Here is a 144,179-nt window from a genome sequence, read left to right as displayed (position 1 = left end):
CTACCAAATATGGTAATTATTGTAAATGGAAATATATTATATTTTTTATATATGTGTTAACTAGTACTCATATATTATGTGTAAAGAGTTATCTATATATGTCAGTTGTAACGTTTGCTTATCAGGAGTTAAAATAAAGTTATGTTTGAATTGGACTATTCTTTATACCTTGAACGTCCCAACGTTCCCATTTTGGGAACATAGCAAAAAACCATGAAAATACCATTTAAAACAAAAAATGAATAAACACAATTCTTAGTGGGGTCAACACCTATGCAATACCCAAAATTCAAGTTACTAGATCAATCATTTCTATGTGCTGTTCTTAAAAAGTTAACTCATAACATTTTCTAAAATATTCCAGAAAAAGTAAAAAAAATATAGATATATATAAAATAATATAGATAAATTGAGAATTTCCATTAAAAATTTAGAAAAAAATTGTGAAAAGGAAAATTGTCACTTTTTTATAAGCAATTACCCAAAAAAAAAACCCTGAAAATTAAGTATCTCAATTTGTTACTTTTCTGTTTATTTAACGACATATCTACGGTATGTTTCAATATCACTCGGACAATTTTTTTTTTTTTGTAAATTAATAATTTAAAAACTTTTTAAAATAATTTAACATAATTCATTATAAAAAAATGTTAAAATATATATATATATAGAGGTATTAAGTTCCCCCAAAAAGCCGTTCTATCCAGAAATATATTTTTTCTAATACTTTTCTAAGCCACTATCGATCGACAATGCCATTTTGGCCCAGTGATTATCCACTGAGGTCTTCAGGCTGATTATATTTGGATGGTAAGTATCACAGGCATTTTTCTCAATGGTGGTATACAACGAGTAGTCTAGAGGGTGGTTAAGTTTTGGTGATGACGGAAGCCAAAGCTTATATCAGTAAAACCCTGCTGACCCTGGGTCTTTTAAAGTAGGATTGAACTTTGACTTTTGAAACATCAAATAATATGTGTTTAAATAATTTTGAGGTTTTTGGATATAGAATAACAATTAAAACAAATTATCAAATATTTTGACTCAATATTGTACATATATATATATAAACACATGATTTATGAGAGTTATTCATCATATACATTTTTTGATATTTTATGAATAGCAATTTATTATATTATACATAAATATGAAAGCAATTTAAAAAGAAATATTCACTATTTTGAAATCGATGCATAAAACATCTGTAAAACAGTTTGTTTTATGAAAGATATTTTAAAAAATATCATTTGAGGATTAATTAATTATGTAGACATTCGTTGAGTTGTGGAAAATATGTAGTTACTGTATGCTAAAAAATAAACGGACAAATGATATGGCAATCATGACAATTTGAAGAATTTTAAAGAGAAGATCAGTTTAGCTGTCATGATATTCATTTGATCAGCTTTGATAGCTATGAGAGGAAGCAATTGTTAGAGTTGTAGAAATTATGACCTGCCTCTACGTAAGAAAACAGACGAAAGTGTACGTAGTAATCTGGACAATTTGGATAATGTTTGGGAGAAGAGCTACTTAGAAGTCATGAGCAGCTGTTATATGAACGAAATAAACAAAAATTCACCTATGTATGAAGCATGGACACAGACAGGAATTACTCCGATTAAGATACGAAATTATAGTTCAAAAAGAACTCCCACTTATAGTTCTCCAACAAATCATCAATATTACTCTTCGTCTTTACTTCGTCGTACACACTCTCAAGTAGTTACTATACACTTAGATGTTTTCTCCTATTAATAAAAAAATAATGATAATTATAAAAAGACTTGAGATTGTTTAAGTTAACAATTTGTACAACTTTGGGGATTATACACAAAATCTCACTCAGTATTGACATAGCCAGAAATTACTGCGATGTCAGCCTTCAATTCTTCTTTGAGTAAAAAAAAACACTTACCTTTATGATAACTTTCCAATAAATCCTGAATGTTAATATTTGTTTTTCATGAACACACGGACAAGTGAATCCTTTATGTTTAAAAATTATCTCTTCAATAATAATAAAAACCATCGAAGAACTTTTCTCAGATTGCCAACTAAAAAAACTCTGACAAGCGTTTTAGGTCATATTTCCTGCAACTCTAAGTATGCATCAAAAAATAAATTGCAGTGAATAAAACACGTTTCTATTAGATCTTAATTGCCACGATCGAAGAACTGCTGATTACGTTAAAAGGATGTAGGTATCTATTTATGTACAGTCATCATTTTATACCTATTGTATATACACTTAAGGCAAATATGGGCTCTTTAAAGAGGTAAAAGATTTAATTTAATTGCAGGATATTTAAATTGCATAATCCTTATAGCATTTAACTCTAGCATAGAACCATTTAAATGGAAATTTATCATATGGAAAGCTCAACATTTTATAAAAGAAATATATCTACAAATTCAGTAATCTATAATGTAGTGATGCAATTTGACCGATTATCCATCAATTGACGGTTTATTTATTATTTTCTTTAATAAAGGCTAAATACAATTAAAACAATCCAAAAAACTGTAGCAATACTTATAACATTGTGAAATATAATTGGTAGCTCTGGCAAATCCACATGCTATCATTTGTTTTGAGTAACTATTCAACAATGGAAAGCACTTGTTACATATACGGAAATTGTTAACCTTTTGAAGAAATGAATGATGAAGCAACCAAAAGAAAAACCACTTCTTCTATGATAAATCCAACAATTTAAACTATGAACTTATTTTTATCAAGAATTAAGAGAAGCATTGCCCAAAATTTCATTGTAACCACAGTAGAAAATGTCAACGAAAAGTGTCCGTCATCTAAACACCCAGAGCCTCAAACATTAAAAGCACATTTGAAGAAACTTTTTTTTTATAAAAATAAATAACTTATACATACATTTAACAATGACTCCCCAAAAAATTGATGTAAGTATACATCCTCAACTTTTTTATTCTTTTAGAGTAGATTGTTGATTGTTTTTTGTTTTGTTTTTTCAATATTTTTATGACGTTGCAAGCACCAGTGAGTTCAAATACAAATTTAGTATACTAATGATTTATCTCGGTATCACTATTCATATACCAAACAATACAAATATGAAAAATTACCATTTTCAACCCTCTGGTACGTAGTTAAATTTAATCCGAACCAAATATTTTTCATTTGAAAGTATTGATATCTTTTTATTTATATTAGTTTTTCCGTAGTTGCAACATTGAGTACAGTATTGTATTGATATTGGACTTTTATTACACCAATCACTTTTGTTGATATTATTTATAGACAAATTACACGGATTCATAACAAATTAATTACAATTATTAAATACTTTTTACTTTGTGTTTGAATAATTCCATTTATATTCTTAGTAGGGATCCGATTATTATTTATTATTATTATTTAACTATTCATTATTTTTCTAAGTGATGAAAAAAAAATAGCCTGCGCCCCCCTCCCAAATTAAGGATAATAGTACATTTATTTTTACAAAAAATTTAATATTTTATATTTAATTTAATTTTTAAACTTTTCTTTCCACAAAATTTTATTTTCTAGGAATAACTATGTTGTTTTTTATATTTTTTTTAATATTTGAAATTTGTTGGCATAATATGTATTTTTTTGTAAATAGCTGTCGATTTTTGAATTTTTTTTTCCCAAAAAATGAAATTTTTTGTGACCAACTATTGATTTTTGAAATTTTTTGTGATCAACTATGGATTTTTGAAATTTTTTGTGATCAACTATTGATTTTTTTGAAATTTTTTGTGATCAACTATGGATTTTTGAAATTTTTTGCGATCAACTATGGATTTTTGAAAAATTTTGTGATCAACTATGGATTTTTGAAATTTTTTGAGAATAGCCATGGGTTTTTAATTTTTTTTTCCTAAAAACCAAAAAAATATATACATATATATAATCATGTGGATGACCATGATAGCAAAATCGTATTTTTTAACTATTATTTAAAATATTAAAGAATCGGTATCGGGATTTTTCTTTAATAGTCCCATCACTAATTCTTAGCTATTGATAAAACATAATTATAAATAAAGACGATAAGTTGATTCTTATTCATGATGATAAAGAAGTAACTATAAATATTTAAATTATTCTGTTATATTTGTATAGTACTTAATATTTCAAACTTTTAATAAAAGTGACCCATATTGGAATTATTCCATTATGAGTCATTTTTGACACAGATATGAATAATTGTATGAATGAGTCACGTATGCATTAGGGGTTAAAAGAAATTTCATATTTTATTGCTCGATCAAAATATTTAAAGTTCTGCATGAAAAATCTCTTGAATAGTTCTACAAATTACACTATGCAACAACATTTTTAACCACATTTATTATTGTGATTTAAGTAATAGAACACGGAAATGACCAATTTGAAAGATTATTTTTATATTTTATGGCTTCAATCACAATTATAAATGTTGTTTTGAGTCGGTGGTCATTCCTATATTTTGATTTTGTAGTATAGTATAATGAATTCAACACAAAAATAGTTGAAAAAGAGCCTTTACATTAAGGGATATCATATAGCTATTTTTTGCTATAATGGGATATATTAAATAGTTTCACATACACCTGTATATAAAATTTAAGTTTGGCAATTAAAAATTAGAATTTAGAGTACACTTTACGCAGGTGAAAAAATTCAATGTTGAGATTATCATAAATTTACATTTTAATGATCCAAATAACCTTTATGGTATGTAGTGGTAAAAAGAAATTACATTGATCATTTTTGGGGTTATTTTTATCCGTTCTACATAAATCCATTCAAAACAGAAAAAAAGAATAAAAAAATAAAAACCGTGCCATTAATTAAATTGTCCTCAGGCTCTAAAAGATCCTTTGTCACTGAATTATCCTTTTCATCACTATACTGTTCCATACTTGTGTGCTCAATAAGGCCACAAGGCATTCTCAGTAAAAAAAATCTCGAGATTAATTTTTAAATAAAACTTTTTAATTTGTTATTTTTTTACTCGTATGACATACTAAAATGGTTTATGCAAATACATTATAGTTGTTTTAAAAAAAATAACTATATGGTTATAATTTTATGCTTTGGTATCACTTGATTAATAAAATTGATCTAAAAGGTAACATTGGATTTGGATCTATTCTCATTAGATTAATTAGGTAATTGAAAAGTTTTTAGTCATCAGACACTTCAAACAAAAAATGTAGTTAACAAAAGTACATTAATTTTCCGATAGATGGCTTTAGTAATGTGAATATCGCATTATATAAGTACAATCGGCTTACGCTAGATGTCAGTAGAAAGATAAGATTTCGTAATAAAAAAATTCCTAATAATTTCTTAGGCAGTTTTGTGATTATTTGTCTTAATATAGTTTGAGTGTGCGTCAAAGTTGGACACTAGCAAAGAGAAAATACACCCTATTTTACAATTCTTATTAGATAACTTGGCGAAAACGCAAGGCAAGTGCCTGAAAATGTGTATGGCGTTAATGATCTGGATACTGTAACAGGCAATTACTAGCAATTTCAGTCTCTTCAATTCCATTCCAACAATTTATATTTCAAAGATGCAAGGCCAATTGTCGAAAATATGGATAAACTAATGGAAATCGTCGATTCCGACCATCATGAAAGCACTGTTTTATTGCCAAGGAGATAAATATTAATATGATATTTCTTTAAATCCATTAACAATAATGAATTTCTCTTTATTACTGCTAATATACAAGGTTAATTGATGCTAAGATACTTTAGGAGAAATCTATTAAGGAAGTCTTTTTTCAGTATTTCAGGGTTCTAAAAATCATCCCACTTAAAAAGAAACAAATAAGATATTGTAAGGTTGATATTTTAAAGAAAGTAAACACAATCAAATGTGGTCTAATGCCCACATTTTTTAAGCATGTCACCGCACTAAACTGTCAAATTTAAAATTTTCCTTAATCAAATTTAATTAATTGCCTTGCCCTTTAATACAGGTTTGACTCAAATTAATTAAATGATTAATTTATTTTTCCTATTGTAATCATTAAAGAGTTAATTTAGAGGAATAAAAATAATTAATTAGTTTTATGCGTACAGGCAACAATGCTTATATAGGTTTTAATTGAATAAAAAGTATTCACCCTTCGATTTTCTCTATATTCACGTGAATGTATACTGCTCATATTTAAATAACATTCAGTATTTTTCGTATAATTAGTAAATGGTTTATTTACTTGATATTCTGTAGATTAATAAAGGATTTGTTATTTCTTTATTTTGTAAACAGCTTACTCATAAAGCTCTTACATTATTATATATTATTTTGTATAAAATCAAAGAAATTTCATGCTAAAACATTAATAACTGCTATTTTTTTGGAGCATGAGGAAAGAAGTTTAAGGATACAATTTTTTTTCAAGCTCAACATAATCTCAAAAAGTAAAAGTTCAGGGAGAACTTTAGTATGCTCCCTGAATAGTATCCAGGAGCGGGGAAGAGAAGAAGAATCGGTTCAATACAAGAAAGGCATTATCCATGGAATAGTCACTATTTTCCTTTTTTCCTCGCTAGGGTAAGATTCATCTTTTATTCTCCCTCTTATTAAGTGCATCATCAATCAACATCCATTTTGAACTTCTAAACGGTGTGAGTTGTATTATTATCATGATTGAAGTGAAACTAAGCAATCCCAAGTCTCCACCCACCGGATCCCAAAGGGTCCTATCAGAAAGTGCAAATAGATTGCTCCCATTACGAAAGTACGAGACCATTACGATTATAACAAACATTCAAAAGAAAGTTATAAAGGTTTGTTCCCTTCATTTTCAACCTGATAACTTGACGTATGAGTCCAAAGATTCAAATCCCAGACGGAAGAAAAAGGAAAAGCAAAATGGAAGGGTTAAAGAGTCTCGATTAAAAGAGGATGCCGTTCCTTGAATCTATCCACACTTGTCTCGCTATATCTCAGCCCCTCTATCATCAAGACGCTCAACAACAGCGGCTACGTCTACACATCGCTTCCAGAAAGAGAGAGAAAGGCAAGAATCGGCTTGTGAAGCTTTTTTCGAAGCTGAAATATCCCTCCGTTTAAAACTGGCAGCTCCTTGTTGAAAGGTAACTGCCCAACTCACATCTCATACATAATTATATACATTTAATGCCTAGATCGTTATTTATAATCTGTATTGTCCTTTTGAAAATAATTTTACTCATCTCACTTCAGAAGAAAAACTTTATATACCTTGTGGTTTTAAAGTTCTTCAAATCAAGTCCGGGACCATTGATATTCTCCTATTTTGTGAGAGTGAAAATGGACCCCATTGGTGGAACGAGGGATCCCTATTAAGGACGATTATACCTTCAGAGCTTTCATTAACGGCTCCATAGTACCTTTTTATTAACTCAAACACATTGTTAACAAAAAGGAATACTTACGAAGACTCTGCAGATCCCTAACATCTTGTCTCTGGTGAAAAGCATCAAAATAGATAAAGAAAAATTTCCAATAAGGGAGGCTATCAAAAACTTACAAGAAAAAATTAAACACAGTGTTCTTCCCGATGACAAAAATATGAAAATGGAATTTGCGATCGGGCATTGCAGTTTGACTCTCGGAGCTCGAATATATTCACCGAGCTTGTTATGTGTATTAGCAGTACTTAAATTAACTTCCTCTGCATGCTATATAACTCTTGTTAATGAACCATTTTTGAGTTTTCCATCTCCCGGAAACCTTAACCAATGGATGCAACCTTTCAATGTTGGAACAGGGTTTCATATTCATACGAAGACCTACCCCAAGTGCAGAGCCCAAGACCTGAATGAACGAGAGTGTGTGGTAATTCCCCTCCTTGATGAAGTTTATTGTGATCAAAGAGTCGAGTTTTCGGGAGGAAAAGTCAACGGATTAAGTGAATGTTACAAAGTGACGAAGACAAAATTTTGTGGGAAGATAAGTTATCTTGGCGGTTCCTTTCATGATATTTGTTATATTCAAGAGAGCCACGCCTTGAATAGTGACAAAATAAAATATATAGTTGTACATTGACTCGAGACCTTGAATATATTGGATTTCACGTTGTGGCTTGTGGAGTCGATAATCATGCAACTAATTACAGTTATGTCAAAAAGGAATGTTCTGCTAACAGGATATTCTCTCATCCTAATAGCACTGAACGGAAATTTTTCAGAATCTTTGACCCAACTCATCTTTTCAAATCTATTTATAATAATTGGATGGTTGCAGTAATGTTTCTTTTCCCACGGTTTGTTTCTCAGAATATGTGGTCTCCAAAGTTTGCTCACATCCGACAATTATACAATATCGAAATTAAAAAAAGGGACCTAAATTTTTTGGCTTTTACTGAAAAATGTCCAACACCACAAAAGTACGGTGGCTGGTTTAGAGTGGTATGCAGATCACGGTTATCCTCATTTTTGTCAGACCGCCCCTTTTATACGCGTTATTCGACAATGGTGGAACTGCTTGAATATTAAGGAGTTGAGTGTTGCTGTAAGACTTCGAGATCCTTCAAGAGAAGCGATTTTGGGTGAAATTTATTCTACCATTTCTTTTCTTCAAGATTTTTCTACCTTCTTTAGTGATTGGGAAGAAATGACCAAGGAGGTTGAAAAAAAAAAGACAATTACAAGTGTTCATTAACTCCTCAAACATTTTACTCCGTGCATCATTCAATTAAAGAAGTACCGGCATTGGCACTTTATTTGATAAATGTCTGGAACCTTGATTTTGTTCTCACTGGAAAATTCCAGTCTGATTACATCTAACAAAGATTTGGACGTTATCGAATGATGGCTGGGGCAAATTACTACATTTCAATCAGACAACTTCTCCAAGCTGAAAAAGCTCTTCGTTTGAGAGCCTTTTTTAAGTACACAAAGGTTCCAATCACGGAGCTGTCAAATATATTTGAAGAAGCTAACGACCTAAAATATGAGAAAGACTGGGATTTTGCTTATGAGTTCTGCAAAGAAATATGCAACTCCGAAATGGGATGGATTTGCTAACGAAGATAACGCTTTGAATACGACTCTTTATTATATCGGTGGTTTTATTGCAAGATCTGTTTCAAAAAAAATCTCTTGTTCTGGTTGCTGGAGTATCTTAGTTGAAGAAAGCTCTTTCAACTTGACAAGTATCCAAGCCACAATGGAAGAAGAAGCCGATAAAATAAGTCTCAATGATTTGGTAAATAGAGGAGGGCTGATTACTCCGTCGAACTTGCTTTTTTTTGACAATTTTCTTCTTTGCATTATGAAGCGGCAAAATTTAAAAGAAAAATTGTACGACTCTTCCTCCGCTACCAATCTATTCAATTGTGTCGTGTATCAAAGAATAATTCGCGACAAAAATGTTTTTCCAATTCAAAATAAGGAATGCGAATCGGGGTACAAGTTCCAGGACTTATTCACCAAGATTTCAAGCAAAGTTTTCAATGTTAACATCCGAAACTTTGTGAGGTCTAAAAATGATGATATCCGCTTTAACCTCAAACGAAAAAAAGAAAAATCACATGGTAATCAAAGAAAAGCTGCTAAATTATCCTGTGAATCTTTTGGCAAATATTTTTTTTTTTTTATTTTCTTTATAATCTCTACTTAGTCTGAAAAGTAAAAGGTGGCCCATCTAGCGGTTGTATTTTAAACTACCACTTTCTTGACACCTGACAGCTGTAGTAACATTCTCATTGTGTCTAATATTTTGTAAAAGGTCTCCGGCTTACAAAATGGTTAAGTTTACGCTCGAAGAAAATTGGGAAATACTGAAGACTTACTTCCAAAATGGAGAGTCTTCAAACGAAACTGCAAGAAAATTACGTCGGTCGAAATAAAGCGCCTTCCAGGCAGTTTGTGGATAAATTTGTGAAGCATGTGCGCAAAACTGGTTCGTTAATGGATAAAACAACGCCTTCCCGTGTTCGTCCAGTGCACTCAATCGAAAACATTGCTGCTGTTGCCGAAAGCGAAAAAACGAGCAAGGAGCTGCCGTTACGGTAAATGGTGAGCCCTATCGAGACATGTTGGAAGATTTTTTGTTTCCCCAAATGGAAAAAGAAGCCATCGACGACATTTGGTTCCAACAGGATGGCACTACGTGCCACACAGCCAACGTTACAGTGGATCTTTGGCGCACAGTCTTCGACAATGGCTTCATAAGCCAAAACGGCAACGTCAACTGGCCACCTCGTAGCTGCAATTTGACTCCGTTGGACTATTTTTTGTGGGGAACCGTCAAGGATAAATTTTACGCCAACCATCCAGAGATGATTGACGATTTGAAAAACGAAATTGGAGTCGCCATTGCAGCTATTGAAGCTCACACAATCGCAAATGTATTGAAAAATTGGGTCAACAGAATGGACTACTGTAAGGCCAGCCACGACGGCTATATGAATAAAGTGGTGTTCCACCATTAACCGGAATGTTGAGGCTTTCAAATAAAAAAAATTATTGAAAAATATCCATCCGTCTTTTTTTTATAGCGATATCAAAAGAAAAAAGTTTCGTGGGCCACTCTTTACATATTATTATTATTAACTTATTAAATAATATGTTGTTCAAGTTGAATTAATTAATTATATAAAATACTTATGTATATACCTATATCATCCATATTTTGTTATTTATTACTCTATTAGTGCTTCAACTCTAAATTCACTTTAATAAGCATATTCTCTTTTAGGATTTACACTCGTACAGGTAAAAATCGGTGTCCATTCCATGGATGTAGCCTTTTTGGTTAAATATTTGGTATCAAGGCTTGGGATTGTGCACCTTCTCTTCCCTCCTATTGCATGACCGGATGGCCTTTGCTCCTTTTATTTTTTCCCGCCTTTTTCCTTTTACATATATTCAGTAAAAATGTAAAAAATAGTTAAGTACATTAGTTCTATTAAAAAAACTATCTTAATAACTTTAATTAATGACGGGAAATTATTTTTTATAAGACTATAAAATATTAGAAATGAAAATGAGCTTTTTTTTTAAAGAAATGTTTGTTTTTATTGCTGTATCAGTTGATATTAAAGAAAAAATCGGTCAATTATTTATTAAGTCGATAAAAACTTTGCAAAGGTTATTCTCGATCCGCTGGGACACACATTTTAGACATGGGTTACTATTGATTAAATACCTTTATTAACATCAACTACTTTTTTATGATTTTGTGTAGGAAGCTTTAAATCAAAGTATCGAAACAAAAAGAGTGTGATCAATATTTTTACAAGGTAGTAATTCTAGCGTTTTTGTACAATTACTCCATAACTAACTTTGTAGCTTCGATGAATTAACCCTTTTTCATTGAATTAATTAGTTAAATGCTGCATAAGGAAGAATAGTGACTGAAAGGGACTGAAAATGATTTGGGGACGTCATCTGTAGTATCATAAAAAGTGACATCTTGGGTGGAGAGAGAAACGCAATAATATCTACCCACATAATTTCATAAATGTAATTAATCTAGAAAGAGTCACCCAAAATCATTCCCTTGTCAAACTATCAACTACTTTTTTTGCGTTCTTTGAGAAGTATGTAAAAAATATTCATTATAACATAATCCTAGAATCCGAGGATCAATCACTGACTCATCCCTAAAATATCCCAAATAAAACATCGTCTTAAATGGCAAACTCTACCTAGAACAAACTATATAAATCACATGAGCTCTGAAAGGTAAATAAAGTTAAATAATTATTAACTTGATTATAGAGTTTTTCAATCAAAGCAAACATTTAACTTTGGTTGGTTCAAACTATGCACTAACGTGTGAATGGATTTACTCTTGTACATGGTTATATTTGATTATAGCAAAAATAAATGGATTAAATGCAAGTATTGAGAACTCTAATATTTTTATATATTTTTGCTAACTAAGTGAATTTATAATAATAATTTACTTATTAATAAAAAAGTTTGTAGTTGTAAGTATAATTATATATTATTATTTTAGAATTTCTGCTTAAATAGCGTGTTTCCCATACTTATCTAATCAAGGTTAGGTAAATTACTCTCAATTTGTTGTCTATAGCCCCATCAACGCCGAAAAGTATTTATTAAAGATTTTTTAACGACATTTTTTATTTATGTAAAATCTATAAAAATAATAGGTAATTTTTTTTCCCCCACGTAAATAGATGTCTTTAGTTGAGTAAAGAAACTGTGTTCACATGATCATACTAAGCGAATATGAATACATTTTAAATATATTTTATATTATCTTTTGTTAATTTTTTCTAGATTTGTGAATAATTCAACCTAAACTATAAAATCAGTGTAGAAAAATTGATAATAATTATGAAAAGTGTAATGGTAAACTGTTCAAATTTATCACACAATTACTATGTGAAGATTATAAAGCGTGATGATATCAAATATTTTCAAATTAAGGAGAAAAGATTAATATGGGAAAGATTTAAGTGTATAGAGAATTGCTGTGTTGATATGATTTTGATAGGCATTAATAGATTAAAATGGACATTCGTTTATAGCGGGCTTTTATGAATGTACTGAATGAGTTATTTAACTTAGTATATAATTAGAGTTGTAGAAAATATGTCCTGCAAGTATGCTAAATAACGATAATCAAAAACCCTGACCGTTTGAAGTATATTTTTAGAATTGCAACTTAGTACCAAGATGTTTTATTATATTAGCAACTATGCGAGGAAGAAGACAGACACAAGGCTCACACTATATCTAGCATGGTCGGACATGAGCTGCAATTAATCTACTCGTAGTCTAATAAGATGTACACTTACATCTCTCCATCAAATCCTTAGTATAATTCTTCATCATCCATTTACAGACAGACTGGTGATTACTTTCTACTTTTATTAGTATCTCCTTACAATTTAAATAATAATTATGATAGGTTTGGAAGAGCGGCCTAAGGCAGAAGAAGCATCGTGTTTGGTTTTAGGAATTATTTCTTACAACTTTCTATATAATCATGTATAAGGATTATGGTTGTATAAAATATGACGACTGTAATACTATTAATATTTGTAACATGAACAGGGTCTTTTTTTATTTTTTCGAAGGTACCCTTCATTGAATTAGTTGTGAGTAGCTATCAGATGAAGGAAATAAATCAAATGTCACTCTGTATCTAGCAATGTGATATAAACAGGAATAACTGTGATGGCAATCATCAATTCTTCCCCTAATCTAAGAAGGACATACTGTCATAACTCCCTCTCAAATCCTAAGTGTTACTCATTTGGCTTTCATGCAGAATAGATTATTTTATTTTCTTGTAGTTTTCTCTGAAGAATGATCTTCTTTTTTCTTTTTTTTTAATCTTTACTTATTATTCCAAGCAAACAAAGAAAAAACCGCCTTACCTGGACATAAGGTGATGAGAGTGAATATAATAGGTGGAAAGAGAAAACGGACGAATCCTTCCGAGCTGCACATGGATCAACAACTAATTGACAATTCGAAAGGGGGAAAACATAAACAGTATTATCCTATTTTCTTTTTTTCTTTACTCGACGTACGATTTTTCAAAGAGGAGCGAGAAGAAGAAGAAAAAAAGTAAAAGAGGGGAGGGAGGGTAACCAAGATAGGTATTTACATTTCTACTAGTGATACATCGAATAACTAAAAACACAGATGAAACTTTTTGATGCGAATATAAAAGCTCGCGGAATATTAACAATTTATAGAACAAAGTTGTTTCGATTTGTAACCCTCTGTTACTTCAATTGTTGTAGCTCATGGACAAACCGCTCGGTAGAAATTATTCGCTTGAATTCAATGTGTGTAGGTTCGCGCCCCGGTCATTCCTAGAGAAGGAAATATATTATATGTATGTAAATGAAACGTCAAAGAACATTCATAGTTCATATTGAATCCAAAGGTGAATATTTATCTCGGGTGTTTTGCCGTCCCAAGTATATTTGTACTTCGTACCTGTTGCAAATCATTGGAGCAATAAGCATTAGTTACTAAATTGAATACTTTTTTAGTATCTATTTTTTACTTGTGAATTCATAATCTATAATAGTAACTAAAATGGGCACTAGGTAGAGGGTAAACTTCCACCTATGGTCATTTTTTCCAATATAAAATATTTCTTCATTGATTAAAGTCAAAAATGTGCTGGAGAGTTCCGATATGAATAGAAAAGGAATTGTTTTATAGTTGTTGATTTTTTAATTTAACTAGCAGATTTTCGTTATGATATTATGATCTTTTTTCATTTAAACATGCTTATTTTTTGATTTTTTTTGTTTGAACAATGCATAACAAATGATTGTCACTATTGGTTTATTAATTAATCAATATTATTTCATGATGAAGTTGCGATGTGTTTTTGGAATGAATAGATATAGGAAATGAATGTACAGGGAATAAAGTAATTATGTAATTTTAAAAAAGTGCCATGTTGCATTTATTCATTTATTGAAACTTAATATATACTGCATTCATACTGTAATTTGTTATATATACCACATATTGTGCAGCACAAAGAGATGATTTCAGCTCTGTAACTCAATTTGTCATCAATGATGAGAGAATTTGCCCTTCCGAACTTTTGTGTAACTTGAAATCCTGCCCTTGGAATTTTTTTTGTATATGAAGCATTTTTAATAAACCTACATAATGACACCAATTTGAGCTCTGTACCTCAATATTTTCCAAAGTTATTGCCTATTACATATTTTCACGTTTTGTGCTACCTTGACATCTCAAAATTTAATTGTCTCTTATTGTGACCATATACAGGGTCGACACAATATTTTTGAAACATAATATTATTGCACAAAACGACTGTTAGGTAGCAGTAAATTACTCTAGCATTTTCCAAAATATTGGGCTAGTACTTGAGAAAACTTGGTGCTGACAACAATGGAATCCAACGACTTTAACCCGTCCAACCAGTGGAAACAAATAACCGAGGTTAGGATGATTTGCGCTGGTTTTAAGGACTGTGACATAATGAACAGAAACACATTGAAGACCATCAGGGTCATTTGTCATTTATTTAGCCCACAAGTCCCAGTTTTGGCTGTCTAAGAACTTCGAGGACTACACTAGCTCCAACATTTGGCGTCCCAACAGCCCTGAATACAATCCCTGTGACTTCTATCTGGGGGTGCAGTTGAACGTGAAACCCACCGAACCTCGTCTGGAGTGGCCAATTTAAAGCAACGCATCTCTGTGATTTTCAACAAGTTGCCCAGGTCCAGGCTGGAGAAGGTCATCACCACTGAGAGTGCCTTGTTTGAGTAGAATTTGCCCTAAATCCACACCTTTCAAATAGTTTTTGAATTAATAAATTATTAAAGAATTTCATCATTATTTTGTAAGTTCTTTGAAAAGTGTCAAAAAAATCGAGTCGACCCTATACGATGTCAGTAACAAGTTGGATCAAAATCGATCGGAAACTGTTGCTGTAATCCTGGTGACCAACAATCAAACTAACCAACAGAAGCAAAAATATCATTGGAGGGGGGTAATTGGAGAAAATACTATTATAGTTTGTAAACTGTAACAGAAAGATAATACTAGTCAACGCATTTTTTCGCCACGGATTGAAATGGCGAGTTTCTGATTGTTTTTACTTCAAGAAACATAAAAAATTATATATATAATTCAAAATTTCTGGTTTTCTGGCTTACAGAGAGCAACTTTTCATATAATATAAATTGCCCATTATAGTTTTATGAATAATCAAGTAAAAAACTTTAAATAACGTTAGGAATGTAAATTTTTCGATGTTTTTTTATATTATTATGAAGTTGCATGTTCTTAAATTACGACAAACTATGATTTTTACCATTATCGTCAAAAATGAGGATTTTATTAGACTTCAAAGGAAAGGATTTCAAAAAGCTAACAAATTTTAATTGACCCCGTTACTTAGGATGAAGTAAAGTATTTATTTGCAAAATTGATTGGTTTTGCCTGATCGTTTTCTTATCCAGAATAAAAAATTGTGATTACATATATACATAAACGGGTTTTATTGAAATAGTGATAACGTAGTGTCTTTGGAAAAGGGGGGCACCATTTTCACAAAGGGGGATTTTGAATGTCTTGTTCTTTCACGAACCTAAAATTTGATGCTTTTTAGAATACTTAGTGGCCCCTCCCCCTTTAATAATGGGTTGTAGCTTTGGATTTGTATGAAAAGTTTTGAATACATTTTGCTTTTCGCATGAACAAAATGTATTTTATGCTTTTTTCATTTATTTAAATCTTTTACGTAATTTTGATAAGGATATCCTTTTGAAAATATCTCTATGTAGGCCACAAAACCAAAAAATGTGTATTAAAAGGTTATTTCATGTTTTCAAGATAAAAACAATCTGGAACAACTCATTTCAATCCAAAGGCAAAATTATTTTTTTGATAATTGTAATATGTAACATTGGTCGATTACCATTCTATTTATGTATGGATAGACTAGTAGTTAAAATTACACATTATTCTCGACAATTTGTATAACATTAAGAAAAATAATTATTCATTAAATACAAAGATAGAAAATATACACCCAAGTAAATCAGAAGAAGTAAATAAAAATCAAAAGTGAGTAAATTTTGATTATCAACGTGCTTAAAATTGGATTTAACCCTAAATTTTTTTAAGTGAGTCATTTTTTGTTATTACTAAATATGAATATGTCCATTAATTATTACTTATTATTCAAACTTTCATTCACAAAAATAAATGAATTAAATGTATTTATTGATCCAAATTTTGTGCTGTTTGACTTTCATTGCTTTTTACGTCATTTCTTCTGACTATATCGTCTATGTACATATAAAGTAAGACTTAGATGGACTTTTCTCATTTACATCTACGGAGCTTAACAGGGTGTACCATATCACTCGTTAAAATGTTTTTAGCCTACAATAAAGGATTTTTTCTAGAAACTTGAAAAATTAATTGAAGAAGGTACATTTAAGCAACTATTTGTATTTAAAAAATTCGTCAGATCATAGATGTCTGAAGAACACGACAAAATAATCCGTTTTGAAACATTTATCCACGAAGGATCTACTTCTTCAGAGTTTGAAAGGCGAGTAGGAACAATCAAGGCGAGTGTTGACAATGTAAAAAAGAAAATGAAAGCAGAAGAAGACATGGACAAGCTGGCTTTGACAGGAAGTCTAAATTGGACGCTAATGTTGTGAAGGAGGTTTTCAAGTCCATCCCACTAAAAAGTCTATGCATGCATGCAAGTGACTTCAATTTTTGCAAGATGCCAATGTCTAGTAGCATAAAAAAACAGGGGTTAGGTCTTGTAGCAATATGGTTTCCTGGTCTACACCTCTGTAGTGACCCAGAAGTGTTAAATATATTTTCTTATACCCACAAAGTTCTGTTTTTGCTTCTGTTTCCTTGTCTGTTGGTTCACAGGACGAAGGAAAAGTTACAAATCGGTTTGGTACAAAGATTATATATGGACAGATGCCCTGGTCAAAGTTTAAAGTAGTACAAAATGTTAAAAATACATACCTTTGGTACATATGGAGGCTCATAGTTCAATTTTGTGTCCGTATGCAGGTTTAATAAAGATGCTTCCTTTAGCAAAACATCCAATTAATGGAAAAAATACACTAGGTGCAGGTTTTTGATCTACCGAGTAGCACTCTAGTTGTTATATAAATTCTCAATTTCAATGAACTTATCTTTACGGCATATTTTGTCTTGATAAAGTCAGAGTGTCAAAAAAATTCCGTAACACCCAGTACTGTGTAACTTTTTTCAATTACATTCATATTTCTTCTAATAAGATTTCTTCATTGCTTCATCACTTTTAGTGACGAGTAATTACAACTAGGTTGATGTATTTATATACCTACATATACGTGTATATAAGTCCATTAATGTTTATTTATATTATGACTACAACCATCAGAAATGCCATGACCTTTAAAGGTAGCTTTCTTCAAATTAAGTTTATGTAAGTAGACATGTGTTATTATATAGTCATTTATTTAATGGTGACCTTTTAATGACTTTCCTCTGAAATTGATCATTTCATTCAATTTTAACACATAAATTAAGAAATAAAAATCTAAGTAATCCCAACTGAATATAGTACCTTCAATTTTTTTTTTAATTAGACTGTATTTCTGTTCTTTTTTCTATATGATGTAGCAAATAAATTATGAGTGAGTTTTAAATTAAATGAAGAGCAAATAAATATTTATTAAACTAAAGCAATTTGTTTTGACACTATAAGTTCAAATACCGGCTACAAAAATGGCCAAAAACTTATACCCTTTGCTTGAAGACACAATGTAATGGAATTAGTTATTGAAACTATTTTCCAAGTGTTTTATGAGTGTCACATCGTCACCAGATATTCCTTTGTTTCAAACAAAATTGGTCATTGATCAACAAAACTAACTATAAACCTGGAAATGCAGATGAACAGGAGGTCAGTCTTTTGAAAAGGCATGTGGGATTGGACTATTTAATTTGCAAGAAATAATTTTAAAAAAGATGTTAAAGAGACGGAAACAAATAATTATAAAAACTATTAATTATATTTCTTGGTGATGCCCCTGAGTGTGGAGTTAAGTTCATGTCGCCTGATGCAATTCACTGTGTCTATTTGCTTTCAAAAGTGAGTCTCAAAACTGGGATATTGATATTATAATTCAATTGGGTATGAGGGAAGAACGCAGATTACGTGATATTTGTATTTTCATAGTAAGAGTATGTATCAAAGCTTGAATCAATGCATCTCAGGCCTATAATTCTCCTTTGAACGATCTAATGAAGTTGTTAATCGAATATTCTTCAATTAATAGACATATTTACAAATCTCCCTCTTTTTCATATTCTCTATACATTTATGGTATTTGTCAAAAGAACTCGTTCGACTCACTTTCTTCGATTATAAAGTAAGTTTAACTACAAAAAGAAAAATGATTAATTCTCTAAAAGTTAAGCACAGGAGGACAAAAAACTTAAGCAATGATTTTCATACATAAAAATAAATTTAATAATTTGTAACGAAGAAGTAAAAAAAAAAATTTTGGAAATTTTGGAGCTGCCTTATAGTTTTTAGAAGTTGACCCAGCACTTTGGAATGGTAGGGAAGACTAAATGGAGGCATTGGAAAAAGTTGAGTCGCTCTACGTATACAATGATCTTGCTGAAATTGGAGTGGCCCTCATCACAGAATATAGTGGGTTAATGGCAAATGACTATTCACAGCTTCCATGTCTTCTACAAGTCGTGTCAGACCATGGAAAGATCTACCACAACACCAATAAGAAAATACTTGTCAAAAGTAATTAGTGTTTGTTTAAAACTTATTTAAGAAATTACTTATATCTATTATATTATAAAAAAATATAAATAAACTGGTTAGAAAGTAAAATACATCAATAATTTAATAATTTATAGTGAATAAATGTTGTGTCTAAAAAAGTAAGTACTTGTTCATTTATTTGATATTTGATCAAGAATAAAGATGTATCCAAATAATTGTATTTTTTTGCTGGTTTTATGTGTTAAAATTGAATTAAAATGTCAGTTTTTTGAAAAGGTCATTAAAAGGTCACTAAGGTCATGGTTAATACAAGTGTTTTTTTTTTTTGGTTGATGTTAATATGATATAAACGTGATAGTAAATTTTCATGTTTATGAGTGAAACAGTAGGGTTATAATTAGGTCAGGAAATAAAAAAGGGTCATGTGCTAAATTTCAATCAACTTCAACTGACGTTATTTTGAACATATAAACAATATTTTTGTTGAAATAATTATTAAAATATATTTTATTGTAAATTTAGTAAGCTCAATTTATTGTTTTTACAAAAAAACAGCTTTAATTTGAAGTATGTGAACAGCATTCAAGAAAATACTCTGTTTTTTCTTTGAAAATGTAAATTTTCAAAACTTTAGCATACACTAGGGCCATTGAGCTACCTCTAAATATTTTTCAAAACTGTAAAATTAGGAGCTATTTTTTAACATAAACCACTAACTTTTCCAAAAAAATGGATTTTATTGTCAGCCTAATGTATGCAATAGCTCCTGTTTATTTATATATGTTTGTTTTTTATAATATATAAACCAATTAAAATAAATAAAAAGTTCCAGGATATTAAGTTGTAGAAGAATTAAAACCATAATAAACACATGCAAGTATTTACGAACATAATTCACCATACTCAAATATTAATTAATTTACATAAAAATGTAATTTATAAAAAGTAGTCTTAAATTCATCTAATACTCGAACTCAATAATAAAACTCAACATATAGTTGAATGAAAAACTATTTCTTATACATCTTAGTAGAAAATTATTGAAAACTCAACCCAGTTAGAACTAAAGAGACTCAAAGAAAAAAATAATCACGTACAGCGTCTGGGCGCTGTTTAACGACAAATTTTGAGCGTCTGTGAAAGGTGTACTTTGTTTATTTTTTTGCGGATAGACAGAATTGTTTGGGTTCAATTAAAAAAATACGATGGATCAACCTAGTATTTTTTCCATAATCGTGGAAAAGGCAGTGTCCTTATTGTAATCTACGTCGGACAAGACAATGTTGTAAATCCAAACGTCTTAAACCTGGAGACCCAGGAAGAAAATGTAAGAGTCTGGAGGTGATTATAAAATAATAAGAAAGCGTGTTCCAAAGTAAACGTTAATTTGGTTGTCGTAATTATTATTTTTAACTTTGTTGCACCCAATGTTTTGCCTCCAAGCTCGCAGGAACTCAACCCCATGGACTTCTATGTGTAAAACAAACCAATAGATCCTCTTGCAACAGAAAATCAGAGATGATGTTCAGGATCCAGGAGGAATTCCGGAATCTGTCAAACGAAATTGCCAGCAGACCGGCTCCTGTTTCTGAAGCTGAGTCGAGTCCGTTAATGACGTCGAAGGGTATTATATTGATTAATGTATTTTTTATTCAGTTTTTGTTTATTAAAATCAGATGATTAGTTTAAAAGAAAATTTATTTAAAGAAAAGAAAAAAAAAACGTGTTGGTAGTTAAATAGAGGTTCATTTATTTTCCTACAGAAAGAAATAATACCCTTTATGAATGTATGGATTTAATCAGTAGATGCCTAGACTCCATTTAAATGTAATTAAAGGAACTTATAAAATTAAGTGTAACTTAACAATTAAAGGAACTTAAAAAAAAAAATTAAAAGGAACTTTTAAAAAAACATTAAAGGAACTTTAAAAACAAAACATTAAAGATGTGAATATTGTCTAAATTGCAGTGAATGTAAATTTAAAAAAGGCCTATATATGTTGGTAATCTTGATAGATATGAATCCTCTTTTAAATTATTATTATCTATTTTGAAAGTTGTAATGTATCAGCGAGAAAGAAGCACTACAGTGTATTGTAATCTATGTCAGCGGATATGTCGTCAATACAAGTCGCAAAATTTTTATGATCCTATTCTTAGGCTTGTTTTTTACACTCACGTCAATTTAGCCAATATTCACATCCCTCATAATTTTTCTCTACAACAATTCCATCTCTAACAATAACGCTAGTCAAAAGATGAACTCAACACAGTAAAAAAAAAATTAAAATGATGTTTTTTTAGGGAGAAAGCTTGCTCAGTCATTTGATGGTGTTATAAAAGACAACTCTTAAATTTGCTTTGTTATATAAAGGATAATTTCCTCATTTAAATTTTTTGGAGGGTTATTACATTATCAAAATAATTTTTGGTGACAAGCACTGTAAGAACAGGCTCAAATATCAATTTAGTATAGTATTGTTTTTAATGTGTCAGAATTATAGTACCGGTTTACCCAATAGCGAATTACACAAATAGCTTCCTGAATTGTCACACCAGGGATTCTTAATTTTTTAATTAAGATATGTAATTAAGAATTAAAATTTGAGTACATTAATTAACTTTTCTATTTTATTATTTTATATGAACATACACCATGCAATAAATAAAAGTAGGATTCTACAAGATCTTCGAATTAAGATTATAAGAAGAGATGGATTGAATTATAATATTATTGTTCTATTAAAATAGTTATCGTTCCATTTTGTATATATGTATATCATTTACTAAAAAATTTGAATATACATTTTTTTTAACTTTTTATGTTAATCATGTATTGTGTTTATTAATAATTATTTGGATCTGTCTAGTTGGACCTATTTCATATTTAATCCTATCTTTTCAAAATTGAACTACAAATACGTATATATTTGCAATTATATTTTTTGTTATTTCATTAATAATGCACTGGGAATCAAGTTCATGATTAATTATATACCATAGAGTATATTTATAATATTAAAATTATTTAGGAAATGATTTTATTTATACTCTCCAAAATGATAAAAATAATCAAAAATAAACCATTTCAATCTAAGTGCAAAAATGTAATGACTAGTGCAACTATTTAAGGACCTACAAAATTGAAAATTTTAACACTCGAAACAGTTTTAATTCTAATATACTTACAGAAGAATATGTAAATATATCTTTTGTATAAGTTAATAGATCCTTTTTTTTTTAAATTAAAGTTTACGCAAAATATCAATGGAAGTATAAAGATAGTTACTTCCCAAAATGGTACTTAATACAATTATTCGAAAACATGTGCAGAGTAAAATCTATAGAAAAGATTACAAATGCATTTGTTTAAAGATATTTTCTCGTACTCAAGTTGTAGATACCAATAACCAAAAAGAAAGCAAATTACATATATTTTTGAGTATAGCAGTATACATATACCTATTTCTATAAGAAGTGGAGATATCATATGCAATGTACATATGTCTATTTAGTGAGTATGTGTATTTTTCATGTCTATATACTTAGTACTTGAATGAGTTGTCATGCAGCCTTATAACTAACCATATTTTCATGTAATCAATACCTTCCAAACATTGTATGTTTGAGTTTGTCTAAATAAAAAAAAACTATATGCACTGCATATCTCTCTGGTCAATTCTGATTTTTTTCTACTTTTTTTTTTTTTTTTACAACTCTAAGCTATAAATTAACTTTTTAATACAATCGAATTCGATTCATATAATTAACATTCTATACTCTAATCGGGGGAGGAATAGAATAAAAAATGGACAGTTCATGAAGATATAACATTTAATTTTTCATATTATGGGAAATACGTCACCATAAAAAGAAATAATAGTTTATTCAAAATGAATCTTGTTAAGAAGTTTAATTACCAATTGACAATCCTTTAGTAAGCATAAGATTTTTTGAAAAAAAAAATTTTTTGAAAAAAAATCCAAAAATTAAGATTTTTTCGAAAACAATAGAAAAATTAAATTTTTCAGAAAACAAATTGTAAAATAAAAATTTTTTGTAAAAAAATTAATATAAAAAAAAAATTGAAAAACCAAAGAAAAAAATTTGAAAAAAAATTGAAAATTAAAATTTTGGGAAATAATTTCAAATATTAAATTTTTCGGAAAAAAATTTCAGAATCCATAGTTATTCTCAAAAAAATTTCAAAAATGTAGAGCTGTTCACAAAATAAAAGTTTTTTTTTTTTTTTTCAAAAATCCGTAGCTGTTGTCAAGAAAGTTCAAAAATCCAGAGCTGTTCAGAAAAATTGGACTTTTTTAGAAAAAAATTTGTAAAAATATAATTTCCAGAGAAAAATTTCAAAAATCCATACTTATTAAAAAAAATAATTGAGTTTTTTGAAAAAAAAAAAAATAAATCAAATATTACATTTTCTTGTAACAATAAAATATTCCTTCATTTGGTGATGGGGGGGGCTACAGCCCCCTCTAGCCCTTCCCCTGCAGGCCCTTGATAATGAGCTAGACATTAACAATTAGGATATGTATTGTTTACAATAGTTATCAAGCTTTATTATTTTATAACACACACAGCACAGCTGATTCTGGTTCTTTCCCCTTGCCACAATTCTTAAACGTTGAGGGGGTGATCTTTAATTAGCTGCTGTTTAGCTGAGAATAAACAACTTACAATAGTGATTAAATACTAATTCCATAGTTGCAATAGTTCCTTATATAGTTCAGATGAACTAGCACTGATTAAGTATGTGTAAACATACAATTTACAGTTACAGTGTATTACAGTTACTCCATCGGACATTTGACAATTATCTTTTAAGACCATATACATCCCTAATGTATGTTTCCTTCTCTAGAAGAGAATGGGAATCGAACCTACGCACATGGACCTCAATAATTTCTCCTCATCGTGTTGTGCAATGAGCTACGTTGCTTCATTTTAAAACTTTTCAAACAAATGGGCAAAACACGGCTGTTAGATTGAGCAGATTCTTCATCACAACTTTTTTTCCAAGTAAGAAGTTGCTTTTTATAATAACCCAAATGACGTCACCTTGTCATTGTACGTTATTTCTCTTCGTGACGTATGCAACTTGTTCTTTGCCTTGTTAATTAAGGTACGAATTCATGGAGTCTATGTTGTTAGTTATAGAGTAATAAAAAAGTTTTGCTAAACCACATTTTTGTACACAATATTGATCACGTGGTCACGTTTAGCCACTTGATTTATGGCTTAGAAAAGAATTGGCTAACTGCTATGAAATGATTTTCTGCTTCTTTTAGGAGGAAGAAAGGTTGCAAGATCCAAAAATGTAACGACAAATATTTATATAAATGTGATCTATTATATTTTACACATATGAATAATCATTGTTATAATTTACAAATGTATTGACACCATTAATATAGAGATGTGTCACTTTATTTACAATTATCAAACCTATAACAACTCCCTTTTAGATTTGATCGGTATTTGGGTTTGACTAACCTCTGATTTCTCAAATACATACGTCCACTTTCGCCCTTGGCATCCCCAATTGGGCTTCATCAAGTCCTTCGAGAACTTTGGGACAAATTTTCCTTTGCATTATAGTTCTACAATTGTTCACTAATATTAATCTTCCTCTAGCTTCTTTTTAAACGGATAAACGGTTCCACATTTTCTTGTAAAGATGCGATGGAGGGTTTGGTGGTAATTTCCTGACGTCCTTTCCTTCTAGTAATGACTGGCATACCATTATATAATCTTCGTCTTCTTCTGCTGCGTCAATCATTTCATCTAATTCTTTGTCTTCTTTCAATATTTTATAACAAATGGATTTGCATATTTCGCTTCCCTCAATTTATTCTTCCACAGGTTTCTCAATTGGAGCTCTGCTCAATGCATCTGCGATAAAATGAGTCTTCCCCTTTGTCCATTCTATGTGGAAGATGTATGGGCTAATTTTCAATAAATCTCTGTATACGTGAGTTATTGATTGCTCCCATATCAGTTCCATTAATAATACCAATCAACGGTTTGTGATCCGTCTTGAATTTAAATTATCTTGCTTAAAGATAGATTTTGCATTTGTCAATAGCCCAAAGTATAGCAAGTAGTCCAATTAATGAGTGGCGTATCTTGATTCACTCTCACTTATAAATCTTGACCCGCAGAGTACCAATTGTTGAAATCCTTCTTCTCCTCGCATAAGTGTATATCCTAATCCATGTAGTCTTGATGCATCGGTCATTAATGTTACTTGCTTCTTTGGATCATAGTGAGTTAGGATTGGTGACGTACACACCCTATTTTTTACTTCTTCAAACACCTTTGAGTGATCAGGTAACCATTGGAATACATTTTTGGAACTTATTAATCCCCATAATTGAATTCCTAGGAAGTACAACATACTTTAAAACTGAGTTAATTGGTTTATCAAACCAAAAATACTTTGAAGCTGTGAAATATTCTTGGGTTCAGAGAATTTAATTATTCCTTCAATTTTACACGGATCCACTTTAACACCGTTTTTTCCTATTATGAGACCCGTAAATTTAACTTCTTCTCCAATTTTGATCTTATTTGGATTCAACCTCATCACATTTTCTTCCCATGTCTCAACTATTTTATGCATGTTTTTTATACCACTCATTGCAGAATCACCTCGGCGGCAATATTCATCTCCTGAAGCATTTAAACCCATTGGAGCTCTAGTGAATTGTTTTCTTCCCCAAGAAGTTAGGAATGTGGTTAAAGCTTTGCTTTCTTCATCCAAAGGAACTTGTCAGTATCCTTTTGATGCATCCAAAGTAAAAAATATCTTTGCATTTGGGGGGATGGTATTTGCTACTTGATTTGGTGTAGGATAAGGGAGAATCGGCCCATCTACAAATTTGCTCAATCCTCTATAATCCACCACAATTCTCACCTCGCCCAGAGTATCTAAATATCCTCATCCAACCGTAATTTTGACATTAAATTCGAAGAATAGAATCTATGGAAAGCCTTCATCTAGTTCTTGAATTCTATAAGACTATCGTTCACTTCTAGAGGTTCTGGTTTTAATGAAACATCTATTCGGGTTCTTCTCCGCGACTCTGTAGTAATATGTTGAAAATCATTCTTCCTATTTTTAACATTATGGTTTAATTCCAAAAATGTTTCGCGATGGATTTGAATAGATTTTTGTAATTTAACACACTTCTTGTAATTTTGAGATTCTAAAAGATATTCTATTCACATATCCTCCCATTCTGCACACTCCTCTATGAGGTCCTTGCATTTATTTAATTTAGAGTCAGCCTCACTAAGTCCATGCTTATAAACAGCTAATTTAGCTTGCATACCCGGATCTGTAATTGGGATTCTTGTAACCTCACTATTAATTTCTTTAAGACTCGCAATGGAGTCGATGAAGAGTTTTGATAGATTTGGACCTTTGGTCGTCCATCCTTGAATTCTTCGCTTCTTCTCCAACCATAATTATTCTTATTTAATCTATAATTAAATAATAACACAAATTCTCTGAATTTTTAATAATAAATCCTTTTCGACTGCACTATGTGGTATATTTTATATTATATGAATAATCAATGTTATTATTAATATAGAGATGTGTCCCTTTATTTACACTTATCAAACCTATAGCAATATATAAACCTTATTATGTAGTTTTTTAAAATGTGGGTACAAGTTGTAACTTGTACAAAAAGTATATGGTTCCAGTTGAGAGTGGTATAATGCGTACCTTGTGATGAGGATAATGTAATTATTAAAGCTCCATTAGATGATTTACATACTAAGAAAGAGTGATCATTTACTTTTTTGAGAAAAATTATTAAGTGCCCATAAATCTGTACCAGCTGAAAAAAAGTAATTATTTTTGCAGATTAAAAAAAATAACACATTATAGTATTAAATTTATAACCGTCGTAATGACTACTTTTATAAGTTTTGGAGAGATAAATGATGCTGAAAGGATCATCACCACAACAAGAAAGCCTGCCCCCCCCCCTAATTTAGGACTTTGAGACATCGAATGGGATTGTGGCACCCTTAACTTGGTTTCTTTGGGGCTACAGGCTGAATGGTAATGACTATATTGAAGTGTTTCACGACAAACTGCTTCCTTGGGTGGGAAAAACCTTCTCTGAAGGTCTTCCAGCAGGATTGACCTTCTACCCACGACCAAAATGACCCAATCATTCTTGGTCTATAAACAAAATTAATTTCTGGGAGAGAATAAAGTTACCCCCCAACAGCCGAGACGCTAACCCAACTTTCTAGCTGTATGCTGAGATGAAGGCATGTAAAAAGCAATATGGCAGTGTGATGACCATGAATACAGTTTTAAATAAGGCCTTGATTATTATAAATTCGGACAAACTTTCATCGCTTTACGAAAATCATAGTCTTGGTCACCAGCTGATCATGTTAGAATTTAATATAAATATACTAGGCATCCTTTTAAACAATTTTGTTATGAAATATTTTTTGTAATATGAAGCAATTATGTGGGAGATAAAGGAATGTTTTTATTTGGTTCAATTTAGATTCATTACAAAATACAAAATTACAAAATTGATTAGTTTATACTAGTTATTAATTAATTAAGCTTATGTGCCTTCACAAAGTCTCAAACAATGACACAGCTTTTTAGAAAACAAAATTGGCTTTCTCATTTCGTTGTATCAAACCATTATATTATGTTAGTCAGAAATGTAGGCAAAAATGATTGATTTTTTTCTAAATTAATATTATAAATCAATATCCTTTTTATGAATGATGATTAATGATCATAGCTATTGATAAAACATAAATAGCTGAAATGACGTAATAGTACTAACTAACCAAAAAAGATCAATTTTAAAATTAATCAGGACAGGACTGAAAGAACTACAGTCGTTATAGTTTTTTAAGAATAATCCAACATTAGTACAACATATTGTACTATAGAGTAAATTTTGTGATTAATTATAGTTTTTGGATGTTAGAGAAAAATAACCTCTTGCTACCAGGGGGGAAAAGAGGCCTTTAACTTCCACCACATCTCATTTTGAATAAAAACAACGAAAAGTTGTATTATTATGGTCCGTGCTGTGTTAAGGAGAGGAAACATTTGGAGCACTTTCCCCAGACCCTGCTTTTTAACACACAAAATAAGGGCTCCGCACATTATATAAAAGTGTTATGCTTATAAATTTCAGAAAAATAATTAAGAGACGTCGTGAAAATGCTTAATATTTTATAACTAATTAAAAAAAGTACATATTTCCAAATAAAGAAACGTTTGTCTGTCTAGTCAATCCTCATTTTTGAGGGTGTGCTTAGTATCTTGAAATTGTACGCCTATTTGTTATGCTCAACTGTCCCCGATTGAATGATTAATGAGCATTGGATTTTGGAGATAAAAATATATATGTATGTAACAATACTTGTGTTTACCCTAGAAATGATTGTAGTACATAAAAAACAACCTCATACGTTTTCATTTTTTATTTTTTACTACTAGCTAACAAAAAAAAATAACAAGGGTATTTATAATGTCCGGTATTTTCGCCTTAAGGTATTTTGACTCAGGCCATTTTGCCTCTGGATATTTCGCTTAATATATATTTTATGCAAAAATGAGGTTCATACGTCGGTAGTGTTTATTTTTTGTTTAAATTTATGTAACTTTTATTCCCATAAACGTATTAAATGATTGTTTTCTGTTTGAAAATGATGGAGTTATACTTTTGCTTCATAGTATGCGTATTTGTCAATCCACGAGTATTTTCTGACATGAATATTCTATCATCTCTTTTGATAATTGATAACCGAGAAGTGATAAGTACTTTTTTCGTTCAAATCGTTGTTGCGTCTGTTTATTTTTATTACCTATTTTGTGTCTGGTTTGAAGTCATTACATTGTCAGATTTTGATAGTATTTATTAGGGCTGGGACGGCACACTGAGCCCACAATACGAAATATAAGTATGTTATGTAATATTATCATTCATGAGTCTATATTTTTTTAGCCAAAATATCAGCTTATCTATATTTCCCGTTAATAAACAATACCGATTAGCAGTCACAATATCTCCGGATGTTGGAAAAATTATTCTGCTTGATATCGTGAATCTAACTTGGAAAATATTGGGGAAGTTATTTATATTAACCTGTAACATTCCATTGGGGTTTCGTCAACTGAGATGTGTTTTATAATATTGTAAGCCATTATCTCTAGTTTTGATACAAAAAATGTTTATAATATCAAAAGATGCTTATTGATGAAAATCTTAGCTCACTATCTCAATCTATTTAAAAAAAAATAACAAAATTTTATCATATCAAAATATTTAATACGTGATTATATATATATATATATATATGTACAACTCCAAGAATAAAAACGTACCAAACTGTGGTATAACCCTGTACAGTAATATCCCGAATTTGTGGCATAATTCTATTATTATTCCAACGGAAAACAACCCTATAATCCGTTTTCAAGTAATAAACTTAACATATTTTGATTAAAAAGTTCAAAGGAAATATCAATTTGAACCAAAAACAAATAATCACAACGTATAAACCTCATTTATTCATATTTTAAGGGAAATTTCCTTGAGGAAAATGGCTTGAAACCAAAGTACCTAGGACCATATTTATCGGCTGTAGGAAAATTGTCTGTCATACTTCAATAAATAAAAGATGAATTAGCTTTAAAAGGATCCAATATAGTATTTCCTTTTGTGATGAATTTGATCCTACTTTTGAGTGAAATTTGAATATTCCCTCATATTTTATTAAAATATTTCCGGGTATTCCATAGAAATTTAAACACTTACGTATTCGAAAATTAATGAAGGCTGAGTGATTGAAATTAATTAATAGTTCAATATATTAGAGCATACACAATTAGTTACAAAACAAAACAAACTTGAGCTTTTAGCTGAAGTACAAGTCGAGAAAATGACACTTGAAAGTGATTGACAAAGGTCCATTCGTGGACTCAATGTAATTGGGCATCTCCAGGAACATCGTCTACGCCGTCTGCAAGTCTGAAACGTTGGAGAGGAAGAAGGGCTCTGTCAGAAATGCCAAACTGGATCCGGAGGAGTTAAAGAAAACAGCCCAGGCCAATCCCTCTAGTCCCCGAGGGGCCATACAAGAAATATCGGGGTTTCACACCATTCTCTCCTGAGAGCTATCAAAAAAAGTACTTTGTGAGTGTAAAAATGCCACTTTTGACACTAGCAATGAAAGAAACCCATCTCCTCCGTTCAAAAGACTCATTTGAATGAGTCTTTTGAACTATTTTTGACACTTTTTGCCCCCTACAGCCCTGGTACCAAATCCTTCGACGACACCTTTTGGATCCATGTCGAAGAGAAGACCTGCAGTGTCCGTCATCCAAACACCGAGGCCCTCAAAGTTGTTTTTCAGCCAGTAATATGATGCAATGACAGAGGACTACATCTGCAGAGTGTGACAGGCTCTCAACCGTAGCCGGTAATCCATCATTTTGCTAAGGAAGGCTACATCAATGATTAAGATAACTCAGGCATACATCTATTTATAGTATTAATTTACTTGAAATTTATTGATAATTAATAAATTATATCTTGTTGAAGTTTAAAATCAAGAGTGTTCCAATGTTAATGAAACACTTGGTAACTAAATTTACGTCTTTTTTTTTTTTACTTTTGTTTCCTAAATCAAATTTTGATGATATCAGTTTGACTTGATAGTATTTGTAAAGTTATAGTACTCATACATACAAACGTAAATTGATAGGTATATTCTTTGAGTAAGTATTTCACAAAGAAATAAAACATTCTCATTTATTTTTGGGTTTTTAAAATCACAACAAGGAGTAATCACAATGTTGGATCCTTTTAAAAGTAATTATTTATCATTTGGTGTGGAAAAATAGTAATTATAATAATGATCAAGTCCAATAATGAGCGTTGGAAAATTGATTATTTCAAGACAATTCATTATCTTATTTTCAAAGTACTAAAGATATGTAAATAAAGTGTATTCTCTCGCAGTTATAGCTTCATGATCCATCCAAAACAGATAACATTAACTTACTCCCTTTGACACTGCCACACCTAATTGGTGCTATCTAGTTCCTGAAATGAGGCACTTTTTCTCCTATTTTAAAATATATTAGACTTGAATTTTTTCTTGTTATTGATTATTTATTTGATATGAAAGAAAAAAATAATATATATATATCATCAATGCACCTGCTAGCTTGAGTTGATTTATTGTCTTTCCAAGATCTTTTTCCAACGCAACATATCGTTTTTTATGATACCACAAATGACGTTTATCGTATTGTTGATATTCATTTTCCCTTATGCCCTATGCAACTTCTTCTTCCCGTTTGCCGAATTAGCTTTGTGTATTTAGTTACAAAAGTCAAATTCATGAAGGCTACGTAGTTCCTTAAGGAGCAATATTCAATGCTCCTGAAAAATAAATAAGTGTTGCTATTTCGGACAAATATTAATGACCTTATCCTTATATTGCAACTAGGTTTATAACTATGATGACAACAAATTTATAGTTGACTCCAGAAAATCCTTAACACTCAAATCCAGAAATAAATAGTTAATATTATGGACTTGGAATGAGGGCAAATGGAATCTGAGGATTTTAACACGACTCGATTAATAAAAATTCAAGGACTTGGGCTACACTCAAGAATCGATACCAAAAACTGTGTAGGAAGATTTTCAAACGTCTGAGAAACATTTGGTTTACTCATGAATACGATCACTTCGTATCCGTTCTGTGCCATCTTGTAGATCACTACTTTTCATGCTCAGAATATCCCAAATACATGGGGATATACTTTTTTCAACGAGTTGGAGTCCTTACGATTTCTACTTTCGTATTTTAGCGAAAGCCAAATATTAAAATTTAGAAATTCAATTCTAAATGTTTTATTTCTTTGAAAATGAGATTTTAGAAATTGTCTTCTGTATATTTATAAAAGAGAGATGGGATGTGTGTATGAGTCTTTTATACGTTCCCACACGGTTGAACCTAGGCGGCTGAAGATTTGCATGGTTCTCTCTTTTGAGGTTGGACAGGCTAAAACTGGGGTGTCGATTTTGGGGAAGTCATATAAGGGGGATTTATTCTATACCCAAAACCCAAAAACCTTTGCATCTCAAGGAGACTATATAGGGGGTTAAGTTATTTATCAATAAATGTTTGGCGTTTAAAAATAAAAAAAACTATACGTTTTCTAAATTTATTCAAAATAAAAAAGTAATGGGCTAAAAAGAAATCGGTGAAAATTGCAATTTCGTTTATTTCATGAGCAAAAAAATGAACTTCCAATAGAGTATGGGATTAGTAAATGCAATAAAGTTTTTAGTAATTTCTCTGGAGATTCGTTTTCATCATATAAATTTGCACAATAAAAATTGAAGTTTAACTGTAATATTTGTCATTTTTTGAATAATTGTTCACTTTTTTGCATTTTTTCTCTCTTTTTTTTCCATTTTTTCATCAAACTTCAATTTAAGTTTTTTTAAGAAGAAATGCCAAAAGACGGTGTTTTTGTTTAAAAAATGCCGACGCATAATTTCACTTGGAGTAATTTCAATTTCCAGAAGATTTTATAACATAATTTCAGCAATATTGCCAAAAATGAAACAGTTATGGAGTGTTATTTTTTCCACAGGATTATTCTTCTTTTTGTTTTTGTAAGTACGAAAAAAATATTGGTTGGCTTGTGTTTTTTTACATTTCCAATAAATACTATTAAATTTTTTGTGTGTGCAAAATTTGCGCAAAAAAGTGTTTTGCAATTTTCTTTGCGAATTTCCATTTGGGAGTTTTTTGAAGAAAATAAACAATGTACTTCTCACCTACATAATTTTTAGATACATTTTGAAGGTGATCAAACAAGGCGGGCTTATTCTATACTCGAAAGGCAAAAAATGTTTTTTGGAGCTCAACGAGGTTAGATAAGGTGTTGAATTATTAATCAAAAGGAGACGACCGTCTTAAAAGACAACTATACGAATAATGACGTTTTCTAAATTTATTCATGATCAAAAGAAAAATTATGAGGAAAAATGAAATCGGTGAAAATTGCAGTGTTTTTTTTTTTTTTTTTTTTTTGTTTGACGTTCAAAAAAATGGATTTCCAATAGAATATTGGATTCGTAAATAAAATAAAGTGTGTAGAAATTTGTCTGTAAACTAACATAAAATGGATGTGTAACTGAAATATTTGTCATTTTCTTAATATTTTTTTCTCTTACTCAATCAAACGTCAATTTACAAGAAGAAATGCCTCAGACTAAAAGTTATCAACATTAAAACAACATTGTATTTTCTGAACATTTTATCAAATAATTTTTGCAATACTTGCAAAAATCAACCAGTTATCGTGGGTAATTATTCTCTATAACTTTTTTGTATTTGTAAGTAAGAAATGGATTTGGGTAGGCTTGTGTTTCTCTTTACAATGGCAATACATGCTGTTTATTACTTTTATTTTGCAAAATTAGTGGATAAAAGTTATTTTCAATTTTCTTCCCAAATTTCGATTTGGATTTTTTTTTTCTAAAATAAAATATAGACTATTCATCTAGACAATTTCTTCATGCATTTATATTGATATGTTATTTAAAGCTTATAACATAATTTTAAAAAAAAATCATAGTTATACATTTCATCTAAAATACAAGCTCTATATTATAATTTTCCCCAGCACCGAAAAAAACAAAAAAACATTGACCATTGTCAGTGGGATTCCCAGTTCCCTCCTTTGGCTGGGTAACCCCTTGCTAGAAGCATATATTTTGAAGCGCTAACTTACTTAATAAATAATATTCCATTTGAATTTGCAATAGAAGGACTTTCTCTTTTTTTCCTAATATCCCATAACTAGTCTCCTTATCACAATGAACATTGGATTTGAGAAAATATTCGTTTTATTAAGCTTGTTAATATTTTATCTGATTGGTATTTGATACCATTCTACGTAATAAATATAGGATTATTATCCAATGATAGGGATATTTTTGTGTCTCTATAAACGACAATAAAGTTGAAGAGATATTACCATGAATACATAATAATCCACATTACTAATACCTACATTAGGATAAGGCTGATGCCCAAGGAATTCTTAAAATTTGACGAATAATTTTTATAGTACTTTGTATAGACCTAATGAAAGTAAATAAATGTGCACATTAGGTCCATAAACAGTGCCAAAAAGACGGTTAAGCTCAGATATTTACAGACAAGGTATATCAGTAGTCATATTTTGAGCCATGCTAGGCAGATCTAACAAAAAGAATATACATAAGTTGATTGTTTTGAGTATTTGAGAGCCAAAGACTCTATTTTTGTGTATACAAATGAGCGTGAGGTGAAGAGAAAAGGATTTTGGAATGAACCATTTTCCTTTTTTTAATTTCTAAACATATTTTTCATTACACAAATGATATCCTTACCGATCGCCAATCGTCATTGAAGTCTTAACGCACTTAATAGGCGATAAACGTCTTGTGTTCCTTCTCTTTTATTTGTAAGACGGATATTGTATAGATTTTACAACAACAATTTTTAGCATGCTTCTCAATCATTTTTCATACAAAAGTGTCTCGAATATAACTTGCCTCAAAGTATCTTGGTGTTAAGAAAGTCGGACATAAGCTTCACCGTACTCTATGGTATATCAGAGTAAGTTCTAAGATGTAAATGGATAAATATACATATCTTATTGCACATCAAATCAAATAGTTTTTGATAAAAGTGACTTCAGTCACATATAGAACAAGACAATTCTATGTTCTTCTGAAGGGTACCTCAGGATAGCTGGAACTCATAATCGAGTTTGTTATGGTAAAGCGAACTTATTCTCAAACTTTAGGCGAGCACTGTTGGTATGAAAAAGTAAAAGAAACCTACATAAACATTGTAACCTTGACCGTTTGAATAATGTTTGGAATAAAAAAAGCTTACTTGTCATCATAACTTATAATTAGAATAGCTGCAAGCATCTTAGGGAGAAAGGAAATAAAGACAAATCCTATTACCTATCAAGCAAGGACATATGCTTAAATTACTCTGATGTTGAACATTAAGTTTACACTGTGTCCAACAAGTACTTAAACTGAACTCCCCAGCAAATACTCAGGCTTACAAGAGCCTCTTTTATAAGTACAGTCACACAAGGTTGTTCAAGAATGAACAAATAAGGAACGTAGCTATTGAAAATATAAAAAAAAAACACTGGTTAGATTGCCAATTTAAAACAAAATAAAACACAGACGTTGAAAAATGTTAGGATTTACAATTTTACTTAAATTTACAAAGACGGCGTTGATCATTACCTTTCACCCTTTAACGATAAAAATGAGTTGGTTTTTATGATCCAATTTATTCTCCATGAATTGTCTCTTTAATTAAATTAATAGCATATTATGTTAGTAAAGTTATGTAAGGTACACACATTACATATACATAGATAGGAATAGAATGATGATGACACCATTAAATAAATGACTCTATATAACAACACATGTCTACTTACATCAACATAATTTGAAGAAAGCTACCTTTAAAGGTCATGGTATTTCTGATGGTTGTAGTCATAATATAAATAAGACATTAATGGACTTATATACACGTATATGTAGGTATATAAATACATCAACCTAGTTGTAATTACTCGTCACTAAAAGTGATGAAGCAATGAAGAAATCTTATTAGAAGAAATATGAATGTAATTGAAAAAAGTTATACAGTACTGGGTGTTGCGGAAATTTTTTGACACTCTGACTTTATCTGCCGTAAAGATAAGTTCATTGAAATTGAGAATTTATATAACAACTACAGTGCCACTCGGTAGATCAAAAACCTGCACCTAGTGTATTCTTTCCATTAATTGGATGTTTTGCTAAATGAAGCATCTTTATTAAACCTGCATACGGACACAAAATTGAGCTATGAGCCTCCATATGTACCAAAGGTATGTATTTTTAACATTTTGTGCTACTTTAAACTTTGACCAGGGCATCTGTCCATATATAATCTTCGTACCAAACCGATTTGTAACTTTTCCTTCGTCCTGCGAACCAACAGACAAGGAAACAGAGGCAAAAGCAGAATTTTGTGGGCGTAAGAAAATATATTTAACACTTCTGGGTCACTACAGAGGTGTAGACCAGGAGACCATATTGCTACAAGACCTAAGCCCTGTTTTTTTAAGCTACTAGACTTTGGCATCCTGCAAAAATTGAAGTCACTTGCATGCATGCATAGACTTTTTAGTGGGATGGACTTGAAAACCTCCTTCACAACATTAGCGTCCAATTTAGACTTCCTATCAAAGCCAGCTTGTCTCTTCTTCTGCTTTCATTTTCTTTTTTACATTTTCAACACTCGCCTTGATTGTTCCTACTCGCCTTTCAAACTCTGAAGAAGTAGATCCTTCGTGGATAAATGTTTCAAAACGGATTATTTTGTCGTGTTCTTCAGACATCTATGATCTGACGAATTTTTTAAATACAAATTGTTGCTTAAATGTACCATCTTCAATTAATTTTTCAATTATATCTTTGGAGACGATACGATTCACTTAAATAGTAAAAAATACATCTCTCATCGGAAAGTATAAAAGTAGTCATTCCATTAACTTATTTAGCTATAACTTTTCCTTCATGAATTATTTTTTTAACAGCAAGGCCAGAAAATCATTCTTTCTTTTAAATAAATGTATTAAATCTTCTGCAAGGAGATCCAACTCAACTTTTTTGCCTCTACAGCTTCAAAAATTTATAGAATCTACAAAATATGTGCGTCCAAGATAGATCCATTATTGAGAACATTATCAACTTGACTTGTGAAAGACATTGTTTTCTTCTTATTTTCCAAAATAAACAGTGAAGTCAAGGAATCAATTACTTTTATGAGCCTTTGTGCCACTTGGTTGGATGAAAAATAATCATTAAAACCTCATAACATTAATTGTTTGATTTATCGTCTTCTATCAACTATTTTGGTATTTTTAATTGAGAACTTTTATAAAGTTTCTGTAATTCTTTGCAAACCAATTTACGATCAGAAAAAAGTTAAGGCTTATTAATTTATTTTTCTACCATATTAGTCAAAGTAGGATAAATCAAAGACAAGTCTATTCTGGAAGATTTATTCCTCTCATTCAAAAAATAATTTCTTCAATGCTGACTTTTTTTTTAGTAAAGTCAACGATTTTGAACTAAAGAATTATATTTTGTAGAGCTGTAAGATTTGGATGGTGTGAATAAAATTTATGGAGATCAACATTTAAATCTCCAATTAGCAGGAACGGAGTTGATTCCTTTATTTGGTTATTGAAAGTTGCTTTAAAAAAAAGAAGTAGATTTTTCATTCGGTTCATTCGGTATTTATTAAACTAAAAACTCATCCCAATTTTATGGCAATTGCTTTTGTGGAAGAACTCTTTAACTTAAGAAACATTTTTTATTTTCTTTGACTCAATACTCCTTTATTATATCTTTTTCCACTAAAAAAATTAACGAAATATTTTAGGTAAGCAAATGATACCGCTATTACTGCATGAAGAAGAGTTTCCGATTTAATATCTTGAAGACAAACGATCTCTGTGCGTGTCTAGGTCTTCTATCTCTACCCCCTCTCGTATTTAAAGAAATTATTCTATTGATGCCCATATTCAATTTGAGTTCATTGGAAATTTTGTTAGGAAAGAAGTTCAAAATTTTGGTCTATACTTTTTGTCTGAAAGTTTCATTTTTTTAAATGTAAAATAAGGCATAGGAGCGCTCAACCGACAATCAAGAAGCATCAAACTCAGGGTTCTTTGCAAGTTTCTTCCCTTTTACAGAGGAAATATCCGTATCTGGTTTACTTATTTTTGCAACAAAAGAAGCATTATACGTTTGATACACAAATATTTCCTGCAGCTTCTGTCTATATATTCATCTCTAAAAGAGAACATTCATTTTCATTATTCGAATAATCTGTCTGTATTTTTTCAACAACATTACTTATCCGATCATTGTTAACTCCGGAAGACTTATTTTCATATTTTTCTTCTAAAATTTGGTTATTACAAACATCTTCACTTTCTTTTTCGGATGGAAGACGTTTATCAATTCTGGAAGACTTATATTATTTTTTGTCTTCTACAAATTGAGCCTCTTAATTCTCTTCAATTTTTACTTTAGATGGAAGACGTTATTATATTATTTTTTTAAGAGCCCTTTCATATTCAAAAGTTTCAAATTGGCTTTCCAAATCATGCTTCATGTTTCTAAAATTAACGGATATTTGTCATAGAAGTTTCACTACAGAAAAATTCAGCTTAATAATTATCACCCGCAATTTCATGTTCATTAAAACCATATTTCAATCTTATGTCGTAAATATCAACGTGTTTAACATTTTCTCTTCTATAGCTTTCTGTATTTTTCTTTGTAAACACAAAAGCCTTCCATATATAGTTAACACCCAGGTTCACACGAATTGCTGCATCTCTATAAATGCTGTTATTTTCATTTGAGTAACCTCTTTCATTAATCTTTGATGAGTTCCAGGTATTATCATCAAGAATAGCTTTTGAAGCAATTTTAACCAAAAGGTACATCAAACTTGATTTTAAAAGTGATTTGATCAAAAAACATCTCACTTGAAATTATTTTAATTTTTGTTATATACTTATACTATTACATGTATAGTTTATGATATAAAAATGATATCATCTTTATTATAATAAAAATTTAAGAATAATATAAATTCAAAACCATTAGACTCTTCAAGAGTCCAAATTAGTTGTTATACAATCCCCAGATATTATAAATATCAAGGATAAGCATAACATGAATCAGGATCAAAGCAAACAGTTTTGTTAACCACAATGGAAGCCAAGAGAGAGGCTATAATCAAAAACTACCTGAAGGAATAATCTCGAAAAGCCATCTTGAGGAACTTGAAGAACATTAAGGTCAACCCCATTCTCATTAAGAGAAGCATTGAGAGGTACGGGGAGACTCAATCTATCAAGGACAGACCCAGATCAGGCAGACCAAGCTAAAAAAGGATATCCGAAGTCGTCCAAGTAGTCAAGGGAAGTATTGCGGCCAGAAATCGCAGGAGGAACCTCATCAACATGGCCAAGGATTTCAGCATGGATGCGACAACAATGGGAGACATTATTTGATATGACCTTGGGATGTACCCCTACAAATTGAAGAGGGAGCAGCACATGTCAAGCAAGGTAAAGGCTACAAGACTTGATACAAGCAATGCCATTCTTCAGAAACTGAGGACTTGCACAGCTCCTAAAATTGTTTTTAGTGATGATAAGATTTTCAGTGTGGAACAGGCTTTCAATCCCATAAATGATTGGATTCTGGCAAAAATAGGTGAGCTTGGTGACCATTGAGTCAACAGAGTGCAGTAGCCACAGTTTATATGGTTTGGGCAGACTTGGCTGAGACAGGGAAGTCCTCCTTAGTGTTTGTGCAGGCCAGGTTGAAAATCAATAACAAGGAGTACATCAGCACGATCCTGTAGGAAAGTCTTGTTCCCTGGGCCCAACAGCACTTCCAGAATGAGCTATAGACCTTCTTACAGAATGGTGCCCCCACACACACACTCAACCATAGAGGTGGTGTGAGGGCAATTTGAGTGGATTCAACGACAAGACAGTCTGCCCCCCTCCAGTCCCGACCTAAACGTCAAGGATTACTTCTTGTTGTCCATTCTTGAGAGCAGAGCCTGTGTGACCCCCAGAAAGAATTTGGACGACCTGAATTCCAGACTGGTAGCTGCCTGGGACTCCATTCTGTAGGCATGATTCAGGTAGCATACAATTCCTTTCAAGAGAGACTGCAGATTGTAGTCAAGGCTAAGGATGACCATTTCGAGTGAAAGTTATGTCACATGTTTTGAATCTTGTATCGACCTATGTCTATCATTATATGCAAATTATGTAATTAGTTATATCATAGGGCTTTTCTAAACATTCAATTGAACTTTCTGTGGAGCCTGTATATGCTGAAATATTATGGTAATACGATTTTTAATAAATTTATATAAGTTATCATTATTAAAGTAGTTTATAGGTTTTAGTTCATACATTGTCATTACAGAAGATTAGTTTCTGAAAAAAAGTAATTACCCTAATGTACATATATTTATAAGCTTATTAAATGTATTTTCCTATGGATTAGGTTCTAATAAAAATATGGTTACAAGAACACAGTATTTTTTGCAAATAATAGGAAATTAGGAACAACAAAAAAATATATATAATGTCTTTTCACATGACATCACCATTCTGGAAGTATGTAATCTTGAAATATGCCTTGTTTCTACATAAAGCACAAGTAAAGGGAAATGTTGACAACATATAGATGGAAAAAAATAACCTTGAATTAATTATGATAGAAGTCATATACCGGCTGCGGCGAAAAAATCTTTACACTTTCATCTACAACTTTATCAAGATGTATTTCAGCAACTAGTTGTAATAGGACATGTCAATAAATGTCTCGGCTACCCTAATCATCGATGTATCCCCCATGACAGCAATGATAGCTTCCAGGTGGCCACAGAAGGTTTTGCACCCATTGCAGATGTAGTCCTCAGACATGGCATACCAGTGCTGGTTGACAGTGTCCTTGAAATTGTTGATAAATGGGTAACGGATGGTGCAGGCCTTGGGCTCAACATGCACCCAAAAAGTGAAGTCCAATAGGTTGGCATTGGTGAGTAGGGGGGCTACATTTTATTTGGGCAGAAAGGCAAGTTGTAATCCAACCACTTTTAGGTATTTTTGGACTTGTGTGTCGGTGCACCATCCTGCCGTAACATCACGTTCATGTCCGGATAGTTGGTGTGGACTCATGGTAACAATACAATATCCCTTGGTTTCTTGCCAGCGTTCAAAAGTGCACGGACCGAAATTCGTTAGTCACGTTCAAATGGCTTTTTCTCGGCTTCTAAGACAATTGGGAAGATCTAGTTTGGTTTTTTTTTCTTCATTTCATTTTAGTATTTGACCGGAACAATCTTACAGGATTCACAAAAACCTTGATTTATCTTGCAAAAAAGAAGTATAAAGATTTTTACGGCGCACGCAGTACGTATTTGACTAGATTTGTAGATAATAGAACCTTATACGAGTATGAGCCTTTTTGTAGCCGCAAACCAAACAGCATTTCTTATTTTCCAAAGCTGTTATCATTCTTATTTCATTCTTGAGGAGGGAACATCTATGTATAAAGTGAGACTGAGTATTTTTTTTTTTTTGAAGTTATAAGTGAAATTCCTTCTTGGACTCCGAGTATAATTGAGGATTGGCAATGCAGTAATTCCTGCTTAGGCAATTGCTGGATACGGAGTTGGGGTTTACGTTTATTTCTGTAATTTCATTGCCACTGGTAGCTAATTTATTGAAATGCCGGAATAGCTAAGCTGATTTTCTCCCAAAGGTAATTATATTAATTTTCAGATTCTTTCATTTTAGCAAACCGACAGATCATATTTTCTACAACCTTATAAATGACGTCCAAATAAGGAAACTGACATAATATGATATTTCATGATGGATGGGATTTTTTTGTTGTTTCATTGAAATTTTTACTGTATATAAAAAAAAAATTATAATGCATTGTATTCTAATTAACTTGTAAGTACTGTATTTATCTTAACTCTTATTAATGATAGACTGATTGTCCCAGTGCGTAACCTTCTTAAAGTAAACTTGTAGAGTGGGAATGAAAGAAAATAACTTAATTACATGTTTTTTTTTTTTTATTATAATTACAACCGGCTTGTTTCTTTGTCCTTGGAGTCTTTTTGGTACAGCTATAAGCTTTGTAAAAAAAGCCTTTTAGAAATAAGTGATATTGGTCTTTAATATAGGACATAAAATCACTTCAGTTCCGCATTTTGTCTAATCCACCCCGTCTTGTCCTTGGTATTGGTCCTTGAAAATGTAACAAATTTTGTCTAAAGTCAATGTTTTTAATAATATTATAGTAAACTTCCTCAATTTAATAATTGGATTAATTTAGCCCTACTTACACTATTTATTAGAATGATGAGTTTGAATGGTCGAAATTGATTGAAGATGACGTTTCTGTGAAATGTCTTTGGTGACGTGATTAAGCAAGAAATATTCCATGGAATGACTTCTACATCTAAATCGGAGGCACCCTCAAGATTTAGGACGTGAACTGACACAAAATTAGATTAGATAAATACAGTTTACTTAAGTAATATTGAGAATTTGTCCATTAATTAAATTATAAAACCTTGATGTATGTATACTAAGGGATTTGCAGATAAATTGGGGATTTACTCTTTGCAGATAATAATATTTATAGCATGAGCATTTATTGACCATATCTAATTAAAATTTGTGAAGTTGTTGCCTATGCTTTGATTTAATTATTGTGACCTCCTCCAGCTTCTAGAACCTGTGTGATCCTTGATCTGAATCGTGCTGAAGCCTTGATTACATGATAACCTGGAAACATCTTGCAGTTCTGGGTAATGCGAGCCTTTAGAGATGTAACACTGCTGTAGGAGCGTTTGTTGAGCTGTTCTTGAAGGATGATCTTTATATATTAATGGAGAATGTTCAAATGTGGATTACTACTAGATCAGATGTGTTGATCTTAAGTCCAGCCTCGATTAAATGTGGAGAATGTTCAAATGTGGATTTTACAAGATCAGATGTGTTGTTTTTAAGTCCAGCTTCAATTAAATGTGGTGGCATGATGGAACCACAGCTTCAAAAATTATGATTCTGCCAGATTCTTGCACTTCAAAACTGGTGGCACTCTTGTAGGATCATAGGCGATGACTCTTGCATTTTGACGATAAACTTATGCATCAACCAAAAGCGTTGTCTCATTGATGTGCACAATGACTATTGAAGCCCCCTTTGTGCTTCAAGTTGTTCAAAAGCTTTGGACAGCAATCAGTTCTTATGGCCTTGGCTTTCTCTGTAAACAAAGTCACATAATTTAAAAAAATCAGCCGGTCACATCAGAGTAGTTTTTAGAGCGAAATACCAGGTGGGAGCCGAGATATAGCAATTTGAAACAAATACTTATTTTATCCTAATGGAATTGCATTTGTTTTATACTGCAATCTGTGACGTCAGTAAAAGCACTTCAATTTTTGATGAAAGAGCCATTTTGAACCTTAATAAATCATTACAAACGTTGTAAAAATAATTGATATTATACTATCATTTTGGTAATATGTGATTCTATGAAGGCATTATTATATGATGTGATCCTGATTCTATCTCTGAACTTTTCCTTTATAAACAAAATAAAAAGACCAAAATCAGTTGGACCATTCTTCAATAACAGTAAGGTATTATATTTAAACCATAATATTTAAACAAATAAGAATAGAACGACTCTCGCAACCTATTTTCTCTTAACCACATAAAAAAAATGCAACCCTTATCATGACACAACATTTATAAATCAATAATATTGAATAAGTTTAACTGAGAATACATAAATATTACTCATCTAATGCTCTAAACTGTTTATTATATTCTTCTAACAAACCACTTATAATACACTCTAAAAACTATTATGGGAAACATTTTATTATAGGCAGTTAATACTAATTTATTTGTGTTGAGATATTAGATTCTCACAAGGGTAATATTCAAGAAGTTTATTCATTGAGTAAATAATTTCCGATCCACAAATTTATGAAAGTACAATGGCAATCAGATTATTCAATTGAAGCCTACTGAGGTAAACAGGTCACTTATATTTTCTCTATCACAAGTCATGTAACAGTTTCCAAGAACGTGAACATGAATTTAATGGCTGAAAAAATTATCTTTGTAGATCAAAATATCTTTGTGAGTCTGGGATAGTCTTACACTTTTTTAAATTACAGTAGGTTGTCACAAGTAGTACATGAATTAGGAATAAGGTTTGAAGTGTCCATCTCGAAGTAATTGATGCAAAAAAAAGTTTTACAACTGTCAACGGTATCCCTTATTATAACTTCAAAGAAGTTACAGCATCTTATTTCCTTCTCAATACAAGATGACTGTGTGCATAAAACGCATTTACTGCCGTCATAACAAAAATAATTGTGACGTGTTGTGACCTACAGATACAATCCATGTCGAATGCTAGGCAAAATTAATATTATTCTTATCACTACTTTTTTATAATAATATTCTGAATACATGGAAAAAATAACAATATATTGTGTAGCTTTAATTTATTTCTTCGATATTATATTCCAAAAAAAAAAAGTAACCCTTATTAATAATGACATACTTTCCCCTGGAACTATTTCATTGAGTTCGAAATAGTTTTAGTTTTTTTTTTCCAAAATTGTTACATGACTGTAAAATAATTGTATTATTCGATATGGGCACCCTCAGCCTTAATCATGGCCTCCAACTCCTTCTAAAGCCTTTGCACACCTTGATAATATAGTCTCAAGTCCCTCAACCTGAGCCTAAATTTTGTAGTCCAATGGGCTCAATTCGGGGGAGCTGGGATGACACATGTCCTTGGATCAAAAGAGTTCATATTTTTGGAGAGCGAATCCTGGTTTTTTTTTGGCGGTGTGGTATGGAACACTATCCTGTTGGTAGACATATAGCTCCAAACAATTCATCAATCCAGGGTTTGACATGAGTCTCTAAGAGATTGATGTAATGGGCTGCATCGATTTTTTTTTTTCATTGTTACTCATAAAAATTTTTCTCGATCCCAGCTTTGACAGCTAAAACTCTAGACTTTGCCCAAACTGACTTCGTCCTTACCGATCCTTTCTTCCTTTGGACTGTCACACGCTCCTCAAATAGTTTTTGGATGGCATAAATTTCCTTTCGACTCATTCCCACAGCTTTAGAGATATTAGTTACCGTTATTCAGCGCGATGACATGTCAACCACAATTTGGTGTTTCACGTCCATGTCGTCCAGATTTTTTTTTTTTAAAGTGAAAAGTAAACAAATATGACTGATCTGCGTTATAAATCACTCAACCTCGTCAATTAATCAGTTTTTTTATTCAAAGCCATTCATATAAATGTTACCTTTTTTTTAGAACATTGGCTAGTGGTAGAGTTGTATTAAATATGATCTAAACGTGTTTGAAATTATTTTTTGGTTTGTAATCAGAAAAGGTTTTTTTATTATTCTTTATTTGTTAGATAGAGCTGCACTGATTAAGTATAAGTAAACATTATAGTAAAAAATTTACTTCCATTTAACCATCTTTTGTTGAATTCCATATACATGAACTATATTTCTTTCTCTAGGAATCACCTGGGCGCGAACGTACACGCACTGAATTCAAGAGAATAACTTCTCCCAAGCGCGTTGTTCATAAGCTACGGCGATTTGATTCTTTCATTCTTGAAAAGAGAGTATCAAAGTATAAATTAATCAATATTCAGGGTGCTCATGAAAGATAAAGAGTTACACTGAGGATTTGTTTGGAAGTTATAAATGTAAATAAATGAAAAAAATAATAAATCATGTTTTTATTGTTAGAAAATTAATTTGAATTTAATTTTGGTTACTTTGTCGTCCTACAAAAAATCCGGATCTACCAATCTATATTAGGTATACAAAATAAAGAGGAATAATAATACACTTTTTCATATATTTACGTCAATTATTTCAGGTCCACATTTAAAATTGAAGAAATTTGATTCTCTACTTTAAGACAATATGATGTCTACTGATTAAAAGAGAAAATTGAGAATGTCCATTATTATTTAATAAGAAAATAAATAATAATCATAGAATATTAATGAAGTGTTAATTAATTAGATATTTATTATTTAGATTACACTGTTGTTAAATTGTGAGTAGGATAGTTTAATCATGATAACTTTAGTTTATACTATTAAAGGGATAATCATATTGAAATATACTACGTGATCCAAAAGGATTTTTATTCACTCTACATCAGAACACCTTCCTACTTCAAAATATATTGCAGCAATAAACATTTTATTCACAATTCTGTGCGCCATCAGAACGTACCACATTCGAAGAAGAATAAATAATTTATGTTTAAAAACTCTGCAAATAAACCAAAAAACAAATATTTTTTATCCTCAAACCTCAACAATAGACTTTCTCAAAATAAAAATGTTTCTGTGAACGCCAACGTTTCTTATTGGTAGGAGAGGAAATACCACAAAAAAGTATATCTTTTAGCAATTGTATGTTACTTTTTTGACGTATTTTAGCTTCTACAAAAGAATTAGAACATGGATTCCATCTTGATATTGATTGTAGTTAGTTTAACATGAACATTTGAAGATGGGCAGATGAGGATTATATGGACAAGACTAGCATCAAATTCATTCATTCTTCTTAAAGTATAAAAATAAATTTTCCAGGATATGGAAGCTTAAAAAAATATTTCCTTTGATACTGTTCAATGACAATTTCCCAGGAAATGAGGAATCTTAGTCTAACAGTGGTGATATTAACACGTGTCTTACTCTCTCCTTTTTGTCACAGTCGACCCAAATCGCCACTTTTGATAGTGTTAATACGACGATGAATATCTATATCTCGGTATTGATACGATAATAATATCATATCACTCTATTGTGCGTATTATTGTATAATTTGAACTAGTGCAGACCAATCAATTTTTGCTCGATATATGAGATATTCGAGGTATTAAAAATGAAGCAAAGAAATTTCACTATTACTATTAAATTTAATAAATACATATTTTCCTAGTTCTTCCAATAATTTATTTCATTTATTGGATTTTATTCTGAGGAATCTATCAGTTACAGTAAAGATAAAAAAAAGTATAATCATATATTTACAATGATGAATAATAATCCGTAGAGTCTTGTACACTTTTTCATAACAACTGATCGAATGAATATTTTCTCCCCAATTAATTTTAAACAAAAATATGTACAGTCAAGGCTAAACTTGGTTATCATGCAAATTCTCGTTTCGTATTTTAGAACTATACAAAAGTTGAAATAATAAAAGATAACATTTTCATTTGGGCAGTAATTGCATAACTAAGGTTGTAAATCGTAAGCATTTTTACTATGTAAAAAATATAGAAATCGGAACTGAACATGGAATTCCTGAAAATTTAAAGAATTTTTTAGATAAGAGGATCTTCATTTTCATGAAATTAGCAGCTTGGAGCAGCTGTAAGATGAATGAAATACACACAAGTTCTAGTCTGTATTATTTATAACTCCCAAGCAGATTGATTTCTCTCTGTCATTCATGAGCAAACACACCCGTGATTAATCTTCATACTTAGATATTTTCTTTTCAATAATGAAAGAATAACGATAACAGCTTTGGAAAATAAAAAAAAACTGTTCAGGTTGCCAACGATAAAAGAATTTGCACCTTTAAAGACATTTGAAAATTTATAATATGAAAATTAAAAATATCTAAAAAAATTGGGAAGATGCACTTACAAAAATATAATTAAACATCACACATTAAAATTTATTCACCAGATTAAAGCCTACAAACATTAGCAACTAAAATGCATAAAATACAAACATATAATGTTAAGGACAAATTTGCTTTTTAACTAAAAACTACATCGTTGTGTTTTGTTTTTTTTCCTTTCTAAAAATTGTTTTCTGCAGAGTACGAAAATGTTTTGATGTGTTTGGTGAAGGATATCTAATTCAAGCACAGTTTATCGCCCTATGAATCTTCAATTTGAACGTTCCATATCTTCCCGCCGCCGAAATTAAAATAGCACGAATATCCTCCTCACCCACAGGTTCTCCTAAAGGTATATTCTTTGCTAGGTGACTCTAGACATTTAAAAATTATTCCCTATCGACTTAGCTATAGGATTACTTTTTTTAAGATACGCCGAATAGAATTATCGCCGTAATCCTCCAGACCTCTCAGGTTTAAACTAATAAATGAGTACCTCAAAGTTTGGTTTTTTTCGAAGAATTCTCAAACGTCAATAATACATATTTCATAAATCTAATGAGTCTCTTCTTAAACCCAAAATCTGAGCAGGATTACCCATGTATTCTTAAGGTCAAAACCTATTAGGTTTGCCCATTAGAGTAATTATATGAGTTGGTCAAGAAATACCACCAAATGTTTCAAAATCAATTGAATCCAATTCCAATCGCAAATCAGTAACTTTATTATTTCAATTCAACTCCTAAAGAATTAATTACGAGCTCTACTTCACATAATTCATAATGAACCCTTTGTATTTGTATATCCTTCTTGTTCGAGGATGAATACTTTAAGGCAGAAACAATGTAAGTAAACAGAAAGGGTATTCTCACATTGGAGTAAGTATCACAAATTTTAACAGGGTTTCTATGGGAGTTAGGGGCTTTAACGCCATTCTAGGAACACGATAAATCCTTATACAAGTAATAAGTGTGAGCTCATTTTTTAAGCAGATTAATACTTCAACAATAAACTACACCCTCATTAGGTCCAAGTTTGTCAAAACTTGAAAGTATGGCCGGCCAACTTCTATTGGCATGTGGACCTCATTGCTGGATTTATATGGTAAATCAGCTATATCTACCAACAAATAAGCATTATACAGTTTAACGTAATAATTGATAACATAAGGAACGTTCAGGATTTTGGGGTGGAACACACCTTGAATGAAAACTTAACTACAGAAATTCACAGTTTTATTTACAGCACTCATGCCATGATTTTAAAACATCTGCAACTGCTTCCTAGTGAGTGAATGCCTTCAAATATGAACCACAAAGACTAGAAATAATTCACAAGAGAAAAAACATTTTTGTTCTTACAGAAAACTATAAAGTTAAAATGATGCCTTAATTAATTATGAAATTATTTGACGGATATCAGGGCATAGAAGAGTATTTGAGTATGTCCATCAGGATTGGGAGGACTTTTAGACGTATTTTGAGGTCATCCTATTCACTATTAATTTAGAGTCAATTATAGAAGAAGTTCTTATATGGAGGAACGTGTGCCCCTTGGGGTACTTGAACCATCACTGAAAAAGGTTGGTAATCCGTGAATTAGAGTATCTGAATAATATTTTATTATATTACTTTAATTGGTCTGATGCCAAAATCAGATTGCATGTTTTAGCTGTCTATATCGCCATTTTCCCTTGATACATGCTAAATCTGGAAATATACCCATCCATATCAGCTCTAGTCCATATTTTATACCTACATTTGATTGGTTTCATATAATTTTGTTTTTTATTGAGCTACATCCTTTGAACAATATCATACTTTCATCAATGCTGATATCCTCACTTATATGAAAGATCATCATAGAATAGTTATTGATTGCATTTATAAAGGTCCTTACTTTATAAAGCTTATCTTAAGTATCTTTGAGATAGTTTGAACATCATTGAGATGTAAATTTCGTAAAATTTGAAACAATCTATTCTTTGAAAGGCAGTTTGACAAATTGAAACGCTTACATCCATATCAGAAGACCAACAATGTATTATGGATGGTAATTTATGGTATCCCATCAATAAATTGATTCTTAAAAAAGCAAATAGTCCCTCTGGAGTTATAGATGATATTTTATATTTTTTTTTTTGATTGATTTATATCGACATTTGATTCTTCCTTATCTAAATCCTCTTCTTTGTCCGTATCATCCGAATAGTTGTCAGGTAGACTAATAAGCATTTGGACAACTTCTTCTTTGAAAAATAATTTTTTGGGCAATTTTCTAGATATAAAATAAGCAAAATAGCCAATAGAAAATATACCTAAAACACATACTTAAAATAGCCTTACGGAACACAAGAGTCCCGAATGAACTTTTCATATTTACTCGAGAAAAAAAAGCATATTATTAATAAATATGAAAAATATAAGTATATTACACAAATCCAGTAAAAAAAATATAAAATATTTCACTTTTTTGAAATACAATTATAGCTACAAACTAAATTTTGAGTCAAAAACGATGATTACTACGGCAACGCAAAGAGAGTTAGTTTAACTGAATGAATATGCAAAGAAATAAAAAAAAACAAGTGGAAAAATATATTTTTCCTTCTTTTTGGAACCAGTAGAGACTTATGGATGTAATCCACAAGAATTATTTACATATTTATTGAGTCATCGTGTACTAAATATAATTTAAGGAGTTGGGACTCTCATGTCCCTTCGGTCTTGATAGGGCCAAAAACTAACGGAAGAACGTATCCCTAAATTATTAATAAAGCAAAGTCTATCTGTATATATGTATAAAAAGCAGTCACATTTAGTACTGCATATACTGCTCCTTATGTATATAATATACCAATACAGTATCAAGAAGAGGATAAAAGGAATTATAATATATAGGGACCACTCTATAAAATGGATTTAATCTCGCAGACATTTACTTCAATTCATATTAAAAAAGAAAAAAAACAGGTAGTACTTTATATTAAATTTAAAAAAGAATGTGCCTTTAGTTGAGAATTAGCAACGAGCTAAAGTATTTCCTGGTTAATCATATCATATTATTTATTTATTTTGAAGCTGTTTCTATTATTTTTGTATTCTTGAGGAGAGAACATCTAAGTATTAAATGATTCCTACGTGTGCTCGTTAAAAAGGAAGGGTAACACCAAGAGTTTGTTGAGGAGATATCTTCTTTATTATTATGTTCTTCGACCCCTAAAAACTTCTGACAATGCCCGGTACTACGACCTGTGTTTTATAAAATATTAATTTAAGAAAACTTTCTCCAATTGCCATGGCACTTATCCCTCTACAATTAAAAAATATTCACAGAATCATAATCACTGTACCATTGAAAATAATTTGACTACTAAATCATAAAGTAATAAATGACTTACTTATTTTGATAAAAAGTTTCTTTAGGCAAATACAATTTGAACTATTTTCTCTTTCATGAATTATTGAAATATGTTTGTGGGTAGCTCTTCGATTCTGCCTTAATTAAAAAAATATGAAGAACAATTGTAGCCTTGACATGTACAATCAATCTTTGGCCTTGCTGTGCACTAGTGATCGAAAATTATCCACCTAAGAGAGTATTGTTAGTTTTAATTTAAAATAAGTATCTCCAACATAATGTATTTTTTATAAGGCTTTTAGCTTTAAAAAGACTGTAATTAAAAGTTTATATTTATACAGTCAAGTTATCATTCTGTGTAAGGCCAAAATGGATTTGGCTTTAATGGTAAAGCTTCATCACTTAAAAACAATAATGAATTATCATTGATATTTGTCTTTGGTAGGTATTTTGAAAATTACCATCTAATCTTGGCCAAATTCTGTTTTTTTTAAGAATTCAGCCAATATTTCTACCAAAGTCTTCAAAATCTAGAATTATAATCCTACAGAGTAAAATTAAATGAGAAATGAATACTTCCAGAACTCCTGGATATATAAAGAAATAAAATATTACTCGTAGTTTGCCTTGAATATCGTCATTAGTAGAATTAAATGGCTCCCCTTCTAATCATAATAAGTAAAACCCATTTTTCGGAGCTTTTATATTACTGTGCTTTCGATCAATTGCACACAAAAAAATTATATAACATAGATACATATATACATGTATATTTAACATATACATACAGCTTCGGTATTCCATATTTTATGAGCCTGTAAATCATTTCAGATTACTTTACTACTCTCAACTAATTATTTTATTAATTGTACTTCTAACAATCTTAAGTTGGAATGATAATTCTGCCTATGATATTTTAAGTATTTGTAAGACGTAATGACACTTAAGTAACGTAAGGAAATGCTCTTTAGAGTCGCAACGTACTTTAATGTTATAGATAGTTTCTAAGCTGCTAAAATCTGCAACCTCTGAGAACTGAAAATACTTCTGGATGTGATTTTGGAGACACTCATAATTTTTTTTTAAAGGTATTCAAATAAATAGATTAAATCTCACCAGGGAGAGGAGATAGTCGAACAAAATCATTGTTCTTTCTCTAATATCACTGATAAAAAAAAGGTTCATCAGCCATCAATTCCAATAAAAAAAGTGGTAATGGTTTAATGTTGACTGGTCCCAGATTAGAGGTCGCACCAACAATTTCCTTGTTTTGAGAAACTTAATTAATATTTTATGACTCTGAGCCCGATGAAGTAGACTACATTTAAACTATTTCAAGATGTATCCTAACTAATTGAAGTCAAAAATGTCTATAAACTAGATGGAGAGTACACAGAACTACTTTAAGATGTCTCTGAACCAGATGAGAGGACTCACAACTATAAGAAGATGACTCCAATCTAAATTGAGGTAACTCCGATTGATGAATGACATTCATGGGAATTATAATATGACTCTCTATCTAATATCAATGTCACTCTCAATCATAAAATCGCCACTAATCATTTGAATTATTCTGTATATAAAGGACGCATTGATTCAAAATAAAGTGAGAATTAAAGTAACTACCATTCTCTTCACAACTGCTGTGTCCGGATCCTACACTTACAATGTTAATATTTTATTTAAATAAAATCAAGTATGGAATTATAACAGAATGGGAGAAAAATTAATTTTGTATTTTTCGTTTTATTTCAATGCTTTATAAGAAATGTTACCAACTAAGACAAATCCGATTATCCCACAAATATGGCATCTTCTGTTAAATAACTTGTTACCAACGAGAATCCAAATTCATAATGCCCTTCTTGAAGATTACCTTATCCCTAATGGCAAAAAACTCGTCAACCAATTTTCAAAGGTCTCCATTGAGGCCACTTTTGTACAGTGACAAAAGTTCCAGGTCCAGACTGTAGGGTGGATGCATAAGAACTTCCCATCTGAGCTCCTGGAGCTTCTGGCGCGTCTTCAAAGATGTGTGCGTTGACTTGAAGATGTACTGTTGTCTCTATTTGCCAATGCTGGAAGAAGTGGTTTTGGCTGCATAAGCATAGAGAATTAAGGGTATTGCCACTGTCAATTACCAACTTAATTTAAAATATTTCAAATATAGGCTAAAATTGTTAGTATATCCTAGGATCTATTCAATGTATATAGGAGTAATCATTGTTTTAATACCACCACATGATGAAGCATGATAGCATCCAACTATAAGATAAAGTATTAAAGAGAGTTTTTTGTTTGTTTCACATTTCTGTCCTCTTTTTCATCACGCATCTCTCATCATGCCCAACAAATTTTCTATTTCTAAGTGCAGTTTTGGGTATAAAAGAAAATTGTGTGTCTGTGTGTATTTTAAAATCTTCCAAAAAATATGTCAACGCATAAATGTATCAGATCAACTTCCGAATAGACTTGATCCGATTGGATATCAAATGAAAATCTATTATTTAAGCAAAAGAATACACTTAAGGATTTTAGTCAGACAGAAGAATTATCTGGATAAGTAACTCTCAAAGTATTATTGTACATATGTACTTATTCTTCTCCTACTCAAGACATCGATAATGTTATAAAAAAATGCATTGCCTGAGCTAGAATCTTATCTGCAGAAAAACCTAATCATTATTACTGGGCAAATTGTGTGAATGAGCTCCCCTAAAGAAAAGACGTTACTCACGTTAAAAGCTTTACTATTTGAAGCACTTTGTAATATTAAGGGAATATTTCAATAACCTTCACGAAAAAAATGTTTTTGGCATTAAAGTGAAGGAGATTATTAATGATCAATATCTATTTGAAGAGCTAACAATAATTCATACTAATCGGCATAAAATTTCCAAGGTCATCACTGTTTTAAAAGGAAGATTACATTTACGTGTTGGTAAGCTCATCGTTGAGCTGCTGCGACATAATATCAAGCTAGAGTCATTCCATACTTAATTGACGAAATCCCTATATGAAAATCCAGCATATGAAGAATTGCAAGATCTAACAAGTGTTGAAGATTCAATATATAGTAACACTCCTATTCTAAATTACAATTTAGAGATAATCTTCAGCATGTTGAGAGCCATCCATACCGATCTGCAATCAAGGCTTACAATACAAAGTATTAAAAAAATTTAATTATCAAATGGAACTTTGAAATTTCTGGTTTGTAAGAGTAATTATTCATCATAAAACATGATTATATGTATACACAATCAATATTACTTTTACACTACTTTAGAATTAGCAATGGCGCATAGCATCCAAGAAATCGGGTTATGAAAACTAAATAAAGGCAAGAAAGACTGCCTAAATCGTCTCAACAATAGAGTATTAGCTTTAGACGTAGCTATTAATTAGCTATTACTTTTCATACCAACAGTATTATGTTACAAGCCTAAATAAAGGGTGGAACCTTAATGGTCTTAATAAGGATTCTTATCTTCGGGCTTAACTATATAATTACATATTTTCGTCAATTTCCACGATGACATATTAGGAAACTCCATTAAATTAAGATCAGCTGCTTAAATTGTCACACCAGGGATATATATAAGATAAGTAATTAAGAATTAAAATTAGAATACATTAATTAACTTTTCTCTTTTATTTTATGAGATGAACATACGCCATGCAAGAAATAAAAATAGGATTCTACAAGCTGCTTGAATTAAGATTATAAGAAGAAATGGTTTAAATTATATTTAACTTAAATTTGTAATTAATAATTTATAAAATTATTTCTTGTTTAATCCTTACTTTTTAAACTTGAACTACAAGTACATATACTTCAAATTCATATACTTTGTTGTTTCATTAGTAATTTAGTAATGATATGGGAATATAGTACATGATTAATTATATAGAGTATAACGTTATTTGTACTTCAATTAAAAATATGTAACTTATTCATCAAATAATCTTATTTATACCTTCAAAAATAATAACACAGAAGGCAGGAGATTATCACAAAATTGCTTTAATAAATACAGTTTTACTTCCCAAATCTTCTCGAGCTCTAACGTACATCTCATTTTCATCTCATCTCAATTTTTGATAAGAGAATGTCTATGCATTGAGTGAGTAGGTACATGTGAGTGTGACCATGAAAAACAGAGGGTAACCACACCAAGGATTTGTGAGGTTTCTATAGAATTAAAGCAAATTATGACAAAACTAATATGTCCTTCCACTCTATCTTACAATTAATAATTATTACATTTTGTATAATGTGATGAGATATTGACGCTTTTTACAGATCAATACTTTTAATTTAATTAGTATTCATGCTAGGAGTAACTCAATTATAATTATGTTTTATTGATGTTCAGTTAGAATGAATAATATAAGTACAAAACAACATGTCCTCCTCTCAATTGAGTCTCATATTCCATCATGTCCCTTTTTTTTTATTACTTACAATACAGTATTATCATATCTCAGCTTCTATAGTGGATATATACAAAATCTAGAAACATTATTAAGAATTTTTTCTGATATAAAATACTTTAATACATATTTTTAAAAAGCTTAAATTCAATTTTAATATATATATATTAAGGCAAAAGGATTATTTTAGAGGCCAATTTTGTGACAGATTTCAATGTACAAAATTATGAGTATTTTAGTCGATAGAATAGAAATTATACAATAAGATTTGAAGTTATAATTATAGATCAAATGATAAATAGCAGATTAGATGTATACACATATATGGACTTGTTATCCTTGATTATGAGGTCAATGCCTTTTTTTACCATAATATGTCCATATAAAATTTTGCCTTGTACAACCCACTCCTAATTTGAGCTGGATTATTTAATGGGAGTGTTATCTTAGCGACATTAAATTTGAGCGAGATTCTTTTCAGTGGAGTTAGTTTCAACCACATTTTAAGATACATTTAGTTATCAACAAAGTCAAAAATGGTTCCTGTATGAAAGATTTACATTTACCTCATTGACAACAAGACAGATAAGAGAAAGTGTAACCTTTTTTTCTTATTCCTACTTAACAAAGACCTAACGATCGAAGTGTTTGGACGTAATTATACTCGATAAGTTTTTTTTATTCATCCCACCAAAAAAGCTTACTGAGTTGAGTGTCTTGACAAAAGCCTCAGTTTTTCCTAGAATACTTTTCTTATTTGATTTTAGACACATTGATTAATTAATTATTATTTAATTTTTTTAAAGTATTTTTGGCTTACAATTTTATCAAAAATATACCTAATATTTTTGTGTGTACAATTCCTACTTAAAAATTAAATATTAAAAAATTATCATAATGATAAATGCCTTCAAATCAGACCTTTAAAGATACATAGTACATTATCACTGAAGAAAATCCTGTGAATTTTTAAACTGGCCTGTTTTTTTGTTGTTTTTTTAATTGGTAATCGGAAGAATGAATATTATTTTCCTTAGCAGTTGTCATTATTATTTAATTCCTGAGTATTGAACATCTTTTTCTAAATAAATTCAATTATATTCAAAACACATTACACACGATTTTTATCAGTAGTGACTATGTTATTATTATATAAAACAAAATTAATTAATAATATTCACTAAAGAAAAGGAAAATGCTACGCACACAATACTGTCTATGAAAATATTAATATTGTTAATCAATTAATCATCATTCGATTATCCCTTCGCTACTCTCTTTTCTTTTTACTAAAGATTTAGGTTACATTAATTGTACAATCTTTGCGAAAAAAATTGTTACTAAACTTTTGCAGATAAAATGTTCCATTTAAACTTAATTTTGGTAAATTTTTTATACCTAATAGACTTTCAAAAAAATGTAAAAGATCATATCTGTCTCACTTTTATGTTGCAGAACTTACTCTAACTAAGTTTTTTTTTATCAAAAACTTTGATTAAGAAAACTATAAAAATGTTGAGTTCATCAAAGATATATTAATTGAGTTCGTGACTTCATATTTATGTATTCTTTAATCCTGATGAAATAAAAGGGAGAAATATTTTTCAAACTAAATAACAGTTACTTTTTCACTCCAGATCTAGCAAGAGTATAGGTAAGAATTACTCTGATGTTAATCTTCAATTATACTCCAAGTCCAATAGGGGTTTACACAAATAAGTCCTCAATAAATCATTACTCTTAATTTGTGAGATACAATAAGGATAAAGACGTCATAAATAAATCAGATAAAAACATTATTATCGTTGATATTTTCAATATGACACAATGGATATTGAAGTATGCAATATGTTTTGAAATCATTTTATCAATAATTCGATATCGTATTTGAAATCCACCATCAAAGAAATATGAAGTCTTTTCTTTAAAAAATACACAAGTATGTTCATAAATTTTAAAAACATGTACTTGTTAGTTAAGTTTTTCCTTTTGATTTTGTGCATATTGCAACTTGTATAAGGAGATTGTACAAGTAACGATTTGTTATTCTCATAATGAATCTTATTTAATAACAACTTCAGTCATTTTAATTATTAATGGATGACATTGTTTCATTTAGGTCAGTTCTAATTAAACCTAAATTTATTGGGTATTCACGAAAAAAATATAAATATGGTCATTCCAAAATTATGATGTGCCACAAAATTTATACGTCACCTGTCAACATAAAACAGCCTGGGAGAAAACAAAAACCCTTATTTTAACAACATACTATTTCTTTGCACGGAGTTATAATATCACAGCTTTATAATAATGCTCCACATTTAAAATTTTAGGCCTAAGCACGTACTTACCTTCATTATATATAGCAACCTTTCTTCCTAAAAGAGATAAGGAAAAAAAGACTCAAAATCAGTTAGTAGATATTTTACCAATTCTTCCCAATTATGAAATTATTATTTTAAGAACTAATTAAGATAAATGGATGATGAAAACATAAAAATGTAGTGGATGGATGAATCAACAAATTGTATTTAGGGAAAGAAAAATACAAAATAATAATATGTAATATAGTCAAATAACTTTTTGTCGATTTAAAATTTTGTTTTGTAGTATCTAAACAAGATAAACTTGAGTCTTAAATACATCCCAAATTAAATTTTAAAGAATGTGTATTAAACAGAACATTGGAACATTGGAAATCCTCACTTTCATGATTATATTATTATACACTCATAGATAAATGATACTATTTACACTTCTCATCCCTTCAGGGTGCCACCTCTATTTTACAAGCAATATGATTTTTTTTAAATGGATTTTCTCCTAAACTAATCATCCGATTTTAATAAAACCTATGTCAAATGAGAGCAGATAGTAATAAAAAAAAATATTCTTAATATAATCGTCTTTGGCGTTAATTAAGGCCTCTACTTGATCTCTGAAACGGGAGGAGATCTTGATGACACTCTCATTTGTCAGATTCCGGAGTCCCTCCTAGTTCCTCAACATCATGTCGTATTTTGTAGTTGAGAAGGATCTGCTGGCGCGTTGAAGAACTACACTCCACAAAAATAAGTCTATGCGGTTGAGGTCCAGTGAGCTTGGAGGCCAAACTCTAGGTACAACAAACTCAACAAAAATTCCGAAAAACAGATCAACGTTTTCTTTGCAGTGTGGCAGAGAGAAAATCCTTGATGACACTTCCAGACTCTTCCGGTTCCAATCCTGACTCCCCAGACAAAGGACCTATTCAGGTTTAAGAAGTTTACAATCTCAACATTGTCATGTCCGACTCAGATTGCAACTAGGACAATCTGCCTTTTCCACGAATGTGGAATAATTTATTCGTTGATCGATGCTATTTTTTTTAACCTAGGCCAAACACTTTTGGATAGCCCACAAAACAACAAATAACATTCGAGCTGCACATACGTAAATATCATAGGTGTTCAAAGTTCGTTGTTAACCAACAGCTGTATTTTTTGAACATCTTGAGAAAAGTAGCCTAATTGAATGTCTTTATTTCCGTAACTACTTTTATAGGAGCAACAATATACCATTTTTTTTTAATTTGTATCTTGAATTACATCAGAACCATATCTTTTCATAAATTTACTTTTTATATGTCTTTTTTAAGAGTGTATGTCAGTAGTTAGCCACGTCTGCAACTCTGTGAAATCTGTTTCTGATTCAAGTTTAATATGTGTACATGATTCAAGGTTATATTGGTTTACTTCCTGAGCCATAAGGAATAAACAAACAAATAGGGAAGTACTTTGTGTAGAGAAGTTTATGATGACTAGGCTAATATCCAGTATTCGTATTTGAATGTATCTCTTAACTACATATAATTCATCAGTTACTACCTACAATTCAACCTCATGGCTCAAATAAAGTGGGTTGCCCTTACTTATCTATTTTACAATCTTTCTAAATTCAATTTTTGACAAATTGTGTAACCTTGTTTTGTGCACACAATTTTGGAAAATTTTAGTCATTTCGTACAGTGTTTAAGAGAAACATTCATCTCACGATTTGACTAAAATTAAGAGGGATTTCATTAAGTCCCCTAACATGTAACATACTGTTTTAATGTTGACGCAAATAATATGCAATATAATACTCTTAAACCTTTTTATATTATTATGATTTTTATCAAACAGGCAATTATTATCGATTCCATGACTTTCCCAGTCTAAGCTGTTCTTGAAAAAAGTTTGGGGAGTTATCACGTTAATTTTCTGTTCCTTTTTTTTTCACCTTCAAAGAAAAAGAAAACTCATTTAATGTGAATAAAAAACATTGATTCTATAAAAAATAAAACAGTTTTTTTTTAAAGATAAATTCGGTCTAACAGGTATGTTAATTGTTATGAATATAATTTCCTTTTGTCTTATTATGCAAAATGTGAAGTCTAGGATTTATACTGACTTACAGTTTAAAGTCATATACAATAAATTAATTAATGGGATTCAAGTTGATTTTATAAATAAGAAAAAAGGATTTTGCAGATACGTAAATGGTGCTAAGCAAATACTGTTACTTTCTAATAAGTTTATCGTTACCTCCAAACCTGATAAATTAATTTCTTGAATGAAAGGCGTTTGCAGGATTATATTTAAATATATTTTTTTTTCAGGGAGGGGAGCTTGGATTTTGGAATTTTTTTGGAAAAAAAATATCAAAAATCTATTCATAAATTTTGCAAAAATTTCAAAAAATATTTGTTTGGGAAAAAAGTTCAAAAGTACATAGTTGTTTCTATGAAATTAAAATTTTGAAACTTTTTTCACAAAAAATTTAATTTTTCTAATTTTTTTTTTTTTTTTTTAAATTTTCTAAAAAAGCAATAGGTTGAAAATTTTTTATCAAATAATTATCTTTTTGTAAAGAAAAAATCAAAAATTAGTAGATATTGACCAACAATATATATTTTTTTTTGGGGGGGGTGGAGGTTGATTTTTTTTGTAAAAAGTATCGAAAATTTATTCATAAATTTTGAAAAAATTTCAAAAATATTTGTTTGCGAAAATTTCAAAAATCCATAGTAGTTTACAGAAAATAAAAATTTTAAATTTTTTTCTTTAATATTTTTTAAAATTTATTTTTCTGGAAGCAGAAATAAATTTCTGAATTTTTTTTTTATTTTTGTACAAGAATTAGAACAATTAAATTTTCAGAAAAACATTTCAAAAATTGATAGCTGTTTCCAGAAAATTAAATTTTTGTAAAAAATATTAAAAAAATTAAATTTTTTTTTGGAAAATAAATTTCAAAATTTTTATTTTCTGGAAACTACTATGAATTTTTAAATTAATTTTTCCAAAAAAATAATTTTTTGCCCTACATCCCCCTCCTCCTTCAACCTGTTCTAGACAATTCCGGGCAAATTTTTGATGTACATAGGGCTCTGTGTTGTGCAAGCAAACTCCATGATGGTGTTTCCCTGGTTTCATAAATTGTAAATACTTGTCTTGAATTAAAAGTTGCGCAAATAACTTAAAGCTAAGGCTCAACCACTTATTTTACAATTGAAATAACCGATTTTAATTATTTCTTTATTCTTCAGGATGTAGTTAATAATGGTCCAGATTTACCTGAACGACCGTGTACTGATAAAATTTTGTTAATTAGATTATTATCAGTCTAACAAAATAAAATTTTATCAAATTTCAGATTGAAAATCTTGTTTTTTAGAGCCCTTAAGCTGTTAAGCAAAGAATTTTTTGAAATGTTTTTTCCACAAATTTAATTCTTCTAATTTTTTTACTAACATTAAATTTTTTGGAAAAAAAAAATCAAAAATCTATAGTTGTTTCCAAAAATTAAATTTTTTGTAAAAAAAACTTAGCAAAATTAAATTTTTTGGGAAAAAAATTAGAAAAATTGAATTTTGGAAAAAAAATGAACAATCAATAGCTAATCACAAAAAACTAAAATTTTTAGTAAAAAAATCAAAATTAATGGCTAATGACGAAAAATATTTTTTTGTATGTAAAAAAGGTTCTAGTAAAAAGCTAAAATTACTTAATTTGGGTTGGAAGGCCTACAGCCACTCTATCCCACCCCTTGAGGACGCCACAATGGATATCTAAACACCCTTTTCAAACATTTAGAAAATAAAGATCGTGATACAAATGTATGCAAATATTAGGTTGATTCATATCTTATTTTTATTTGTCAGTTTTGTCATAGTATTTAGATCATTATTAAATAATTATTATTTTCAAACATGTTAAAATTTAGAAAAAGTCAATATTTATTATAAAGTAATATTTTGTAATTATTTAATATTTTGTCTTTATTTGATATTTGTGTCATTTAAAGGAATAATGCATTAGGTTTATTTAGAAATATGGGCATGTAATTTGTTTTTTTTTTTGATAAATATCATTTACTTAAGGACAAAATTAAGTCCTGGGTAAATGTTTCAATTTATTAGTAAAGATACCTGCAATCTACATACGACATAAAAATACAGCGTGGCTCATTAAAATGTAAATATATTATATGACTTTATTATTGACACTTTGGGGAGAAAAAAATTATTTTATGTTTTTGCCATTATTGACAATAATTCGCTCAATCCGAGGCCCAAGGGATTTTCAGCCCTTGACTACGTCTAACGGAGAAGCTTTGTTCCGTTATTTGATGATGAAGGCCCTCAGGGTGTGGATGTTGTTGTGTGAAACAATAGAGGTCTTCTGTAATGTATGCGTATTTCCTTCCCCCTTCTTCTCGTCTCTTATTTTCTTGTATATATATATATTAAAATACAGTGTTTTCCCTAGTATAAATAGTATTTTATGGATTTATTAGAGTAGGTTTTTGTATTATAAAGAATACATATGTTCCTTTAAATAAGTATTGTCTTATTCCTCAACGACATTCCTTCTTATCATTTCTCTCGGTCATCTTGGACTCCACCTTATAAATAGTTTGTGTCTCCTCTCCCTCGTCAAGATACAACATCTTCCTCTCTAACTCCTCCTAAAAGAAGGAATCCATGGGAATAGAAGGAGTTATCAGGCTAGGTGTGGTGATATCAAAATAACACCTTCTCTTCTTTAAACAAATTTTGGCTCTTGTGGGGCTGGTAATAAGGGATTGAGTCTTGTTGAAACAGAAACTTGACACCTTTGGCATTGGTTTTCATCCACGGTATAACTCAGTCAGACAGTTGTCACAGTACCTGGTGGCACACACACTCTCCTTTTTTTCTCTGATAAAAGACTACTTATATTAATAGCAGTAAGGGGATTTTCTAGTGTTTGGTATCTGTTCTTCGTTTTAATTTTTTGAATCCCTTGTAAATGTATCTTAGAGTGAGTAATAAATTAGCACTCAGCATGTTCACAAGTGAGTTTCTTTTTGAGGTTTCTAAGGACACTACATTGGTGACCCTGACTAAACGAATTACGACGGTGGATAGTATCCCTAAAGACAGTGAAGTGAGTAAACTTAGTCACGTGTCAGTGAAACTACCATCTTTTACCTCCGTACAGCTGACTGAATAAGTCCACCGCATTGAAGCTCAATTTGAGTTGGCTATAATAACTCAGGAAAGGACTAAATATAATTATCTGTTGAGTGCAATTCCGTAAGAGTTATTGTACAAAGTCCCGGATTATTCTCTAAACAAGTGTCTGGAGTAACAACAGCCTTCATTGGACTTAAATGATTTTTTAACGAGACTGTATGTAGGGTCTAAGCAACAACTTACCAACGAGTTTGTGAACCTCATATCAAACAAGGACAGCATATTTGTTTGTGAAATGTAATCGAAGGCATTGGACCTCATTAATGAAATCTCTATGGGCAGGACGGATTTTAAGGAGACCCTAGTGAAACACAGTGTTTTTAATTGCATTCCCACATCATCGTATCAACAACCCACACCAGACTTCAGTGGTTTATCCTATGAGCAATTCATAAGGTGTGCGAGAACTGAGGAGAATGTAAGTACTCTAAAACTCAGTTGTTTTCTGGAAGAGGAGCATGATGTAGATGCAGAAGTTAATATTGTCGAAAGGAATACTCACCAATGTCTGCGTTTATGCGTAACAATAATACACACGCCCAATACAATTACTTTAATAAAAATACTTATTCAACTTGTTTTTCTTTTTCCCTCACGAATAATAATATAATATCTTGTGTATTTTTCATAACAGATTCGGCAAGAGATCATATCAATGTCTTTCTCCCAACATTTGTTTTGATATTTGAAAATTCAAATAAAAGAAACTTATAAGGCGTCGGGATTTTCGAAGCAAAAAGATCAATTTCAATGCATTAATTGTGAAAACATTGGAAATATTTCCCAAACTTATATAAAACAAAAAAATCTACAAATCTTATATTCAAACTACAAAACTATTTCAAATCCAGTCCTACATTACTGATTCCTTTACTATAGCAACTAATCCTATAATATTTTTAGGTAATACTGGTGCTGAACACTTTTTGATACCCTTTTCCTAATCCATTCGGATTGTAGATTATAAAGTTAGATTATTAGCAGCGAATAATAAAGCCCTAAAAAGTTATGGAAGTTCTACTCAAAGAATGGAGTTACACCATTTGAAAACATATGCTTAGAATTTCATCGTGTCAGATATAAAATTTGGGGTATTGGTATATGATTTTCTGAAGCACAATAATTTTTTGGTAGATTTTTATAGTAATAAACTAATTATAAAAGGCCGACCTTTATTAACAACCTATATTAATAAGGCATTGCTCACTTAGATAATATCCTTTATATTCGCAGTCAATTTTGCAAAAATGATAATGAACTTCCGGGGTTCAAAATCTCAAATGGGGTCCCATTGAATCTAAGTTAACTTCTTTAAAACTGTTTGAGAAGCCAATGAATGTTAAAAGAATGAAAAAGTTGATTGGGTTTGATAATATTACAAAAGATACATCCCCAATCTGGAAAAACTATTACACCCCTTTTATCATGCAAGTCAAGAATAAGAAAAAAATTATCGCCAATATCATCAGACACTACCCTGGAGAGGCTTACATGGATTTTAAAAGTGGGTAGAACAAGGTTACCACTCTTGCTAACTATGTTCCAAATGAAGCATTAAGACTTTGTGTGGATGCTTCCAACTATGGCCTTGGCGCAGTGCTCGAACAAGGGGAAGGTCGTTAACTTAGCCAATTAGCTTTGTACATTTGGGGTTTGAATAACAGAGAAGTGAACGAGGGTACTTTGTCTCGTCAGCTTCTGTCAGTATAAGAAGCTATAAGATATTTTGAATATTTTATTGAGGGTAAGAGTGTTTCTTGCTACACTGATCATTTATTGGCGGCCTAATTCACTAAGAATTCCAAATGACCAATGAAGTATTATCGATATTTCGCAGATATTTTTTAAATTTCATGGACTAGGAGCAGTGGCTGAGAGACAAATTGAAGGAAAAGGTGCAAGCTGCTTATCCCTGGGTAGAGTGGATTGAAATTGATCGGCACAGTATCTTTTGTGATGTTAGAACCAAGTCTGTGAGGCCTGTCGTGCCCAAATATGTAGTTCCCGAATTATTAAAAACGTTCCACAATGAGTCACACGGGGATGAAAAACGCATTCAGAAAAAAATAAGGCCTTTATTTTTGGACTCCGATGTCTTCGATATAAGGGACTACATAATCTTTTGTGGTGTTAGCAGCAAATCAAAGAAAATGGGATTAGCCTATTTACCGTTTGAAAAAATCAAGTCCCCAACAAAAAAATGTAACCATATCCACTTTGACTAAATTCGGCCATTTCAAAAAAGTAGAGGGCAAACATTGGATTTTAAACAGGGCAGCAATGTGGTTGGAAATTCATCCTTTACCAAATGGGAGCAAAGAAAACTTAATTAACAATTGTAGTAGAAAGAACTGGTTTTGTCGATTAGGCTATCCTAAAATCATAACAACTGACCGAAGAGGTCAGTTTGGGGCATTAGTTTTTGTAGAACCTGATGAATGGTTTTACTATCCAAAATATAAAGACAACCCCATATCATCTCGAAGCGAATGGGCTAATAGAACGTGAGCATCAAACCTGGAAGGCAGGCTATGCAATGCAATATATTGGAAACAGGTAGTGGTTGGGTTGTTGTTGTTCTACCAGATATTGTTGGATTTAAGAATCACCCCTAAATCTTGCCAAAACTATTCCCCTGCAAGATTGATTTTGGAGAGAGAATATTCGATCATTTGGTTTTTACAAAATCACGAGAAGAGCGTTCCAAAACAAATAAATACCGCCCATAATTACAGCAACACAAAGAAAAATATTTCCAATTCTGTTTACAAAAATTTAATGAATTTAACTCACGTATATGTTTCGAATCTTCCTTTTAAATCTTCCAGGGAACATAACTTTAGCATACTTTAAAAAGTCGTTCGAAGGTTTAAAAAAAGTTTTATTATTAAGCGGAATGGTAAAACCAAATCTATTTCAATATATATGTATCTTTTATTAATATCAGCAAGTGGATTTTCTGGTTGTTGTTTTTTTATCCCTTATAATTGTATCTGAAAGTCATTCATAAATTAGCACTCAGCATGTTTACAAGTGAGTTTCTTTTTTGAGGTGTCTAAGGACACTGCATATATCTAATTCATTCTATAAATTGTGATAAAATAATAAGACAATGATAGTCAGTTGATTTTTGGCTTTTCTCTATTTCTTTTATGGGAAAGTTTTCGTGATACAATAAAGGTAACGACTTAAAGACTTTCGATCTTATTTGTTTTAAGTAAAAGACAAATTCGGATCTACGACCCTTTCTTTTTTAAGAGGCATTCAATTTCAAGTTTTGAATGTATTTATTATTATTTACACAGTAGATTTGGCAATTAAGTCAATAATGTCTTGTAATGCATTTTGTATTAATATTTGAAACATTATGTCTAGAAGGATAGATAAAAACTGTAAATTATACAAAAATTATTGGTATAAAGGCAATTTTGTTTTATATCAAATTAAAGTTCATATTTAAAATAGAAAAACACATATTTCAAAAATTATTCAAGAAAACCTTTACCTGTTGATTTTCTGTTTTTTTGTTTGTTTGTTTTTTTGTTAAAATATCCAACTAAAAATATTTGTAAATATAATATATTTACAAATCTTTTTTTTAGTAATATAATTTGATGATCTCAACATTTTCGGATAAATAAAAAGTTTTAAACAAACAAACAATATTAGTACCTACCTACTTATACATATATTTAGAAAATAAAATAAATATAAAACTTACTCAAACTATTTACTTATGTCTTTTTGCATTTCTTCATATCTTTCCCCGTACATTCACAGAGCAAAACAAACATAACATCCATATTTTTTTCAAAAACTTGATTAATTAGTGTGTACAAGTACAAATCTGTAGGTCCGGAAACATAGGCCCCCGGTTACATTTTGATTAGTATCAGCCTACCAAATGATGTACTTATCTTCAAAATTTTAAACGTCAAAACTATCAACATAAAAAAATGTCATTTGTTTAAATTTAATCGCTTCTAAAAAATGTCAACTCAATTTTTTTACAAAATTAGACAAAAAGCTTTATTTCAAAATGGCGCCTGATGACGTCACTATTATATGTTTTTGCCCCACTTACAAATACACTCTTGTGCGGCTATTAATAAGGGTGAGAGTGCTCCAAGAGCGATATTATTTTTTCGGTTCTGTCCAAGGTACATAGGTTTTTTCATTTCTGTGGAAACATATTTTTAAATTACGGGATTCTTAGAAACATTGCAATCTGGCTTGTAAATAATAAATAGTTTGACATTAAAGTATTTCTTTTTATATAATATTGGTAGATTATACTTACTTAATTGAATCCTTTATTAAGAAATAATTAAAAAATAAATACTGTCTGGGGAATTTACACTATGTGTAAACCCCCCAGAAATCCCGGGAGAATAACCCTAGTGTATATATATTAAATGTAATTAAAATTCCCGCTCATGATTTGAAAATTTGTGATAACATTACATACAAGTATAATGGTTGTACAAATTAGTATTTACAATGAGGCAGGAGCATTGTTTCTTTATATTCCTTTCTAAATAAAGCGTCAGATAGTGGCTCCGTCTTGCGGGAAAATAATGCAACACAACTTCTTTTTTTTAAATTAAAATGTTCTATTTTATTTATTCTTTCTCTATAAATATATAATTTAAATATAAATGATGTGGATGATATAGTACTAAAATTCAAATGCGCGTGAGAATACCACAAAGGTCATTTAAATAGTCATGTCTTAATAGGCAAGGGCAAAAAATAAATAATAACTGTTTAAAATTGTGCCTACAACATTTAAATTTTAACTACACTCCTCAAAAGTATGCCTTTTGTACTTTTTGGAGCAGACACATCGTTAACGTGTTGTATAGTATAGCGTAAGTTGTTCATAAGGATCCCAACACTAGATTTTTCTTCATCTCTTATTCCGGCCTTCAAGTTGTGACTATCAAGCATTTTAACCCATATATTAGCCATCAAAATAAGAGTATCCAGAGCTCTTTGTGTCTTTGAGGGAGCATCTTCTCTAGCAATGTAATATTTGACACAAGAGTTAATACTTTTGAGCATAGGAGCAGCATGACCAAAAAACGGAGACATTAGTGCAGCCATATCAATATTAAGAAAGTGATCCCTATTTTTAGGTTTCTGTGTCGTGCCTTTATAGTACGCAAAGTCATTTAGTAACGCTAGATTGACAAGTTTAAGTTCGTCAAATAATGCAACTTCTTGAATTATGATTTTTTTATATAAAATATAGCTGGTATGTCGATCCTTATGTACTCGGTTCATTCCAGCCTTAGAACCGTCTCTTAAGACTGTTAGTACTACAATTTATTAAAGGAAGAAGAAATCAAGCTAAGTGACGTCATCAAACAACGAACTGTATAAGTTTTTCAAACCAATATGATAGGACTGAACTGGACTGAACTGCAGTGTTCAGTTCTAAATCAGGACCGGCATAGCACTAATGTTACTTACATAGAGGGCGCTCTGAAAATTATTTGCAGCATTGTAAGATTTTTTTTTTCAACAACCAATTTAAATAACAAGGTACAGGATCTCACACAACCTCACATATATATATATATATATTATTTTTTTGCTCGTGCCCTATTATTGCTCTCTTCATTAAATATCGAAACCTTTCCTCCTCCAAAAAGTAACTAAAAAAATAGGCCCAAAATCATTTGGTCATAGTATTACCAGATCCTGTAAAATTAAAATTTGTTTCCCTAAATACAAAATACAATTACAATATTTCTCTGGAAATGAGAAACCCTATATTTGAAGGGAAAAAAAAAGTACATTTCTCCTTACTTTTTACTCAATATTATTTTTGTAAGTTAATTACCCTTTATTTATCGAATATACCTTTTTGCAGTCAAATGGGATGTATGTACAAAGTTGTAAAGTAATGTTGAGATATATCTATATAAATCATAATTCCATGACTTTAGAACTCCGCACTTGTTTTTAAAGATAAATAAGTGTTCTTTATAGAAGATAGTTAAAATTATCACACAAATATGGACATATTTAACTTTTTTTACATTATAAAAATCTAAAAAGTATATCAGTAAAGTTTTGTATAATTAACTGATAGCTTTTCAAAAATGTATTATACTTATCATGACTTTGGTTTACGATATGTTACTATTCAAATATTATTCAAAATCCTAATTTTTTTTTTCTTAAGGCCTCATTACTCAGAGTTGGATTGAGTTACAGATTTTGATTTTTTAGCTGGTGTACTGTCATACCATATACAAAGTTTGTGTCAAAACAGTTTCCTCGTGAAAATTTATCATGGAATCTTTTTGATTATTTCTTCAATAAAATTAAAAACAAATCCTAAACAGCAGTTTCAGTGCAAAATATATTTGCAATAGCAAACTTTTGTGGCCTCATTATTATATTAGGAATAAGTTTTTCATCAAAACTTTTAAATAATGTTGCTATGTTTTATATAATAGCAGATAAGATAACCAGATGGCATCTTCTTGTCTAATAAATTGTAGCATGATGAGATCTTTATTTTTTAATGATTTTTCTTTAAGAGCCACGGAATTTTGGTAGACATTTGAATAAAAATTACTAAAACAATTTTTGTTTCGAAAAATCTTTGAGACAAAGTAATAAATAGTGATTTTAAATCTGCATTAATTTATGAAAAATGGCATGATTTTGATCATAGGTGTTAGTACAAAAAAAAATCAATTATTTTACAAATAGATGGCTTGAGTAATGTATACATCGTGTTCATTTTTGTGATTAGTTTATTAATGAGGCATTGTTGGTGCATGCCTCTTAATGAACACCAGCAAAGAGAAAATATGGCATTATTCACTTTTTTCCACGATAAAAGGGAAAATGAAAGCCAGACGGCTGAAAATCTGAGTAGTATATATGGTCCTGATAAATTTACAACTAACTACGTGCAATTTTAGGTACTTCGATTATATTCCAAATATTTTCATCTCAAAGAATAGTTTATGTATTTACCGCATGCGGTCATCAATCTTCAGTTCACATTGAATTACATTTTTAAAGTGATTTAGGTGCTTTTATTTTGATTGGTTTTGTGACAGTCTGCTCAATAGGACTCATTTCATCTGTGTTGGATCTGGACAGTTTCATCCGATTATCTTATTATTAAATAAGAAGGTAATTGTGATCCCTACGATCTATTGCATCACATCATACGTCTTCAAAAAGGTGAGTAAAGAAGTTATTTTATTGATATATGTTCAAAAAATCCCGCTAAGAATGTCTGGGAGCCTGCTATACTTTATTCAAGAGCTGTGGGGAAATGAAATAGTTTGAGGGGGAATGAAGAAAAGACTATTAACCGGGAAAGATGATATGAAAAGGAGATATTGGTTATTCTACTTGAAGATGATGCAGATAAATACCTTTCGTTTTGAAGGATTAAAACACATTGATGTTTATGATTTGGTGATATTTTTTTTATTCAAAGAGCACGAAATTGCCGGAGCAAATCTGCAATTTGGTTTAAATCAAGCCGGATTTTATACAAAGTTGCCTATTGATATAAGAAGATGGATTGAAGACCTTAAGAAAGTGCACTCTTTTAGAGTTAAAAACATGGAGGGGACCTTTATATATGTAAATATCGAATTAAAAAGAATTGACAAAATGAATGTTATTACAAAAAGAAGGGTAATCATCACAATGGTTAACAGCTTTAAAAGGGTTGATGAATATAAATCAGTTGAATGGTTCAAAAAAATTGGAGAAGTAGTTGGGCATTGCCCAAAGAAGAATCCAGCCAATGAAGAGGCTGAGCGCAAATTCAAAGAATGTAAACACGAATGGAGAGATAGTGATTACTTTAATGAAATTATTACTGACGCTTCCAACATATCACAGACAGTTCAATTGCAAGGATGCCTCATTAAGTTGAAATTTAAAGGAGCAGAATTGCAGTGTCAAAAATGTTTTGGCTTTGGACATAAAAAATATGGGTGTAACAACGCAAGGTTAAATGTTCAAGAGTACGCCAATGTGGTAAAACAAGCAATTGCGAAAGCAAGGCAAATGACTCCCTGTTAAGTTCACCACCTATTTTGAATGAAAAAATTCCTCAAGAGGAGATGATTTCTAAGGCCACAGTTTGATTAGAATCATCAAGTCTCGAAAAACTAGTACATATGGCTATTGAAAACTTTGATAAGGTCCCAGGAATGACATGCGAGGACGATATTAGTATAGACACCAAGGAGGGCCCTAAAAAATGATCCACTTATGAAGAAAATCATCCTTTACTTGATGAAAATAACATTGTTCCCTCTAAGATAATGGTAGAGAATATTGTTTCCATTGACTCCTCATCAGCGAATACAGTTGAAGAAATTATAGCACCTTCGTGTGTTAAAAAGGAAGACAGAAGTAAAATTTTAAAGGAAAATAATAAGGACTCATCAACCATTGCATGCAAGCTAAAAAAACACATCTAAATCCCCATCTCATTTTAGTGTCTTTGACGAGGTCTGCTTCGGTTTCAAAAAGATATTCTTCAACTTCCAGTCTCTCTCCACAGAAAGAAAAAACTCCAAATAAGCTCCCAAAGAATTAATTTTACCTTATCTTCAAATAAACTCATAATTTATTTTAAGAAGCAGAACCAAAATCGACGATTTTTTCAAGCTACCGATTTCTAGGTATCAAAATATTAATATGGGAGTCGGTAAAATACATTCACTGAAGACTAGGAGTAGAAGAGTTTCTCGACATTCTCTTATGAAAAGTCTACTCTATGCAAAACGGGATATCATCTGCCTCCAAGATGTGAGGTACCCTACTTCCAAGTCTTGCTGACTTAAGTGCCAGTTTTGTATTCCAAAAAACTACCATCCCTTATGCACAGTAGATGGTACACATCGGGGAATACTTTCTTTGGTCTCAAAGACTATCAATAACCTCAAGTGCGTAAAAGAATTGTCTAGTGGGGGAAGGGGGGAATGACATAAAATATTTATTTCAACAGTAAGTGGTGGTTTTTATTTAGTCAAGGCATTGGACCGAATATTAAATGTCTTGCCTTCTTTTCAGGGATCAAATTAAGAATATTGTTTGTAGAGATTTCCTTACCCAAAATGAGAAATATTACAACAGCAAAATGTGGTCGTCATTTCATTAAAACAATGTGAATCAACTACTGAACGGATTTTTTTTTTTTTTTCAAAAATGAACGAATCAACAGAAAAATAGAGAACCCCAGCGCCATTTGCCAAATTTCTGGAATACGTTTTACCTAGTAGATGCACGTCAATGACAAGAGGTCTCGATTAAAATGTTCAAAACATGGGCAAGTACATTGAATGAGAGAGTGATCAAATTTAGGACAAATTTTAACCTTTAAAATATTATTAATACATATTCCAATACAAACTTTAGTTTGTGAGTAGTTTAATTTGTTTGATTCTGCTCTTTTCTGGACTACCCTCTATTAAAATGTAGCGTTGTATGAACAACACGAGACAAGATCATAAGAATATGATCTTTTTATTATATATAAATAAAGCAAAGATCAATTCTAATTTTTTTTAAAGCAGTGTATTGTATTGTAGTGTCATAAATATATACCATATACAATGTAGACATGACAGGCGGCTATGGAAGCTTGCTAGGGATCATTTATCTTTCATTCGTCTTGAAATATTCCCTTGAGATATGGAGGTTGATAAAATTATCTTTGTACAATCATGTCTTCGGCTACATACAAACTAATTTTTCGATTCACTTATTATTTATAAAACTAAATAACAAAAGTAACAACATAAAACAATGATGTATTTTCCTCATTAATTTTTGAGACATTGAGTACTAGCGGTAAACTCACGCGTAGCTACTCACTCAATACTTAGACGTTCTCTCCTCAAGAATTATGAAAATACTAATAAGATCTGGAGAATTTTTTTAAAACTATAATTGGATGAACGAGCGAGTACTTTATGTCGTTAATCTATCTCATTTAAAGTCATGTTCATTTATATATATATATATAAAGTACTTCCCGTTTTTGTTTTTGTTTTTAAATCCTGTATCCTGTGCTCACTTTTTTTATTTATACTGTATATAATATACATCAAGGAGCACTATATTCAGTGCACTCAGTAACTGTTTTGGTTGTGTACTACCACGAGTATATACATAAGGGAGTAATAACAAAAACAAACCAGGTGCTACAAAGGGAAATTAATTTTAAACTAAAATGAATATTTATGTTTTTTTATAAAACAAATATCATTTATTTTATCTATTGAATGGCCTGTATTTTATAATATTAAATGGAATAAAGACCTCGCTGAAGAAAAATAGAAACAGTGCTATTCGATGCTAGATGACCTTTCAGTATTTTATAAATATGAGTACCTTGTTATTTCTTACCTCAAAATATGTTTATGATATACATCGGGGAGCACTATATACCCCTGTGATTGTATTTTATACATACGTACAGATAAAATTTGTTTCACTAATAAGATTTAAATACATATATGTATGTAACATGTAAGTAACTATTGGTATATAAGAAGCTATTAATGCCATAATATATTATATTATGTATGTGGCCTGTTAACATAAAAACAAGCTGTGACGATTTTTCTCAAAAGTAAGACTGGATTATATTTTGAATTTGAATTTAATTACCTTACATTTGTACAACTAAACTATTTTGATAAATTATTAAGAAAGACTGTAAATTACACATCAATTTGATTTTTTAAAGGCTTTAGAGGCCAACCTTGTAGAGGTTGAGAGTTTTAATGGTTATTTTTGTGTTCTACGGCTTTAATAACAATGATAATTGTGGGTTTCAGGCTGCGGGAATTCCAAGACCTTCATTTTGTTGCATAGTGTTATACTTGAAAGGCCATAACGGAGCTAAACAAAGGCTCACATATCAATTGTATGCTCTGAGCTATAGTTCTTATTGCTAGTTAACTCAATCCATCCCAGAAATTTGAATACAAATACTGATATTGACTGAAAAAGTTAATTAAATAATATACCACTTATATTTAGGAATTTAATGAATAAATTGGGAATTAGTCTTACTTTGAAATGTTGTACATAATTTTTTTTGCGTTGCCACATCATATATGTAGGTACCGACATACAAAGTATATCACGCAAAATTTAATATATATAACAGGGAGCATTTATTGTTAAAAACTATAAATGTTTTCATATCAAAGAAAAACTCTTTTCTTTTTAAAAGTTAAGCATTTTTCATGTAAAAATAACATAGAATATTAAGTTGTGAAAACCAATTCTAAAATAAATGCTGACAGAATGCTTTGTTTCTTTGATTATCCCTAATATAGATAAGTTTCATTTGTATATGTCATTAACAAAAAGTTATTCCATAGATTGTTAGAATATATAAGTTCATGTCAAGTAGATTGAAGTTACACTAATTAGTTTAATCCTCCTTTCTAAAATAAAAACTAAGAGTAAAAAAACACGTTTTTTATTGATAAATACTTAATAATATGAATTGAACGGAACTTTTCTACTTTTTTATATATTGCAACAACCTTTTCAAAAATAATTTGTAGTTAGCTGGCCGTGCAACAAATATAGGGGAGACCAAGACAGTTGCAACAATGTTTGTTTTTTGCTCAATTACTCCGACTTGGGTTCACATAGACTTGCCAATTTTTAACATTTTAGCATGCATACAAATGGTATTCCACAAATTACATTTGAGTGCAATTCCAATACTGTTTGTAATTGTCCTTTTTGTACTGAGTGTTACAATTTCTCTTCACTGAGGGAATTTCGATATTATACAATTTGTATGTAAGTTTTATAGGGTACTCCATACTATTGTTTTGTCTCTCCTTATTTAGGACCGAGAAACGCGGTGCAGCCCAGTCCAACCCCACTTGTCGGTCCCTAAAGAACGTAAAATTGATCCCTTGTGACGTCAACGTGCTTCCTCTTTTAATTATTTCCCTATATATAATAATAAATTATGTAACCAAGTAACAATGTAAAATCTTCGTATTATGATGAGATATGTGCTATTATCTTAATAAACATTTAATATATCTTATTTGGCTTATAAGCCATCGATATTTTTATCAAAAATTCCAAGAACCGACAGTTAAGGACCGGTCCCAAGTACCGACGGTTTCAAGTCTCATAGTGTGGAAGAAGTTGTGAATTTGTCTCTTTCAGAGTATTCGGGGGGAGTTGTCTCGGAGTCCATCCTTTACTGAGAGATGAGGCCGGAGGAAATCATATCCAATTATGTAAGGCATTACGACTTTTTATTATATCTACCATAAGTCATGACAATAGAATTACTTTTAGGAATACTTTGAATGGAAGTCTTAGTGTGCAAATTCGTACTGGTGTTTTTTTCTTGACATTGATGAACTTGGATAAGAGTGAATTCAAAGCCAAGTCGAATTATTTTTACCCTTAGTTTACAGTCTGTAATCATGGTACTTATTCAAAATTAAATAATTATTATCTAATAATAAGTCTTCATATTATATTAAATTTGTTAGTCAATAAATTTTTATATATTTATCAATATACCTAATGTTTTTAACTTAAATTAGAATGCTTCTTTTCTGTATATAAGTATACCCTTCCACACAATGAGACCTTCCATAGACTTACTTTCGTGATCCTTTGAAGTGTTAATTAACGGAATAACTCGAAAAAGTCGAGAACCTTCTCCTCTTCCTCAGTCAATATATTCTTCGCCGCCTCACTTTGTTGTCCCTAACACTTGACTTACCGAAGTTATCTCATTACTATTAAAAGGATGCAAAGATTGAATTTCTACTATCGTCTTAGGGGTGTTCGCAGGGGGAGGGCTGGAGGGGATGTAGCCCCTCCCCCAAATTAAGGATTTTTTTTTTTAATTAGAAAATGTAATATTTGACTTTTTTTTCTTCAAGATATTTGATTAAATTTTGTAAATAATTTTCCAAAGATTTTAATTTTCTGTAAATATATCTGGATTTTTGAAATTTTCGGAGAAAAATTTTATATTTGAAATTTTAATTTCAAAGTTACATTTTTTTTAACAGCTCTTGAATTTGTTTTCCAAAAATTCTATTTTTTGAGAATTGCTAGTAATATTTAAAAAATTTCTCCAAAAATTAAATATTTGAAATTTTTTTCGGAAAATTTTTATATCTAAAATTTAATTTTATAGCTTTTTTTGTTAAAAAGTTCTTTTTTTATAAACAGTTCTGGATTTTTGAAATTTTTTGAAACAAGCTATGGATTTTTTAAACTTTTTAAGAGCAGCTATGGATTTTTGAAAATAAAATTTTCAAAAACTAAATTTTGTGTGAGTAGTTGTGAATTTTTGAAATTTTTTTAAGCAAAGTTTATTTTTTCAAATTTTTTTGCCGAAAAAATTCCAAAAATCCAGCTCTCCCCTTAAAAAATATAATTCTGCAGACTGTGGCTCTCTTTTCTATTTCGATATAGAAAGAAAAAAGTATGATGTGCGGGCAAACTTGTTAAGGGTAAAAAATGGGACTGTTGTAACTCCAGCACCCCCCCCACCCCCGGTCTCCCCTACATACATAATATAACTACATTTTGAAGTAAGATGCCAAAAAATCTTAAATTTGTGAAAATCTAAGTAAGTACAACAGGGATTTTATTATTATTCATAATCTCGAACAATAAAAAGCATTTCTCAAATTCTTTTTTCTTTTTTTTAAGAATGAGAGGAAAAAATGTCCTACAGAATTATTCAAGGCCAAATTTCCCTCATTAATTATTTCTTCATTTATTAGTAAAACGGAATACGAAAAGGATTAGCTATATACAAATCAATTCATATTAATACAGATACAAGAATTGGTTTTAGTATTTTTTTTTTAAATAATTGAAAAAATAAGTTTTTAGAAAAAAAAATTTCAGAAATCAACAGCTATTTGAAAAAAATTAAATTCTTTGGAAATAAATTTAAAATACTATCATTTTTGGGGAAAAAATCAATAATCCATAGCTATTCTCAAAAAATTAAATTTTTTGGAAAAAAATCAAAAAAAAACAGAGCTCAATATACAAAAATATATTTTTTAGAGAAAAAAATCAAAGTTGTTCTGAAAAAATTAATTTTTTTTGGGAAAATAATTTTTAATATTAATTTTAAAAAATTCGAAATTCACAGCTATTCACTAAAATTGAATTTTATGGAAAAAAATAAAAATATATAATTTTTTGAAATAAGAATTCAAATATTAAATTTTTTGGAGAAAAAGTACAAAAATTCATAGTTTTGTATACAAAATTAATTTTTTGGAAAAAAAATTGAAAAGATAAGTTGAAATTCAAATATTATATTATTTGAAATATATATATATATTAAATCATATAGTAAAAAGTAAACATTTCTTAACCTGGGGGAGTTAAGGCCTCTCCAGTCCACATCCTTCGGACCCCCTTGAGCTAGTAATCTCCATTGCACCTGACAATCTTCCATTCTCTAAAAGGAGAAAGAAAAAAGGTTCCAAATTATCTTGTAGTTGACCAAAGATGCTCCATACTACCATTCCAAACTATTGGGTACATTTTTATTTAATATTTAGTAGGGACAATATCTTCACAGCATAACGAAACATAATTATAATTCAACATATCAACAAAAATAAATCAGGAACAGACCATCCCAATCCAAGAGCAAAAATTTATTGGCTGGATCCAACGATGAACACAAAGAAAGGCTACCAAAAAAGTAATGTTGACCCCTACTTTTTAACTTTTATCATGTGGGACGTTATGACAATATAGTTGATATAATTAGAGATGGTATTTTTGTAAGAGCACAAGGAGAAGACAGGAGCGAGACATATGGTACTACTGAATTAACACCCTTGTTACTATCACTTGCCTATTATATAATTTTGGGAGGAGAAAATAAATTACTTTTAGTAGGTATTTAATATACTTAAAATAAGATTTGTTGCAGGAAAAATATTATAATTATATTTAAATTTGTAAATATTGTTTTTATTATGGATTTCTAAAATAATTTACACCAAAGATAGTCGAAAATGCTTATTTCAGAGGGAGACGATAACTTCACGACGACCTATCAAAGAATGAACCAAAAGAAGAAAGAGCACACGCAACAACCGGTTTTCCTTTGTTAATTTATATACATAGTTTTTTCCTTTCAAAAATGTCAACACATCACTCATCCCTAACCTTCAAATTCCATTATAAAAAGATGCAACTGAGTAAGAATATTACTAATTATTAGGGATGCAAGATTAGTTGAGAGGAGTGAGCAGGCTTGCAATTATTATCTGGCTCCTTTGCTTCGATCCATCAGCTACTTGAATACCTCTTATAAAGGACTGAAGTGAATCTGAAAGCCAACTACGAGAGATTAGAGTATAAAACAGAACACTTGAAATGGTTGAAGAAAACGTTCTTTAAGTATAACAAGGTATCCTGCAACTATAAGCTATTTTGTCCACTGACAGTCCCAATCCTCAAAAGAAAAAAAACTAAAGATTTTTTCATTTAAAGCTCTTTTTGGAACTTGAAAAAATTATCATGGTATAACTGTCAACTTTTGCCATACTAAAGTATCTTTAAAAATTCTTAAGCCCGTATTAAGGGAAACCCAACCAGGTATCTTGAAGTCTCTCCCACTGCACTGAATAAAACAGATGTAAAACTTAGTATTGTTAGAAATGCCTATCCTTACGAACAGCATGAAAAAAAAACATCTTTAACCTGACTAAGGACAATTTAATAACCTTAAATCTGCACCAACAAAAGAGTGGTCTTTTATTATGATGAAAAAAATATTAATTTGACCCAGTTTTTAACCGTCGTAGTTACCATAATATAAGTTTTGGGGAGTTAAATGATGCTGACAGGATCATCACCACCACAAAAAAACCTGCATTAGCCATGGTCTTCAGCTTTGTTGTATTAAATGGGATTTTGGTAATCTTCATTTGGTTCTCTCGGGCCTACAGGCTAAATGCTAATGACTATATTAAAGTCCTTTAAGACAAATTGCTTATTTTGGTGGCAAAAAAATCCTCTGAAGGTAATATTGTCTTCGAACAGGAAGAGGGAACTCTTGTATACTGATAATATGAGAATTGAATAAGTAGGTATATACCAGGCATCCTTTTGAATATTTTTTTATTATCCTACATACTAGTAAAATAATTTATGTGTGTATGTGTGTGATATACGTCCGCTTAGAATAACAATGATAAAAACGCATTTATTTAAAAAACAGACACAGATACAGACTTTAAACATAAAATAAAAGTTTTTCAGTATTTTGAGTTACGTACGTAAGGCGATGTTTAATTCTGATCAGACCAGATTCTTGTACTCTAGAGGAAAATTTTGATTTTTTGCTAACAAGATCGAATCCACGAGTCTGAAGTTTTTTTTAAGGTATTGGTTGTCCTTTCAAAATGCATAAAAATGAATCGAATTATTGTACTAACAGAACAAGGGAGAAAGTAAATTAAATACGAATGAAAAAGGGAATTGGGAAGAGTATGAACGAGTTAATCTTAGTATGTATCTTCAGTATAGTTGAAGAAGGAACATGGCAAATTAGGAATGACAACGGCAATAAATAAATCCCAAGGTCCAACATTTAAAAAAACAGCTTTGTATTTACTTAAATCAGTATTTTCATATGGTCAATTATATGTTGCATTTTAAAGAGTGTCAAAAGGGGAGGGGATATGTTGGATTATATTTACATCAAATGGACATAAAACAACAATAAAAAGCTGTATACAAGGAGGTTTTACAATATAAGTTTTGAAGTTGTAATCTGTTAAAAGATCAAGTTTTCCTCAGGTATATCAAGAGCATTTTTTAGATATTCGATCTAAAGTCTCTGAACTTTGTATTTGTAATAAAAGACAGAAATCTTCTTAATCTTGCTTCCTCCTCCCTTTATTATTGTAATTGTTTTTATGTTTGTTGCTCAGACAATACCTCTTAATATCATGATTAATATCTTCACACCCTCTCCTGACCGTAATTTTGAAAAAGTTAATGGCTTCATCATAACTTAAACACAAAATATTCTAGGTGAAAAGTTACAAGAAAGCAGCTTAATTATTTTTAGCCTGCCCGACAATAAGCAACACCACCTATACGCACATACTATGTAATAAATATTAGAGGAAACAACCTCAATCCCAATTGTCTCCTTAGTACATTGTACATATTCAGTTTATTTTGACGTGAACAAAAATAATTATAGTTAAATTTATAATTATTAGAATATTAACTTATTTTTTGATAATAATCTCTACCCTCCAAACGATTGAACTATGACTTTTTGGCAAGAAAACTACGCTTTTATTAAGGATGTCTACGACGCAAGAGCTGAAAAAATGGTGGACCTCATGGATAAAACGGACAAGTCCATTGCAAATGTCGTAAAGGATGTGATTTACACTTCAGCTGAATTTAAAAAAGTCAAGGAGAATTTTGTGGTAAGAATTTGACGTCTCCATAATATAATAACTATTTTATAGGTATAATTAATCAAAAGATTACAAAATTATTTGGAAAATGTCAATCTTTTTTTTGAGATCATGACATTAACTTTCTAATGAGCTGATGCTTTAGTATTCTTATGATAGATGCATTTTTAACATAGTTTAACTGATTACCTGACAAATCGTTTTATTTGATCAGAGTTTTTAACTTTATTTTTCCGTCCATGCGAACTATAGCTAATCAACTAGAATCAGTTGATACTGGTATGAAAGTATATATATATCAAAGTCCTGTTCTTCTGGGTAAACTTGAATAAAATCGAACTGAACAGTCTGAAATTTGGAAAGCACATACTTGGTTGAGCTATTGGCAACCATGTAAATATACAAATTGCCCTATTTTTGCAATACACCCCTGAAAATAGAAATGTAACTTATTTTTTAACAATAAACCAATTTTTTTATTAAATCAAGAATGAAAAACTAAATATCTAATGAATACCACTTTATATCCGAGTGAGCCCTAGGAGGCTGTTAGAAACAAAATTATTTTACATGTGAAAAAGTTGTCCACTTATCTATATGAAAAAAAGGACAAGGAGTATTTAAAGCAACAAAATGGGCCGAAAAGTATAATTTATTTATTATAATTAAAAAATCGGAAGAAATTGATTTAAATATAAATAATAAATGGGACGTAGATATTGAAAATCGTACAAACTACATATATGTACAATTTTCAACTTGTACGCAGTTTATAAGTATACGAGTATGTAAGTTTTGAAATAGGCATAATCCTTTGGGTTGTAGATGTATGTACGACATTCCAACTTGTTTTGTTTTTTTAAATATGTAGGTATGTACTTAAAGAAAGCAAATGCCCCAAAATATATATATATGTAAATGAGTTTACCTCCCCGATATATACAGTATTTATGTTGGATATTTACTTTTCCGAAATAAGTACACTTTAAAAGTTTTATTACAGGGATGATTTAAAAAAATAGATAATTGAATGTATATGTAATCCAACTTATACTAGTAATATTGTTAACAATTAGAATTGTACAAAATATGCCTGGAAAGACGTAAAAAACAAGAAAATGAACGTGGGCCCCTGACACTTTTGAAGAATGTTTAGGAGAAGCAGAAATTAAGACGTTTCATTAAATGAGCTACAGGCAGCTGAGTGACAAATGAAAAAATACCATATCTAGCATGGCCAGACCTAAGCAGCAATTACTCCGATGTCGATCGTACAATTCTACTCTGAGTCCAACAAGGACCTACATTTATAACTACCGAAGGAAAAACGTAAAAAAAAATGATTTTTTAGATTCTAAAAAGGAAAATACGGATGAACCACCGTTCCTTTCACTATATTTGCTTATTCTTTAATCAATCATTCCACTCTGAATGATGAATTTCTGCTTAATTTTGATGTATTTTATTTTTTTTAATCCTTAATACAATAATTATATCTATGTAAAATTAAAATTTTACGATACTTTTCATGCATCAATGTTATTTTAAATGTTGATCGCTCTCCTCTTTAAAGTAGTAGTACATCTTATCCTTTTAAAATCATATAACAAGCAGCTGATGATAGCAAAGGTCTGGATTCAGATATGCCACAAATCTTACTCCTCCCATTTCCTTGCACTCTACGAAATGCCCATGCCTAATTATAACTCCTTACCAATCCTACAGATTAATCTCTGTTTTCATAGACAAACACACAATAATTACTTTTAGAAGTGAAGACTACTGAAAAATGATTTGGAAAATAAAAAACACCTTTCAGGCTGCAACTACAATTGCACGCGTTCTAGGTCATATTTTATAAATCTCTATAGTAACAGTAAATTAAAATTAGAATTGGAAATTTACATGGGCATATTCATTATTAGATATAATGTCAATGACATACCTTGGCACATTATACATACATTTACCTAAGTATTAGATTTGCCAATATGCAAATATAAATAATTTTTTATCAAAAATGTATTTTTTTAAATAGTCATTATAGTTTGAAAACATTGTATAGATTTCTAACTATCTCAGTTAATAGTTACATATTGTACAATGTTCTGTTTAGCACTATAAAGACTACTATTTTCTAATAGGAGAGATCCAGGATGACCGAGAGAAATGAGGAGAAGAAATGACGTGGAGGAATAAAGCTACACAGTTTATATGCTCATGTGTATTCTAACTATACTCTAATATATTTACAAAAGGGCGTTTTGAATACATTTAGGTTATAGTTATCCCTAGTAGAGTCCAGATTTTTCGGGTGCAAAATTTTCATTTTCATTAGATTTTTTAGTGATAGGGGTCATACATAAATGAGATCTGACTAAAAGTTCCAAAATTTTAGTCCTCATTCCTCCTGTATTTTTTTTTTTTGTCCTGAAACTGAGAAAAGGTAAATGTAACGTCTTTCACAAATTTTCAGTTGACCTTTTTTTACAATTTTTTTATACTTAAAAAAATTTCAAATATCAATAACAAATTTCACATAAGCAAGCCAAAAAAAATTATTATCTGCAATATGGTATTCCAGTATATAGTTTGTGGTGGAACATATATGGACTAAAAAATTGATTGCTTTTTAATTTATTTTTCTAGCACCCCAAATACATTTTGAATTTACAAATAATAAATATTTTCATACATCAAATAATATTACCATTCAGGGAATGGTAATATTTTGCTGCATGATGGTACAACTCTCGACGATTTTGTAAATTTTTTGAACCCCCTACCCTTCTCTGGATATGATATATTTATATAGTTCCATACAAAAATGTAAAAACCTTTGTATTTCGAATCATCTGTTCTGGTGTATAAGGGTTCATTTCATTAGGCAGGACTTAACGAAATTGATTAGTTATTTATGAATTTTGTATTACACTGAAGAGACGGTGGAAACAAAACTAAACTGGATGAAATGTGATGCAACGAGATTAATATCTACAAGTTGATGAATCAAAAATTTGAATCTTCTTTGAGGCCGTCTAGCCTTAGTTCTAAAAGTCTGACAATTTTGTACTTAGTGCCATTCAAAAGAAGTAACAAAAAGCTATAATTTGATGTTTGCTTTGTTTTTTTGCAATCAAAAATTTTCTAGCAACAAGCAAAACAGTAGAGGCGCACGAGTCGATCTTCGACAAGAAGATCTTATTAGTGGATGCCGATCTGGACAGGAGAAATTATCGCTTCTAGACTGAATCAAGAGATCAGGTCGAGATAACCCTCAGAACCAAACAGCTCAGATCATGGTCCTCAGCGTCGTGGCGTCCGACGGGAGCAAGATGCCCCCTACTTCTTCAAAGCCAACGAGAAAATCACCACAGATGTCTACTACAAGGTCCTCAGGTATCATGTCTTGTCATAGTTGAAGAGCAGTTTCGCTAGGGACAACTATGTGTGTACCAAAGACAGTACCCCGGTACACACGTCCAAGAAGGTGCAGCATTTTTGCAGGGAGACATGGCTGCCTTCTGGCCGGCAGACTTCTGGTTTCTGTCCTAATCCGACGTGAACCCTTTGGTCTTCGCTGTGCAGTGTGTCTCGGAGGGCAATACAAACAAATCTTATCAGCCGAATGTCGATACCCTGAAGGCCGTGGTCACAGAGAGGTGGATCAACTTATGCACGGACTTCATTAAGGCCGCCTGTGCTTCTGTTCGTCCCCGTATTGAAGCCATCATTCAGAATGGAGGGGGACATATTCAATAAAAGCTGTAGAAAATTGTTGAATAACCAACTTTTAATTCAAAAGTTTTCCATAAAAATTGCACAAAATAAAAATATGTAGAAGTGATAATAATGTTTCATTCTTATACAGTCAAACCTTGTCAAACAGCTACTTATTTTAACGTGTCACCATCCTAGGCGTTTATATTTAGTTTTGAACAAGAATTAAGAAAAAATTTAATGTCCAATTTTTTTTAACATCATATATTAAACAGTTGGCCTATTTTAGTCAATTTTAATCTCTATTTGACAGAAAATCATTTTTTTTATTATTTAAATTTCTAAAATGAGTTTATATAAGACTTTATTCGATTTATTACATTTAATTTGGTCCCCTTTCAATATAAATCTATCAATTTTTAATTATTTTATTGGAGCAATGATTTTTTTTCTTCATCAAAACATTTATTAGAATAATTTGTCGGTAGAAATTGAGGGAAATTGTCGAAAAACATACATATAATACAGGCTCAATTTTGCAATAAATCCCTTTAGCTTCATTTTGTGTTGATATGGGAAATAGGTAAATTCGTATTAGAATGTTCAATGAATTATTAATTATAATGTATTATGAAATGAAGGTAAAACGATGTAGTCGATCAATTAAATTAAAAGCCTAAATTATTTAATGCTTATGGGTATATTAAACATTTTTTATGGTTGCTATCAATAAGAAATAATTGATTGATGTATCAATGTACTTAGATAGGTATAGATCGATTTGTAAATCACAAGCATTTTCTAGTTATAATATATATATATCTATATAATCGAAAATTTACATGGTGACCGTGACAATTAGAATAATGTTTCAGAATTAGGAGCTAATTTTTGATGAAGTTTCATGTACTGAAAAAGCAACTTCTTAAAGCAGATGATCAGTATCATTAATTTGTCATAAAGTTTCATAAAATCAGCTGTGAGAGGATGTAAAAAGAAGGAAATAATCACACATACTACTTTGCATAAAGTAAGGATATGGTCAGTCCGTTTTCGATCCTTTATTCGACTCTAAGTCCAACTAGACTTAAAGATATAAATCCTTAAAGAATTATCAGTCTTACTCTACTTCTTTCAAGAGCACACACACTGGCTATTACTTTATACTTAGAAGTTATCTCCTTTAAAAAGAAAAATATAATGATAAGATCATTGAAAAATAAAGACGGAGAGAGTAAGACCGCATATTTTTTTGGGAATTATATTATGGATAAGTCCCTATTGAATTGAAAAGTAGAACTGAGGAACGACATCGAAGTAATAGATATAGAAATATATAGATACCTATAACCATATAGTAGGGGTATGAATCCAAGAAAATGAAGTTTTAAAAAAATAAAATGTAATGGTTAGAGAGATAAATGAAAGTATGATTGATGGTTTGTTCATAGTTTTTGAAACAAGTTAACAATTTTTAATAGTACTTTTTCCTATTTCGTCTGTTTATTTTTGTGGAAATAATAAGTATAATTTGCTCAACAAAATAAAAGTACATAATATTTAAAAGCAGGTTAATTTATTTACTTACAGGCAGCCATTAGAAAATAAAATAAAGTATTACAAAGTAATGTAGGTATGTAAACATACAATCCTCTAAGTATACCTACATCCTCCTGTTACATGCATAATTGATGCCCTAAAACATCCATGTGTTATGCATTGAAACTTTCTTAAAGACAATCCGTATTTTGTTGTTTTATCTTATCTTGAATTTGGAGACTGCGTATAAATGGGTTAGCGCGTCTATCATCCATCTACACGTAATATGTGTAAAGACAAAATATACATAATAACTTTGTAAATTATAATCTTCAATAATCAACTCCACTCTCTTTCAAAATTATGAGACTTTGGGATTTAAAATGTGCTTTGGTTGTTGGAGTGAAAATATGTACTTCAACTCCCTGAATTATTTAATATAAAATATAGGTATGTTACTCTGGCGAAAAAGAAGATAAATAAGTTGTGTGCTCAAGAGCCGTATGGGACACTCAACCCACACCACTGTTGAAATACAGATTTGTGCAAAATCACGAATAAGGGCAACAAAACATCTTATCTTTGAAGAGAGGAGGCTGAGACTGTTGGAAAGAGCAAAGAAGATTCTAAATTTTTTCTATGCCAACAAAAATTCGGTTATAGTTTTGTTCTTTTCTGATGAAAACAATTTCACCGTGGATGCCACTGTGAATGTACAGAACATCCTCTACGTCACAACCAAACATCCAAACCATGTCTCAGCTTCAGTAAGACATGTCTTCAAGATAAAAAGTCCCTCCGGAACCATGGTCTTGGGAGTTGTAGGGTCTACCCTCCCATTTCTGTGGAGAGGAAGAAGCGGCTCAATACAGATGCTTACTTTGAACTTCTCTGGATAAAAAAAGTGCTACCTTGGGACACAGAAAAGTTCGGGGGAATTTTCCTGAGAGGCAATTTTCTGTTCTTTTGGTACCTCAACATGTGGCCACCCTCCCTTCCATAAGTGCAACCCTTGGACTACTCTATCTAGAAGTGTGTGGAAGAGAGTGTGTGCTACTCCTCCGAAGTGTATCCAGTCTCTAAAGGCTCCAATCAAGAAGGAGTGGACCAAGCTCGAGTCCGACTACATAATCAAAGTCTGCAAGGGATTTAGGCCTCGTACTGAGGCAATTTAGTAGAGCTGAATGCTCATATCTTAAATAAAACTTGTGCCGAGTACTATTTTCAGATTTTTTTTGTAAAAAAAATATCCTCAAAAAAATGTGTAGATCTAGATAAGATCAACCACGTATAGTGTTGTTTTATCATATATTTATTACGTTAAAAAATTGTGCGTGCTTTTCAATCTTTCTTTTTTATCAAAAAAGTGTCTTCCATATACTTGGACCCGAAGTATATTACCCATAATTGGACCTTCCATCTCCTTTCAAAATCAGTCAAAGTGCTTACCGTGTGAATAACTCAAATAATTGTGATCCCTTGGTTACTTCGAATAACCAAGTTATTTCCGTATCCTTAAAAGGTTGCGATCATTGAATTTAAACCTTCCCTGACAATGTCAAAGAGGAAATTTGATGTGTGACAAAATTATAGAATACCAGGGGCTTTAAGGAGATATACCTACTGAAGTGTTCACAGTATTGTTGGTGGAGGCCTCAGTCCTTCTCAGAAATTAGATGACGTTGTTTTTAAAAACACAATTTTAATATATTCCCCAGCTCATAATTTTTTGTTTTTCTTAGGATGGGGGAGATGAGTCAAATATTATTATCTCGTAATGTACCGTTACTAATACTAATGGTATATCGTGCTGTTTAAATTGTGTCAATACCCCGGTACTATAAACAATAATTTGTACCATGGGTATTAAGAAAACTGCTCTGAGGAAAATTGCCCAAGGAAGATTGTCCTGGAGAAAATTGTCAGTTAGAAAAATTGGCCGCATTTGGCTCAAACTTCATGATGAAATGAATTGAGAGGATTGGTAAGGAGAGGGGGTATAAATAATTTAGAGCCTCTTCAAATATGGTTGAATACCCTCCACCCCTCGGATTGGCCCAGGGGTCGTATGGGATTACTAAAAACCACCATCAATTCATCCAAAACACCCAAAAAAAAAACTAAAAAGTTTAAATACATGGTTTGCAATTTAAAACCTGCATTTTTCTGTGTTTTTACGCCATTTAACTCTTTTTTTTTTTTATGGATGCTACGTGACATGCAAATAACATTATTTGTATTTGAGTAGTCATATGAATCATCCTTATTTCTTTAATTTTGTATTGAGTGCACTCATTTTTAAATTACTTTTTTGTTTTTCTTTTTGGAAAGGTTAGAGTATCTAAATGATTTCTGTTGGAAATAATTTATCTAATCCTATGAGTCAACGGTAAATAAAATATTATTTTAATCATTTTAATTTTACATAAGTATACATTGAACTAACATAACCTATAAGATTTTAATTTTTTTTAGTGAATTTGAGACATGCAGATTGTTGATTCGGCCCATGACACTTGGTTTTTAAAACTACCAAGACTTCCACTCCCAACCCAAAGGTTTGAAGCTGTTTTTGGGTATTAGAGGGGTTCCTTGGATATATTGGCAGTGGTTTTTAAGGATCCAGGGCACTCCCTTTGGGGGATGGAACATAGAAATATGTTTAGATATTTCTCATAAATAATATTAAGCGAATTTATAATGTATTATTGTTCATTATGAAGTTTGAGCAAAATAAGGGCAATTTTCTCGCAGGTAATTTTCCTAACTGACAATTTTCCTTCTTGGCAATTTTCTCCCTTGCAATTTTGCCCAAGGCAGTTTCCCCCGCACGTGTACAATGTACATAATATACTACACACCACTTAATTTAAATAAATGAACGAACATGCCCACATATATTATGGGTATGATAATAAATTATGCATAATGTAATATAATTTAGTGGGTTTTAAGTCTGTTTTTATTTTTTTTTATTTCCCCCTTCCCCGAATTGTACCATTATATTACATGGAATATCAGAATTTATGTTATTAGAATCAATTATCCTTAGTTATTCCTCTTTTATCTAAAGGATATTAGAGCCTCATTTAATGAAAATGTCCCTTCATTTCACGACTCATTATACATAATGTGTGCCATTGGTAAACAAATATAGTTTATATAACAATTAACAGATGTAGGGATTTGAAATTGAGACTTGCGATTGGTCTCAAAATGAAAGACTCGACACGGGACTTGAACTCCAAAGCCTTTTTATCACACTAACACAAGAAACCCCTTAGGACTATGGACCCAATATTAGAATTTTGGATTTGAAATAAACTCAAAAGATATCTGAGGACTCAAACGTGACTCGATTAAAATATTGAAGGACTATGATGGAGTTGTGAGTAAAAACTCGAGACTCGAGCATATAACATAAAATTACGTGTAATGAACCAATTTATGTTCACATTAGCCTCAATTAATATTAGTTGGTGCCATTGATGAACAAAAGTATTTTTCAAATAATTAACAGAGGGTAGGGTCTGGGATTCGAGACTTGCGACTTGAGTTGGACTCGATAGCTACATATTTTATACGGAACTCAAAAAAAGTATAAGTACTATGGACTTTACCTCATAATTCAAGACTCGACACTTGACTTGGACTCGATAGCTAAGACTCCTGACTTGAAAGTTATTTTAGTATACTGAACTCTTGAAAAGCCTTAATAATATTGGTTTTAAATGTGCTCAAAAGTAATATGAAGGCTCTTTGGAGTTTTTATAAAAATATTCAAGGATTTGGATTTATAATAATACATCAGATTGTTTTTTTTTTTAAACTAATAGTTATGAATGATTCATGAAGGAAGTTTGAGACTATGCTCAGCATTTTCCCAACTTTTATCATTAATTACAGTATTTTATAGAACACCAATAAAATAATCATTTATTAACAACTTTTACACTAAATTGTTTTTGTGTCTTTGTTGAGTATTGCTTTTATGGTTTGGGTGGATTCTTTTCAATGAGTTTACTTTTTGGGAAAGTTCCATTGAATATATATTATTACGTATACAAAGTTTACACACACAAAAAAAAGTTATACAGCTAATAGCTAATTCTATGCAGGGTTGGTCAGTAAAACGTGGACTCAAAAGGGTGCATTAGAAATACTTTTTTTTTTTAAATATTTTAAATAATAACAGTTTCAACGCAACTTGTAAGCAAGGTATTTGCAAACTTAGTCAACGAATATGGACACCTTCAGCATCAATCACAGGGTACACAAGTCACCAAAAGTCCATGCAGGAATTGATGACAAACTCCTTAGAAAAGTCGTTCCACGCAGCCACTGTTGCAGCTTCAGTGAGTCTGCATTTGGATGTGGAGTTTTGTTGGTTTCCTTCTCTATGGTGTTCCACATAACAAAGTCCACCTGGTTCAAATCCCGCGAGGAAGGGGCCACATCTCTTTGGACCAGAATCCAAAAAATAATTTATTTTAATTTGATATATTATTAAATTTTCGCCCCTACTTCCTGTTTTCCTTGATAGGTATTTCCCATCATTCTTCATCTTGGCTACCTTAAAAACTAGGCTCTTGGAACACTTCACAATGCCCACAATCCTCACCACCTCAAGTTTAGCATCCAAGAGATCTGAGTTGCCCTTTCTTTTGGCTCTTTGCTCAATCGTGATCACGAAATATGTCTTAAAGTTCGTTAATACACAAAGGATAGATGAGCCATAATGTTGAAAAAAAATCAATAAACCTTCCTACATTAATGAAAAATTAACATTAATTAACAGTCAAAGTGTTGCTACCCAACCATGTATATCTTAGCATCAACACTAAACCAAATGAGAACTTTTTTCTCTCAACTGAGTCTAGATTACTCTCCGACGAATTATCATCAATTTACATCAACCAATTATTATAATCAATCCTTTGAAGGTGCTTAAATTAGCAAAACTTTATCGTCCAAATGAAATAACTATATATTAACTGTTTTTATTTAAAAAGACATATTTGAGCTCAATTAAGTCCTATAAAAGAAATAATGTTACTAAATTATTGTTAACCCTCTTGTATATCTCAAATTATAGCAGAAATTTGAAATCAAAGCCTATAATTCAGCTAACTATGTTCATGATATATTGGCCTGTATATATATATATTTGATTAGAGTTTATATTTTTCTAAAGAATGAGCTAAGTTTAGAAAATAGAAAAGGAAAAACGGTTGTTATGCGTGTGCTCGCTCTATTTATTTTCTATTTTGTTTCTTATTTAATCAATCGTGGGGATGTTAGAACAATTATCGGTTATCTTCGATGTAAATTGTTTTAAAAAAATGCATAATGAAATAAATCAATTGGAATTTAAATTTAATTAGAATATTGTTCCCTGCACGAAGACTATTTTAAATGTACATGGGGCTCCACTTTATCGCAGTAAAGATGATTTTTTCCGCCCAGGACAAGTGTACCATATGTCTCCCTCCCACCTTCTCATTTTTTTTTTCTTACAAAAATGTCTACTCTATACATATATGTATGTTGGACATCATATTTCTTTTTTCCTTGATTTTTGCTGATGACTATTTTCGTGTTAATTAAATCAAATATGTTTTTATCAAGAAGTTAGAACAGAAAAGCTCATTGCAATAAAAGTGCAATATTTATTTGAGGATGTAATATTCTATAAAATTTTACCGCATAAATAATTTTGTCTACACTTTTAAAACGTTGAGGGAGGTAGAAAGAGTAAAAAATGGAGTTTGCAGAGAATGTTTAATATATATGGAATACATGATATATATAGACCTTGAAAGCAGATATTTTAATATATTAAATTTAAGTTTATTTAGAATAACTCCGTTCCCTCCCCCCCCCTTCCTTTCTTTAAAGAAAGTAGATAGTTAGGCAAGTACTCTGTTCTTGTAATAATACTTATGTTTGTTTGGAGAATGTATACAACAAGTATTGTTTGTCATGTCAAAAGGTGTCTGCAGATAGAAGGAGAGTAATTTTTAGAGTTGTACAAAATATATCTAATCTATCAGTATGTTAAAAAAACCTTGGTAACCAGTACAATTTAAATAACGTTTGCGGGAAGAAAAGCTAAGCTCTCATTACGTTTCATTAAATTAGCTTGGACCAACTGCATGATGAAGGAATTAAAGACAAACCCAACTCTGTATCTAGGAGGACATTTTATGGGATTACTGTATTTTATATTCTCAATTTTACCTGTAGTCTTAGAGGAACTTTTCTAATAACTCTTTCACAAATCACCAGTGTCAATATCCGTCAGTCATGAGCATTAAAATTTTTGCTCAAGAAGCATAGATTGAACAAATTTGTCTTCTTTCAGAGCGATAATTAAATCCTCCTTACAGACGCCTCTTAACTTTATCTTTAGAAGTTTTCTCTTCAAGAACTAAATAATAATTATAGTTCAGCTCTAATAGATCAAAAAACACTCTTCAGGATAGCAACGATGTACAAACAATTCTTTGATGCGTTTAGATTAGGTCAAGGTTAATGGAAATACAAGGTTATAACATAACGCGTGTACAATTGATGTTTGACTTCGATCACGCTCTTTAACATTGACGTCATAGTGTATTAGTGGTTGCTAATTTTCTGAAAATCTATTTTTCTTACACAACAGTCGGTGCGATACATTAAATTGAAAATTCTAGCAATAGTGACGTCATAGACAATGAGTGGTTGCATATTTTGTCAAAATCTGCCTGTCCTGCCCAGCAGTCGGTAGGATACATCAAATTGAAAATTCTAGCAAGTCCAATTACATGATGGTTTAACCTTGTATTTCTATTAACTTTGAGGTTATGTATATTATTTTATAAAACACTTAAATAAACTTTTTGATACTTTTTTTTTTATTTAAAGCCAATACCTAGATATGCAATTATAGAGTTTTATACATAAGATCTGCCAGTGTGTAAAAAGAAATCAAACGGAAAACCTGGTAATTTGAAGAATGTTTATTAATTATATTGTATCTTGTAGCCTTTCCATCAAAAAGGCATAGAAAAAGGGACCAAAATTCAGATAATAGCTATCCAATTCTTCCAACTATTGAATTCTTCATAAATAATTGTTTAAGCAGAATAAGAGGTAATTCAAATTCAACCAAACATGGTTGAGTACTCTGATAAGAAGAAAAGAAACAGTAAAATCGACAGTTGACAACAAAATACAATGTATTTTTTTATGTTAGTGAAGTAAAGCCCTGATCAATTACATAAATAGAGATTAAATAGATTGTTTGTTGATTATCAAATTTATTAATTTAACGGAAATTAAATTTATTAGAATAAAAGCTAAAACTATTTCCCTTTTTAAAAAGCTTTCTTTTTTTCTATTTTTTTTTTTACATATTATTATTATGAAATATTATGAATATTATACCGTTGCAGAAAGAATAACACAATTGCTTTAAAAGAGTTCTTAAATGTTATCCAATTAAGTTTTAATGACTGCCGATTTATTATCTGTCCATATATAGATTGCTGAAATATTTTCCTGTGAATGACATATGTAGGTTAGACTCAAATCAGCGCAAAGTTGGATACGGTGTTTTTGTGGAAAATTGCGTCTTATTCTATTATTTTCTGGATATATTTTTTAACCTAAATTTCATTTTCAACAAATGACGTTCATATTTATTTTATTTTTCCATTCAATTTGCTCAATTGATGCCTACCCTTTTTTCCGCACCAGTTCCGGTTTTTATATGGGTATCGGTATTTCCGTACTTTCTATACTTTTACGATTAAAAATATTGATAATGGAAAATGACATGTACTTATAGAGTTGTATAAAATATTACCTCGTGGTATGTAAAAGGAAAAAAACCAAAAACATGATCATCCTAACAGTTGAAATAAGGTTTAAATTACTCCAACGTCGATCCTCAATTATAATATGATTCTAAGCACAGACTTACCCTTATAACTCCAAATAAATCATCAGTAGTCTTTCACTAGTAGTTCCTTTATACTTAGATATTCTCTCCTCAAGAATGACATAATAATGATAGCGGATTTATAACGTAAAAACGTTCTTCCGATTATCAGCTATTTTTACAAAATTATCACATGTGCTTAGATTTTATTTTATTTACCCCTATACACTTTAATAGATGACGTCTACCTAATTCATGATTAGGGGGAGGCTAGCTCAAAAATTTGATAACGTTTTTAATATAAGAAAATTTATAATTTTTGCTTTGTTTCATAAAGAATAATTTCATTTGAGATGAGGTTCCGAAATTTGAGGGGTTACGTGATCGGCTGTAGTGGAGTTACACGTACCGATAAAAATATCAGTTGAACAGTGTAAATCCCCCGGTATCACTATATAGAGAACAACACTAATCTTCTTCTTTTTTGTTTTTTTAAATCCATCACTACAGCCCATATTTACATATATCCAAATATAGGCATATACATATAAGTGCCTGAAAAACTGTCTTTCTATTTTTATCTCATTATTTTTCTTTTTGAAATAATACTTTCCATAATTTTTTTTTCTTTAAGTTAAAAGACAACTTTTTGTTTTGTTTCACCTTGAGGATATACTTATATGTAAGCCTTATTCAAGTTTTTTTTTTTTTTTCATGGATAAAATATCGCAATTTTTACTTTAAATGAAGTAAAATTAAATTAAACAAACTTCAAAATGAAATCTTTAAAAAAAAACATTTTTTTTTCATCTTTAAAATGTATCTATCTAAGTCATAGTTTAAACTATTGCTCAAATTACAGAAATTGTATATTGTTTCATGGGACATATTGTTTATCAATAATATTGTAGCACAAACATAAATGTATACCGTAACGACAAAAGTTGGGAATTGAATATCAATATGATATTTTAATTTTGCATTTTATTCCTTTGAATAAGAAAATACTTCTCAAATGTCACAAAAAATTATTTTTTATGGATGTATTTTGATTTGAAAATCCATACTGACTGTTTCTTGTTCCTTTTAAAATTATTGAGATATATGATTTTTATTTAATCATTAATTATAATTAACTATATAAAAGTATATCTTCAAGCAATATTATAACAATATTGCTCTAATTTTCCTCATGTTATGAGTATTTTAGCGCCAAAAATGCAAATAAATAAATATGTGGTCCATCAGCATAAAAGTAAGCTAGAATGATAGTTATCATAATTGAGAGTGGATTACATACGCATTCTTCTACGAACTATCGTCAATTTGTACAAACAAATTATTCCCATTGCAGCTGTCGGAAAATGTATAAGCTACAAGGTTACTACAATTAAAGGATTATAAATTGATAAATTTCGTATGAAAGGCCATATTGGGGCCAATATTTGTATCCTAAATAAAATATAGGTTCTAAACATAGTTTATATTCTTGGGTATCTTAACTCATCTATATATTTGAATACTAAGCCTATAATTGACTCAAATATGCCTATGAAACATTGGGCTGTAAATATTTATGAAGTGAAATATGTTTTTCGTTTTCTTTAGTCAATATTGTTTTTAAGTTGATGCACCACATTTACCTGCTTTGTACCGCGTATAACGTGCAAATATTTTAATGGTTTTTCATTATTTTTACTACAAAATTTGCATTTTTGGAAAAAAAAAAAAAGTATGAAATATTATTCTTCATCTACCGGTAGTTGCATAAATACGCAGACTAATTTTTAAACGCTTGTATCTCGAGGTTCTGTGACCAGAAATAAAAAATTCCACACAAGTAATTCGGTAAATCTTTTGGCTTTGTTTTTGTTTTTCTTACTCGCATTAAACAAAGTCGTTTACGATGAATGACGAGGGCAAACGTCATATGGTTGCCACTCTCCTCCGCGCCGGTAGGTCTGTCAAGGAGATAATCAAGGACACTGGACTATCCAGGACTACTGTGTTCAAGGTCCAGAAGCTTTTCAAGGAGGGAAAAGATCTGAAAGACCTGCCCATACCTCTGGAATGACTCAAGATTGGCTCGCTGCCAACATGCCATTTTGGAACAAAAACATTTGGCCACCTCAATCACCTGATTTGAATACCCTTGACTACAGTGTGTGGTGACAAATTGGGAAGAAGACCTGTGCTACACGCCATCCGAATTTGCACTCATTGAAGGCCAGCGTCAATGAGCAGCCATGGAAGACCATTACATCATCAATGTGGGCAAAGCCTTCCGCGGGCCCTTGGAGGGTGGCATAGCAGCTGAGGGTGGTTATATTCAGTAATTATATTAAATTTTATACCAGAATAAATTCTCTATTATATAATTCTCAAAAAAAATACGTCATACGAATTTTATTACACATTTACTTATTTGCCACAAATAGTCCACATATTTATGCAACTACCAGTATCTCAAATACCTGAAAATGATATTATGGCGTATTATGGACCTTTACCCTTTAAATTTGACCTTATGGATCAAATATTATCTTTTTCATCAAACCAGACTTATTTTTTTAGTAGCATTGAATGTATTCAATAATATATTACTATATGATTTTAATATAGATATTAATCATTTTATGCAAACAAAAAAGAATTAACTATTTAACTCTTAAAAATACGACCTTTATCTGTCATTATAGTAGACTCAATGTATACATGATATAATATTGAATTACCGGAACGAAAGATTTAAAAATGAAGGCAGTGTCTATTTACGTATATTTATTTATCTTAATCATCCATCCGTAAAAAATTCAGAGATTTTTTTAATAATATTAAGTATAATTAATTCCTTTTGCAAGTTGTGAAAGTAATTTTTTTTTTACCTCTTTATAAAAACAATTTTGCATTCAAAGATATATTTGCTAATTTAAATGACGTCACAGATTGCATAATAACCCAAAAGCGACACCATCTTAAATAAACGTAATATGTAGTCCATCCATTTGAAAACCATTCAGATCAAAAATCAAGAAAAAGACGAAAATCCAAAATTATTTATTTACTTCCTATATACATACAGGCCAGTATTTTATTGACATATTTGAGTTAATTATAGGCCGTATACTCAAATTTGTGGGATGACTAAACATACTCAAGAATATTAGTTATAGTTTAAAACCTTTATTTGATTTAATAGACTGATATTGACACCGATATGACATTTCAAATAAAATCTGTTAATTTCTACTTTTTTTAATTGTGACGATCAATTTTGACGACATTAAGATTTATATTTGCAACAACACGCCCGCCCAAAGGCTTAATAAGAATAATTTGCTATTGAAATTTGATGATAATTTATTGAAGAATATAAATCTAATCCATACTCAATTTTTAGATAAATCATTTTAGCTTACTTTTGTTTTGACGGGTCACTTTTGTAGTTGATGTAGACTTACTAAACAAAATGCACAAATTTTCTCCCAAAAATCTAAAGGAAACTCTATCATCACTTACTTATAATTTAATTTTTGATTGGAATAAGGAATTTAAAAAAGTAACTCCTCCAGGCTCTAAAAAAACCTACGCACTATGATTATGATAAAAATGAAGAAAATGGTAATTGAAAAAAATGAGTAAGATTCCCTTAAAATCTTCTTAAAATATAATAAGAAATATTTCTATTTCACAGTAGTTATTATTTACTAATGGAATACCGTATTTTAAAAATGTATTTAACATGATCCCGGGAAAAAAAAGATCAAGACTAAACCAAATTTCAAATATTCAAGTCTTCTTATTTCTGAAATAAAGTAATTATCGAACTTATTTTGATGCTAGTCCGTTTTGGGGCATCATTCCCCCTCTGACCGTGGATCAAGTTTTATCTTGTTTGCCAAATTTGATTCATTTTTTAAGGCTCTGAATGTCATTTATAATGCAGTTTTTATCCTTTCCGATTATGAGATGTTAAGATGAAAATCTGTGGGGGATTTCATGAGGAATACCCCAAATTTAAGTTTGTTTGACAGGCTCAAAGCTCTAATTAACGTACGTTTCCTAGATTTACTTAAAAGTATTTTATACTCATCAAAAAATTAAAGTAAATGTATTGCATTATTTGTAAGTGGATACAAAGTAGACTGCAATAATATTATTGTTGTTTTACTTAGCCTCAAATCCGAAGGTCAATCTGCTTCAAAAATCGAATTTTTGGGGTATAAATATGTAAATTGTTTATCATTCATGGGGGGGAGTTATTTGTATACCTCTTTTAGGGGGGCGTAGGGGGGCGGTATTCAAATATGTATTTGACATTTTTTACTCATAAATTTACTAGTAGGTATGTCAGTTGGGGATGAAGGACACTCCCTAATTACATACATAGATATGCACATCATAGATCATTGCAAATACACTATGCAATGTGCATACATCATACCCTTTGGTAAACGTCATGAACTTTACTACTTTTAAGCAGCGTTGAATATACAATCGAAATGAGAAAAGCAACGAATTTATTTTCAATTAAAAGTTGTCAATTTTCACACTAACAAATTAAAGATGTGAAAAGTGTCGAAATAGTTTTGAACAGAAAGTTAAAAACATAAACTTATGGTACTAGGAAAAATTGTTCTGGGGAAAATTGCCCGTGGAAGATTACCCTGAAGAAAATTGTCAATTAGCGAAATTATCCATAATTGAGTTCAAACTTCATTATGAATAATAACACATTATAAATTCATTTAATATTATATTTGATAATTAGGTATCCAAATATATTTATTTGGTCCATTCTCCAAGGGAGTACTTTCAAGTGTGGGTAATATTATTGCAAAATAATTTCCTTGAAATTTTTTAACTCAATCAAATCTTATAAGAAATGGATGGAGATGATTGGTAAGGGGGGGGGGATAATTAGCTTAGGTCCTCTTAAAATATGGTTGAATACCCCCTCTCCCCTAAGATTAGCCCGGGGATCATGTGGGATTGCTAAAAACCACCACCAATTCATCCAATACCTCCAAAAAACACCTTTAATACAAAAAAAATAATAGTTCCAAGACATCAGGTTGCGTGGGGTACTTGGGGATACCCCTGAATCCTTAAAAACAACTGATATTCATCCAATATTCATCAAGTATTCTACCGTATTTTAAGAGACCCAAAGCTATTTACCATCCCACCACACACACACACACCCAATCCTCCTCCTATAGTGAGTAATAATATTACTCACAGTTGAAAGTACTCCCTTGGAGGGGATAGAACCAACAAATATGTTTATATGTTTGTCATATATAATATTAAGCAAATTCATAGTTTGCTATTATTCATCATGAGGTTTGAACAAAATACGGGCAATTTTCCTAACTGGCAATTTTCCTCCAGGGCAGTTTCCCGCGCTCGTCCATAAATGTATATGCTGCTAACTTTGAGAGACGACATATCTGCAAACAGATATCACCAAAGCTTTCAAGCCAAGTTTCAGAAGGAAGACTACAGGATTAATATTTGTACAAAGTAGTAGTACTAATAACACTTTTTTATTCATGAATACATAATTTTACCCAAGATTAATTCATATAAATGTAGAAAAAGTTTCATACGTAAAGAGGGAAATGATAAATTGACGTCATTTGGGCTATAATAAAAATTGACAGCTGACAACGTGAAAAAGATATCAGTAGGATCCGGAATATACTAGAGTTGAAAAAATATAACCTAAAACGTCTAAAATGCTTGAGGAGAGAACATCTAAGTGTAAAGTAAAGTGTTCTCGGAAGGATGAAGTATCAAAATGATGATTTGAGGAGAGTTATAAGTGTAAGGCCTTATTGGACTCAAAAACGAATTGGAGTTCGACATCGGAGAAATTCCTGCCCATGGTCTTGCTAGATATTAAGGAATGGGATTTGTGTTAATTTCCTTACACTCATAGGGAGGGATAATTAATAAAATCACTAATATCTTGCAGGTTACCAATATGTATATATATTTTTTAATATATGATCGTACAAATTTCGACTATTTTCACATCTCTATTCCTTCTCATTGTATTCATAGAGTCCATATTTCTCTGTATGGTCATTGAAAACACAGCAAAATAAATAAATTTTAGTCCTATTTGATTGTATGCTTTAATTTGCAGCAATACTTTACCAAAGTAAAAATATCCCGAGGTTTTTTTTTAAATACAAAAAAAAAAGGTGATGAATATAAAGTAAAATTGTTAAATAACTTATTTTATTTTTCCATTGTAATTTAATTTGTCAGTATGATTTATATTGGCTTGTCAATAACGATTGTGCTATCCAAATAGTTAATGCATTGCAAAATAATGATAAACAATAATACAATATTAAATTACTATAATTTTATAAAAGAAGACTCTCTTTCGTCAAATTAAATTCCCAAGATTGGGTGTACACAAATTAGCTATTGGAAAGCCCTCAATATCCCTATTATTAAATAGATAATAGTCCAACAGTTGGAGAGAATAATTACAAGGTCTAATAATTATTTTAAATTAAATAGATCCACTAAAAATTGCTCTAATTTAATTTTCCCATTTCTTTCATAACTATTCTACTCTACAAAGTACATCTTATTTGGTCAAAAAAAGAAAGGGGTAAAGTACAGTGCAAGGTATATTCATATAGTTTGAAATATTTTAGCCTATTGTTATTCATTTAGAATAAAATATCAACACTACTCATAAACTTTCAATTTGAACAATATATATTTTTGAATCATTATTATATTTGTATAGTTATACTAAGATTACTCTCTTATTATGGGCCATGAATGATGAATTTGTCATTCAATATAAGCACAAAAGAATAGTAGGCTAACTGAATGAATGAATTTCTTTCATCATGAGTTTGAATGTATATTAGGGTGTGATGTTTTTTAGAGGCTTGGAGCAACTTTTTAAACAATTTAAAAAGGGGTATTGGAAAAAGCTGTGTATAAGTATAAAAGTAATTTGTTCAAAATACACAATTGGGAGGGGGTCTCAGAGTTGTTTTTTTTACAATACCTATAGTACAATTTATAAATGTCTACTTTTTCATACAATGGACTTCTTTTGTGACTATGATATAACAAGATTACTCTATTTATGTTTATGAAGAGTAAATATTTATTAGGTGTCGATGATTATAATAATTATTGACACAATAATATTTAAGAAAAAATACAAAATTTCATTTGTTAAACCTATATATTTTTTTTTAATCAGAACTAAACTTAAACCATTTGATAATAGAGTTTAAAAAAATGGTCAAGTTTCTCCAGGAATCAAATTACTGACCATAATTGGTAATATCATATAAATATATATAAATTAAGTTTCAACTGAATTGGGGATCCTCCAAAACACGTTTAATTGTCCTCAAATTTGTCATGGAATAGGTTTTTATAGTATGACAAATTTCCATATACCCTCATCATTGATTTCTCAAATTCTGATTTTCAACCCACTCTAACGTACATATACATTATTTCTGACCTTTTTTTCAAGTATATTTTAGGCAGTATATTATACATCTTATGTATGCATTATATAAACGCTAAAGTGTCTTGGAACATCTATAATAAACATTATTATTTTCATTATTTCATTTCTTTTTTTTACACACATGTGTCTTAATTTAATGACTATTGTTCAAGGATGTTCAGACCCCTCAAATACATAATGCAATTTAAGGAATGTGTGACCGATGTATAAGATACGAGTATATGTAGAAGAATTGCAACTTTGGATTGTTTCAGAACGTGGATGACAGATATCAAATCTACACAGTGTTTAATTATCAATTTATGTATAGAGTACAAAACTATGATTTCTCATTTCCTGGTAAATTATATTTGAGACAGATTCTGGGAAATATCGTGATCCTATTAGTAAATAATAAATACTGTGAAATTTATATCTATGTTTTTAAATTTTAAGAAAGTCCTAAACCATATACCTATTTAGTCTTAATTCTAATATTCTTTATTTCTATCATTATTGCTACTAATAGTGGGCACGTTGGCTTTTAAAGGCTGTGAGTATAGCCTTTTTGAATTTCGTAACCAAACTGCAAAAATATATTTATAAAATAGTGAGTAATTTTTAAATGAGGGGATCTCTTTAATAAATATCAAATGTTGGGAAACTAAGTAATTGTTTTTATAGATTAAGAATAAATAAAAAGCTTTAAACAATCACAAAAAAGTTGATTTTTAGTGGATTATAAATCATTAAATGAAACTTATATTATATAATAATTAAATTCAGGATTTCCCATGGGTGGAAATCCCTAGAAATCCTATTATTTATTTTTTTTAAACAGCCTAAATAAAGTTAAGTTGACTAGGGTTGTTTTTTTTTGAAAATTTACAACTTAATTTTTTTTGAAGAAAGCTATAATTTTATAACCTTACCGATAAAAAAAACATACAGCCCCTCTATTGACCACCTCCCCTGCAGACACCCTTGCATTTAAATTTAGCCTTTGGCTTAAGGATTTCCTTATTTTTATACTGGCTCAAATCAAGAGGAAATTAGTTATAGTTTTTACTCCAAAAGTACAATTTCTTATCTATATACATATATATTAGTTTAGAATTACAAGAAGAACTTTGCTTAAGGATTTTACTTCAGTATTACAAAACATTGTGAATTATATTCACAAGAATTAAGATAAACGTTTAGTTAAGGTAATAAGCTGATATTTAGTTGTACCCCGGTACAAAAAAAACTATTTCATAATATAAGTTTGTAATATATCGGTATAAAATTTCAGTATATGAAATATAACATGTGTTTTTGAAACATTGGTAGGAAAAATGACATTTCACATGCTTCATATTGTACTAAAAAGGGTGATTGATTCTGTTTATGTGCGTGAACGACTTTTAGCCAACGGATTGGCTTTATATCTTACAATTATACAGCCCAAAACTTGATCAAAAATTAGGTCCTTCATCATTTTCTATTTAATATTTTTCTGTTACATGTGTGATTGGGTTACGGAATTTAAAAAAGCGGTGGGACTGGGCTCTAAAAAAACAACCTCTAATGTAAATAAATATTATTTTATGTACAAGATCCAGATATTTCCCAAAATCCCGCTAAAAGACTATTACCGGGGAATGAAGAACTATAGGTCTTACATTTTTAATGAATGAAAAATCCTAAAAAGCAATAAATCATGTGTGTCGTCATTTTGTTTACAAAATTCTCTTGACAAATATTTTTTTCAAATTTCCTTCAAAGATGAAAATAAAAGAAAAACTCATCAGTCAAACGAAAAAAATGAAAATGCTAAAATAACCTCTCATTTTTAGTATAGAGTACTACCCCCCTCCCCCCCCCCATTTATTCTATATTCAAATAGAATAAGTTTCGCTGCTGGAGTAAAGATATTTCATTTCAAGACAATTACAATATTATAATTCATCACTTACATACGAAAAAGATAAAACGTTAGTTTGTTTTTTAAAAAGATTTGTACACTACTCGAATCATAGAACTTCAATGAAATAAATATTTTTTGAAGTCTATAGACTCGAGTTTTATTATTCAAGTCTATAGACTTGAATCCTGGGACTCGAGTACATATACAGACAGCTGTCGCATGTAAAATTTATTTTATGTTATATTACATCAAATTAAAAATTTAGAGAAAAGAAAAAGATAGAGGAAAACATATTTTCAAAAAGGGCAACCAAGGCGCCCCCTATCAAATTAATTTGCAATTCTTAATAGGATTTGTAAACTGTAAGTACCAATAGGAAGTCGGTATTTCTGTCCAATAAATATAGGAAATATATCTTCATAATAAATACGTTCAACAGTAGATATAGATCCTACCAACAGCTATTTATCTAGGTATACGCGACAAAAAACGCCCTGGATCAGTCTGTAGTAATCTTTGGGCTGTGCACATAGTAATAAAATAAATTGAGGACTTACGCTGATTGAAAGCAAGGATTTATTTTAAGCCAAAAATTAGATGTACAAAAACATTCATATTCATTAAAATATGACGTATAAAACCAGGACTTAATAAACAAAACCAAGTAAAAAAAGTTGACGCCATACATAAGTTTAAACTGCTTGAGGGCGCTAGTGTCCCGTAAGTTCACATCAACTGTTATACTTATATATTATTTGAAAATCAAGAAAAAAAGAACATATTTTTTTATGGACTATTATTGCATAAATACCCCTACAACGGCTGACATCATCTCAAGTTGATAACAATAAAAAAACTGTCTCTCTATAGGGACTGTTTAACGTTTCGTATCGCAGCAAAACTCAATAGGATTTTAAACGATAATTTTGACTCAAAAGATTATTAAATGTGAAAAATCCAGGCTTTAAGTAATGTTTATATGACAAAAAAAAGGATACTACCGAATAATTTGAGTTAGTCGACATAAATTTGACTTCCTCATAGTGTTTAAAATGTGAGATTCTGTCAGGTTTTGATTGGGTAGATGGTCCCGTAATGGCTACAGACCTTATATATTCTCTATGGTTAATCCCCTAATATAGCAGTTTCAATGACGTGACAGGCAGCAACGGCCTATAATTGATTAAAACATCATCAAATGTCTTTAAAAAAAAGAAAGAATAATCACTGAATTATATTGAATACTACTTGATGACAGTGAATTAAATTATATTAGATACAAATATATGATCCTTGCAAATGTAAGAGTGAATGTCTTGTCTTCACTTTGTCAATTTGTTGTGATGCAATAACATATTTAGTACATGTTAGGGTCTGATATTTAAAACCCTTTCATTGACCTCATATTTTTAATCATAATTAAAATCTTGGAATCTTATTGTTGATATTTTTAGTACATAAAATGTACAAATTGTAATCAACCTTAATGAAACATCTTCAAATGGCTATAAGATTTTAAATTATACTTTACACCTGTATTGAATACTAAACGATATCAATGATAAATACTTTGATTATAATTTATTCAAAGTTAAAGTACACGAAATTTCTATAGTTTGGCTATATTTATAGCAAAAATTAATTAAGGAAACGACAAGAAAAGTAGGATAATTAAAGAAAAATATCTTATTCTTTCTATTGTTATTGTTAATTAACTATTATAATTCATTGTCTACACAGTGAAAATAAGATTTCATAACGATGTAATAACATATCCTTAATACATATTAGGCTCTGACATACAATAAAACGAGCCATTAAAGGTATATATTTTCAGTCTAATTCTTACATTCAAAGAGTTCACCATTTCCTTTTAATCTTAATGAAAAAAGGATTCTCATTCGTATGAAATTTGATTGTGTAGGCTCCAAAGACAGTCCACATTAAAAATATTACAGGGAATGAATATAATAACATTCATAGCTTTAATAGGGCGTAAGATCCTGATCCCAACTTGAAGAAACAAACAAGTAAACAGCTCTCATAGTAAAATATGAACGTTACTATCAAACATTCATAGACACAGGATGGCCCAGAAAACCCGGGACAATTAAAAATATTGTTACATTATAGAGTGTTTCAATGTGACGGACCAATATTATTGTTGTAGGGTATTTTGGGCGACTAAACAACCAAGTTTCATACGTAAAAACGTTTTTTTTAATTAATAATGAACTATTCCATGTCAAAATGGGACCAATAAATTAAAGGACTTAAATTTTACTTTTCTATCAAAAATTTACCCCTCTAATGCCTATTTGATTATAAATGGGTCCCTAAAAAGTATTTAAAATATGTTATTACATCGATAAACAATCTTATTTCCAAAGGTTAAACAATGCAATGGAGATAATAGGATATTTTTACTTATTTTTTAGATCTTTATTTAGACAGCAAATAATTTATAAAAATTAGAATTATCTAAAACTTTCTTGTGAAAATGCATTTACAAAAATATAATTCAACATTATAATTTAAAATTTCTTCACCAAATTAAGCCTTACAAAAATAGAATATTCATATATCTAATCCAACAACTAAAAAGTTTTAGTATTTTCAGCAAAGTTTGAAGATGTCTTGATGCGTTTGATGAATGATATCTAATCAATCCAGAGGTCATTCCCATTCACCCTCAATCCCCCTAGGGATCTTCAATTCAAACACTCTATATCTTGTCACCACCGAAATTAAAATAGTACAAATATCCTCCGCAACCACAGGTTCCCCATCAGTGTTATATTCTTTTCTAGGGCGCTCTTAACATTTATTAAAGCATTCCTTATCAGCCTAGCTTTAGGAGTACTATTTTTTATTTTTTTATGACACGCCGAATATAATTATCGCCGTAAATATATTAATGTTATTGTCCTCAAGACTCCTCAGGCTTAAACTAATAAATAATCTTAGAATATGTAATTGTGGACATTCCAAAAAAGCGTGTGTAATAGTGTTGAAAAATTTACCACAATTTTTACATGGAGTGCTGAAAAACAAATTCATTTGGCATTTTACTTATTATCCTACGTATCTTGTCCCTAATCGATCAAAAAAGTAAAATTGAATATATTCAGTTATGTTATAGGGATATTTCATACATGTTACTTCTTATATTTAATTTCAATATCACTGTTTATCACTGATATTATCATGTAGTATTCGTTGTGGGTCTTAAGTTTTTTGTTTCATTTTTAAATTCTCAAAGACATTTGATGAAGTTTTATCAAGATTTATTGGAAATTTGTCCATTTTACGCATTACAAATATCAACTATGAGCCTCCAAGATGGCAGAGCCTTCGATTATGACGTCAGTAAAAACGCTCTATTGTCCTCCAAATAGGGCTGACTGTATATTATGTCAACATAAAAAAAAATTGAAATCATTTCATTATTTATTTCTTAAATATGCATTTTCTTTGCTACAAAACCTAATGAACCGTAGAAATTGTAAATATTTTTAAAATATCCAAGATGGAGTTATTTTTGCTAATGAAGATATTTATACATTCATTGTATTACATGACGTTCAAAAACTACTCTGCCACTTAGAGGAGAACAAGTAAGGTCTGAGACCATGTTTCCCTTTGTTGAAAAAAGAAGGAGTCAACATGAACCCACGTAGAACTTAATAGTATGACAAATGGTGTAAATGACGTCATAGGGGGTACAAAAAAGTGAAAAATAGAAAAAGGGTAACCAAATTACTTTTTTGAAAAAGAGTGGCCTTTCCAAAAAACCAAGGTCATTTTAGAAATAAAAAGAAATATTTGTTCTCTAAAAAAACATTATTCTAGCTTTTAAAAATAGTTAAATCAATAAATGAAAAAAAACATTATTCTAGCTTTTAAAAATAGTTAAATCAATAAATGAAAAAAAACATTATTCTAGCTTTTAAAAAAAGTTAAATCAATAAATGAAATAAAACATTATTTTCTAACAAAAAAACATTTGATAAAATTAGAAAAAAAAAAAATTAATTTTAAAAAAAGGTCACAAAAGGATTCGTATTTTATTTTCAATTTTTTTTAAATTAGGGGGGACGGGAGGGGAGTAACAATAAAATCACGTCATTTTTGAATGACCTTCAATTCAATTATCAAAAAAAAAAACCTTTTACTATTAGGCCAAAAATTTTAATTTCTTTAGTAATTTCGTAATTTTTATGTATTAATAAACGTTTTATGTATTTTTAATCATACGATTAAAGTGAATTTTTTATGTAACACAATAAAATACGCATTAAAATGAGTTGTAATATATTATTTTGATACTTTTTTTCAAGTGAATATCCATTCATTAGTTTTCATATAAATCATTCAACTTCATTTTATGATCACAATTGTATTGTGTCTATATGTTTAAATTTCTACATAATAGAAAAATAACTTACAATTGGATTACAAAGGGCCTTTCATTTATATATTAAAGCAATGAGTACCTCAGTAAACTGTACCAATATAAAAAGGCTTTCTATAAATCTAGTTGTTTTTTTAAAGTGTATTAATATTCCTGATACTTATACACAGAATACAAGATGTGCAAGCTATCCGCGCCGTGAAAAGATTTTTTTTTAAAACAATTTTTTCTCCAACCAGCTTCAAATTAAAAAAAAAAACAAATTCTAAAAGGCTGATAGATTTCAATTTATTCAACTTATAATATCACTTCCAGCCTCCATTAGAGTCTCTCAACGAGACCAAAAGCGCAAGCAGGCCTTTGCCACTTTATACCTTGGCAAATCCTAGAATTTATTCTTGATCCGACTGATAAGTCAATGTTGGGTGTTTCAGGGAGTCCAGTTGGCTTATCGTTCAATTGCGCCTCACAAAAAATATCTTATAGATAACCCAAATGTGTCATGTCATCATCAATCAATCTTCATCAATTTGTATATGAATAATAAATAATTTAATTATATAAAAATAATGGCAAAATATTATTGTTCATAAAAGATACCGTGTGTTCATTGTGACGTCACTTAAAAAGTATCGCTGATTTTCGATCATAAGGGTATATCCTCTAGAAATCCAGATCTAAACCCTCCAATACATAGTAGGTACAAACGGTATTTGACTGCTTTTAATAGTGAACGGCATTTTTTTCTTTGAGTTGCAAGATAAACCAATTATAAATGATGCATATATTATTTTAATATAAATAGTAATTATCAAAATATCAATGATACAAAAAAAACTATTACACAACAAATCATTTAAACTAGACAATCCTGAAAAAAGTATGTTATAAATCATCCAAAGAAATTGAACCACAATTACGTAACCATTAGTAAATTCTTTTATATACAATTTTATATAACAATTAAAGTCTAACTTTTATATGTACCTCTATCAAGAATGCAAACGCTGTGAACATATGTATCAAAATAATATAAAAATAAATTGGAGAATCGAACGAAAATTGAATTCAGAATTAGAAAATAAGGGTTTATTTTCGATCAACCCTAACATTTCCTCAGATATTGAAAGGCACTAAAAGGAATCCGTGCTGCTTCAACAATTATACTTAAAAGGAAAATGTACAACGCGCTCGTGATAAATTATTCTTTTGAAATCAATGTTCGTAGATTCGCGCCCCGGTCGTTCCTAGAGATGGAAATATATTTTATGTAAATGAACATCAAGGAAGATTCATAGGTCGGAGGGAGTAAATGTATTACTACTATAACGTTTACTTATACTTAATCAGTGCAATTCCATCGGACCATTTAAAAGAACATTACAAAAATGGACGAAAGTACAATTTTTACCAGATATGTTATTGTAAATACAGTCATATCTTTTGACCTACAGCAAACATCCGTGATAAGGATCCACAACTGATTCAGAGTTTATTTACCAAGTAATTTGTGGGACTTCCGTGTGTTACTGTTGTGTTTCAGTCCTTGGGACTGGTCCTAAACTCTCGGTGTTTGGAATTTTTTCTAAAAATCTCGATGGTTTATTTAGCCAAATAAGATATACGAGAGATATATTCAGAGCATTCCATAAATTATTCATGTTTTCATTGTAATGCAACATATTATATTTTTACTTAGTTAACAGATAAATTCTTTTATATAACAGAATAATTAAATGGAAGGAAAATCAGAAAAATAACGTCTAAGGGATCCATTATGCCTTCTTTAGTGACCCTTATGTTGAACTGGACCGGACCCCGTTCCTTAATAAAGACCGACAGAACACCACCCTGAATTTTTATGATTTATTAAACGTCGACAAACAGACAAACTTTGAAGAATACATGTGTACCAAAATAATTTAGAATCGAATCAGAATTAAAATAGAAATTAGAGAAGAAGAGTTTCTTATTGATCAGATCTCGTATATGAAAGCTTGGCTGGCTACTTATATGTAATATGAACCCTTGTGTCTCTTCCATGTTAGGACTTGTTTTATTTCAAAAAGTGGTTAGGGGGAAATAAGAAAAGAAAGTATAGAATTTGTAATATTCTTTTGTATAGCTAAAAGTGTACATCCATACCTACTCGTTCCTTTTTCTCTTAGTCTTCAAAAAGAAAAACAATTCTTTATTCCATGTATGTGTACATATGTTCTTTAATAAGTATTTGTTGGAAGATAAAAGGTTGAAGAATTTATGTACATTCGTAGACATATGTATTAATATTATTATTATTATATAAAACATGCTTATGTTTTTTCAACTTTGTACCAAGAATTTTACTCCTGAATAAAATAGTAGATTGTATGTTGAAGAAATAGTATAAAAAATTCAAAAGTCATAAATAATCATTTTTTTTATTATGAAAAAAAATATATATATACTTAAATATGTTGATGCTTAGAGTTGTAAAACTTATGCAAATAGTAGGCAATCTGAACAGTGTTTTTATTTTATTGTCTAATAAACATATATATTTGGGATATAATGATTACAGAAATTGCAGTGAGTATTTAAAAAAGTATATGTTGGTAAGAGATTCCATATAACTTTTTGTTGTTGTTGTGTTGGCAGCCTGAACAGTTTTCTCCAAAGCTGTTATTCTTGAGATTAGAACATCTATGTATAAAGCGAGTAAAGGTGATTCTTTGTTGTGGAGATATAATTCTAAGTTCTTGTTAGACTCAGAGTAGAATTAAGCATCGAAAAAAGGAGTAATTTCTGCCTATGTCCTTGTTGGAATCAGAGTGGGACTTGATCTCATAATCTTGCAGCTAATCTAATGAATCCTTATGACAGCCAAGCTGCTCTTCCCCATAACAATTATTCAAATTATCAGGGTTACCATACTCAAGACCGAAAATTCTAATGATTTAAAATCCTAATTATAACTATTCAACGTTGGATAGTATCACTGATTATTCGTTGTGGAGTTATAAGTATAATTCCTTGTTGCTCTCTGACTTGAGGATCCACATAGCAATTTCTGACTATGCATTTACTGTAAAAGGAGTGGGATTTGTGTATATGTCCTTCCCCACTGTCTAATAGCTGCTTGAAGCTTATCTTATAAGTAGGAATAACCATTTTGTATAGCACGAGGAGAAATTGGGAGAGAGACGAAAGGTAACCCTGAATTAAAACCATTGTTAATATCAGCTGCCTTTTATATGATTTGGGGGGGGGAGGAGGGAAATGAATTACTTCAAGGAAGAGAATAATTTCTTACCTTTAACTTAGTGTTAACTCTCAACAACACAAATATATCCTTTGTGTTTTGTTGTCAGCTATCGATTCCCTCTTCTCCGTTAATACGTCATGGCTTTATCATAATTTATTCTTTTTCATAAATACACAAAGTAATAAGTTATTCTATACATGTGCTCTGTTTCCAAAAGAACAGGAGTGCAATTTCTTGTTGATCCCTCGTCGTTTATATAATTTATATATTGGCCATTTTATCATTTCTTTGAAGAAATTTTGCCTGTTATACACAATTACTAATGTATAACTTCACTTTTAATAAAATATTACAATACAGTATCGAATAAAATACTATGTAGATTTTAATAATATGTAATTCATTTTAAAAATGGTGAAGAAATAATATGACATTGATAGTCTGGGAGGATATAAGATATAAATAGCAGTTGGTATCATTAATTTATTTGGCTAACTACCAGATGATTTTGAGCCTTTTTTCTGTTTCTTTTTGGAATAAAGGTTGCGTGATACAATAAAGGAACGACGTCTTAAATTAAAATTATTGCAGGGAATTTTTTTGAAAGTCATACTCTTACCAAGTTTGTTTGAACAAATTAATTTTTTACTACAAAGAAGTTCAATATGAATATAAGATATTTTATTCTTAAAAGTCTTTTAATAGGAAGATTTTTTTTATGAAATCGTTATGTAAACTCGAATATTTTATTACGAAACTGAACATATGAAGAGAAAAAAAAAGAAAATCAGCCTGGATCGGTCACATAGAATGCTTATAAAAATTAATTCTAGATTGGTCTCACAAAAAGTATTGGTTAGTTGGTTTACCTACAGCCCACGGGTCCTGATTTTTTGAATTATGTAACCTGATGTGATCCTCAACAAAAAAGTTATAAGTGATGAATGAACTCATTTTTGGAGCATCTGGGGTTGTATAATTGTGAAATACACAGGACAACCTGAAGGGTCATATGTGAACTCACGTGTCATTAGAGACCATGTAGCTTTTTATATACAAAAAAAAAATATGATACATCTGAAATATCATACTTTACACTGATGCTTCAAAACCACATGTTATATTCCCATTACAGAACTCTTGCTTCAAATATAGAACAGTTTACAAAAGCATTTAAATGACACAAATAATGAGTGAATATACAAAATTATGACTATATTCTTTATGGAAGTCATTTGATCCAATGATAAAATCCATTATTTGAAATGACGTTTAGATAATTAAATCTATATATTTTTTAAAGAACATCACAAAGAAATAATATTTAAAAAATTATTTAAGATGTATTCCTTTAAAATATGCATTACCTTATAAATATTAAATAACCGATCCTTGTTTACAATATATGAAATGCATTTAAGACTTTGGGTTATGAAGGTCATTTTAATTTTTCTCGATATAAAAACAAAATATGCAGTATTTCAATTAGTGTTAATAGCATTTCTTTTGCAGAAATTGAGTTTATAAGATAAATTATACTCTTTTTAAATTTTAAATCTTTGAAAGGTTTATATACATGAAATAAAAATGTCAATTCTTTTTAATTTTAATTTTTTTTAAATAATTTTTTTTAGGAAAATGAACAATGATGACTCTAAATATGCCTAAAGTAGACAATTTTAATCAGTTAACGATATATCTGTCAAGCTCTAATATATAAAATGTATATTGTACGTATGGACTAGAAACAGTACTGGTTTTATAATGAGGGGGGCTTGGGGCAAGGATAAATGTGGGTCTCTTTTCTTTCTTTTTTTTAAATTTGCATTTTGTTAATTTGGAAAATTAGTTTCAAAAAAAGATCGCACAAATCTCTTTATATACCGGGTGGTCATTGAAATCTAAACACTTACTCTAATTCAATCTTTAACAAAGGTTGAGGGATTGCAATTAATTCAAATTGCAATATATAATAAAAACATAGCAAATAGTTACAAAACAAAACAAATCTGAGCTTTCTAGCTTGCGTATAAGTTGAGAAAATAACACTTGAACTTGACGAATTTCCATTCGCTTAGTACAAGCAGTTGGGCGTATCCAAAACGACCGTGACCGCCGTCAACAAGTTTGAAACGTTCGAGAGGAAGAAGGGCTCTATCAAAAAGGCAAAACTGGAGGGGGGAGTTGACAGCCCAGGCTAATCCATTCAAGTCCATGAAGGTCTTAGCAAGAGATCTAGGGGTTTCACACAAGAGGGTGGAAAGAGCCTTTTGAGGATGGAAAGGACACTTTTGAGACTAGCAATGAATCTAACCCATGTACTCTGTCGCAAGATTTATTTGAAGGAGTCTTTTGAGTTCTTTTGAACTCTTTTTTGACACTTTTTCCCCCCTCCCCCTCCTACTACCTGATGTCAACCCCCTCGACCCCACACTTTTGGATGCATGTTAAGGGGTAGGCCTCCAGTGTCCGTCATCCAAATACCGAAGCCCTCCAAACCACTGTCAGCAAGCACTGTTACGCTATGACAGAGGACTATTTCGCCTGTGTGTGCCAGGCTTTCTGCCACCGCCAGAAAGACATCATTGCGGCTAAAATGGGTACCATAATTGATTAAATGAGCTCAGACATACATACATTCATAGCTTTAATTTCGTTGAAATTCTAATGTTCATTATTAAATTATATCCTGTTAAATATTAAAATTAAAAGTGTTCAGATTTTAATGTACTGGTTGAATATATATAAAACAAGTATTTATATCATGAAATTGCAGTTCCATCCAGTTTACACATGAAATAGTGGCTCACTTTCCGTGACATAAGGAAGCGTCATGAATGAGTTCAGACTTTAAAGGACCAGTTGCTATAAATAAAATGTTGAACCTTTTTATTTATTGTTCTATACTGACTGACTTATACTATTAAGTCCTAGTACTCATGTACTAGGACTTTTTTAAACCAGTTTTATAAATCAAAAAAGTTTTTATTTTCTTTCATTATGATAGTACATATTTAAAGTATAGTTCTACATAGTTTTGAATATCCTATCAGATAGGTGAACAGAGTTACCACAGTTAATTGTAAAAAGTAGTCCAACTACTCACTACTCCTTCAAAAAGTAACTTTGTTAATTTATGGTTAACTTGATTTTCAAAGTAACTAAGTTAGGCGACAAGTTACTTTATTAGTAAAATTCAGCAGCTGGACCTGTTTCTGACCCTATGCATAGCCTTTCTCTCTACATAAGAGAAGAGACACGTGGCAATCATCTTTATTCTCTGAGAGTATTTCTGACAGATCCAAAAACGTGACCACATCATCAACTGTGGTGGATTCTTCCTCCTCCATCTCATCATTATACTCTGGACAGGCAGATAAACTTGAAATGCCTTGACAAAGTCAGATTCATCATCCGTTACTGTTGGAACTACTTTGTTGAGTATTCCATATGAAAAGTGAATGTTTTTTTTTATTTCTGTACCAATAACATCATACGTATGTCTACCGGGAATTCTCCTACATGTAAATCCAGCCTTGTGGCGTTATAATGTGGATATACCCATCCGGTGGAGCGTTACTTCCATGAATTTTCTATTTTAGCTGTCCAAATACCCACAGTAGTTGACACAAAGTCGACCTCATTCAGTGCCACCCTCAGATTTATCTCCATCTCTGCATACTCCTTCTCCAGTCAAGAAGAAGGATAAGTTATGTGAGGCAGCTCAAGGGTATTGATGGTAGGGATCTTGTTTATAATGACACAAAAGAAGTTCGAGTCAACCAGTCATTTCCTCACATTGACATACTACTCAACCTGATAATAAAATCACGAATATGCGCTTGGCGTAAAATTTAAAGGAGTGTTCAGTTTTAGACGCGCACACCTGTATAATCAAGCGTGGGACCAAGGTAAGTGTTCTCAATGCCCCCTTAAAACAGACGATGACAACAAGGGTGTCTTTAAGATTAACGTGATGGATATAGGCTTTATTTGAAATGAAAAAAAACACACACACATATATATAAAATACTTATATACACATAGGCAATATATTAATATAAGTATTTAATATGTAACTTTAAAATATATTCATATAAAATAATTAAAATAAAAACTAATATAAAAGTTTTATTAAAAAAATTAATATATTCAATTGCAATTATTTTCCTATATTTTATATAACTTAATATTATGCCAATCCTTCGTTTGGTTCTTTCAAAATATGTAGCTGCAGTATACAATAGACTGGTCTTTAAATTTCCTTTTTTTTTTCAAAAATAAAGAAATATATCATTTGAGACAAATTGATTAATATTTAGAGGTTGTGCATCGCCCTTAAAGTTTCTAAATCTTATTTATAGTCTTATATATATATAATTTTGAAGTAAAAATCTTATTAGTAAAGCAAAGTTTATCTGTATGAATGTCTGAAAAACAATCACAGGGTTCACTATACCTACTGCTCCCTGATGTATATCATATATATTTTTTTGTGATCTAAGAAATAAAAAGGAGTCGTACTTTTGAAACTTTGCAAAATTGTGTATATAGCATCAAAAGTGTATACAGGGTGCACTTGATATTGCTCCCTGATTTATATTTTAGATCTAAAAAAAACTTAAAATGTAGGTGTATTAATGTTTCTCCTTGTGACCACTCTGGAGACTAAAGTACTCATTCATCTTCCCATCACATAACAAAAAAAAATGAACAATTTTAAAAATGTATTATAACTCAATTTAATTCATAGGGAGAGACAACGTCATATGAATCGATTTAAGTATTGAGTAATTACATGTGAGTGTGATCATGAAAAATGGAGATTAAAATAGAGTTTTTTTGGGGATTATCTTTTATATTATATTATAGTGTGTCTTTTTGTTGACGTTTAATTACTCACGGCAATGCCTCGTACAACTATTATTAGTCAATATCAGTCAAAATAGAGCATTTTTAAAAGCATAACTATTTTTGATAAATAAAAAATCTTTCAAAAGGTTGAATGTAGATTTACCATATTTTTTTTTCTCAACAGAAAGGTTTTTATTCATAATTATTTATATGAATAGACGAATGAAAAAAAAATATATATATATACATACATAAAAGGAAAATTGCGTCGTTATAAACATAATGGAACATTATAGAACTGCAAATTTTAAAAAAGCAATCATATTCACACATACACTATTAAAATATTATAACCGACTTAGAAATGTATGAAGGAATCTTTTCTATAAGGTATAAGACATGAAAAATATAAGAACAATAAAAAAGCAAATAAAAAATAATTATCATTCTAGAATAAGTATCATACACTTCGAAATAAATTTTTATTGTAATGTTTTCTAAACTGTATTTTGATCAAATTTAAAGCTTTTAAATGTCTGACAGAGATTGATGAATAAAATTTCATTAAATTTGCGGCAAAATCCCAATTTTTTCCCTGTAACTGTGGAATTATGATGGTAAACATTGAATATCTTGCTGCTGTGGAGATCATTATTCCTCGAATATCGTATAGCTCGATAAATTTTTCTTCAGTTAATTTATGTGTTTCATAAGCTTTGACACTACTGATGGCGAGATTCAATGCCTTTTCTTCCTCAGTATAATTCAACTATCTAGAAGCAATGCCGAATAACATTGTAGCTCATAAAACATTGGACTGCATTTCCTTCAAATCCAATCCTAAAAACTTATTGACTATTCACAAAGAAGGAGAGTCACAAAAAACGAGAAGTGTATTATAAAATATTTTCCTATAGTCTATGTATTACTTAATATAACTTATGATATCATCCTTTGATATCTGTAACTGAGAGGTGAATTTCCTCCCGTCATGAATACCTTCCATTGAAAAGAGCATCTCTCAAGATGCTGGCAGATCTAGCAATGATATATACTTTTTACAAATGATTCCCGGTTCTGCAGACTTCACAACCCATAATGAAATTTCATATACCATGGCATCAATCGTACTATTATTAACCACTAGCATGATAGTACACTACTCCGGGATGGCTAAATTATGTATATTCTTTTTGATGGAGTACCGACCAAGAAAATCAAAGGAAGTAATTTAAAAAATTCAATAGCTATAACATGTCCTATTCGAATAAGAAGTACCCTTAAATATGCCTGAAATATGCAGTATAACACTACTTTGCTTATAATTTTTTTATTAAAATAATGATCATAGTAGATAAAAGCTATTAAAAAACTTTTACAGGGTTATTTATTATTAAAAAATAGTTATTAAGTATAAATTATTCCATTTTGACCATTTTTAGATAAAAATGATGAAATTTAAAAAACTAAAGGCCCTGCGCAACCTTTCATAATCAAACTATAGGGTGCAAACCTTATCATTCTTCCCTTTTTACATAGAAGAATATTTTCAGGACATGGCCTTTCAAAATTTCGAGAAAAAAAACACATTTAAGAGCCAGTCTAATATAGACCTAATGAAAAAAGATCGTAGGTGTAAAAACCCAAGAAATCCCGGTAAAATGGGACTCCTAGTATACATATATGTGTTCAAAATCTGAGCTCATATATTGAATATTTGTGATATAATGATTATACTAATTTTGATATAAAACGGACCCTAAATTAGTTTATAGTTAGGCAATTCTTCCAACTATTAAACTAAGTAATAAACAATATTTAACTTTTGATAAGTGTTCAAAGATTAAAAGGAGCGAATTCTAAATCCACAAATCAACTTTCAGTACACTGATTAGGATACAAGAAGCAAATATATCGACTGCTAAAATCAAAATATACTGTACATTTTTCTGTTAGTGAGGTAAGGCTGTATCCATAAAAATAAAATTGTTGTACAAACAGGGAAATATTCCAAGTCATTAAAATTATTTTTTATTAAGGTTTCAGGTGACATCTCTAGCTATGTTCCGATACATGTGGTGTTTTTTTTTTTTTTTTTGCTTATTGGACGAAAAATGAGTGAACAAGGAATAAAAAAGGCAAAGGGTTTCGGATCTTCTCGACGCGGAAGAGATCACCATCAGAAGGGCAGTTCTGACCTCGGCCCTAAGAACTTTGTCAGGACTCCAAGTCATCTGACTTGCCGACAAGATGAAGGCCTTAAGGCTTGAGAGATACAAAAAATATCCTTAATTACTTGAAGAGTCATCCATAGACTTTGAAGATCTTCTCAGACAAGAAGATCTTCAAAGTCGACCAGGCTTTGAACCTCAGAAACGACCGATTTATAGCAGCATCACCTGAAAAAGTCCAGGGCACCTTTAGGACAAAACATCGGGCCCAAACAATATGTATGGGAGTAATGGTCTCTGATGAGAAGAAAATGGTTCCATTCTTCTTGAAGCCCAATGAGAAAAATGGTGATGAGGCCTACGATAAGTTACTGAGGTAGAAAATATTGCCATGGCTGAAGGCTAACTATCATGAGAACAACTATATGTGTACCCAAGATAGTGCCCCCAAACATACAGTCTTGAAGACAAAGAACTTCTGCAAGGAGCACTTTGCTGACTTCTGGGATAAGACTTTGTTGCCCTCTTCCAGTCCGGATCTCAATCCCCTAGACTTCAGTTTGTGTGAAGCGCCTTAGAGAATAAGGTTTGGAAGACATCACACAGAAATGTGCAGGAGCTAAAGACCAGTCGCAAGAAGCAATGGGACAATATATCCCAGATTATACTGTGTCATCCTTAGGCCATATATTGAATCATTCATGCCAAGATTTATTGCTAACAGTTTTTCAATCACATTTTTCATTACACTTTTCTTTTAATAAGTTATTAAGGTTTTGCTTTTGCTTTTTGATTGCGGAAAATTTCCCTGTCGCAGTCTGTAAACAATTGTTGTTACCTTTATTATATCTTGCAGCCTTTCCTTCTCCAAAAACAAACAATATAAATAAGCCCTAAATCAGTTTTTAATAGTCAGCCTATTTCCCGTATGTGTAAAATTCCGAGAAATCCCGGGATCCTGCGAGAGAAACCCTAGTAATAAATTATTATTTTGGGTTGATTATACTATATAAGACAAGAATTATCGAATATGTAATATAATATATTCATTAGATTATCTCTATGAGAATTCCGATGATAAGAACTTTATTCGTAAAGTTATATTAATAAGACAAAGCTTATATAAATGTTCGTATGTACTCTGTACAATCATTTTGAGTGTATAATAGGACTGATTAGATACTTGAACCAAGAAATAACAGTGTATTCGAGCGTGCGCGTCATTTAGAAAATAAAAAGGAAGTACATTATTAAAATAAAAATAATGAATGTGAAATTAGATGAGGTTTAGCGGTTACAGGAAACTTCATCGCGCTCTTTTCACCCCCGGAAAGTTTACCTACCTCTTTTCATCCCAAGGAAAGTTCATCCCAAAACAAGTTTATCTCGAGGAACTAACATATTTTATATAATCTAAGTTATAATTGTTAGAGAAGGTAAAATGAGTGCTTTGTACTCTACTTTAGTAATATATCTATATTCAATTTAGGGATATAAAAATGGCATAATGTTATGTAGCAAATTTGTTGTGATCCGTGGTTTTTTCGTTAAGCTTAAGAAGTTCTTATTTCAATTAGGAACTTATTTACTAAGATAATGATTATATTACTGAATGAATAAATCCTTGAATTAAAAGTAGAATAATATACTACATCAAAGTAGACTTTTTTTCATTAAGATATATTCCAAATATGTGTATTGTTGGGGATGAATTATCCTCGGGATGGACTTGTCTTGGAAGGAACTTTCCTACCGATAAACTTCCTTTGTGATGAACTTGTTTTTGATGAGCTTTCCTTGCGATGAACTTGCTTCGGGATGTACTTACCTTGGGGTGAAAAGAGGCAGCTCAGTGCCTATTATTTATAAACAAAAGGGGAGCATCAACTCATATATTTGGTTGTAATTACGTGTGAGTGTGCTCATGAAAAAAGTAGAGTAATACTGAAGAATTGTTGGGGAGTTATCTTCTATAATATTGCAGGAGATCTATAGTATTAAAACAAATTGTGTCTGTTCGTCGATCCTTTATAACTACGGGTAATCCAGGTACTACGGCTAGTTTATTACAATATATATTCACTAAGGATAAAATGTACTATACATCAAGATGATCAAAATCGCCATTTCTACTAGGTAAAAACATTATTTCAAATGCCAAAAGTATTGATAAGAAACAATCCAAAAATTAAAGATAGTTTGCATAAATAATAAAATTATCAAATGCATTTTTATTTTTTGGCATTCACATTTGCTTTACTTTGAAAATCTTGAAGAAGATTTTATTATTCATATTGAACTTCCACTATCAATATTTCTACGAATCTAAAGGGGTAAAATCCATATTCTCAATTACTAAAATTAAGTAAAACAGGACATATTAAGTAATGATCAGAGTTCTTGCAATTCTACGTCTAAATGATTCAAAGTATCTGAGACGAGTTAGAGCCCACATCAGAGCAAGTCACTGACTCATAGTCCACAAAATTTAAAAATAAATAAAATGACTCCAGAACTACAAAATTACGGCAAATCCAAGATAATTATAGCAGGTTTTTGAAAAGTTGATGAAAGGCAATCTATACAATCTTTGGATGACGATAAAATTTGTAGAGCGGAACCAACAATTAAACCGTGAATTGGATATTGTAGTAATCCCAGGAATTTATATAATATTATGGTACCTGATGCTTTGCATTCTTTATCCTGCCGTAGTTGGAATTACGAGTAGGGGATAAGAATCTCTAGCTTTGTGTTCCCAGCTTATGATGGAGGTTTCATTTTCTATTTTTTTATTATAAAGTAACGGATTGGGGATTAATGTCTAGGGTTGGTTGCAGAGTTGGGCAAGTTAATGCAACTGAACTTAGCTTAGATAAGTTAATAAGTTAAGTTAATTATTTAAACAGCGTTATTTTAACATTTAACTTAACTAGTTAATTTTTTAAACTGATTTGTCTTAACTAATTAACTTAACTTGATTAAGTTAATTAGTTAAAGTTAAATGTATTTTTTTATTCTCAGTTGAAAAACTAAAAAAAACTTTCTTGAAATGAACTTTAGTTCCCCAATAATTTAGTTAAACACTGGGTCGACAGTATTTGTTTTTCAAACTTTGGAACTGGGTCATTCCACACCACATAGTTTTTATATTATCTCCTATATTTTTTTAATTTTACATATAGTTTAAAATTTAATAAAAACTCAGAAATTTAAAATTTTAGCTTTCTTTAACCTCCATTTAATTAGTTAATTTATCTTGCATTGTTTTTTCGCTTCGAGTTGGAATCTGTATTTTTTTCTGGATCCTTCAATTGGAAGTAGAGAAAATCCCAACCATAGAGACCGAAAGAATAATCGTTATTATAAAGGCCTTGATAAATTCAACAGTTCACATTAACTTAAATAGTTATTTTTTAATATCGTAATTAATTTTAACTGTACCAAGGTGGAGTGAGTTAATTTAACTTACAGCGCTCTAAAGTGATTTAACTTAAACTTACCTAGTTACAAAATTAAACTCGAAAATAACTTTAACTTAATTAGTTAATTTTCATATAAAATCGAAATTAACTTTAACTCAACTAGTTATTAAAAAAATAAAATAATAATTAACTTTAACTTAAGTAGAAAAAAAGATAAATTAAGTTGCCCATCACTGGGTGGTTGTCTTTATTATGTCATAATATAGCTTTATAAATAAGCCGCAAATATGTAAACGAGGATAGACCCATTAAGTTTCTTTGGCAATGTAATTTCTTATTCATCATATAATTATTTATTTATTTATCAAATGCTACACAAATAATGGATATTGGACACAATAGCAAGAACATACTAAATGTATAAAGTAATTTATTATTAAATCATCTAATTGAATATTCAATTTGAAAATCAAGGAGAAAAGACAGTTGATATCTCTAGAGTGCATAATGTAAATGCAAAACGTCTTTTGCACACGAGTTTATTTTAAAAGTTTTTTATTATATTTTATGTCATTTTTTTTTATTTTTTTTTAAATATGAGGAAACACAAATTTGAAAGACACATTTCTGACTTTTGTGACTTTTTCAATACACAATATTTGAGGCCTTGGGAATATTATTATGAATTAGAGGTGGGCGTTTCGGGTATTTTATTTTTTTAGAGCAAAGTTATTACATTTATATCTCAACACACGGGAATAATTACTTAAGTTACAAAAAACCTTCAAAAGTACAGAATATTACAGTAATGTAAATAACTTACAGATGATTGATGAGCATAGCCGCCTCAACAGCACTGCCACCTAACTTTTTAAATGCTGCCATAAAAATGGGATTTCATTTATATAGAACTGGACTCCTCCAACACTACAATGTTGATTTTGGGCATCTTGGTGACCTAAGCATAGATAAATATAGACTGATTGAGGACACTGTAGTCACATATGTCTAGATAAGCAGCTGTTTAAAGGTTTTTCTCTTCATTTTATTTTCTTTATTATTTTAATTTGTTGTAAAGGGGTTTCCAATAATTATATTTTTTGAGATAAATGATCGGATGCTTATTTCAATGTAAAGGTATGTCATTAATAATGAAAAACAATATCAGCCAAATGGCCGCCACAGCTACGCTTACAGAACCGTATCCTTTTTATCAAATTTTTCATCACTGATGAGTTAACATAAAAACAATCTTACACAAAAATAAAAAAAAAAATTTTGTACATCATATATCTCAATATTCATAGACATATTTCGATCAATTATAGGCCGTTTATTCAAAAGTTATCGAATGTATTGAGATACTCAAGAATTTTAACCATATTTCAAAAATTTAGTTGATTTATAATACTTAATTTAGTTCCAATATTGCCTTTATAAAATCAAACCTATGAATTTCGAAATATTTCCTTGTGACAATGCTTTTTTTTGTTCCTTGCAAAGTTTTGCAGGGCCTTTAAATGGAGTAATCAAATGAATGGTTGATAGAAATCAACAATAATTCGTTGAAAAATACAAAATGTAATCTATTCTCCATTTTGATTTAAATCATTGCAACATATTTATGTGTTAACGAGACGTATAATATTTATAATATGAATGAGAGGTTGTGTCAATTAAATTACACAAATCTTCCGTCTTAAAATACCTCTTATTTATTTATCTTTTTTATTTTTCAGAGCTGTGCTCGTAATTTAGAACAACCTGAAACTGCAGAATGGCTCTCATCAACAAAAGAAACTCTCATGACAGACAAAAGTGGCAAGGAACAAGATGAAGAGGCAAAAAAATTGAAATTTCTTCTGGAAAGGTTGTATTAACAAATATGTTTATAAGGATTTTTTTCTCTTTATATATAAGGTATAATGTCTAGAGTTGTCAATCACAAGCAATTTTGATATTTAAAAGAAAGAAACTGAAAACTAACATGGTAAACCTGTCATTATTGAAAAATCTCTGATAGAAGAGCAGTCCAACTGTCATTACGATTCACTTAATTAGTTGCAAGTAGCTGTGGGATGAAGGAACTAAACACAAATCCCACCCCATATCTACTAAAGATATTTAGAGGAATTACTCGGTTGTTGATCCTCAATTCTACTCCAAGTTCAATAATAACATATTTTTATAATTTTCCAACAAATATTTTGTCTTATTCTTTATTCATGAGCAATCTTTATACTTATATGTGTTCTCCTCAAGAATGCAAGAATAATGATAGTAGCTTTAGAAATTAAAAAGCAACATTCAGATTACCGGGAACTTTCTTAGGGAAGGGGAAATAGCCCCGCCCCTTCCCCCCTTCAGGAATTTTTGATTCTTTCTCGATATATTTTAATTTTATTTTTAAAATTAAATTTTTTCTGGATTTTTGAAATTAGTTTTCAAACAAATTTATATTTTAAATTTAATTTTCGAAATTTTTCCTAAAAAATCATTTTTTATAGACAAAAATGAATTTTTTAAATATTTTTTGTACAAATTTAACTTTTTGAGAATAGCTATAGATTTTTGAAATAAATCTTCGAAAATTTAATTAAATCTTATAATTGGTTTTTTTCAAAAAATTTTATAATTGAAATTTAATATTATATATTTTTTTGCGAAAAATTTAATTTTTGGAAAATATCTATAGATTTTTGAAATTTTTTTCCATATAATATTAAATTTTGAAACTTTTTTACCAAAAAATTGTAATTTTTGAAATTTTTCTCAGAAAAATTAGTTTTATAATTTTTTTTTTCATACAATTTTTTAATTGAACTTTAATTTTAAACATTTTTTCTAAAAAATTTAATTTTTTGATAATAACTAGATTTTTGAAGAAAAAAATTCCAGAAAATTAAATTTTGAAATTTTTTTACAAAAGTTGTCATTTTTTAATTTAAAAAAAAAAAAAAAAAACCAAGCCCCCTTCCCCCAAAAAATGTATTTACAATATATAATCGTACGGACGCCCCTGATTACCAACTAGAAAAAATTTAGCACGTTAAAAAATGCTTAGGATTTATAATACTGATGATTACATTTGTATACAATACTATCAAAAAGTGTAGAATACTTTTTGCAGTTGCAACCCGAGCAAAGTTTTTATAATTAATAAAATTGTTATCATATTTTTTTAATCTTGTGGATAGAAAATGTAAGTATAAAATGCATGATCTCATATATAATGTTGAGTAACACTAATTATTTGTTGGAGTAGTTTCTTGTTAGACTCGGAGGAGAACCTAGGATTGACATCGTAGTAATTATAGCCTATACACTTGTTTAATCTAGAGTGGGATTTGATTTTCTTTCCTTGCTCTTAAAGTTGTTTTAATTATCAAGGATTATCATTTTGATCTTTTGTTTACTTTTTTTTTTTTTATAGAGGCAGGTCATATTTTAAGCAACTCTACTAATGATCTCTATCTAGTCCTTCACCTAAAAATCTTGACATCAATGACACAATATTTAAAGATAAATTTATCTTCACTTCAGTGTGTTTGCCAATATTTTTGTGAATGAATACAATTCCTAATTTTATTATTGTTTATTTTAAATATTATGTTGAATAAATATGTCAAATATTGTACGAAGAAAATAAGAGTTTTTTTAGAAATAAGTATAATTTTTTACATGGATAATAAACGTTTTACCTATATATATAGATATGACACTTTGATACCTAAAATAGAAGATACGAAAAACGTCGTGGATTGTTTGTGGAAATCCTATCAATTCACAGATGATCTTGCTCCACTCATGGAATGGCTTGAAGACATGGTTAGTCGATCATCCAGAAGTATCAATACCAATTCTGCTTCCCAAACGGAAGACCACATTGAGAAACAAGAGAAAACATTGGATCAGTTAGATAAGAAAAGAAAGGTCGTCATGGAGAATCAAACCAAGGGTGAAAAAATCCTTTCAGATCCTAAATCTCCAGTGTTTCTCAAGGGGCATCTTGATAAACTAAAAGGACTATGGACGGATTCAAACAAATATGCCGAGGATCGCCTTCAAGATTTAAAAGGTATTGAATAAAGTAGGGTGATCAACCGATATCTTTTGCCAGGACATGTACTCTTTTTACATCCAATCCAGGTTTTTTTATAAATACATGAAATGTCGGGGTCTATGGGTTAAGACAAATTCAAATAACAGTCTTTTTTTTTTAAATAAAGAAAGAACAAAATAATTCTTGGATTAATAAAAACTACAAGATCAAGAAATAAAAATTAAAATATATTAATATTTTATTCATAAATTTACTTCTTTTTGTAAATCAAAATATGGTTACCCTGGAATATAAATAAATTACTTGTTTTTGAATGGTATGACAGGGGCGTCCGCAGGCAAAGGGCAGGAAGGGCTTTAGCCCCGCCTCCCCCAAAAAAATAATTAAGGATTTTTTTTATTCTTACTAGAAAATTTAATATAAATAAAAATTATATTTGAATTTTTTTTCAAGAAATTTAATATAAATAAAATTTATATTTGAATTTTTTTCAAGAAATTTAATATTTGAAATTTCATTAAATTTTTCAATTGCTTTTTGCGAAATATGTAATTCACTGTGAATAGCTTTTTTTTCTGAACAGCTCTGGATTTTTTAAATTTTTTGAGAATAGCTTTGGATTTAAAAAAAAAAAAAAATTTAAATATTAATTTATTGGTGAATGGCTATGAAGTTTTGAAATTTTTCTCCGACAAATTTAATATTTGAAATTTAGTTTTAGAAATTTTTTCCAAAAAATTTAATTTTTTGAAAATAGTTGTGAAATATTGAATTTTTGCCAAACAAAATTTATATTTGAAATGTTTTCCCAAAATATTTTATATTTGAAATTTAATTTTAAAATTTTTTTTTCCAGAAAATTTGATTTTTGTAAACAGTTCTGAGTTTTTGAAGTTTTTTTCCGAAAAAATTAAATTTTTCAATTTTTCATTGCAGTAAAATTTAATATTTAAAATGTTTTTTCCAAAAAATATACATAATCCTAGTTACGCTCCTGTATGATTAAGTACATATTCTAATCTCTATGCAGACAATTTGGCCGCTTGGGAACGATATGAAATGAGGCGGGATGAATTAGTTAATAAAATTGATGCAGCAGATTCGGAGTTCAATGACACGAAAAAAGTATTTTCTTTATCGGATGGGCCGACTGATCACGCCACAAGAACAAAAACTGCGGATTCTATGAGGAAGGACATTGAAGGAACTTTTAAAGTTGTGAATGATGCAAACAATATCCTTCAGAAGCTCCTAGATGATAACAAAATGGCTGAATTAAATGGAGAGGTAAACCATTTTATTTAATAAATATATACGTATAGCCAATGAGACTATAAGAGACAAAAAAAGAATTACTTCAATTAAGTTTACACATTAATGCAGCCTCGATCAATAATAAATAAAGGTGGATTCCCCCAAGGTTAATATTAACCAATGGTTTCCCCATAGATCGTCAGTGATGGGGAAGTTAATTTATCTTATTAACTAGTTAAGTTAAATTTTATTGTTATTTTATTTTTTAATAACTAATTGAGTTAAAGTTAATTTCGAGTTGTTGTTTTTTTAATTAGTTAAGTTAAAGTTAATTTTGAGTTTATTTATTGAGTAAACTTACTTTAGAGTAATTTAAGTTCAATTAACTTACCCAACATTGATGTAGTTAATGTTAATTTTGAAATTAAAAATGAAAATTATTCAGAAGGAAATATCTAATTATCTAGTATTAACTAATGGGTATGCCTATTGATGACGGAGAGTAATAATAAGGGTTTGCTCGGTAAGTCCTTGTTTGACTTAGAGCAGAATTAAGGTTAGAAATTGGGGTAATTTCAGCCTAAATGAAGAGAGGGATTTGTGATTATATTCTTCTTCGCATATCTCCTTTCAACTTATCTACTGAAACGCCATTACCATAATCAGGGGCATCCGCAGGGAGAGGGGTGGAGGGGTTGTTTTGATTAAGAATTTTTAGATTCTTCCGACAAAATTAAAAAAATTGAAATTTAATAAAATATTTCAATTTCTTTGCCAAAAAATTTAATTGTCTGTGAATAGCTATGGATTTTTGAAGTTTTTCTTCGAAAAATTTAGTATATGAAATTTAATTTCGGAAAGGTTTTTCCAAAAGATTTTATTTTTGAGAATAGCTTTGGAATTCTTAGATCAATTTCCCAAAAAAAATAATTTTTGAGAATGAATATGAATTTTTCAAATTTTTTCTATAATATTTAATATTGTAAAGTTAATTTAAGAAATAATTTTTCAAATTTTTTTTTTTTTTTGGAAAATAGCTTTAGACTTTTGAAATTTGTTTCCAAAAAATGTAATTGTGAGTGAAAAGCTATGAATTTTTGAAACTTTTCTTTAAAAAATTTAATATTCGAAATTTAATTTTGGAAATGTTTTTCTAAAAGATTCCATTTTTCGAGAATAACTTTGGAATTCTTAGATCAATTTCCCAAAAAAATAATTTTTGAAAATTAATATGGATTTTTCAAAAAAATATTCATAATATTTAATATTGTTAAGTTAATTTTAGAAATATTTTTCCAAAAAAAAAATTTTTTTTTTTTTTTTGCAAAATAGCTTTAGACTTTTGAAATTTGTTTCCAAAAAATTTAATTGTCAGTAAATATGAATTTTGAAATTTTTTCCGAAAAATTTAATAATTTAAATTTTTTCTAAATAATTTTATTCTTTAAATTTAATTTTAGAAATTCAAAAATAAAAATCATTTTTTGTAAACAGCTATGGATTTAGAAATTTTTTTCTGAACGATTTACTTCTTAAATTTTTTTTTAAACAAAATTGCAATTTTTTTTTTGAACAAAAATCCTAAAACCAAGCCCACCTCAAAATATCTGCACACGCCCCTGCTAATATCTCATGGAGTGTGGTTTTTACACACCGAGAATGTATCTTTTTCAATTCTCTACGAATTCATTTGAACTCTTAAAATCTACTTCCTTCTATAATAAACTATTAAAAAACTATTGAAACAGTGTTTGTTGCTTAAGTCCTATTACACTCTTGGAATTTCCCATACATGAACAAAGACTAGGAGATTGTACAATTGTAAATTATATCATTTCAGTCATTTTAATTGACTATGTGAAATATGACTTTTAAATATCGAAGGCAATTTCAAGAATTATCCTTCAGATCTTTAATTTAAATTAAAAAAAATAAATGTATTTTTAATAGTGTTGTTTTTTTGTTTTTTTTTTCGGCCGAACTAACTTAGTCCTCTAAAGAAGTTCGGCGTGGACCGGTCAAATAGAAAAATTCGGTCTTGACCGATCTTACAAAAATATCTAAGTATTTGTAACTTCCTAATTTTTATTTTAAACATAAAGTTTCCAATCATTTGTGGCACTCTACAAAAGTTATAAGTGATGAAATAGTTTATTTCAATGAAATTAACAACCACATTTGGGACTTTTTTTAAGCTTAATAACCATGAAGGTTTTTTTATACTCCCAAGATTACTATAATGATAATGACGGTCCTTTTGAAACCCTTAATACTTCAAAACATGTTCTAACTCTAATGTGTCATCCTATATATTTTTTTATTAGATATTTATGATTATGTTTTTTTGGCTAAGTCAAATGTAATATATTAGTTACCCGAATATTCCTTAGTTTTCCTTAAGCCGAAGGGAGGTGCAATTTGCAGTAATTTTGACTCTTAAATTATTTAACATTCTTTTTTATATATATAAATACACATATTTAAAAAGAAACTATGTTACTTTTTACAACAGTGCAAATATAAGAAGGCCACTCTGCAATAAAATCATATTTTTCACGTATCATACTGCCCAATTCATTAAAAAAAAAAATTAACAAATCACAACACATTATGACTAATTAACATAAACGTTTAAAAAATATTAAAAGAAATTCACATACCTTACAGTTTTGATTTAAAGATTTTTTTTTTTTTTTTTCATCGTTTCTCCTTTCACTTATAACACGGTTTTTTTTAGTGTAGAAAAGCATTGTACGATGATTTAAACGCTCAAGATAATATTGATAAATTCGTAAAAACATATTTTGACCTAAAATGTAATATTTGGATAAGAAAAAAGCAGTTTAATGTGTGGCAAGAAATCTTGCTACTCGACATTAATGGTTTATTTGCTAGATTATTGATAATTTTTCATCATTGGGGGTACAATTGCCCCCCCCCTTCCTTTTTATCTCAATCCCCTATTAATGGAGTTTTTATTTTTATTAGGCATATTAATTTACGGGCGGTTCTAATCATCCATGAGACAAAAAAATAAAGCAAATGCTACTCAAATTTGTTATTACAAAAAAAATAAATCACGTCTGGAAATTTAATTTGATGTTATTTCTTTAGGAAAAAAGATGTAACAGCTTATTTTAATAATATTTTCTACGTATATATATACACAGACATGATAAGTATACTTTTATTTTATTAGCTCATTAATCACCCCGGGTATACGTGCTTCAAATATCCCATTTTCTTAGATAATTGAACTACATTTTTAAATTACGAGTAAATAAATGCTGTTGTTTTTCTTAATGAGATTGAAGATTATTTTTTTAATCTGATTTTGCAATGAAAGTTTTTCTTTTTTTTGAATAAATTGAATAATTTGAGAAGATTTAGATAATTGAAATGGAGAAACTTGGTAAAAAATAAAGCTAGTAACTACCTACATTTTTGCTATCTATACCGTGTAGCATCTCCAATACTCCAGATATTTATTACTAAATTATCATTTACTAGTGAGAGTCGACACCATTACTCTGAGTTATAAGACGTCGAAAGATAATATTACCTATCCAGACAAAATTAGTCTTATTAATATAGAAATTTACAAAACAAAGTCTGTATGTTTGTTGAGGGCTCATTTTTGAGTGTGGACTTCATATCTTAAAGACTATTTGACGATTAATTTTGGAGTTAAACAACCCTACAATATTCCTACTTGGACCCAGGAGAAAAAACACAATTTTTACAAAAGAAATACATCATCTGACAATTTAAATTTGTCATTTTTTAAAGGAAACTGTGATACAGTAATGGTTGTAGTTTCCTCACGATTTCCTTTTTAATCATGCTCCCCCTGGCGTTGAATTTCCGAATCAACTCTCCCTCTCTGGTCAATCTAATCACTTCCGTATTTGGTGTCACTTTTGTACTTTCATCATTTTGGATTAACATCAGATCAGGGAAGAGTAGTGTGAAATGTACATTCGGTAAATTGTTCCTGGGCAAATTGTCCGTTCGGCGAATTATCCATTCGGTAAATTGTCCTTCGGCAAAATTGTCCTATAACTATCTACACTAGTTTGCTGACTGAGACTTAAAATTAATAAACCCCACGCTTGGGAATACATAAATTCCCTTCTTTACCCGCTTCTGACTTGGGGGGAATAGGGAGGGGAACTAAATCTACGTAAGTCAGTCATTCTAAAATCCTGGCCTCTGCATCATATTACGATCCATTCTATATAGAGCCTACGAGGTTGCTAGAACTTTTAGTTGGGTCCATTTTATGAACATTGGATGGATGCCCACAGATTAATGTATGTCAGTAAAGCCTTGTTTAGAGCTTATCCCCCTCCACATTTATAACTAAAGGTTTGTCAATTATATAATTTAGTGCCCGTTCTTATATCTTTTATCTTTTTCTCGATCTGCAAGTTCACACGCGTCAGACACAATGGTCGGATCTGCCCATAAAAATCATAATACCTCATTCGGGGTAACGTTAACTTCCCGTGCTTTTATTCCCCTCTGGCTCAGGTAGCTCACAATCATTCTTTGAATATGATTGTGTCTTTCTGTCCATGTATTTTTAATTTTGGACATGGCTTCCAGGCGGTGGCGGGAAAACCTGGGACCCACTGCGGATATATTCCTCTGTCATGGCGTCCCAGTGCTGGCTGACAGTGGCTTTGAGGGCATCGATGTTTGAATGAAGGTCATTGCAGACATTCTCCTCGACATAAACCCAGAAGGTGTAGTTAAACTGGTTGTCATCAGGACTTTAGGGGGGCAAAAGTGTCAAAAAGAGTTTTCTCAAACCCCCTCCCCCACCAAAAAAAACCATATAAGAGGCAGCTGATAGTAACAAGTGTATACATTCAGTAATATCATAAGTGTCGCTCGCGCTTTCTATTCGATCTTAGTTTTTTTAACAAAATGACATCCATCCATTTAATTTATTAAAATATACGTTTGCGGAAAACTGCCCTGGAGAAAATTGCCTGTGGAAGATTGCCACGGAGGAAAATAGTCAGTTAGGGAAGTTGCCCGTATTTTGTTCAAACTTCATGATGAATGATAACACTTTATAAATTTTTATAAATTATTTTTTTACAAATATCTAAACATATTTGTTTGTTCCATCTCCAAGGGAGAAACTTAAAGTGTGAGTAATATTATTGCTAACTATAGGAGGGGGGGGGGCCCTATGTATACTACCTCCCTTTAGTGATACTTTGACGGTAATTTTGAGGATCTATGGGTCCCCCAAACACCCCACGCAACCCGAGGCCTCGGAACTATTTTTTGATATTGGTTGAATTACCGTTGTTTTTTAGCAATACCACTCTACCCCCGGGCCAATCCGAGGGTTGAAGGTATGCAACCATATTTTAAGAGGCCCTGAGATACATATTTATCCCTCCCTCCTTCAAATCCTCTCGATTCTTTTCTTAGAAGAATAGATTAAATTTAAAAAAAACTCTTCTCTCAAACATTTTTCCCAATTTTAATTGTTTTTTTTTTAAATACAGTTATTCCATATTTTCTACAACTCTACAGATAATGAATCTCATTAGAATATGATGAAATTATACAGATGTTATAAATTTTGAGCCCCACAAGACGTCATCACCTCTATAAAATCGGCCTAGACCGAATTTTATATTTGACTGATTTATTTTGTGGTAAGGATCTAGATCGAATTTTTTTATGAGACAGATTCACAACATAATTTATTTAAATGACCCAATTAGTTAGATCCGTCCAAAATTATTACATCCTATGACTGGCCTATGCAGAACTTCAAGACCATAACTGGATACTAATTTTTCGATACTACCTAAATATGTCAATTTATATTTTAATATATTATCATATATTATTTAACAAACAGCCCAATATTTCGTAGACATACTGAAGTCAACTATACTGTAACAAATACCCAAGAAAGGTAACTGTAGTATAAAACCTTTATTTGATTTGATTTTTGTATGACGAAGATTTTTTCAGCGAGGCTCGATATAGCAAAGTTTTTTTTTATGTCCAAATTTATTTGAAGAGGTTTTTTTCCAGCTGGGATCTTTTCAGTGAGGTTTTAATGATAAAATATTATAATAGTGTGAACAGGAGAATGCCAATTGATGATTAATGACGTCATTTTATAAGAAGCTTCAAAATTATATTTTTTACAATTATGTACATATTTATAATTTTGTCGTCAATTTTACCCATCTTCCCCATGTATTCCATGTTTCGTACTTAAGAAATGAATATTCCCTATAATAAAGTAAAGAACATTCATCTGTTGGAGTAGGTCCACTTATAAATTATGAGTATCAAACATCATCATTAGTCCAAGAAGCTCATTTGAATTAAGTATCTGAACAAAATAATGAGTTTCATCGCTGAAAAAAAAAGACGTTCAAATAAATTTCAATAGAAAAAAGCTCCCTGTAATGTATGGCAGCCATTTGATTTATGCAACTTCATTTTGCCTCAATATTTCGCCGGCTTAAAATCAAATGAGCAAACTAAAAAGTATATATTATCCACTAGGTGGCGTGGGAGTATGATATTTAAGTAGATAAAATATTCCTTTTTAATTTATTTTTCTTGCACCCCAAATAAAATTAGGAATTTGGGTTCACAAGGAATAAATACACCACGTCGTTACCCTTATTGTATCACGCAACCTTTCATCTTAAAAGAAACCGGGGGAGAAACCTAAAATCATCTGGTAGTTAGCCAAATAAGCCAATCACACCAACTGCCATTTAAATCTTATATACTCGGAGACTATCACTGTCATATTATGTCTTCACCATTTTTAAAATGAATTACATATTATTAAAATCTACATAGTATTTTATTCGATACTGTATTGTAATATTTTATTAAAAGTGAAGTTATACATTATTAATTGTGTATGATAGCCAAAGTTTCTTCATAGAAATAATAGAATGGTCAATATATATACTATATAAACGGCCAGGGATCAACAAGAAATTGTATTTCTGTTCTTTTGGAAACTGAGTATATGTACAGAATAACATATTACTTTGTGTTTCTATGAAAAAGAATAAATTATGAAATAGCCATGACGTATGAAGGGAGATGAGGCAATCGACAGCTGTCAACAAAATGCATAGGGTATTTGTGTGTTGTCGAGGTACCATAGTTTCATTTACATCACTAGTTTATGATGTTACCGCCAGACGGCACCACTATCTATTGAACAAACAATTGTAAGTAAACAAATCTCTTACTCTATTAATTTTGTTATTGAAGCGTTATGTAATTTTATGGTTTGCTTATCAAAAAACTGCAAACATACCCCATCAATTATGGCATAATTGCTTCATAAGTATGTATGTGACAAAAATGTTTCTTCAGCTATTAGAGGGAGAAAAATATAAGTCATTATTTGCAGATGGAAAATATATACAAGAGTCCAAGTACATATTATATACTATGAAAATAGGAGCAATTTATTGATAAAAGTAGAGATATATATATAAATAGCTAAAATGCCTTATAAATTCCATATTCAATCACAGTACCCCTTTACGTGCAGATAATTGAATCTGTAATTAGTTTGTCGAATCAAATCTGGTTTTTAATCATTTTTAATTTGAATTTTTGAGTATTTAAATACTCTTTTTATTGGTTTGAGGCAACTGTTGATCAAGTATATTCCACATTACAATTAATCTATTTTTTGCAAAAAAGTTATATGAATTTTAAATACGAGTATTTAGTTATGTTTTATATGGGATCATCCAATCCCGAGAAAATTTAATTCAAGAGTTACAAAGAAATAACCAATTTTAAGGGTTTTGTTTGAAAAGGAATATTGCCTCAATTAAATAATAAGGATTTTCCTTCCCAAAAGAGTTTTTGGGTTTAAAAGGTCTAACTTAATACATTTTTATAACAATTTACACCAAAGATAGTCAATAATGCTTACTTCAGAGGTGAACACCACGACAACCTATTAAATAATGAATAATAAAAAGAACACACAACAACCGTTTTAATTTATAAGCTTATATTTTTCCTTAAAAAAATGACATTCTTGATTATATGTTGTACAATGCTCATAGCTTGAAATAACAACAATATTGAAAGACAAGGGTATATTGCATAGTGTCAGAGAAAATATCAAGATCTCCAAGTACAGACATTAACTGAAACTTTTTAAATTTGCCAATTTTTGGGCTGTTCTTCTTTTATAAAAAAAACTTCTTTGTTTGGAAAGAAAAAAATATTAGACTCTTTCATTTAATTGTACTTTTATGAAACTACCATATACTACAATTATCTTACTTTTCTAGATTGATGGACTGAAAGCCCGTATGGAAGTTTTAAATAGAATGGATGAAAAACTCAAATTCCTGAGTGAGTTCAACTCTACTATTAAGGTATTTGACGGAACATTAACGGAACTTGAAAACTGGTTGATTGAAGGAAAAAGGAGAAAGGATGAACTTCTCAACCCAACTGAAACCATTGAGCCTCAAGAAAGAGTAATGGCAACCATGGAGTTGCAATCTGATGTGGACACACAAATTGAAAAAACCAAAGCTGCAGCTGAGGAATGGGACAAGTTGAAGCCCACAGAGGCCGGGGAAGATACTCCCGAAGCTAAGGTATGTCACATCCTTCTTTTTTTCCAAGAAACTTTACAACTCTCTTTTGTCATATTTTGTAGAGCTTTGCCAGCAGACAAGATGCAATGTCAAGCACACTCTCCACGATGAATGATGAAGTCAGAGCAGAAGGAGCTAAATTTGGCGAAGATGTAAAATATTTGGCTGATTTTACAGCTGGTTGTAAAAGAGTTGATCCCTGGGTTAAAAAGGCAGAGGCGAAAAAAGCAATGGGTATGCCTAGACCTAATAATCTTGTGGAGGCCAAAGATTTCTTCAATCAAACTAAGGTTACCACTGCTTTTGATTTACATTTATTTGTTGTGGTATACGGTATCAGGATTTATGAGGATGTTGTGTACAAGTTGCGAAATGATGAATAAGTTGTATCGTATATAAGCAAGGGGTACAGGATTTTAGAATGGTTCAAAATACAATTTACCATTAAAAAAACATATATAGGTATATGTTTTTAAAAAAAGTAGGATTATAAACATTTTATATTTTAAATGCCTATAGTTATATAACTAATAGTAGGCACATAATAAATATGCAATTTTAATAGATCAAAATGAAGCTATAGCAAGCTAAAGCATCAATTGATAGTTGGTAATTGAAATGATTGATGTTGTAATTAAATAAAGTATTTTAAAACGTAGAAATTGCATCTTGCACGCAGTATATGTCTGTATAATATGTGTGTGGTTTTAAAGTCTCATCCGGAGGGAGTACATTTGTAAGTTCATAAAAATCTGTCAAGAAAGGGACATTATTATGTAGGGTACGTACATTTTTAGAGTGATGACTTTTTTTTTTTAAATTATGAATGCAACATTTCTAAGAATTGAAACAATATTTTTGACTTCTCTCAAAAACTCTTTCCAAAACTCACCATGGCCATTCAAGCCTCAAATTCAATTAATTTATTATTTTTTCATCATTAATTTATTTGTTATTGTTACACTTTTATGACGTCACGAATAAAAATGATCAAGGATTAGAGTTGGAGATGTCTTATAACTTATCTCATAGACAGTCCCCACCCGACTTTCAGTCGTTTTCTTATCGAACCGATCTTTCTTACCATTCAACGCTCATATGGACCGATTAATCAATTCTTTAGTCGTACGGTCCTAGCTATCTTTTAATTTTCTTCTTCAATCCTACTTTAAACTTAAGGTTTATTAACAGTTGAATTGACATAGTTAGTAACTACGTCATTTTAGCCGTTGGATTTACCATAAAAGACGGATAAGACTGAAAAATGTTATTAGGATTGGACACTGATAGGACTACAATGTTTTTATTTTCCAACAGTAGTAATGAATTACTAATACTAAAGACAACAGCTGACTCACCTTTGTATGCAGTCCTTGCCTTCAGTAGTCCTTGGATACACTAATAAGGGATGAAACAGCCCGACTAAACAATTACGTTAGTCGACATTACAAATAAAGCATAACCTTCACTAAATAAATAATTTAACTTTTTCCGAAATTTGAATCTATGGAAACTTTTCGAAAATTGAATCAATTACGATGTCGATAAGCATTTATAACAAATAAATAAAATAATGACAGTAAAATAAATAAAAACTTGTGAAAACAACATTAATAGAATATATATTTATTTAATAAATATTATGAGCTTGATCTTTAATATACTAAAAAATATTTATAAAATACCATTCAATTTTGATATGTTTTTTTAATCTTTCTTATCAAAGTGCTTATTACTTTGCTGTATATGATCTATCTTTTCTGTAACGAAACTTATCATTAATACAGATTGTATTTCCCCAGCATTGAGGTTTTCTTTGTTAGGGAAATCCCAAATCTACAGTTTTATTTGATATTATATTTACCTTCTCTGACCCAATTTGCCAAATTTGGCACATATGGAAAAATAACTTATAAATCAAATAGCTGTGAATGCATCTGTTAGAAACTTCTCATACCGATTAAGACCACGTTTGGAAAAACTCTGAGGCTGTGTACTGCGCAAAAACATGTGTGGTATTTCAGCTATATTATAATCCTTCAATAGATGTGCAAGTGTTTTTGAAAATTTAAAAATCTAATTCGAAAATGATTTGGCTCCTAGAGGGTTAAGTCTTCCAACTCCATTTTCTGAGTAGTTGGAGCAGCAAATGAAGATTGATTGCTTTCTGAATTTATGATTAATTTTTGAAGGATGGGATTTTTTTAAATGCGATCATAGAATTGCTTACTAATAAAACTACTTTTATATAACATTTTTGATGAGGCAAGGAGGCCACTCATCTCTATTATATATTTTAAGATATTCAAGATTATACATATATTTTTTCCCCATTTGAAGGATAAACTTAATCGACCCTACTTTTTTATGGTCTTTTTTGGATGGTACATCTTTCTTATTGAGAGAAATAGATAGGGAACTTATGCGAACATAATATATTCTCCTTTTTTTCATAGCACGGATGACCTGTTTTACTTTCAGGTAAAATTCAAAAATCTGGTATTCTCACAAAACATAAAGTGTAATCAATTTTATGACAGAAATTGCTTTTTAAAATTAATATATTAGCTAATCAATTCATTGTACATTCAAAGGAATAAGTATATTAAGTTATAGAAAGGAATCTGGGAAATATTATGTAGGCTAAAGTATAGCACGCAGAAAAAATAGTTTTTTTTGTACTGATCCTTTTCTTGTGTAATCTATATTTCAACAATACTTCACTATGTTGATGAGATACTGCAACTTAGTCATTGCTCACATAAATTACAAAATAACCAATATTATCAGAAACTTTTATAACTGATTGGGTTTCAATTTTATTTGAAGTACACTAAATGCTTCTTTCTTCACACTTTTTAAAGTTTATGATGGAATTTTCCATACTTTGTGAATATTCGATTTGTTTTGGGAACGGATTATCTTTATTTTGCAAAGGTAATTACTTTGGAAAATAACAATTTTATAGATTATCCCAGCCTCATACTAAATAAAACTAGTTACATATTATAAGATGGTTTGGTGAGTTTTGAAAATACTTAGAGTGAATTCCAAACTATGTTTGTAACACCTGCCACATCAGGGGCGTCCACAGGGTTATAAATATATATATTTTTTTTAAGGTGTGGTTTTTGAAAAAAATATCAAAAATCCATAGCTATTCACAAAAAAATTCAAAAATTAAACTTTAAATATATATTTTTTTTTTAATTTGAAACAAAGAATTTTAAAGAATTAAAGAATTTATCTATACAAAAATTAATATTGGGGAAAAAATTTCAAAAATCTTTAGGTGTTCACAAAAAAAATTAATTTTTTGGTAAGAAGTTTCAAAAATTAAATTATAGATATTTAATTTTTTGAAAAAAATTTCAAATATTACATTTCTTGGAAAAAAAAATGTGAAAAATCCATAGCTATTTACCGAAAATTAAATTTTTTGTGAAAAAAAGTTTCAAGAATTGATTTTTTTTGAAAATTTAAGATAGAGCTACAGTACCTCCACCCCCACCCCAAGTGGACGTCCATACACATTCATACTTTAAATAGAGCACTTCGTACTATCTTATTTCAAAAATCTTAATCGCTCTAATGTAAAATGTTCTACATATAAATAAATATTCTTTATGAAAAATAACTGGGGTATGTTTAATAAATGATATCTTTAAGTATTATACTCTTTTTATCCGTAGTAATGTTTGTACTTTGGGAGAGTAGGACATTGATTAATTTGCACTACTAGATAGTTACTAGGGTTTTTCATTTTCGGGAAAATTGTAGTTAAGTGGGATCCCGGGAATTATTGGGATTCCGTTGGAAAATAATAAATACAGTGAAATTTACGTATTTATTAATATTACTCATTTATTCTAAATGTTTATTTTTCTCATGATCACTAATGTGGGAGCTTGTAGGGGCGTCCGCAGAGGGTGGATTATGCTTTTACAAGAAAATTTAAAATTTTATTTAAAAATTTTTTTTTTAAAATATATATTTTTCTTTAAATTTTCCTCCCAAAAATTTGATATTTGGAATTTTTTTTTATAAAATTTTAATTTTTTCGAACAACTGTGAATTTTTGAAAAAAAAAATTTCTAAAATTAATTTTTTTTTTTAAATATCTCTGAATTTTTGAAATTTTTTCCCAAAAAATTTAATATTTCTAATTTTTTGTGAACAACTGGATTTTGGAAATTTTTTTCCATAAATTAATTTTTTGATACTAACTATGGTTGTTTGATTTTTATCCAAAAAATATACATTTTACTAAATAAAGGTGGATTTTTGTTCCAAAAAAATTATTATTTGAAATTTCTTGATAACAGCTGTTGATTTTCGAATTTTTTTTCCAAAAATTTACTTTTTCATAAATAGATGTGAATTTTAGAAAGAAAATTAGAAAAAATTTATTTTTTCAAATTTTTTTGCAAGAATTTATTAATTTTTTTGCAAAAAAATTATTAATTTTTAAGTTTTTCTTTAAAAAAAAATCCAAAAAAACAAGTACCCCCTAAAAAATCCTGTGCTCGCCCCTTGGTGGTTTCTACATTTTTGAGATAGAACCCCCGGGTCCCCCTTTTTAAATTATGTTACCCAATGAATGGAATTATAAAGACATGAAGTAATCAGGCACGCAAGATTAACTTGTTGTTTTTTCCCCTTCTTCCCCTCGAACAAAGGAGCATAAAAAGAGGATCTTTTTATTTTTTTCAACCAATGACTCCTTTTAGAGTGCCTCATGTGGGATTATTCCATCTCCTATCCAACACACAAAAAAAGATTTAAATAGTATTTATTAACGAGGTAATTTTTGATGGAGCTGGGGATCGTTTAATGGTGAAATACAAAACAGGACTCATAAGCTAAAAGTCAACTTGCACTGTGCATATCCCTAGAATCGTAAAAGAGTGATTCTTCAATATTTATTCAACGTTAAATTTAATAATTATCATGTAATTAAATGAAATTTATACTATAAAATAACTAAATGCAGGATTTCCAGTAAAACGGTATCCCGGGAGATAAACCCTAGTATTTCAATAAGATGTGAAACATAAAATGAAGTAGTCATCAATTTGAAATAAAGTTTGACCAATATTGATCCATCTGTAGAGATTTTACAAATTTGTAGGGGAAATAATAGAATAATTACCTACAAAACAATAAACATAACTTAAAAAGGAGAAATGTATAAAGAAAAAGTTAAACGTTAAAAAAGTTAAACAACGATTATTTCTTTTAAAAACTGATAAATAAATTATTTATGTACCACATATAGCGCGCACTTTTTGTCCTATATCTATAACATAACATAAGATCTAAACTTTTATTGAAAGGCATTCTTCAAAGTGAATATTTTCTGTCTGTGGGTCACCAGGATTAAGGCAAAAGTCACAAATTGATTTTGAGCTATCCGGGTACGTGGATTATAAAGGGTCACAGAAAAAGGCCACTAAATTTTGAGAGATCCAGGTCAAGGTAGTATAAAACGTTTAAAACAGATATCGGGCATAACCTTAGAACATATTGAGGCACAGAGCTCAAATTGTTGTCATTGTGTAGGTCTCATAAAGAGGCTTTATATAGCGGAAAAAAAATTAAGGTCAAGATTCAAGGTCAAAGTAAAACAAAAGTTCAAAAAAGTCATATGGACCATCATTTCTGAAAACAAATCCTCTCTTTTGTGGTTCACAATACATTTATTAAAGTATGAATGCAATAGATATTAAATTTAACAAGTTTAACGTTAAACGGTTATAATTATACCATAGAGAAGAAACAATATTTCATAAAGGAAAGTAAGCATAGGTGAAGGTTTGCACTCTACAGAGTGCACATTGTAGTTATAATATGTGCTACTCGTATAATTAGAAGAAGAAGTATATTCTTTTATACATCTTACTTTAGTCAAAAATGCATTTTTTTGACAAAAAACCAAACTAATCTAAGAATCAGTCTAATGCACATTGTATAGACAAATACATGTATCTTTATTTGTAGGATTTGGCCATTTGTATGAATACAATTGATGTAGTGATGTGAAAAACAAGTTAAAGAGGCACTTGCATCCTTTGTTTGCTTTTATACCTAATCATTTCCGATGTTTTCACCTATTTAGCCAAGGAATACTCTATACATGGAACGTGCACTCTTTTTTTCAAACTAGAAGCTTTTTTTTTTTTTTTTTTTTAGTATAATGGTTATGAAATGAAAGGAGAAATTGTATTAAAAAATTATCAAATGATTGTCCTAAGAAATTAACATTAAATTATCTAGACGGCAATGTCTTTAAAACAATGTTGTATATCGTTTATTCAGATTCGAAAAGTTTTGCATTCACTCGAGGAAGAAATATGCTTCATCTCCTCCGGTTAAGAATTGGATGAATGATGTACCTAATAGGAATCTTATTATTAGAGAAGGGAAAATGAGCGCATTTGGAGTGTAAAAAATAACTTCTTCTCTTAATTTGTACAAGCAGATACCGTAAACGGTGTTGTTAAGTTACTTCACTCTAGAAGTTCTATTCAAAAAATATCGTTTTAGGTCTAACAATGAATGTGAATGCAAACCCAAAACGGATAAAGATTTTGCCTTTTCCTCAGAAAACGTTTCTGTTTGGTATTGACTTGATAAATTAGAAAAGGAATAAAATAAATAAATAAATAACTAAGCATAGCCACCGCCAATTTTGGCTGTTTTATTCTTTATCTAATTATTATTGCTAAAAAAATTATTTATTTAATAGACTGACTAAAGGCATTTACAAAAAGATAGTGATAAATATTGTTCATTTTCATATTTGACATAAATAAAAATACTATTTCTAGAGGTAGATTTCGAATGGTTAGCGGGGAACTGAATGGAGTTAGTGTGTGGTTGTGTGAACATTTACAAAAATCCCCCCTCCCCAAATTCTTCTTATATATAAACAATTGCATCTTATGACGAGTTTGAACCATATTGAGCAATATAAATAGGCCCAAAATTGTGATTAATTAGAAAATCACTTTAAGACAGTGTCATGAAAATCAAAATATTTGACGATTTTTAGTGATAAAAGTTAAGCTGACAAAATAAAAATGTGAAGTCAACTCTGGTTTTTCGGAATATTTGAAAATGGACTCACCATATCAGTTGAGTCAAAAAATAATCAACTCAAGTCGCGTGAACACATTATTAATTTATTTATAAACTAGTGTTAGTACATGTCATTGCCCAGACTAATTAGGCGTAGCCTAATAGAAAAATTTTACGCGTACGTCTTGGGGTACTCGGGGGGACTCCAAGGGGTACATGAGATTTTGAAAGAATATTTAACATGTAGGAAATAGCTCAAGGGCATCCGCAGGATGGGGGAGGGGGTGGAGGGCTGTAGTCCCCTACAAAATTAAGAAATTGAAATATTTGAAATTTTTCTCCAAAAAATTAAATATTTTTAATTTTCTCAAAAAAAATTAAATATTTGAAATTTTCTCAAAAAAGTTAAATATTTGAAATTTTCTCAAAAAAAATTTCCCAAAATTTTGAAATTGAAATTTTGTCCTAAAAAATTATATAATTTGTGAACAACTGTAGATTTTGATTTTATTTTTTTCCAAAAAACTTAACTTTTTGAGAATAAATATAGATTTTTGAAATTTTTTTTTCAAATCATTTAATTTTTGGATTTTTTTTTTTTTTTTTTAATCCAAAAAACAAGCCCCTGCTCCAGAATATAATCCTGCGGACGCCCGCCCCTGAAGCTAAAAATGCTTTGTGCTAGTACTTGAGTTTAATAAATATTTTACAAGGTTTACATCGCTAAAAAATGGTCAAGAATCCCTGCACTGTACCATTTATTGACAATTTGATTAACAAAACAACCCTTGCCAGGTAAAAAAAGAAGGAGGAGAAAAAAAAAGACTGCATGTTTCGTGTATAGATTGTTCCTTGATTCAGCTTTCTCTTTTATTAAATAGCAATTAGTATTATTTATTTTTTTCTTATTTATTTACAGATTTGGTTAGCGGATGCTGAGTCCTTAGATAATATTTTAGAGCAATCCAACGAATCAGCGAAAAAAATGACTCTTCACGAAGACTCTGACGTCAAATATAAGGCACTTAAAGAGCGATTGGCAGCTGTTCTTGTCATTGCAAAGGAATGGATTGAAAAGTATGATGGAATGATCAAGGTTTGGGACAAACAGGCTGAGACAGCTGCTAAAGTATCTGCTGCAATTTCTTCAAAACCAGGCGATGGCTCTGGATCAGAAATGAAATTGGAGGATTTAGAAAAACATTTGGATTCCTTGAAACTAATGTTTATAGAAAAACAAAAAATGATGGAGGGGTTGAGTCAAGAGGCAGCTAATGCCGCCATATTGGAAAGTAAGGAGGAAGCCGTACCTCCTGCTGCATAATATTTATTCATAACTTTTTACCCTACGTTTTAGTAATTTTTTAAAATGAATAAAAAAGGATTTTGAGCCCTTTTTTCTATTTTTTTCTCTTCTATTGGATCAATAAAGTATGTATAATTTCAATGTGTTATATTCAAAATGTTAAATGATCATATTTTCAAATGTCCATAAATATCTATATTATTTAAACAAATTAGAATTAGGTGTCATCTAAATAAAAAGATTTTTCAACTTATTGTATCAACATAATTAGAGCTGTAAAAAATATGACATAAAACAAATGCAAACGTTTTTCTAGTTGAAATCTGAAGAGTATTTTTATTTTTCCTTTTTCAAAGCTGTAATCATTATTAGGGATGTGAATATTGGCTAAATTGCAGTTCGCGTACATTAAGAAAAAAGTAGATAGTAATAAAAACAAAATATCTATTAACTTATTAGTTATTCCTAACGTTATTCTAACAGATCAGCGAACAAGAAGCAATAAAGCTTTAAAACAAAGTAGGGAAACTTGTCTGTTATTTCGGGAGATTCTGTGTCTTTTTATGGTTTATGAT

General features: G+C 30.2%; 3 protein-coding genes across 3 annotated transcripts; 1 reads left to right on the top strand and 2 right to left on the bottom strand.

Moving 5' to 3' along the window:
• Positions 1-25,382: 25,382 nt before the first annotated feature.
• LOC121117612 (uncharacterized) lies at positions 25,383-25,964 on the bottom strand. Its single transcript, XM_040712055.1, has 2 exons — positions 25,712-25,964; positions 25,383-25,654 (listed from the first exon to the last, which is right to left on the bottom strand). Exons 1-2 carry the CDS (start codon positions 25,962-25,964, stop codon positions 25,383-25,385), a joined length of 525 nt encoding a protein of 174 aa, XP_040567989.1.
• A 41,887-nt stretch (positions 25,965-67,851) lies between these two features.
• LOC121117611 (CYFIP-related Rac1 interactor B-like) lies at positions 67,852-68,349 on the bottom strand. Its single transcript, XM_040712054.1, has one exon. The coding sequence runs from the start codon at positions 68,347-68,349 to the stop codon at positions 67,852-67,854; it is 498 nt and encodes a 165-aa protein (XP_040567988.1).
• An 11,866-nt stretch (positions 68,350-80,215) lies between these two features.
• Positions 80,216-143,926, top strand: LOC121118027 (muscle-specific protein 300 kDa). The gene is made up of 7 exons (XM_040712561.2): positions 80,216-80,561; positions 122,996-123,126; positions 124,970-125,334; positions 126,350-126,606; positions 134,904-135,218; positions 135,281-135,508; positions 143,218-143,926. Exons 1-7 carry the CDS (start codon positions 80,397-80,399, stop codon positions 143,620-143,622), a joined length of 1,866 nt encoding a protein of 621 aa, XP_040568495.1. The 5' UTR covers positions 80,216-80,396; the 3' UTR covers positions 143,623-143,926.
• The last annotated feature ends 253 nt before the right edge of the window (positions 143,927-144,179 follow it).

This window comes from Lepeophtheirus salmonis, chromosome 5, assembly GCF_016086655.4.
Source record: "Lepeophtheirus salmonis chromosome 5, UVic_Lsal_1.4, whole genome shotgun sequence".
Taxonomy (NCBI): domain Eukaryota; kingdom Metazoa; phylum Arthropoda; class Copepoda; order Siphonostomatoida; family Caligidae; genus Lepeophtheirus; species Lepeophtheirus salmonis.
Note: the sequence above shows the minus strand (reverse complement) of the source record. Positions and strands in the feature narration are given on the sequence as shown.

Bases quoted from the DNA above. Each gene is read 5' to 3' on its own strand.
- LOC121117612 (XM_040712055.1), bottom strand. From the start codon at position 25,964: ATGGGTTTAAATGCTTCAGGAGATGAATATTGCCGCCGAGGTGATTCT. The intron at 25,655-25,711 runs GTATTTTTGGTT...TGTACTTCCTAG, and splicing joins GAATATTTCACAGCTTCAAA to GAATTCAATTATGGGGATTA.
- LOC121118027 (XM_040712561.2), top strand. From the start codon at position 80,397: ATGACTTTTTGGCAAGAAAACTACGCTTTTATTAAGGATGTCTACGAC. The intron at 125,335-126,349 runs GTATTGAATAAA...ATCTCTATGCAG, and splicing joins TCGCCTTCAAGATTTAAAAG to ACAATTTGGCCGCTTGGGAA. The intron at 126,607-134,903 runs GTAAACCATTTT...TTACTTTTCTAG, and splicing joins TGGCTGAATTAAATGGAGAG to ATTGATGGACTGAAAGCCCG.
- LOC121117611 (XM_040712054.1), bottom strand. From the start codon at position 68,349: ATGAACCGAGTACATAAGGATCGACATACCAGCTATATTTTATATAAA.